At 47.3% G+C, this 142,782-nt stretch overlaps 5 protein-coding genes and 6 long non-coding RNA genes across 20 annotated transcripts in view; 3 read left to right on the top strand and 8 right to left on the bottom strand.

Annotated features, from left to right (window-relative positions):
• Positions 1 to 27,478, top strand: part of LOC144469545 (uncharacterized) — a 106,345-nt gene extending 78,867 nt beyond the window's left edge. Inside the window, exon 3 of the long non-coding RNA XR_013494004.1 lies at positions 27,452 to 27,478. This is a non-coding gene — a long non-coding RNA (uncharacterized LOC144469545). The remainder of the gene's footprint in view (positions 1 to 27,451) is intronic.
• Positions 27,479 to 44,276: 16,798 nt separating this feature from the next.
• LOC144469192 (uncharacterized) lies at positions 44,277 to 54,702 on the bottom strand. Its single transcript, XR_013493929.1, has 4 exons — positions 52,845 to 54,702; positions 51,620 to 51,751; positions 50,740 to 51,131; positions 44,277 to 48,321 (listed from the first exon to the last, which is right to left on the bottom strand). It is a non-coding gene; the product is annotated as an uncharacterized LOC144469192 (long non-coding RNA).
• Positions 54,703 to 54,752: 50 nt separating this feature from the next.
• LOC144469544 (uncharacterized) lies at positions 54,753 to 62,470 on the bottom strand. The gene is made up of 5 exons (XR_013494003.1): positions 62,359 to 62,470; positions 58,760 to 58,912; positions 55,633 to 58,477; positions 55,414 to 55,529; positions 54,753 to 55,334 (listed from the first exon to the last, which is right to left on the bottom strand). It is a non-coding gene; the product is annotated as an uncharacterized LOC144469544 (long non-coding RNA).
• On the top strand, positions 62,139 to 101,324 carry Sano (CABIT domain-containing protein serrano). 5 transcript variants are annotated; one of them, XR_013493996.1, is made up of 5 exons: positions 62,140 to 63,989; positions 64,411 to 64,606; positions 64,827 to 66,223; positions 66,292 to 66,416; positions 66,528 to 67,575. XR_013493996.1 is itself a non-coding variant. In XM_078179950.1 (3 exons), the coding sequence occupies exons 1-2, from the start codon at positions 62,296 to 62,298 to the stop codon at positions 64,601 to 64,603; spliced, it is 1,887 nt and encodes a 628-aa protein (XP_078036076.1). In that variant the 5' UTR covers positions 62,140 to 62,295; the 3' UTR covers positions 64,604 to 64,606; positions 64,827 to 66,283. The 5 variants fall into 5 exon arrangements, 1 of the variants encoding a protein (XP_078036076.1); XR_013493995.1 differs by lacking the exons at positions 64,827 to 66,223; positions 66,292 to 66,416; positions 66,528 to 67,575 and adding exons at positions 97,206 to 98,756; positions 98,971 to 99,657; positions 99,754 to 101,324 and having other exon boundaries at positions 62,141 to 63,989; XR_013493994.1 differs by lacking the exons at positions 64,827 to 66,223; positions 66,292 to 66,416; positions 66,528 to 67,575 and adding exons at positions 97,206 to 98,876; positions 98,971 to 99,657; positions 99,754 to 101,324 and having other exon boundaries at positions 62,141 to 63,989.
• On the bottom strand, positions 63,144 to 64,678 carry LOC144469543 (uncharacterized). The gene is made up of 3 exons (XR_013494002.1): positions 64,183 to 64,678; positions 63,550 to 63,975; positions 63,144 to 63,461 (listed from the first exon to the last, which is right to left on the bottom strand). It is a non-coding gene; the product is annotated as an uncharacterized LOC144469543 (long non-coding RNA).
• Positions 80,537 to 82,237, bottom strand: LOC144468670 (uncharacterized). Its single transcript, XR_013493845.1, has 3 exons — positions 81,961 to 82,237; positions 81,309 to 81,853; positions 80,537 to 81,142 (listed from the first exon to the last, which is right to left on the bottom strand). It is a non-coding gene; the product is annotated as an uncharacterized LOC144468670 (long non-coding RNA).
• LOC144469542 (uncharacterized) lies at positions 89,373 to 97,209 on the bottom strand. 4 transcript variants are annotated; one of them, XR_013494001.1, is made up of 6 exons: positions 96,163 to 97,209; positions 95,889 to 95,961; positions 92,673 to 95,780; positions 92,474 to 92,548; positions 91,918 to 92,085; positions 89,373 to 91,811 (listed from the first exon to the last, which is right to left on the bottom strand). It is a non-coding gene; the product is annotated as an uncharacterized LOC144469542 (long non-coding RNA). The 4 variants fall into 4 exon arrangements; XR_013494000.1 differs by having other exon boundaries at positions 91,918 to 92,548; positions 92,673 to 94,965; positions 95,250 to 95,780; XR_013493999.1 differs by having other exon boundaries at positions 91,918 to 92,548; positions 96,163 to 96,744; positions 96,920 to 97,209.
• A 566-nt stretch (positions 101,325 to 101,890) lies between the features above and the next one.
• LOC144468629 (uncharacterized) lies at positions 101,891 to 107,594 on the bottom strand. Of its 2 annotated transcripts, XM_078178242.1 has the most exons (7): positions 107,500 to 107,594; positions 106,557 to 107,431; positions 105,660 to 106,500; positions 103,790 to 104,231; positions 103,502 to 103,689; positions 102,826 to 103,386; positions 101,891 to 102,648 (listed from the first exon to the last, which is right to left on the bottom strand). In XM_078178242.1, exons 5-7 carry the CDS (start codon positions 103,550 to 103,552, stop codon positions 102,253 to 102,255), a joined length of 1,008 nt encoding a protein of 335 aa, XP_078034368.1. In that variant the 5' UTR covers positions 103,553 to 103,689; positions 103,790 to 104,231; positions 105,660 to 106,500; positions 106,557 to 107,431; positions 107,500 to 107,594; the 3' UTR covers positions 101,891 to 102,252. The 2 variants fall into 2 exon arrangements, with proteins under 2 accessions (XP_078034368.1, XP_078034367.1); XM_078178241.1 differs by having other exon boundaries at positions 103,790 to 106,500; positions 106,574 to 107,431.
• A 1,710-nt stretch (positions 107,595 to 109,304) lies between these two features.
• LOC144468871 (uncharacterized) lies at positions 109,305 to 118,552 on the top strand. Its single transcript, XM_078178652.1, has 4 exons — positions 109,305 to 109,570; positions 111,080 to 111,471; positions 117,476 to 117,709; positions 118,185 to 118,552. The coding sequence occupies exons 1-4, from the start codon at positions 109,416 to 109,418 to the stop codon at positions 118,550 to 118,552; spliced, it is 1,149 nt and encodes a 382-aa protein (XP_078034778.1). The 5' UTR covers positions 109,305 to 109,415.
• Positions 118,553 to 132,858: 14,306 nt separating this feature from the next.
• On the bottom strand, positions 132,859 to 141,658 carry Tnpo (transportin 1). 2 transcript variants are annotated; one of them, XM_078178941.1, is made up of 15 exons: positions 141,486 to 141,658; positions 139,691 to 139,766; positions 139,436 to 139,615; positions 139,008 to 139,356; positions 138,721 to 138,922; positions 138,248 to 138,641; positions 137,871 to 138,182; positions 137,563 to 137,800; positions 137,197 to 137,486; positions 136,962 to 137,060; positions 136,791 to 136,886; positions 135,432 to 135,507; positions 133,634 to 133,808; positions 133,422 to 133,548; positions 132,859 to 133,177 (listed from the first exon to the last, which is right to left on the bottom strand). In XM_078178941.1, exons 1-14 carry the CDS (start codon positions 141,588 to 141,590, stop codon positions 133,441 to 133,443), a joined length of 2,700 nt encoding a protein of 899 aa, XP_078035067.1. In that variant the 5' UTR covers positions 141,591 to 141,658; the 3' UTR covers positions 132,859 to 133,177; positions 133,422 to 133,440. The 2 variants fall into 2 exon arrangements, with proteins under 2 accessions (XP_078035067.1, XP_078035068.1); XM_078178942.1 differs by having other exon boundaries at positions 132,859 to 133,174.
• An 839-nt stretch (positions 141,659 to 142,497) lies between these two features.
• The window catches only part of LOC144469194 (F-box/WD repeat-containing protein 9), a 3,737-nt gene continuing 3,452 nt past the window's right edge, over positions 142,498 to 142,782 (bottom strand). Inside the window, exon 8 of the mRNA XM_078179176.1 lies at positions 142,498 to 142,782. This exon is cut by the window's right edge and continues 294 nt beyond it. The gene's annotated coding sequence lies outside the window, so the exon portion shown is untranslated.

The following is a 142,782-nucleotide window of genomic DNA, read 5'->3' as shown; positions in this document are numbered from 1 at the left end:
GGACGCATAGGCGCAGCCTTTGCCTTTGGATTCTTTTGACCGTGACTCTCGCCGCGGGTTCGAAGGTGACCGGTTCGGCCCGACACAACCGCGAGTATTTAGAACTCGCCGCTCTGCTGAATTATTTTCGCTGCTCCGCGTGTCTGACCATGACCGGGGCGGTTCTACTAGCGGCTCCACGAAGCAAAACTTTTCTTCGACGTTCTGTTGCCAGGCTCGCGACGTCCCCTTATTTTCATTGGCTATTTATTGGCTGAGAGCCTTTTTATTGGTTGGGAGCCTTTTTATTGGCTGAGAGGCTGTTGAGATATTGGATGTTAAAGTTACAATTATTTGGTATTTTGGTCTTCGAAAATTCTTGTATGAATTTACGTGAAACAATGGAGGTATTTTAAAATTAAGTTAATAATATTAATTTTTAATATTAATAAGAGAGGATCGGCCATGATTCTACCGCGCGATGGAAAGAACTGTGTCACCATCGACGACGTTCGAAGGGACACGGCACGGGCATGGATCGAGGAGAGCCGTTTCTGCCCTTTAAATGTCACGCGGGTCTTAATAGCGCTTGCGTGGCCGGTGTGACATCGACCCGAAAAATAACGGTATCGCGTCGTCAAGCGCCGAGCGCGGTTTTTCTCCGTTTTGCGGTGTGGCCGGTCGGCGCCACAGTGGTTCAAAGGTGCTCGGCGTATAAAACCGATGAAGACGCACTTTCTCGCCGAAGCGGGAAGAGGATCGCGCCGCGGTGCGGCGGTACATCGCGAAGGAGAGAGGAGGAGAGCCGGACACGGCTTACCGCATACTCGCCACTCCGTACGTCACCGGCGCGAAAAGATAAATGCTCGCGATTAGCGATTTATTTGAATTCCCTCTGTTGCGTCGGGTGAAGCGGCGACGCTCGCCGCGGCTGCTGCTCCTCTTTCCGTGGCTTTCCTCTTCCTGGAGGGTTCCACCGGGACTACGACGGATCGCCACTTGGCGCCGGAACCCGGCTCGCTCGATAGCGGCGCTCCGAACTCCTCTCGACTACTGTTTCGTCTTAATTCTACAAGAGCCGAATTTTTGAATTTTTTATATTGTTTTATATGGAATATTTTATATGGTTTTATATTCACGATTGTTTCGATCGTGAATATAAAAATTATAAAAATTATAAAAATGATAAAAATATATGAAATTACAAAAATGTCACGATCGAAACAATCTCAAATATAAAAATTAATTAATCAACCCCGGAAAATACAAATAGCAATGCTCCAAGAGCAGAGAACCGACTTCGCGAGTCGCGCGCCTAATCCCGGGAGGATCTTCGAAATTCTAAATAAGGAAGAAAGCCCTCTGCGAAGAAAGCTGGGGGAGGGAAAGGGGGTCGAGAGAAGGAACGTCGGGCAGCCGAGCGATTAGAATCTGGCTGCGCTGCGCGGAGGCCGGCAAGCTTCTCGTCGCCGTCGTCGTCGTCGTCGTCGACGCCGTCGCCTCGAAATTCGTCTTGCATCGACGAGCAGCCGGGATCGTAAATCACTGTATCCGAGGAATCCGCGATTATCCCATCGAAAGCGAGGCTCTACGGCGCGGTGAGTCCACCGGCAAAGAGACAAACGGACTCCGCGTAAGGTCATCCGAGGGCCGCCGCGGCCACGCGGCACGAAAATGTGAGGTTAAAGTATTTTTAAGCTTGGTATATTGGATTTATTGTTACTGTTGTTACTATTTATTTTCAAATTTTGAACTGAGCTAAAATTAATTCAAATGCTCTCAAAATTGCACAAAAGTCGCCAGAGCAGCCTAAAAAGCCCCAAAATTAGCTAAAAATCCTCCTAATTATAATAGTCAAAAATCGCCAAAATTAGTCCCAAAATCCCCCAAATCCCAATGTCGTCAAAATTATCCCAAAAATCTCCAAACCCGGTGCAAAAATCTCCAAAAGTAACGAACACTTAAAAGTTGCAAATAATCGCGCTTCTCCTAAGAAATAATTAACATTTCCTCACTTGTTACACAACACATACATACACACGATTGCATAATAATTGTCTTACAACATTCTACGAGAATAACAAGACTTAATATTTTTGTCGCGCGAGCCTTTGTTCTCGCCGCGCTGTGCGTCGCAAGATTGTACGCGCTCGAGCACGCTTGCGTTCTCGAGAAGGAGACGGAGGAAGGGGACGAAGAAGTGTAAGGAGATGTAGAAGAAGAAGAAGAAGAAGCGAGGCGGACTCTGTGGCGTACCTGCATTTCCGCGTTCACGCTGCCGAGCGTCGCCGGGTCGTAGGTCGAATATTCGATAGGCGAACGCCTGCTTAACGGTACATCACGTGCCTTGCCCGGGCTTTTGACAATCCGCGTACCGGCTAATCGACCGGCTACCACGCCGGCAAGCCTACCGAACAGTTAACGATCGCTACCTCACCTCCGCGGCACTGGGACAAGCAGTTGATACGGCAGGGAAAAAGGAACGGCGGTTGAACGATTTACGGTGCGCTGCGAATCTGAAATAATTGATGATGTTATCGTTAAATAATATGGTATTATTAGGTGATAGTAGTCGTTAAATAATATAGTATTAATATAGCAAAGTACAGTACTAATATAGTATAGTATAGTATAGTATAGTATAGTATTAATATTATTAATATATTTTGTATTCGCGAAAATAAAGAGGACGCTGCAAGAAGATTCAATCACAAGACGTCATCTTCACCATTTGAATCATTGTCTACCTATATCCTAACAATACAGGATGTTCCAAAAATGTCTAAGAATCCAGATATAGGAGGTTCCAAAAATGGTGGCTCAGTTCTGCCGATTGGCTCATTTTTCGTTAATAACTCTTCCACAAAGCAACATAAAAAATTTTTACAAAGGAAAGCGTTGCTTCAAATGCTCTGAAAAACTTGCCAACGACTTTTGCATCACCCTGTACACCGTCATCGAAGTCGGGGTGGCTCTCGGCGCGCCGGCGGCAGTTTTAAATTCGCGAAACGGCTCCGGCCACGGGTATCGGGAACATTGATTGACAACTGTATACGTTCAATCACGATTATATTATGGTCGCGTGCGCCCCGGCCCCGGCTTCTATTATATCGGGCCTGTTCGTGGTTCTAGCCATAAGTTTCAATCCGGCCGACAAGATTGACGTCAACAAGACATCGGGGGGTTCCGCCTGAAAATACAAACGCTTGATTCAATCGCGCTCTCGCTTCCTCCTCCTCCTCCTCCTCCTCGCCTAGCCGAAAGAAATCGATAGGAAATGGTGTGCACACGGCGAACCTCCGGGCGTGAAACAATGTAAATATTAGCTTATTATACGCCAATCACGCGGCGGCGGGAATAACTGGGCTAGGCGAGCCTTGCGTCGACTTCGCCGACCCGAGTTCCGCAAACAATTCTGAACGGAAGTGAGAACAAAGTGCGCCGGCCAACGGGATCGTATTTCGCCGGTAATGAGAATTAATCGAGTTTTGGAACGTGTATATTTTGAAAAGGATCTTATATCGGTGAATAAGAGAAATAAAAATGACTCGAAAGTTGTTCGAGATTTTTAGGAAAACAATTCCTTTGTTTTCGAAGTTTTGAAAAGCGAAGTTTATCTTTACGAATTACAAGCGTTCGGAAGTTTCTGTGTGGGATACATCGCGTAAAGGAGACCGGAGAAGGGCCTCTCTCGGTCGGCTGTGTAAATCAGAAAAGATCGCGGTGTCAGATCCCCGGCGATAGGAAGCGGCTTTTGAAGGCATTGTGCCTGCCGGATTACACGGAATCTATCGCGCATTATACAGGCCGGCTGAATAGACAGATAAATGGGCTACCTACGTAGCCATAGAGGAAGAAAGAGAGAGAGAACGGACTGCGAGAGCGGGAGAAAGAAAATAGAAGGAGACAGAGAGGAGGACGAAGAAAAATAAAGGCAGAGAGAATAGAAAATTGAGAAAGGCAGAAAAATCAAGAGAGAAAAGAAGAAATAGAAATTATATAGAGGGGAAAAAAATTCAAGAGAGAGAAGGGGAAAATAGAAAATACAGAGAGAAAGAAGCAAAGAACAGTATAGACAGAGAAAGAGAATGCACAGAGGAGGAGAACAGAGAAAGAGAGCGGAGGAGAGAGGCAGGCACCACTAAAGAGCTCGGTGCTTGGCTCTCTCGAACAATGGGGGTCTTGGCTATAATCGGAAGTAAGTCTTGTTAGCGTAATGCGTAACTGTACATAGTGACCGGCTAATTTCGCATTATGTCCCATTACGTGTCGACGGATTAAGGGCTTGGGATCGCCGAGGAGAGTCGCCTTCTCGTTCGTTCTCTCCGTCCCCTCTCGACCCCCTCCCCACCCCTCCCTCCCGTGTTCCACCGCTAACAACGACCCCCGGACACCGTCGTCGTCCGGCTGATCCTCCGGCTAACCGATAGACGCTCGAAGCTCTTTCAACTACCGCCGGCTGCTTTACTATATCCCCTTCGCTGTTTTACTATACACCGCTGATGTTTTACTGTATCTCGCCAGTGTTTTACTATACGCAGTCGATGTTTTACTATATCTCTTCGCTGTTTTACTATACGCCGCCAGTATTTTACTATACCCAGGAAGCCAGTTCTTTCGTACAATAGAATTATTTCGTCGGGGTCGCAAGTACCGTGGATGGCCTCGATTATCGGAGCCTCTGTCGATGCTAAACTTACGGAGACTCGAGTGCGATTAAGCGAGTAAATGCTGCTGTCTTGGATGAATTTAAGAGACAGAGTTTATTTCTTAGCTGCTTAAATTTTTTTGTAATATAGGAACAATGTGTAGGGAACCGTTTTTAAAGGGAAAGAGCTTTGTTGGCTTTGAAAATTATGAAAATTGCGGAAGAGAATTATGAAAGAGAATTATGAGAGAGAATTATAAGAGAAAATTATGAATGAGAATTATACGAGAGAATTATGAGATAAATCAAGAGAGATATATCAACAGACAGGAAGAGAAATCAAGAGAAGGAAGAAGAGAGAAATAGAAGCCAAGACAAAGAACATGAGAGAAAGAGAGGAACACAGAGAAATCAAGCAGAGAAAGAAATCAAGACAGAGATAGAGACACGCATACAAGACTAAGAGAGACAGGGGGGGGGGGCTCTGCCCGCAATGATAATAACGCGGGGAATGCAGGATTTGCATCCACCGAAATGGAAATCAACGATTCCCGTAATCTGAAAACGATTTGCAACATGTTCTCGCGGGTCTTGGGATCCCATTCCGGCTACTCGCGGTGTTCGGCCAGGTTCTTCCTGGTCGTCGGAGGATTTGCACGGTCACGCGATGCTTCGGTAGAGAGACCGTTCTTTCCCCGCGTGAAAACAATATTACAGGCGCATCAATCTTCCTCTTTCTTCTGCCGGCTGCGAATCTGCGCCCCTTTCCCTCGGTGCTCAATTTTACCGGGCCGCGGCCACCTCTCGCCGTACCCGCGAGTTCGCGAACCTCCCGGAAACTCTATCCGTTGCCGCGCGTTCCGCCCGGTAAATGCACCCTGTCGGCTCCGGCAAAAACTTGGCAAAACATAATTTATCAATTTTCTGGCCGCGCCGAGGATCGCGCGCGCGCGAGCCCGAGGCCGAGGCCGCTATGGCTACCGGGATTACTCTCGGATTGAGGGAAAAGCGAGAATCCCGTTGTCTTTCGCGATCTCTCTGCCGTGTGTGTGTTGCGAATTTAGTAAAATTGGTGAATAAAATGTTCCATAGATTGTATAAAATTGTCGAGTGGAACTATTTTAGAAATTGTCTAAAATCGTCGAATAAAACGCCTTTAAAAATTCTAAAAAATCGCTACATAAATCGCTTATAAAAATTGTCTACAATCGCCCATTAAAATGCTACACAATCACCATAAAAATAGTGAAATACCCCATTTTAAAAATTGTATAAAATCACATAATAAAACGATCCGCGAACTGTATAAAAGGAGTAAATAAGACGCTTCGCGAATCGCGGGAAAGCGGACTACGAAAGTACATGGACGACGCGTAAAGTGCAAAGGCTGAAGACGTCGAGGCGACGGATTGGCAGAAGGAAAAGGAAAGGAGTCGCGTAACACGAGCGGGATTCCTCGGTGTTTCGCGAAACTCTGGCATGGCCCTACCGCGAAAAGTGCATCTGCGTACGCGGCGAGCGTGCGCGAGTCGTGGGTGCAGGACCGCCGGTGCACCGCGCTTGTGGCTGCCGGTGGTGTGCTGCCGGTGCTCATTGACATTTAACTTTCGAAATTGAACAGAGAGCGGCGCGACGCGGCCTCTCAGACCGCGGCAAAATACCACCGGGCAGATAGAGCTAACATTTAAATGCCATTGCTGCCCCGCAAGACGCATGACTGCGCCGAGATGCACCTGAAAGGGCTCCGCGCGACACGCTTGTCCCCCCTGTTGCTGCTCTTCACCGTTTCGATGAGAACGTCTCGTAATCCCGTGAGTTATGCTCCTTTTCTCGACTCCGCGGAGAATATATAGGGTATTTTAGCAATTAATTGATTTAGTTAGTAATATACGTAGCTGAATAAAATGGATAAAATGATGGCGAAAGTTCGATTAGAATTGGTCAACTTTGACAGACGATAATTCAGCGAAAAATCATGGTAGGGGGATCAGATATTTTTTAAACTGAAGCTTGAAATTTCTACTTTGAGACAGTATTCTTTTTATTTTAATATCGATGCTGTCTTATCACGGTAAAATAATCTTCATATAGCCTATTAAATGCGAGGCCATGAATGGCATACCAAAAATTGCCAAGTTTCAAAAAATGTGGAAGCTTTGTAAAATTTTTTCTGGAGATGCCGTTTACAGCGAAATAAAGTTCAAACCTTCCCCTTTAAGTAAAAAAAAACTAAACCAAGTTGCGATTTTTTCTCGCGAAGCTACAGCGTTTTAAAGCAACCCTTGCATCAGGGGCTCGCCTTTAAATTGGTCAAAAATGGACCGACGATAATTCAGCGAAAAATCATCATAGGACAATGACTTTTTGCTGAAATCAAAGCTTGTCGAATCCATAAAATGCACAACTAATTTTACTATTTATAATTCCAATTATTATTCAGAGACTATTATTTACCCCCGTTTTTAAAATGATCAAATGCAGGGCGTCTCGATTTTGGTCACCGGTCCCGCTAGATCATGTTCAAAGCCACGATCGAGCGACGTGAACGCAGTCGCGGATAGTAACGGTAGCCCCAACGATGAAGTTTTTAGTATGCGCGATCTGTAGTCCCGGCAGGAAACAGAATATCTTCCATTAGAAGGCCCGCCTGGTTCTTGCCGGCAGGCCAGCATTGTTACGGCATAGGGCCACGCAGGGTATCCCTCTTATCGTCCAGAGAATACCTCGCGACGGGACCGCGCGCGCGGAGGGGAAGGTGGTACACCCTTCGGCACCTTAAAAGGTCCTCCACGGACCTCCGAGTCCTGTCGATATTCTACGCGCACACGTGGGCCGATCGTTGGCTTTTTCCACCGCTTCTTCCTCTTCCTTTTTCTCTCCCTTCTCCGTGCGCACCCGATCCGGACGACTCCTTTCTTTCGAGGCTTTTTACGCACGTGCTTCGGGGTGAACCCGTGGGGGTTGCTTCTACTGGTTTCGCGATGGTATTATGGTAATATTGTTCGAATTTGGGGGATGAGTGGACGATGATTTCTAAGCGAAGGGGAATTTGTTTTGGAGAGATTGGCGAATTATTTTAATTATCTTGTAATTTTTATGTTGAAACATCATTTATGCGAAGCAGTCGCGCACTTAGATTCCTTGGCGGAGCCGAACGGAGCCGGAAGACGCCGTCGAAGGGTTAACGACGGGGTCGAAAGTCCTCGGAATACGCGGCATCCGCGAACCTGCGTTCCCAAATACGGCAGAATCCGACGCAAACGCGAAACTTTCCCCCCCGTCGCCTCTCCTCTGTTCTCGATTCTCCCGTTTCTCGGCCTTGTTGTTCGCTTCCTGCTTCGGCCGGAGCGATTACGGGCGCAAAGATCTCCGGCGCGCCGCGAGCAGCAGGGACCCCGAGCATTTAACCCCGCTAATTGCGCACCGAAACGCGGCGTCGACGAATCCGGTAACCGAGCCGCGCTATCGGCGAGCGATATCGCGCGCGGATTACCCGGCATCCGCGGCCTCGGCAACGGCGCATGTAACGCGCGATTTTTCGCGGCCGCGTCGGCCCGCGGACGAAAAAGAGAAACGGATCGGTGGCCTAATGCGCGCAGGAATCGCGAACCCGGAGGTTCGAGAGGCTGACCGTTCGCTGCCGCCGCTTCTCAGCGTACGCGGCGTCACGTGGTGCCGATCAGCTGGTTACGTGGTTTAACAGTAGGATTTTTAAACCCGATGAAAAGACGGATTCGTAATTTTTTCGTCGAATCGAATCATCGTCACAAATTATAGTGTAATTGATTTAAGATTACGAATTACTATCTCTTAAGTGGAACACTAATACAAATGACGAGTTTTCGTCATTTGACTATTGTTCGCAAAATATCGAATTTTTTTCACGCAGACGACCATGTGTTAATTTTAACATCATCCACGTAGTTTCTTCTTCAGCTCGAAGAAATAATGACTATCTAGCGTAATTTTTGTCTCGGACGCCGGCGCGGCCTTTTCTAGGTATCGGAGCCCTCTAATTTAGAGGCCTTTAATAGCCGGCGCGTTTGAGCGAGGTGATTTTGGTGTTTACGACGGAACTTATGCTAATGCAGATCCCCCTTTTACTTTTCATATCGCCGGACCTTTAGGGGCGCAGTAATGGCTCCGCCGATACGTCCACCGCCACTATGTAAACGCGGCTTATTACCTGCACGCACGATTACGCCGAGACCGAGCCACGCTAGTCGACGCGCGTGCGCCACGCCGCAACGCATCTCGCCCGGTATCGCATCGTAATTGCATCCCCTATTTACTTTACCTAATGACCGTTTGATTGGCTCTGTTAATTATTGTTAGCCGACGGAGTCATTAAACGCGCGCGCGCGCACGCTCGCGTCGCCGAAATTCGAGACAGTTTCCGCACGATTATGTTGCAAGATGCGCTTTGTAAAGTCTGAGAACGTTAGGGTGAGGTAGGGTTCTTTTAGGGTTAACGGAGGAATTTTGTTGGTCACCTAATAATTATTACTATATATACCCCTTATGATATATTAAATTAATATAAATGTCAAAAGTCTATACAATCTGAATACTGCATTAAATTAAATACTATATACAGTTTGCACTAACATGGATACTGCGATCCAATACAGTGGAATAATTGTTTGCTAGGAAGAAAATGAAAGGATTGTGAAAGGCGCGAGCGAACACGGTCGACGGCTCGACTCGTCCTCGATTAAAAGGTGAAAATAACGCGGGAACATCGGAACACCGAAAATATGCGACGCCCTTATTCAGTTCTATACATTTCAACCTCAACGTTATATTTTAATTAATTAATTCATTCTCGAGCCCTAAACAGTGGACCATTTTGACTAAAAAATAACTTAAAATATGCTTCAAATTATCCAATGCATTTCTTCCATGCACAAAAGGTTCCACCGAAATCAAAATAACATCTCAGAAAAATCTGAGAGCAATAAACGGTTTCTGAATCTAAATCCAAGATGGCCAAAAGGTACCACCGAGGTCAAAATAGCATCTAGAAAAATTCTATACCCTTCCGCCATGAAATTGTGTCTGATGTCGTCCACCGATTCTCGAAGAGCCTGTCGACCCGTGAAGATCCGACGAGTAAAAGGGTGAAGAGGGGAGCCGCGTCGACCGGAAGTCACCGATCCCCCGACCGATTCGATCCGCGAATTAATTCGATGAACATTATCCGTTTATCCGGCGGCCGATCCTCCTCGTTGCCCTTGGCCCCGAAGAATCGTCCGGCGCGCCGCGCCGCGCCGTTTTATCTGCGGCGATCTTCACGCCGTCGGCGCCACCAGCTCGCTCGTAAAGGAAAAAGAAGGGGAGCGACGGCGCGGCGCGGTGCGAGAAGGAGTCGGAAGAGTCTCGAAAGGGGGCGGTGGGGGGTGGAGGGAGGACGGAAGAGCGGCGGAGGGCGACGAGAGGGCGCGCGACGCGACGCAGAAGAAGAAAGGGAGGCGAGGAGCACGGCGTGCGGTGAAAAAAGAAATTGAACTAATTGCTGCCCTCCCGGAGCTAGATTCCCGGAACGAGGTGAAGCGCTATCTTTCTGATTAATTAAATTACTCGCCGTGAAATCAGGGAGCCGGCGGGCGCCGTTACACCGGCGGACGCGCGCGGCGATGGTTAAATGGTAAGTCGTCGAATTAACATCCGTTTCTTACGACCGCCGCCATTCCGGTCCGGGGCACGCGCCATTTTTTCCTGCCGTTAGATCGCACCGTACCGCCTAAAAAATTCTGCTTAACCTGCGACGGTTTTTAATCAGACTATTTCGTCGAAGTATATGTTTGGTTGGCGAATAAATTCGTGGGAGTTTATGGTTTCGTTTTGCAGCTTTAAAATACTGTTACATTCGCCTTTTTAAACGATTTAATTTTTGATGGTAAATTCAAGGCTTCTTTTATCGATAGAAATTTTCTTGGATTATTGAGACGAAGGAAAAGAATGTTCTCGAGCAAGTTAATACGCGCCTATGATATACAGAAGTCTCTTACCTTGGTCCGGTTACTGCGACGTCACCTTGAACACTGCGCTACAATGAGAAATATTGTCGAAACTGAACGATGTATTGGTCGTGAGAATGCGCGAGTCGAGTCGAATGTTTGTTTTGATTTCGGGTGTTCGGTTGCGCAGGGGTCGAACAGTCGAAGAGACCGTTGCGATGCCATGTGTTTTTCAGTTTAGTCCGTGCCGCAAAGCAACGCACACTGCTCAATTCGTTTCGCAGATTTTATATATTTCTATATACTTGGGTTAGTTAATTCATATTATATTATATCACTAATTTATTTAATACGCGAGTGTATTGTGAATATGTATTAGTGAAAGTGCTGTGATTTTACGATTTTTTCTATTACAATTCTAGATACTGTAAAAATATCCTCAAGGCAAATTGTTATACAAACTTTTTCCTTCAAGCGTGTATCATAATAAAAATCACAAGAGGTTTAAATAAATCCAGTTTCGTCATTTTACTTCAACGCGAGTATTTCGTTCGTTTCTTTTTGTTCTTGGCAGACACTGTTCTGCTTTAAGGATAGTTGGAATCACTGTAAACTTAAGGGCGTGCTGTATTAGGCCACGAATTCCACTCGTAGTCCAGGAAGTTATCTATTCCATTCACTGTCGAGGATAAAGTCTGTTACGTGTATCTACGATCGCCGGTTCCTTTGTCTGAACGCGCGGCAATTACGAGATCGTATCTTAATTTCCTCGTATTCAGTGTTTCGTCGCGTGAGTTCGTCGATCTGCAAATAAATAAGCTAAACGCGAGGCAGGCGCTGTTGCCCAGGAAAATGATGCGTCTTGTTACGAGCCGGGACGTAGATTGATAACGGCCCCGCGTCAAAAGATCCATTATCCGCGGCCGAATCTACCTATTGTAATTAGTCTGCCGCTCGAATTCAACTTAATCCCGATATCTAATTCGCTCGCGTAACTCGTATTAATCGCTCTCGAGTACGTGATTCTAATCCGTCTCAATTTGTTGTCTAAAATGTGTTCGGACGCTGACATGACTTTGTCCTTTATACGTATAATATTATTCGATCAATCGAGGCGGGCCGGTGTCGACGAAAGTCGTCCCTCGAACTATAACTTACGGCTCGTAATGGCCCTCGATTATTACGTCATTGAGAAGCCAATCCCGTGGATCCCCTAACAGAGAGCTAAATCAAGCCGGGGCCTTAATAAACCGCATAAACTGCAGTCCACTTAATCGATCGAGCGCGCGGGCCGGCCGGCAGCGGCAAAGGTCCTCTCGTCCGGCCATAACTCGTGCCTCGTCAAGGCCTAACTCGATTACACCGTCCAGTCAAAACCTAATCCCGCGGATTGCTAACGCGGAGCTAAATCAAGCCGAGGCAAAAGTTAATAACTCTCGCATAAACCGCCGGTGGAGCCAATAGCCGAGTCACCCTCGACCCGTAGCCCGTAAACGCGCGACGGAGCTCTCGCGACGACCAGTCCGCCGGGAGAGTCCGATGTCAAAGAAAAACCAGGAATGGCCATTTTAGGATAGGCTGGCCTAAGGGTTCATAAATTCAGGGCGGAAACGGTGCGCCGCAGCCGACTCCAAGTAATGAACTTTCCGTACCGTTCGCCGGCTTCGAGCCGCCAGGTCCATGGGAGGGCTTTCTTTCTCTCTCTCTCTCTCGTTGCTTCTCTCTATTTTCTCGCTATTTATTCCTCCATTTATTTCCATAATTATTTCGCTCTGTTCCGCTGCAGTTATTTCTCTATTCGCTTCTATCGAGTCCTCTGTATTTATTTATTTCTATTTCTCTCTACATTCATTTCTATTTATTTCTGTATTTACTTATCCTTCATTCGAGTAACATTAATTACTTAATTTTCGATTAAATTAAAATCAGTTAAATTCCATAAGAATTCCAGTCCGAACAATTCTCACGAAAATAAAATTATCTTTTATTCGTCAACCGAATAAAGAATTGTTCAAGTTTGGCCAGGAAGGGGTGAGAGTGGGAGGTGTCGGGGCAAAACGAGAATTGCTCGCGCACGTAAATAAATTCAGCTCGCGTCGTCGAGTTTGCCGCGGTGCTAGCGGAATAGTCGTCTAGGATATCTCGTTTCGCGGAAGCAGCCAACGACACCTCCGTCACCGGGACCCCACCACCATCACCGTTGTTAACCGTCTCTGTCGGGACTCGCGAACTTCCGCAGGGCCCATCGGCCTGGGCCTTTAACGAGGGAGGGGGGCCGTGATTCACGGAGGAGCCTCGCTGCCTGGAACCCGACGCGGTTCAATGGGACAACGGTGACTCTCCAGTTTCTGGTTTCAGACCGCGACGAGCACGCCGATTTTTCGGCTGATATAGTGCTCGCGGGGATGGGAAATAGCCGGTGGAAAAATTGGAATATTTTGTTGTAGGATATTTAAAAATTTTTATACAATCTTCGTGGACACAATATCGAAGCTCACCTTATTGTCCACTGTCATGGCAGACGAGAGTTGGATTTTATATCAAAATATACACCAAAAACCCACTTGATCTAACAAAAATAGAGAGGGGTCGAAAGAATTCTGTCCAAAGTCAGGGCCGTGACAAGAACACCCCATTAGTCCGCATGGAATTCCACGGCACGGCGTGCGCACACCCCCCGTACCGTCTTAGCGGCAGCCATTCGCCACGCTTCCAGGTAACAGCGTCGCGAGCACCGGGGATTATGTTTCATGTAAATGGCATTACACGAGATCAGTCACTCGGCGAGTGCACCTCGCCTCGATTCAATGCAAACGTCTGCATTATTTGAGTGGAGTGGCTCTCGATAGAGGGATCGCACTGCATCCGTCGCGACGCTTGTCAGCCGCGGAGAGACCGGCCCGCGGCGGAGCTTCTTCCATGTCGGCTACGGGAGAGATATAGACACGTGGGACAATTCCCGCGACCCTATCCAACGGGTGATCCGCGAATAAATCGGCCAATCGACCGTCGGACAACGGCGATCCCCTCGAAACACTTGCTACGGATCTGCGATAGCTGAATTCTTCTCGTTTCGCGTGTACAACAGAAACTGTGTCTTTACAGCTTTACAAACAGAATAATATATTTTTTTATTAGTTCAAATTAATTTTTAGTTTGCCGGACCAGTTTTGCTATAAATTGAACAAATAATTTCAAAATTAATACTTCAATTGAATTCATAAATTTGGTTTCATTTATATACGTATATTAAGCCCTGTACGTACCGGGTGTCTCAGAAATATATATAAATTATTTTAGATATATTTTTAACCGATGATAAAAAAGTCTCCTCTTTCGTAGGAGGGGGAGAGGCACGTCCGTAATTATTACTCAGCGTGGCTCTTTATCATACGTGATTTTCACGCTGGGGTAGACATTCAAATTGCACCGGGGCCTTCAGCGGAGCAACGAGCGAGACAGGAGGGGCGGGAGGGGCCCGGTAATAACCGACGGCGCTGTCCACGGGGCGGGAGGGCGGAGGAAAAGATGCAGAGCTAGGGGGAGACAACGGACCGAGGAAAACTTCGTTACGTCAGCGACAAAGGAATTATAGGCCTCCGCGCGGGACTCGCGGCCGTTCGTTTCGCTTGCGTTTCGTCGCGGCCGCGTGTCGTTTACCGCGAACTCTGATCGCACTGGTTCACGGAAAAATTACCGGCCTGGCGCACGGTGAGCTGGAAACCCCGTTTAACCTGCCCCGAATCGGTTTCAACGAGTTTCGCGTCCGCGATGAATTTTTCCGTGGATTTTCCGTCCGCGCTTCGATTTCGATAATAATTAGCGCGGGTAATTATACCTGCTCGGACATCGCCGCGAAGACAGCATTAGGATGTGGGAAAGGGGGATTAATTTATTCGGAATACTCGTTCGCGGCGTAAACTAACAGGTTTGAATTAATGTTTTGCGTACAGTCGACGGCAAAAGTACAGTCGCGGATTTTTAAGCGAATCTTGTCTATCTTCGAACAGCTGTAACTTTGTCAAAAATTCTCGTAAAATTGGGATATTTTTTTAAATCGAAGCTCGAAGTTTCTACTTTATGACACTGTATTCTAATTTTTAATATCATGCGCCCAATGTGCATTAATAATATCAAAACTACTGGCGATAAAATTAGCTAACGAAATCTGGATGAAATGAAACCGGTAACAATAAAACGCGAATAAAATGATAAAGTGTAAATAAAATATACCCGGTGATATTAAAATAACGAAGCGTAACCGGCGATATTAAAATAACGAAGTGTAACCGGCAATATTGAAATAACGAAGTGTAACCGGCAACAATAAAATTTGAATAAAACCGCCGGTAATAATTAAGCGATGAAACGTAACCGGTAATAATCGAACAATAAAATGTAGCCCGTAATAATTAAACACTGAAACGTGACGATAATAAAATTCATATATTTCGAACGGAGGAGGTGGGATCGTTGTTACACGCTGGCAAGCAGTGCCGTCAATCGCCCGAGCTGGCAATTAATGTTTTTATCTGTCCGGCACGCTGCCGCGCGCTCTCTTCACAGTCAAGAGATCATCCGCGCTCGCTCTCGATATTCCTTTCTGCGCGCTGAGCTCGTTCACCGCGCGCGCGCGGATAGAAAACGACTTCCTGATCCGCGGGGTTAAGTGGCGAGTGACCGAACTCCTATATCACCTTCCGCATGAGGACCGTTTTACACGGGGCCCCTCGGTTGCCATTTACACGACATATTTCTGTCCGCCGCGCCGCGAAAGGAGAAAGGTGAACCGATGTCTCTCGGAATGGGATCTCTCTGTCCTTCGCGCGTCTTCTCTCTCCGAAGAGTCTTTCCCTTGCTCCTCGACGAATATATTTCTTATAACTACATAATAATAATATTATAATATAATATAATATATATATAGTTTTTATTGAAGTATCTCGAGTCAACCTGACCGCCCATTTTTATTCGCAAGCGGAGAAACAAGCCGAGACGATTCACCGTATCGGCGATCGTCAATTACAGTATCCTCTTCCCAAGTTGTCCACTCTCGTTCCGAAGCCGGTGGACAATGCGAGAGAAATTGCTGTACCCTCGGTAACAAACTGTCCGACGTGGAAATACCGTCGGCAAAATTGACGTGCGTTCGCTGGAAGGTTGATTCGATCGCTATGGTGCCCGAGCGCGCGGACGGGTGTCCAGGTAGCGAACGAGGAAGGAGGAACGGTCGGTGAGGATGGCGTGGAAGGAACGCGAGAGGATGGGACAGAAATAGAATAGGATAGGAGAGGATAGAATAGACTAGGATAGAAATAGAATAGGATAGGAGAGGATAGAATAGGCTAGGATAGACTAAGCTAGGAGAGGCTGAGCTAGGAGAGGATAAAATAGACTAGGATAGAATAAGCTAGGAGAGGTTAGGCTAGGAGAGGATAGAGAGCCGAGATAGATACAGTGCCGGACGAGGGGGGCCAGCTTTCTCCGTAATGCAATTGGCTGCACGCGGCGTTCGCGGCTCCGGCTTCTCGAGGATCCATTGTCCTCGTTCCTCGACGCTCTTGTAGTTTAGTGGGTTACTTAGGCGGCCGTCGAGGAAGCGAGAGAGAGAGAGAGAGATTTTCTCTCCCGGCGCGGTCGAGCCAGTTAGGTAATGCTCGCGTCACACAGCCGCTGTGGAAAGGCGGCATCGCGTGGCGGGCGCAGAGAGAGAGCCTGTTCTCGTTGTCGAAAGCCGAGGAATGCCTCGTTTCCATTGTTTCGCGCGTGGCCAGGATCGAAGGCCGTGGAAACGCGGGCGTTGCTTCGCAGCTTCCGTCAATTTTCCTTCTTCACGGTATGTAACTCGTTCTGTTAACCCTGAGAACGAACGCGACCCTTGTTTCCGCGACCTTCAGCCGTTTTCTACGGCCACTTGATTCTCTTTCTATGACCAATCTTTTATACACCGTAGTTGCAACAACGCGATGTTTTTACCGTCGATCACGGTTTTCCCGATTACGCAAATGTTCGTGCAAACCACGTGTTGCGAAAGTAATTTTCGCGTTTTTTGTCGGATGACTGGAAAAGCGATGTTTTGCGGCGAGACGATGGCAGGGTTTTCGAAACTATTCGCAAACCTTGCGCTGGCCTTGTGGATAAATTAACGTATTCGCGGTATTTTTATTGTTTAATTTGTTTTCTGGTTTTTTGACGAGAATAGAATAGAAAATGTCCCACATCGAACGTCTCGAGGCTCTCCCTTTTCACCCCTTTTTCCTTTTTCATCCATCTCCGTCATTTTTCCTCCCGTCGCCCATTTTCGCGGCGCCGCCTTTCACCCGCAGCTTTAAATACGAGCGCGCGCGCGCTCCGTTCGGCCATTGTTCGGCCGATCAAATTATGGGGTACGACCGGAGAGGTCTTTATGTAACATTCGCGGTGCTCGAAACGCGAAAGTTTTGAGGCGATAGACGGGCTCGTAAAATCCCCGGTGTACCCCGCGTGGAATTACGTTATCGTCGGAGACCGATCGTTCTCGCCTCGGCGCCGCGCAAAAATCGCAGGCTTAGTTTCCACGCCTGTGCAACGTCTTTGTTCCCTTCTGCGTTGCGTTTCTTACGCGGATTCTGCGTCTTTGTTCCTCGCTGGCCGTGACTTTTCTCTCTTTCCCTTTCTTTCTCTTCCTCTGCGATTTCCGCTTTCCTTTCTCTGCGATTTCCGCTTTCACTCGAAAGAGAAATGATGTAATGATAATTAAATTATATTGGGGTACATGGCTTGAAAATTCCTTTTTTTATAGGAGAATGATATTGAACAGATTTTATATAGCAACTGCAGGCCTATGGAGAAGGAGATAAAAAAATAAAAAATCGAAATAGATAAATATATATATAAAAGAAATAATAATTAATTTACTATCAATTATCGCATGTAACCATTAATAAAAACGACGATTGTAAATTCTTAATTTGTATAACATTAATTTAATTTATCTCTAATCTAGAATAAATTCAATTAAATGAACTAAACAACGAACCCTGTATTGTCGCTAAAATTCTCGCGATCGCTATGCCGGTTCGGTACACTCTAACCAGAAAAAGTCAGCCCCGATTTCTCCATTATACCCAATATTATCGTAACGTTCCGGTCTGATAAAAAAAATAGAAGATCGATGGCGGGGGGGAACGAAGCGGAAAAGGGAACACGGTTAAAATAGAGATCGTCGATTTTTTGTGCCGGATAATTCCCGGTTGGTTTTTTTTGTCCGGGTGGTTCGCCACCGCCGTGTGGCATTTCCTGGTTGCGATCGATCAATTCGTAAGCGAGATATCGATAAAACCCTTCGCGGGTAGAAACGATCCTTGTAAAGAGTAATCAGACGAGATCTGGGATCGAGATCCGGGACGCTTACATAACGTCCAAGTCCATCCAGAGAGTGGAAGAGAGATCTTTGTCGTTTGGTTAAACATCCCGCTCTAACGATCGAGCAGCGCGGCGTCCCGCTCGCGTTCCCTCCGTTTTATCCCGCGTCCGGATCGCGCGACTCGCTTCGACGAATCGACGTCGGTCTCTGAAACTCGATTATCTGCGATCGACGAGCGCGAAATCGCGCGACGCGACACCGTTGCGAAAGATTTTCGGTGGACCCGCGTTTCGATACCGTCGCCGTGGAAATTTGACGAGGAAATTCACGAATTCGACTTTTGTCTAATTATTTGATAATGAAATAATAATTTGTAACGGCCCACAGCGCGACGATCGAGCCTGTTCCCTCGTCTCGAGACTCTACAGTCTCGTCTCGAGCCTCGTCTCGACGTTCCCCGAAGCGTGGCGAAAGCGTGCGACCGAAACTGTGTTGCATTTCGTTCTTGCACGCGAAAATCCGTGACCGGCTCGTACTATCGCTACGAGCGTGTTTACGGCCGGCGGATTTTTTTGCGGGCCCGTTGCCCGAAGGCGACGACGACGACGGCGACGCCCGGCCGCGGCGCGAAAAACGTCGGACTTTGTTTTGCGGTTGGTGCTCGTTGCGCGAAATTCATTGAAATTACGGCTTCGGTTCTTCTTTGTACGGCAGGTTCCGTTCGGTTTCGGTTGCCTGATGCCGTGCGGCCGACTGGCCGTCGTTTCTTCCTCCTTCGCTTTTGTTTGCTCTTCGCTCGCGCCGTTGTTTACTCGTTCTTACGTTGTCCTCGCTCTTTTTATCGAGATTTGTTTATTTATCGCGCGGAAAGTAACCTTCGGCTCGCGTTACAGATTAGCAGAATCGTGGAGTTTTGTGCGTTTTAATTTAATTTAATGTTGAAATTAATATTTAATACATTTAATTTAATATTAACATTAAAATTTGATATATTTAGTTTAATATTAAAATTGGAATTTGTTTATTTAATTTAATACTAATATTCAAATTTCATATATTCGAAAAATCGAAATAAATGTCCGATAAAAAATAGCTTATGTAATTTATGCCTCCGCTCGACATATTTCTTCCTACCGGTGAAATTAATAAAAATAAAAGTTCGCGTCGTCGTTGGCGCGCGAGGAAGCCTGGAAACGTTAACGGGCAAGGCCGTCGATTGCTCGGGAGGCACGGGAAAACGACTGCTGTCACCCGAGACCGTCGTCTTCGTCGTCGTCGTCGTCGTCTTCTTTCGCGTCGCCCCGGCAAAAAGATAATGCGGACGAAACTTGAGTAATATTGACCGCAGGAAAAAAGTCGCGGGATCGCTGGTCGCCATGGCCTTTGCTAAATCGATTCTTGTAGGTACAAGCGTGGCGCGGATTGCCTCGCGCGCCGGTGTGTTTCGACACCGAGAGCTGCATTCGATATATTTTCGTGGCTCGTTCTCCGAGCTCGAATCGCGAGCCGACGGTGATCCGCCGCGCAATCTTTGTTTTACGAACGGAAAGTAATCTCTGCGATGCTACGATCGAACGGAAAGTCGAACCGTTTGCGCGGTTCGATGCGATCACGGCGACGCGACCAATATGGCGGAGCGATCACCTTTGTCAACGAGCGCTGTTTAAAGTCCTCAACATTGTGTTAATGCGGAACTTTTGTGTCAATTATTTAGATTGTTAATTAACGCACTATTCAAATTTGCGCTATACAGATTCTTACTGTTCAGTGTCGCATTATCCAGATTCTAACTATTCAGCTTCGCACTACTCAAATTCGCGCAAACCTCGACAGAATTATCCGATCGTTACTCGAATGATCGAGTCGCCTCGAAGTCGCGGCGGTCTTTTCGGCGGAATCCCCGGCGAGGGGGGACCGCGTCGGAAGGCGGGGATCGGCGAATCTAACGACCAAATCTCGGCACCGGTGTAAAATGCAAAGCAGCGGCCGAGAAGCGAGAGCGCGGCGAGGGCGAGCCAGGGAGTCCCTGTTCCCCGAACGAATTCCACGATGCGTGGCGACCAAGGTGGAGGTCGAGTACTTCCAGCCGACCCCTCCCCTTCCTCCACCCTCCCCCTCCCCGTTGCCAGCCGACTTCGACTCTTGCACGCCTCCGCCTCCTCTTGTACCGTCGCTTCTCTTCCTCTGCCTCTTCCGTGGCTTCGAACGAAGCGAAGCTTCCTCCGCGCCTCTTCGGGTTCTTCGGGTTCTTGCGGTGCCGAGAGGAGTCTCCGAGTAGGCCTCGTAATATTAGGGTGTCCCGTGAGTTTCTTCTTCTTCTGATGCGAAATTGATTGGCGATATTCGTTGTCACCTGCACGCTGCGATAAATTTTATTTCTATCATTACTTTGATGAAATCTCGTTTCATTTTCGAGGGTGTATACCTCTAACGAACGATAAGAATTAATAGAACATTAATACGAGATAATTAATTTTTCGTATTTTCTTTCATTAATTTTAATCGTCGCTCCGCGAATTTTTGGCGGCGCGTTTTCCAGCAACCGCGTTCCATCGTCGACGTCGTTGTCCTTAGCTGTAGTCCTCGTCCCAGTCCTCGTGGTCGTCCACGTCGTCCGTCGCTTCCTCCTCCGTCTCCTTTTTCCTTTCTGCCACCACGCGAGAGTGCGTGAAGCAGAACGAAACGAGGGTACCGGCCCCCAGTTGTCGGCTTTCGACTCGGTCCTTCCTTTCGGCCGACCCTGATCCAACCGAGAAAAAAAGCCGCGCGCGGTGATCGATGTCGGAACCATCCTCGTCCCGGCCTTTCAACAACCTCTCTACCCGTCGTGGTCGTCGTCGTCTTCGTCGTTTATCGCGGCGTCACCGGTAAACAAAACGCGGCCGACGAGAAACTTTGCGCTATCGAAAGTGAAACAAATTGTTCGCTGCGAAGAACCGTGGCTAAAAAATACAGCGTTGTTATACACGTTACAATAGTATAATTATTCATGTTATTAACGTAAGACCATCGAGACGGAATTAATTTCATTGATAATTATTTTACAATTTCATAAAGGCGAGAGAGTCCGATCGCGTCGCCGCGATTAGCGTGGAATTTACAAGGGTCGCGCGCGACGACGACGACGACGAATCGTTAATGAGCGATTAAATAATAAGCGCCGCGGGTACAGGGAGCCGTGCAATAAATCCGACTTAACTAACGGGAGCCGGGCCCGTATTATTTACGCGGCTCGACGGTGCACGGCGCCGCCGCGGCAACGTTAAAAATCACGGCAGAAGTAATAACCGAGGTGTCCGCGGATTAAAAGCCGTGACATTGCTAGTTCCAGCGATTACTCTTCCCCGCAACAGTGTAATTAAATTACCGTGATTAACGTTTGTTTACGGTGCGCGCCGTTCGCCGAATTCGAACGCGACGCGGACGCGACTCTATGGGGGTTGGACGGAGTTTTATTAAAACGACGTCGATTAACCCCTTGCAGTATTATTGTCCTCCCAATTACTACGATTAAATGTTTTTTGGTTATAATAATTTTGTAGGGCAGAAATTTTGTATAGTCTTCCTAGATTGCTTATAGTATACGTAAATATACTTCAGCGCTTAAATATTGAGAACAATAGAACAAAATTCACTTGAATAATAATTCATTTCTACAGGAGATAAAAAATAAAATAGAATACGGTGGAATGACATCAAATAAAATTAATATTGTCTACTGATAAAGTTATGAAAATATAAAAATATTAAGAACCGAATGAGCTGTCGTTAAAAGAACGTGATTCGCGTTTAGGCGAGTGGCTCGAGTTCGGCGGGAAATTGAAAGGCGCGGCGCGATCATCGGCGCTCGGCCCGAGGCGTTTAATACACTTTGTCGTCGGCGGGACGCAAGATTAATTTCACAGATAAATAATCGTCACATGCCAACCGGTAGCGAGTGTGTCTCGCGCGAGCGCGGTGCCAGCCAGCCGGTCGTGGCGAGCGCGGAGAGGCGCGAGGCGGAAGGCAAGGCAGGCGCACGGGCGACGACTCACTCGCGAAATGGAATTGATAGCGGCGCAATTACACGCGCAAATTGTAGCCGTCGGCTCGTCCGTCGTGGGGTCCCAGGGCCCCCGTGTGTCTGTCCATAAAATGACAATGTACTCCGCCGGCAGAAGCCTGCCCCGGTACACGCTAAAACGTTTAGATCCGCGTCCGGAGATAACCTAACCTTCGTCATAGCTTACCGAGCACGACGCCGCGCCGCGGTTCCCTGCACGAGGCTTTCCCTCCCGCTTGTATCCGCCTGCCACCGCGCCGAACCAGGCGATTCCTTTCGGATGGAAACGGCGTAACGGTAGGTCCGGGTTTTTATCTGGACGCCGGCAGACCACGCGGGTCATGCTCAGTTAACGATACGAACGAAAAAGATGCGCGACTTTTTCGTTATCTGTGATATTGTATTTGAACCTATGAAAAGTCCTTATTTTTGGGAATTTTTTCTGGGTTTACTAATAAACGTTTTTTAAAGATAGATAGCTTATCTGAAAGTACATACATTGGACCACCCGTAGACATTTTTTGATTTCAAAATATCGAAACGGTCGGACACATCAGGCTGAAATAAGATAGAAAGAAATTCGTATTGAATCGTCGCTGTCTCGAAGCGAGATCCTCCGCGACGGCCATTCAGGTAGCACTAGCACCGCGAGCTACCTGTCCGAATGGAATGGCCCCGCGTTCGCCGCTAAATAGTAAAGTTTGATTTACATACGAGTTTCGTCGCGCCGGGAACATTCCGCGCTCTCGCGCGGACCGGGGGATGAGTAAAAATGGCCGGCGAGCAATAATTGTTAGCAAAATGGCATCGGGGATCGTAAAAAGCAGATGGTGTCGCGGAACTCGTGTTCGAACCGGTGACGCAACTGTCGTGCGAGAGGCTCGTAAACGTCGCCGGACAATGTGTCGGGAATGTCGAACGGCGGAACGCGCGACACTTTCCAACAGAGAGGAGAAACAGAAAACCAGACTACCGGCGCGGCGTGTTCGTCCTGCAAACTGGCGAATTATTCAAACGAGCTTCGGCTTTTTGCTAGCTGAGCTACGACGATCGCTGTCGCTCGTCTGCCCTCACCGTCGCCCGATTTTCCCGGCTGTCGTTTTGCCCGCATCCGACGCGGAAAACACTTGTTCCTCTTCGCTTCTATCCACTCGCGTGGACCACGTTGCAGTACACGGAAAATTACGGAGGGACGGTTGAGAGCATACTCTGGACGCCATTTTGTTTCTTGAGAAGAATCGATGGTGTGACGAGGGAAGAGTAGTAATGACTAAAAAGTAATGGGCAGTAAATAATAACGATGACAGAGTGGTAACCATAAAGTAATAGAGAGATGTGACGACAAGGTAATAATAAAAATATAATAATAACAGAATCATAGGCGATAAAAAATAATAGTAATCAGGAAATAATAGGTCAAAGTAGTCACAACAAAATAATAATTACGCAGGAATAATAACAAAGTAATAACTAAATAATAATAACTATAAAGCAACCAATAAGAAATAATAATAAAAACTAATAGCGAATAAAAAATAGATAAATACAAATAGACGTACAATGAAAATTCTAGCGTCCCTTTCAACGGTCTCGGACGTGTCACGGGACGTGTCCTCCGCTTTGGTTTTCCAACGAAACACGTCCATAAAGTTGGCCGCGCGACGCGATTCTTTCAAACTGCCTTCTCGCTTCTCTTCGCGAAGAATGGACGTGTGACCGAGCGCGGCCACCTTGGATACGGGGAAAAAAGGCTCGCGCGAAACCGGCCGCCCCTCGAATCCGTAATACGTATTCCCGTGAAGCGACTTTTCTTTCTGTTTTACGGTGGAAATCACGCACGAGGCGGGATGCCCCGTCCCGACTGCATAATTTTCCAAGGTGCTGCCTTCTTCTTCCCCCCCGGTATCTTTGCAACGGCGAAGCACGAGCGACCGCCGCGAACTGCATACGGAACGTCGGTCCGCGGAAAGTTTCACCGGTGCTGTAGTTCGTTAACAATTTGTTTCGATTGCGGTCAGGAATTATTTGGAGTTTTTTCGAATTATTTGGAATTGTTTGGAATTATTTGGAGTTTTTAGGAATTTTTTGGAATTATTCTAAATTATTTGGAATTATTTGGAATTATTCTGAATTATTATGAATTATTTACGACTCTGCAAAATTCTCCTAAATCATCGAAAACGAACGCGACGACGAAACCGCGCGCCATAACCTAAAACCTCGTCGTCGTAATTTTCGGCCACGGTTCGGTGGATCGCGGGAGCGTTTCGCGAAGTGGCAGTTCGTCGTAATTGCAGCCAGTAAATCGTCTCGAGCAGACCGATTACGGGACGATCATTTACGGGGCTGATGAATAATAATGATACACGGCCGGGCGTTAAAAAGACGTCCGTCCAAGGCCGTTCCCTCGTTACTTTTCGAGCGGGGGTCTCACGCGGAAACCGCGCGCGCCCCGTAACGATCGTAATCGTTCATAAAACATCGTCGTAGCAGTCGTTAATTAGTAGCCGCGGAAAAATTGCCGGGTCTCTCTCCTCCTCTCCGCGAGAGAGAAGTCACGTGGTTCTAGAGCGGGGGCCTCGATTTGAATAATTTGCCGCGCGGTAAACGGGACGTTCTGATGATCCGTTGTCGCCGCGGACGCTTAGTAACTGTCTCGATCCGCGATCTATCGATCTCTGAGTGTCCCGTAATTTCTACGCCCAGCGATCCCTCATCCCCGCCTGCTTCGTGCACCCGATAAAGCGGCGTCCATTTTGAAAACACCGCGACAACCATCTTTGAACGAATGAGATTTCGTCGATTTTCCATTTATTATGAATTAACATTTAATGTTTTCTAAACAATGTCGAGGATATATATTTATTCAATTAGCAGAAGAAATTGCGATTGGTCTTGAAAGCGATGAAAATTCAACTTTGATGTGCCACTATTAATAAATCGTTAATGATGCATTGGAGAACATTTTAAGCAATTTAATATCAATTCAATAATTGAAAAGTGACGCGCGTTGAAATTTCTTCGACTCGAGCGTGGTCCTCGTTTAAATTCCGTGGCCGCGTGAGATCGTGTTTCCGATAATTGAACAAAGGCGTTTAACGAAAGAACCGCTGCCGCTACAGCGACGAAACATCGTCGGAAATTTCGGGATACAGTCCGCTTAGTTGGCAGGGGAAGCACGATTCCACCGGGTGGTTCATTGTCTTGCCAGACGCTCGGAAAGTGTCACTCCCTTTCCGCTCTCGCGTCGACGCACGGCCTCGCCTACGATTCTGTTACAAGATGTTTTTGCCGGCCGGCTGGATTCAACTCTGCCACACACCGAGTTCTATTTCTCGGTCGATTCGCTGCCTTTTCTGCCGAGTGGTTTTGCGTTTCGAGCGACGCGGGAGAACTTTCGTGGGCGACTGTACGCGGAGAGAAATTCCCGAATAAAAAGCGATTCACGCAAGAAAGATTTGCGAATCGAAAGAAACGGAACTGTTTTTATCGTACGCGCGCGGTTAGCTTTTGCGGAGAGAGAGAAAGAGAGAGAGAGAGGGAGAGAGATTGTAATCGGAGACCGTTCTTGCGTGAAGCAATAATTATTTATTGTCACTTACCCATTATTGAGTTTCACGTGGAAGTGTCGCTGGGCAGAAAATATTTCCGCCAGAAAATTATAAAAAAAATGTTCCGGAAAATATTTTCGGCATCTACCCTCCATCCAACTCTCACAAACAAATTGGAGTTCTACAAAAAAATATAATCGATTCCGTGAACTGTTAGCATTTCGATGACACACCGTTTTTCCGTTTGACCCGTCCGTGACGCAATTTAACCCTTCCGCAAGGCGATACGAAGTTTTCGAGAACCTGTTCGCTCGAATAAATTAGCGAAATCCGACGGGAACCGGTTTTTAATTCCTTAAACCTGGGCTCTCGAGTGCCCAAATTAACAATTCACATTAAGCCGCGTCAAGAGGACACTTATCAAATTGTAACTTTAAATTATTCTCCAAGCATAGTTAACTTCCTCAGAATTAATTCGTTTCCTTTTTGTAGCTATAGTTGTTAAATTAAAAGTAACTATCTCTCTAACCAACTAACTGAATAGCTAATGAAACCGAGTAACTAACTATTCTCTAACTAATTATTATGAAACTAGGATAATTATATCAAAGGATATGTTTAGACGGAGCACCGTGTATATCCCCAAGGTGAAAGTGTACCGGCTGGTGGTGGCCTAATAAATTGATCGATCGGGAATCTGGTGCACCCGGTTGCATGGTCACCGGGGACCATGACAGCGGCGTGTAACGTATGGGGTTTGGTGGGTTTTCCGGTTCGCGAAGTCGCCAGGCGGCCGCGGCACCGACGACGGTGCACGCGGCGGCGGTGGCGGCGGCGAGAGAGGAAGGAAACAGGAAATGTCGTTGCCGGGCACACGGTGCACGTGAGCTGTGTGTACGCGCGATGAAAACCAGCCGCTTTTATCGCCCCGCTGCTTGGACGGAAGGTAGGCGAAAGGTCGGCGCGCGCGCGGATCGGAGCGGGTCGGAGCGGTTTAGAGGCTAGGCGCTCGTTTTTCAGCGTGTCTCGCGAGCGAGCGAGAGAGAGAGAGAGAGCGAGAGAGCGAACGGAGTCGTCGTGCTTCCACGCGGCGCTACGGCACACGGGTGATTTTTGGTGACGGGGATTCAGTCTCTCGCGTACGCGCGAGCTGCGCGTCCTTCGTCCTTCGCTGGTCTCTTAGAGAAACGTTGCTCGAACGCGCTCGCGGCGGCCCCGTGGAAATGCTGGAAAGTTAGACTCGGTGCGTGCGACTCGAGACTGCGGGACGAGAACACGCGTGTCCCTTCGCGTTCTGATATATTAGAACCAGGTGACAGGTGTTGCCTGGTACTTACTCCGCTTCAATTATTTATTTGACGACGTGTATAGTACGCCGGAGGAATATTTTACAGTGAGTGATACCAGTTCTATTGCAACGATTTCAGTGCGTGGTATTAGTTTTAGTTTATTGTGACCGCCTTTTTGAGGTTTTAAAAAGGTGAGAAAGTAGACGATATTTTTCTTTTGTACCGAGATAAATTTGTTCAGGGGAGTAATTTGTATAATTAATCGTTGGAGGAGAGGAGGGCGTTGAAATGATGCGTTGTAGTGATGGATAAGAGATTGTTTGATGCATAAGAGAATATTGCAGGGTTTCATTAATTATTAGAGGTTGTAGTAAAATGTAGTAAAATAGCAAATATATGGCATGTATAATAATTATAGCAAATTGGCAGATATAGCGGATATAACAAATATAATAAATATAGTTGACATATCAGATATAACAAATATAGCAAATATAGATAACACAGCAAATACAACAAATATACCAAATATAGACATAGTAAAAGTAACAGGCAGCGATCGTCAAAGCGAATTAGAGTTTTCTTTCGCTCATCGAACGCAGAGACCGTGAACAAGCTCTCTTCTTTTCTGTTTCAGGAACGGGACACACAGGACAACGAGGCAACAAGTGAGTACATTTCCATTTTATAGAGACGTTTGTCATTCCGCGCAGTAAATCATTTCCTCCGCGGTGCCGGTCGATGTATTTTAAGGTGCTCTTAGTCATCGGCCGGTCCCTTGTTAACAAGTTGTTTGCATCGGAATGCACTCACCGACCGGCGACGACGTGTCACCTAGGTGGGGGGGGGGGGGAGCCGGGGTGAACCGCCACGAATGGGACACTTTTGTGTTTCGAACAAGATAAAGAAAAAAAGCGTTGCACTATTCTACTTCGGTTTCTAATCAGCCGACGATCCGCAATGTTCTATAGACAATCGTGATCGTTAGACGGGAATTCGAAACAATGGTCGTTACTCGGTTAATTTTCCAGCGATATTTTCATCGAGAGATCGATGATCAGCGAAAATCATAATTGCGCCGGGTCGCTCGTAGACATTGTTGCGTTTAGCGAACAATCGCGTGGGGCGCGTTCATGTTCGGCGCGTTCTAGCACGGTCACTCCTTCGTACCTTCTCTCTGACCCACAGCCCGTGATCCGCGCGAGCTGGTGGTAATCTCTGTCATTATGCCAGGGGACAATCGACGATTCCACGCGGTACTCTCGCGGGCCGATTATACGTTTGCCTCTCGCGGTCGCTTGATGTGGCACACCGGTGAAAACCACCAATGATCTGTATCGTTGAGCGTCTAGGAAAGTCTCCTCCGATTTTCACCCACGGTCGACCCGTGACGCTCGCGAAACATTCCTTGATATTTTAGAACGTTTTAGGAGAATGTGAAACATTCCATAAAATTGTACAAGCTTCGATAGAATTCTCTAACGTTGCCAACAACATTCCATTTGGTACTGAATCGAAACATCCACTACTCGGCACTTAAACCAGTTAAACGAACACGTTACCGGAACGAAGGACTTCTGACATAACCTGCACCTCGATTGCTCGGGTCATCGAGGACTCGGTGCGCAACCCGTACGCGCACTAATTAGAGGCGTCGCCTGAATCGTCGAGAATTCTAATCGCGGGGGATCGGTGTTCGACCGATCGTACACCGTTTGGTACTTAGCCGTCACGGGTCGCCGTTGACCCAGAGCGTTCGACGGAGCGGCCGTAATTACGCGCGTGCCCGCCGATACCGTGAGTTATTACGCGATTACGCAGCCCTCGCGGAACAGTGAAAGTATCGGCCGCGGCTGATCGGTGGGTTCAACGTGGTCATCGGTGATAGACGTATCGGACATGACCCACGGCCAAGTCCGGCATCCTCGGCTAATTGCAAAGGGGTAAGATACTGTGGCGCATGTACCGGCAACCGGACAACGCGCGTCGTCGTCCGCTTCCTCGTCTGCCGCGAAAACGTCCGGGCGGACTTTGATTAGAAAGCCGCCGTTCCGTCGCGTCGTTTCCCGGGTCATCCGCAACCGGGAAATGGTTACATCGGTTTCCGTGTGATCTGCGCGGGTCATCTTCCGTAACTGTACTCGCGCGGCGCGGTGCGCGCCGGTCACGTGACGCGATCGAACGCATCGGACACCGGAAATGCGAATCGATTTTGAAAACTGTTCCCGGAGGAATTTTTAAACGTTTAATAGCTCGAATGAAAGCTGAAACAACGTACTTTGAAACGAGCTTACTTAAATAAAAAACGAATTTTAATAACATTTTTAAAAAATCGATCATTTCCCAAGCTTCGACTGAAAAATTTAATATCGAGTCTGTCAGCTTCAACTTAGACCCTCCGCCATTTCTTCAAACAAAAGAAAATACTGTACCATAATTCCAACATCAGCGTACAAACTAACGATAGCTAATTTCGTGAATAGCGCCATTTTCGTGCTCCCTTTTTCCCCCGTGATTAGACGAGTGCAAGAAAAAGGGTAGTTCCGTCCATCATCGGACAAAAAGACAGGATAATATTCCGAGCGATTTAGGAGGTAAAATCCATTTAGAAAATTGTCATTAGGGTTAACGTATGATTTCCTCGAGTCGGACACGGTCGACGTCTTCCTGCTCCGCCGAAATACTTAACCCTTCTGCTTTCGAATGACGACTCTAAAGCGTCTCTAAAAATTATTAAGCGCTTATATTTAAAAATTATTAAATATTAAGTCAACTATTTCACAAGTCTTAAAATTCAATTCTATAATATATAGAACTCTCCCTAGTTATTAAAAATGGAGACACTATAAATCAGAAAAAATATTTCCAGATTTCTAGACGAAGCGGCCCCGGCTAGGAAGAGTTAATACGTGTCGACGAAGGGGGGGGAGCGGTCGCGCCGCCATTAACGCGATCCGGGGAAGGTGTTCCGGGAACACGGGTCCGCAATCAGGGAGCCGAAACCGCTCGTTTCTCGCGCAAGATCGATCGACCGTCCCGTTTTTATCCGTTCGGTCGCGTGGTAATGAGTGCTGCCCTTGTAATGGCTCGTTGCATTAACATCGACGCGCGTGCGCGCCGACATCTTGGTGGCCGCCTCTCGATCAGACAATACAATAAAATCCGCGGAACAATAAATCGGTAGAAACATCGCTGCTGGAAACTTCGCATAATTAATTTGCATTCTTTACAATCGTTGTTGGAGCAACGTTAACGCAAGTCCCGGTAGCGTTAACAACAGTTAACGGTGGCTCGCGATCGCGATAAGGGTGGATCGCCGACGGTGTTTGTTTAGCAAAGCGCGTCGAGGAAAAGCGAGAATTTCCCGGGGCGATGTCGCGGATTAGCATCGAACGTTGTAATTCGAGCGAATGAAAATTCATTAGGCGCGGGAGAAAATTAATGAAATTGGAACCTAGCCGAGCGAGAGAGAGAGAGAGAGGGATTGGTGTACACGGTACAAGAGGAGAGAGCCAATTACTGCGCCCCGTTGCCAGCCTTCGGCTGTTTTCGCTGTTCAACAGAGCTTTAGCAATTTAAATGACAATTCTTAAGGAATTAACAATTAAATTAAAAACGACTAACGAGCGTTCCCTTGGCTTATTCAAATGTTCAACGTTTCTTGTAACCACGCGAATAAATAAATAAATGATTAAATAAATCGCAGACATTCTAATCGCGAAGCAGCTCTATGATTTCATTTTCTGGAATAATTAGATTCGAATGAAAATCGAGAATTAAAAATAATATTAATGAAAACGAGATCAAGATTTCCCCGGGGAGCTGAGATGGTATAATATTTATAAAGGGCGCACCTACGTTCCTCTCAATCACCATAATTGAACGTATCGCGGAAGGAACGGTTCCCTGTTTAAACTGAAATTGAGCAAAATTTCCTTATTACGCGGAAATTGAATTTCAGCCGAGGATCGCCGCCGCCGCCGTTTCCTACAATGTTCGTGCGTCGATCGTCCTTTTTTTTCGTCGGCGCGGCTCCTCTTCTTCCTCTTCTTCTTCTTCTTCTTCTCGCGTTCCCTTTCTTTTCTTTTTTTTTTCGGCGCGCCGAACACCGGCGCGTTCCGTGGCACGGCGACGGCCACGGCGACCTCCGTTCTCCAATTTCATCGCGGGATTCCTGCGGTTCCACGGGTGGAAACCGCGCAAGAAAAACCGCCGGACAAGATGCGCGCCGTACTTGTACCGCCGTCCTGTACGCACCGATATATACCGCCTTTTTAACACTTTTCCGCGCGAGCACGGATTCCTCGGACCCGGGGAGACCACCTCGACGCAATCGTTCGAACAATCGGAAAAAATCGGAACGATTTTTATTGTGTATGATATAATAAATATAAAAAAATTATAAATATATAAATGGTATATATAAAATAATATATATAATAAATATAATACCTATTATAATAATAACAATATCTATACAAAAAGAAGTAGCCATGATTATACTAAACTTAATAATAAGGTCATTAAAAATGTGATCTATGAATAATTTACTATAGTTTGTTACAATTCGATAAATTAACAGTTAACCTAACCTATCAACAGTCTAAAACATTAATATCTAAAAATATTAATATCAATGCTTCCTCCATCTTAACAAACATAATTACAAAATAATTCTTTTCCAGTCGAAAATCCTAAGCGATGCATAACTTCTCGGACACCTTGTACATAGGCCATTTTCCTCGTCTAATGCCCGACTTGGCGATCGCCGATGTTTAGCCGACTGTTTTCTGGTAGCGCATAAATCCGCGTAATATTTGCGACAACAAAGTAGCATTGTCGATCGCAGGTTAATACGCAGGAGGGACCCGCATTAATGAGACGGTTTATCGGCGCATAAATTGCTCGGAGATTTAATGCGTTCGGTGTTCATTGGCACGCTTAAACGGCGGCGAGCAACTGTCTTCTCGTCGAGCGAAGCCGCCCTTCTGCGCCCGTGTTCGTATATCGTGTTCATACCGACTACCAGGTTCATGTCATATTTGTACTGTTCCCGTGTTCTACTCATAATGTCCTTGTTCAGCTCTCTGTACACAGCTTGTACCGTGCTTCTTGTACTTGCCCATACGTCTCCTCCGGTTTACCTGTTCCTCCTCTCCTTATATACATTTTTCTCTCTCTCTCTCTCTCTCTCTCTCTCTCTCTTCCTCCCCTCTCTCTTCTTTTATTTTTGCTCGCGTCGTCCTTGTGTTTACCCCGGCTCCGCGTTCCTCCTTTTTCTCCTCATTTTTCCTGCCGCTCCTCGTTTCTCACCGGCATCGGCCGATCCACTTCTTTCGCGCGGCCGTAAACGCCCCGGTGAGCCTAACTCCGCGGAAATTCAGGCGCCTCGATCTAGAGCACACCAGCGGATCGCGAATCTCGTCCGTAAATATAATATTTTTCTGTTTTCGGCGAAATTGTCATCGTTGCTAAATGCATGGCCTTGGCGTTTTGACTATTTCTGAGAGTCTTTGGTGGCATTTAATTATTGAGGCTTTGCTTTGTAATATCTCTGCTTTTTATCTTCGTGTCTTCGTCTCTTCAACTTCGCGTCTTCATCCTCGCCTCCTCACCTTTGTCTTTTCGCCTCGTCTCTTTGACTTCTCTTAATTTCTTCATCTCTTCAACCTCGCCTCTCCATCTTCGCCTCTTCACCTTCGTCTCTCCATCCTCCTCCCTTCGTCTCCTCGTCTCTCCCGCTTCGCCTCTTCACCTCCGTCGCTCCTTCTTCAAGCCCGATCCGGCTCGAACGGATCACCGCAGCGCCGATCAACTGAGACAGTTTCAACGAAGCGTTGTCGGCAAGATCGACAATGTCGGATCCGACGGAAAGCGCCGCGCTTCTCCTCCCGTTCTTCGAGAAACGGATCGCCGGGCCCCGCGAAGAAGCCCGTCGGCTAAAAACCGTCGGGCCCGAGAACACGACCGGACGCCGGATCATGCCCGGAGATTGTCCTTGGATAATAAAAACCGCGGCGGGCCCCACTCGGTTTCGTACCCTCGTCACCGGCTAATGGGTAGAGGCCTGGAGGGGCGCGAGGTGCGCTCGATCGAACCGTCGAGTTATGCAAATACGGAAATTAATCTCTATCTCTAGGCGGGGCCGGTCGCGCAATTTGCTGCTCGTTACAATGTTACATGTTAATACCTGCCGGTTCGAGGTAATTATACCGACAGCGTGGTTCGGGTGTCGAGGCTCCGGAGACTCTGCCAATGGCTGGGATGGCTGGCTGGCATGGGGATCGGGAAAACGGAGTTGGAAGAGCCGAACGCTGGGTGCTGGGACTCTGGGTGCTGTATCGTTGGCCGCTCATGCGAGCGAAATTTCGCTCGCGCAGGCTGCCCTTAGGGGTGCTGCCGTGCCAGCGAGACGGGCTGCGAGAGAAGAGCTCGCGGATCAAGGTCTCTGCGAAGTTGCAAAACGAGCAACAGGTATACCGAGCGAGGCGAAGACAGGGAAGTAAGGATCCTGCCAGGCCTAATTTTCTTCACGCTTCGACCGAGCCCGGTCTCGGGAACTGGAATCGATCCGCGGAGTCGGCCGACCGCGCAGCGATTCGATCTTAGAGGTGCTCGAAACAAAAATCGTACGTTGTAAACCAATTAATTTTCGACAAGGTTTATTAATAATTTTTTAAAGATCGTGGAAAGGTATAGTAACGTACACAGTTATGGTAAAGAGATTGCAATGTTCCTTTTTATTGGAAACATTTTTTCGAGATATAAATTATATCTGTGTTATATTTAATTTTTATATTTATATTTTATTATTATAATTATTCTTTTTGAATTTCATCCGCTGCTCGAATCACTGTGGGCCGCTTCTCTCTCTCTCTCTCTCTCTCTCTCTGTCTGTCTTTATCTATCTATCTATCCATCTATATATCTATCTGCCTCTCTCTCCATCTATCCATCTATCTATCTCTTGTGCTTCACTTGTTCCACTTGTTTCACTTGTTTGCCACCGTAGCCATCAATTTACAACTCGTTCGCTGTCTGTTTATCGATCGCCCTCATTTATCAGGCTCCCCGAGCGAAAAGCGGAGAGAGTAATTAGCGCGTCGAAGTACCGGTAATTCATTTATTCCCGGCCGCGCCTCCCATCGGACCACGCGATTTTTCCGGCGGTTAGGTTCGTCGTAGAATGTGTCCGGCTAACGAGGAGGAGATGTACCTCGCCACGGAACCGCGCGTCATCTTTCGAGTCCTTTTTACCCGAGCGTCCCCGTCGATTCGACGACGAAACGCTCCGCCGGCTAATTAGTGGAATCCGCCCGATGATCGAGTCGCCCATTGAAACGCGCGGCTGCCTACGACGGCTCGCCCCGAGCGGGCAGCGCGCGGCTAATCGATTCCGTATCTCGCTTCCCGCAAAAATCACGGAAGCGCCGAGAAATTACGCCCCGTTATTTGCAAAGCCTAATTCACGACTCGCGCCGCGAACGTTCCGACGCGTTAACAAAAATCGTACGAAGCTATTTAAAAAAATTTAAGCCGACCTCTGCGTGACCTCTACGCGTTCGCTTAAAAAAGTTTAATTGATACCAGATCATTCTTAAAACCGTTCAAATTCCATTCGGAACATTTTTCGGTATCGTCGTCGGTTCCGTGGATCATTCGACCGCGGATCGCTGTAAATGGGTCACCCTGTACAGTCGCAGCAGAAACTTTTTGTTCGCCGAGGCCGCAAGTGTATCGCGCGCGCGGGGGGATGCTCGTTGGCAGAGGGAAGGACGGGCGCGCGCGGGGGGCAGTTAGATTTAGGGCCAACGCCCAGAACCCGGCCCTCCGGTTGCTCGTTTTTTAGACACGTGGACACGGGGGCCCCGCGAGGCCCCCGGGACTAGCTCCGCAGCGCCGTTTAGGCCGAATGTTCGCCGCGCCATAGGCGTAACCGAAAAAATTCGGGGCCCCCGGGGTCGCTAAACTTCTCCCCGCGATCCTCGGTTCGCTGGAGTCGAACAATGACTCGGCCGAATAACAAAATAGCCAAACTGTGGCCGAGGAGAGGATGACGCACCGACCGGGGCTCGCCCGGCTCTTTTGCCGCGTTTCTTGCGTTCCGTTGCATCCCGCTACACCGCCGTCGAGAGAAAAACACCGGGGACCACCTTCTGCGAGGATCTGTCCGAGAAAAATGATTCGATCGCAAAGAGTGGACCGACGATCGTTTGAAGGAATGATTCACGTCTCTCGCGGGACTTGCGAAATCGTCGGAATCGAGAGAAAAATAAATAATTATTAACGGTTTTAAGTCGTTGGTTACTGTAATTAATACATAATAATTGAGAGAAAAATCGTTACAATCTGAATAATATTTAATTATTTAGTAGATTGTTACTGCAAGCATTAATTGTTATATTATTTACATATTAATTATATTAGTACCTTATTAGTTACATTAATATTTATTTTAACTATTAGTGACAGTAACCATTTAGTAAATAGATAATAGTTTCAATAATCAAAGTGGTTACGCAGCCTCAACAAACGCGATTAAAGCAACACCACTCCGGCAACAAAAGCTCCCGTAACCCATCGACAGGGCACAGTAATTAACTCCTCTATCGAACTTCGAGCCCGCGGCCGACGAATAATAGGATCGTCAGCGGTATTCCCATGCGATCGATTCGCTGGAAGAACGGTTCGCCGCCGCGAACACCTTATTTTCCGTGGCCAACGCGTCGCGGAGTTGCCCCGCAACGTTGCATCGGGCTCGAGTCGGAATCATTAAACAACGGGGAGCAAACAGGATGGGAACAATAGGACGCGGTCTCTCGAGAGAGTACGGCGCGCGTTGGCAGCCCTGAAACGGTAAATTATAGACAGCCGGACGGGATTCCGCGTTTCCTCTAGCAAAATCGCGGCCGCATCGTTCTCGAAAGTATAGTTCTGGGCTGTTCCTTCGCCGTGCACTTATGAGGAGAGCGGACGGGCAACTGGTCTCGAATCCTCGTTGCAATCAGCCTAACTCCTACACGTAGCGGCTACACGTACGCGGTACCTTCTCGCGCAGTATGTACCTTCTCGTGGTACCTTCGCGTGGTACCTTCGCGTGGCAGATACACGTAGCAACAATACTCGGAGTACCTAGGTTCCCACGTAGCGCGGCCCGACCTGCATACAGAATTCCATCAAAAGCTTGATCCCCGAGGGTCGCGGCGCTCTCTCCCCCATGGTGCCCCATCGACGCGATCTCTGACCCCCGTTGTCGGCCAGGTCGATGCATCCGCACGCAAGATTCGCTGCACGGAAACTCCGAGCGCGGCTCGGTGGACAAGTCGCTCTTCTGCCACGAAGTACCACGCGCGGTAGTCGATCATGGCCAAATAATGGGACCAACATGGCCGAATCGAGAATCTCCGTTCCAATGATCTCGGAGACATTTTCGTTGGATATTTGTTAATTAATATAATCGTTGCACGGGTGAATTGTAAGTCTTTCTAGGAGATATTCCTGGCACTGAATTTATGGTGAGGTACAATTGGTATTAGTGTACGCGCGGAGGTGGAATGTATTTATTGGTTCTTCCTTGTACTTAATAATTACTCTTGTTTTACTAGGAGTAGGAAAACAAGAGTGATAGGAAACCTAGGTGTAGGAAACCGTCGCGCATCGAATCCAGCCCTCGCGTTTCGCGGCGCCTCGGCGGCGGCCCTACGCCAATGCGAGGCGCGAAGGGAAGAGGCACGAAGCACGAAAAAGAGTTTGCCATCGGGCGAACACTTTCCAAGCGGCGAGAGCGCGAGGCGGCGCGAGAGTTCCACGACCGCGTTTCGGGACAAGAGCGCGCCGCGCGCGCCCGCGCACCGCGCACCGCGCCGGTGAGCCCAGGCATCGTGGGGGCCCCGTCCTTGGTCCGTGTCAGTGGCATAGAGCATACAGGGCCCGTTCAAGGTCGCTCCGAGGCGGCCCGAGCCGCCGCGACGGCGCACGAGCAGGCCCGCCGCGGCCGAGCGCGACCGACGCCGGCCGAACCCGCGATCGGCTGGCCCAGCGGCCGCGCGAGAGGGGGGCGACGGGCCCGTCGACCGGCTGGAGGGGCGCGGAGTCGATCGAGGGCCTCAGCCAAGTGTCATCCTATACCCGTGTGCCTGCCACGTCGTTTCGCAGCGTCTTAACGCACATTAATACACGCTATCCGACTCGCTCTCTCTTTCTTTCTTTTCGCTCTCTTCTCTCTCCTCTCTTTCTCTCTCTCTCGCCGTGTGTAGACGCCAAGACGACACCCGCGTTCGCCGCGGTTTTCGTTCCTTTCTCATCTTTCTTTCCACCTCTTTTTTACCGGTCTCCCTATCCAACCGTGCTCTTTTTTCCGCGCGTTCTTTCGCCCGCCTGCTCGAACCGCGCTGCCTCTTCTTCTTCTGCTCGACTGTTGCTCGTTTTTCGGCCCGTCTCGGTTTCGGGGTCTCCGCGTCCCTCCATCTGGTACCCTCGTACCCCCCGCCCCCTTTCCGAGAACCACCCCGCTTAGCATCTCTGGGCTTCCTCTTCCACCGGTCGAATTAAATGCACGCGGAGATACGGAATCTCGGGAACGGTGATCGATCGGTACACGATCCGCGGCGATTCTCGACGGGTCGACGACTTCTCGCTGGGCCTCTCTCGGGCCCAGGTTTGCCCGATGTTTCCAGATCCCGATCGACAATTTTTTCGAGCTAATTGGACGCTTTTTAGGTTGCCTTCTGGGGACGTACAGCGAATCGGAACACGGCGCGGAAATATCCTTTTATTTATTCGGAATTTTTAAATCAGTCGAAATATATTATAATTTTTAATTTGTATTATTTAAATGTATCCCGGGCTATTTATATATCCAAGCTCTATGTAACACAAAAGGGTCTTATTAGCTCGTTAATAAAGAACAATAATAATAATAAATATACTTTGCGCCTTATCGCAGGAAAAAACAATGGCGGCCGCCGCAGCGGTCGATTTTTCGGGAATCGGGGAGCACGGGCAATTCCGTCGGAGTACAGTTAAGCCGAGACCTGGGGGCCGCAGGGACCATAGGCTTTCGGTGGATTCCCGGATTTATAGCGACCGGTTCCGCGGAACCTGCAATTTCAGGGTTCGACGTCGGACGTAACCGGCCGCTCGAGATACGACCTTCCTCGGCCACGGATTACGGCAGAGCCGGCCGACCGATTTTACCGAGGCTCTCCTCTCTCTCTCTCTCTCTCTCTCTCTCTCTCTCTCTCTGTCTCTCTGCGCGGCCCGGTTCCGCTCTCTGTGTCTCTGGGCACTCTTTGTGGACCGGTGTTGTGCGCGCCCGTGATCGTCTGATGTAACAAGTTTCGCCCGGCCGTGGCAACGAGCCACGGAGGAGCGAACACTGGGCTCCAAGGTTATTTAATAACAGCGGGCCCGGTGGAGAAGCAGTTAGCGGCATGCGATGCCGATTGAATCCTTTTCATCGCGGTGATTAGACCGAAAGAGCGAGAGAGAGAGAGAGAGAGAATGCAGTCACAGATTTGCATTTCCTCCGCGTGAATCGCGCGCCGTGATTTTTCCACAATTCTACCTGCCAGTGGTCTCAATTTCGTACGAATAAGTTCTAAGAAATATCCTAGTATAAAGCATCTGATTAATGTAAACATTTTAGTATAATATAGTAGAATCGTTGTGCGACGACGCGCCACGGTTTAATCGACATTTTCCAACGAGTTCCTTCCTGGATTTACACGGTGGTTTCCACTTACGCAACGTGGCTCGCAGCTTCGAGCTGCAATCAATAAAAAAAAAATCGCAGAGGAATCACCGGTCCGTTCTAGTTCGCCGAGCTCCTTTTATCTCTGTTATATTTCTAATCGTCGCGGATTAGCTTGACAAGCTCCTCGACGGAACCCACCGCGACAGCTTCGCTGGATCCGAAACGTCGGCTGGATCTAATCCTCGAACGAATGATTGGATTACATCACCGAGAAGTTAAGATTCCGAAGGACACCACCCGGCGAGCCCCGTCGATCGAGAAACGTTCGCGCGGAAACGGCGGAGGTGCGCGCCGCGAATTCGATCGAGGAATTGTTACCCGGCCGATCGGATCTTCAACAACTTCCGGTAAACGTAAGAAGATCAAACGCGATACATCGAGAGCATAGACAAAAAATTGACGAGACAATCACCGTCGAAATATTTTCGATGGGTTCGCACGATATAAAACGGTGACAGAAAATCGATCGGTTGATCCACGAGACGGTGGCGATCCCGATCGTTCGTTTCTCCAGAAAATCGTCTGCATATAGTCCCGTTAGAGGTGTTCCGTTTCCACCCCGGTAGTAGCAGCGAGAGAGGACCCTAACGACGCGTCTTGTTACGGTAGCGAACAAACGTTTCCATCGGCGAACGAGCGCGCGCCGATGGAATATGGATCGACGTTTGGCTCGAAACGGCACGGGGGAAGCGTTATCGATCCCGGGGCCCACGGCGCGCACGGGATAGTCCCCGGACGCGACGCGGACGGAGAGAGCCTATTTGGCCAGGTGGGCCCCGTTATCTCGACGTGACAGCCGCTCGTCGTACCCGAGAGAGCCTCTTCCTCCTCCTCCTCCTCGTCGCTCGTTCTCGTCGTTCGTCGTTCCCCCGGTCGATAAGTCGCGTGTTGCCAGCCAGCGATTCGCTTTGCATTAACGACGACCGATCAACGGCCACCGGTCGATCGATCGAGCGGACCGGAAACGAGCCTCGCCGCGTGAAAATGATCCGGATGGCCGTTCATCGGGGGGGCCCCCGTTTAACGGAACCGGGCCCGATATGCGCTCGCTGCATCGACAATTCGGTGCGTCCGTCCCCTAGGGGCCTTATCGCTTTCCATGCGCTATGATTTTAGGCGTCGAAACTGTTAGCGCATATTCCATATGCAGTAAATAATTCGGTGTCCAAATTCCATCTGTCTTAACAGCAATAAACAACGACACATGCAACGTTCCCACTTTTCTCAGCAGCAATCCCGCCAGAATCGAAAAGCCCGTTCCCCGTGTCTGGCGCGCGCGTGCTCCCGGGGTCACGTTCACACGAAACCCACCGGGGAGCATTATTAATTCTCTAATTCTAATTAATATTAATGCTCGGAGCCAACGTTTACAGCACAGTCGTCGGCAACTGTAAATATTGAAACGATAATATTAAAGCGGCGATAAAATTGAAGAAATTAAAAAATTGTATTAAAAAAAGAGAAGAAAAATGATATTATAATATAAAAGTAAAACATAAAAAGATTACACAGTGTGCGTAATTAATAGCTAGTATTGCTTCGTTTATAAATCGGTTCAGTGTATCTCCAAAAATATGTAGCGTATATTCGCTGTCCTCGCTCTGCTCTAGTATCAAAATAATACATCGAAAAAGATGCTTCGAAATTATTGCTAATAAAACGGTGCTCCTTACTCTCTTCTAAATAACGCGCAACGCGGTGCGACGTCAGTCAGGCCTGGAAACGTTTCAAGTGGTGCGCACGTGGTCTGAAGTCGCGTCCCCGAGAGAATTTCCTGATATTTCCCGCGCCCGATGAATTAATTGCTGATTCCTCGCCCCCGTCGCTCCTTTTTGCGATTGTAATTCGCTTCCTACCGCCGCTAGAAAAACCGTGCAGAGGCCTGCAATTAAAATGCTCAGCGCGGCGGCGGCGGCTGCGGCCGGGGGCCCACGGGTCGATGCACCTTTTCCACGGGGGACCCCGTGCTCGGCTCGCCTCGCCACGCCGTAAAAACGATGGAAAACGCTGGGTTTTGCCTACCGCCGTCCGCCGCCGCGCCGGATGCTACGCGCTTTCTTCGACGCGTTTCTTGCCGTTTCCGCCGCGCCGCGCCGCGCCGGTCGAGGACGGTTTCCTCGCGCCTGCTGCGAACGCTTCACAATTTATTACAATTTATTAGGCATCGTAGGTGGAAGCAAAAGGGTTTTGAAAACCGTCGAAAGCGTCGCGGTCTTCCGCGCGCGGCTGTTCACGCGGTAAACGTGACGAGAGACGTCGGCAGAATTAATTGGTGTCCCAACCGCTAGACTGCTAACGGAGAGCCGCGCGCCGGCAAAGAATTTCTAGCTCATTAAACGGAGTTCTTTACAATCAGCCCGAAGACGCACCGCCCCTCTCGTTGGACTGTTCCCGGCAGCCGCCGCCGTCTTTTTAACAGTTAGATCGTAATTTACATGTACGCACGCGCTACGGACGCGTGCAACTCCCGCCGTCGTTTTATCTTGTATTTCTTAGATATACGGTGTACATGTCAGGTATACGGTATCATATTGAAAGATAGTTTACAGCAAATTTAGAAGTAAAGATTAATTTCTGCTACAATAATGGCTCGTAATAAGTTCATTCATCGTTATGTATACGATAGTAATAATCATATAATATATATATATATATATATTTTTTTAGTAAAGTATCAAGTAGTTAGTGTGAAGAGTGGAGTAAAAATAGCTCGGCACGGAACGTGTTAACAAATAATATTAATAATAATAATATTTATCAAAGAAGCCCTCACCCCGTCCGCGAAGAAAATTGAAAGTCCCACGGATCGACCCGTCAATTAATCGAAACAGCGGCGAGAGAGGTGGCATCGTCGCCGCGTCTCCGATCGGCCGACGCGAGTCGCGATCGTCGCGCGACTCCGTTATCGAGCAATTTCGCGACGCAAAAGAAACGACGCTCCGGCGCATCATCGGCGCAATCACGAGGATTAATTGCGATCGCGCGGGCCGCGTATAAAAGGAAGGGGAACGCGCTCGCGCGCGCGCGCGCGATGGGCAATTCCGTCGACGGGGGAGACCCGCTTATCAAGGAGTTTCTTTCTTTCCTCGCGGCGGATTATTTCGCGTCGCCGGCAAATTGCGGTGGCCGTGTTAAAAAAAAAGGCCGCGCGCAGGGACGGGTTAAATAACCGAGTGAAATAACCGAGATCCGCGCCGAAGATCGGCGGCGAACGGCTGGCAGAACCAGTTAAAATCGCGCGGCCAGCGTAAACTGAAAGGGGGACAGGCGCGCGGAGGCTACGCGACTTGTCTTCATAAATACAAATCGGTATAAATCGCTCGGCGCGAGTTAAAGAGAGAGAGAGAGAGAGAGAGAGGGGGGAAGAGAATACGCGCCGTGTCCCTCCGCGAGCGGAAAAAAAGAATCGATAATTGCTTCGGCCGTAGCAGCCAATTACACGGCTGAAAAAGTCCGTCGGGTTAATCGCCGATATCTTAGAATTGGACGCGAGACCAACGGCCGTGTTTCCCGCGCCACCTGATAAATTATTTAAATCGTATATATCCTGCCGCCGCCGGGACGAGCCTCACCGGAGGGACACAACCGGGGTTCGTGATCCCCCGTGGGCGTGCGGATCCCCTTTCTTTTATCAGATCCACACAGCCGTGGCGAGGCTCGAATCCTCCGACGGATTCGCCGGCCAGCTGGATCATCCTCTTCTCCTCTCTCTTCCTTTTTCGCGGGCTAATACGATATCGAGCAATTCCCATTTCGGTACCACTGCGCTTATTTAACCCTTTCGGTGCGAGCACCAGACATATCCGATGTCCATGCGACGGCCGGTATAAATAACAGAATATTATATAAGTATCTCCTAATGCGCGTTTTCTGCGACCGCCGTGACGTCACGTTTATTTAACACAGTGAACACAACTTTTAACAATTATTAACTATTATATATATATATCCTCGTAACGAAGCATCGATCCCCTCGATAATTTCACGGCGCTAGGAAAACGTTTCCTGGCCGAGAGAAGCAGGTGCAGATGTCGGAGAGCGGGCGCGGTGGACAAGAGACACGCGGCGAACAGCGCGATAAACGTGTGGAACGAACGCGAGGAAAATCGCCGGCGAAGCGGAGTGCGTGTGTGTCTCGAGGAGACGGAAAAGGGAAACGGAGAGCAAAAGTGTGTGCTGTTTATTGAGCCGGGGCGTCGACGTATCGCCGCGGACCTCGCGTGAACCGTATACTTAGCAGTCGTATAAATAAGAATGCGCGGTAGAACGACGTGGTACCGTAACGAACGCGTCACTGTTAAAGGAGAGAAGACCGAGAAAGGGAGTAAAAATATTGTTGCTTAAATGTGCGGTCTAATCCCTTGCACTATAACAAAACGAGTCAGACTCGTGACGAACGTTTCGATAAATAAAACGTGCACGATTCGATAAATATGGCTGCCAATCGTTTCTATTAAATCGAAATCAAATTTGAATCACCTGTCATCGAAATCTGGGGGTGAAAGTAAACCAGGACAATCATCAAGAATCAAAGAAATAATTCGTAATAATAATAGTAGGAAATCAACGTAACTCTACGGGTTAATAATTTTCAAAGGGTTGACACCTACCAAGCTTGGAAAATGGAGTTTCGGCCACGGATCGCCGCGGTTAGTTGCAATCACTGTTGCAACGGAGCAGTCGAAGAGCAGCAGAGTTTACGATCGATTCGATTATCCACGCGGGGTAGTTCGCGAGAACGGGTGTACGTGTGTCAGAGACGCGGGCGTGCGCGCGCTCCAAGGACTTCCACGGATGGAACTGACGGCGGATTTAGTTACGGCCCGTTGTTGTTGTTCGCTACAATGCGGCTACATTCTCGTCGTCGTGCAACACCGGGCGACGGCAACGCGAAGGCATTGAGTAGCTGCGAAACCCCTCCGGGGGCTGAAACAAAGGGCCGGACCCGATCGCCCGGTTCTCTTCGCTCGCTCGCTCGCGCGCGCGCACGGAAGACCACGGAAACGTACGCCGCCATTCTGCCGGGTGATCTCGCTTAAACAAATTTCATTGACGAGACGTACGAACTTCTTTAAATTAAAATTTTGTATAATAAATTCCACTAATTATTTGCTTGACTCTCTTGTATACACCATAAATAAAATCCCGTTAAATTGTCGAACGAACGGGTAAAGGGGTAGGGGAAGATCATTGGAGAAAAGATCGAAAAAGTCTGCGGAGGGAACGGAGCATAATGCGTGGCAGAATCCGTCTGGAATTAATCTTCGTTTCGATATAAAAGTGCCGGCGGGACTAATTCAATATGGCGGAGGGGTCGCGCGCGAACCGCTGCCCACAGCCTGGAAACGATTATCGCGCAACAAAATTAATAGCCGCTAATCGGAGCTAATAACCCGTTAAGCGGCCGCGCAGGATGCAACGGTGTAATATGGAAAAAAATCGGGCCCTCGGCCCGGGATGCATCGCTACCGGCGGTGCAAGTGTATCGTGACGCGCTCGCAATTACCCCGGAAACCGGGCCCGATCGGGCCCCGCGACCCGGTCCGTTCCTCTATCGACAATATTGGAACCTGATACCGCGAAACCAAGATCGGCGAAAATCGGTCAAGATTAATAAATAACAATTATTAATAAACATTAATAAATATTAGCATCTTATTAACAGAGTACTATTATACATCTTATTAACAAAGTACTATGACCACGACGTTCTGCAACAACGCTAAAATAATTTTTGTCAGATATCGCCGTCACTCAGAGACAGACCACTGTGCGACGGGTAGGCGAATCACAGTCGCGTTCACGAGGATGAACATGAGCGCGCGTAGGATCGCGTCGGGCCTCTCGCGACGCGAGACGTGTTCGGCTAAAGTCTAAACGGGTACGATCTCCCGCAGGATCTCTCCCGCTGCGGGCTCGCGAGGAGCGACGCGACGCGAGACGGAGAGAGAGAGAGAGAGAGAGGGGCGGAAGGGAGGGACTAGAGGGGAAGAACGGAGACGGTGGGAGATGGAGAAAGAGGGATGGAGAGAGAGAAGGAGACAGGGAGATCTAGAGAAAGAGAATAATAGAGAGGGAGAGAGAAATCTAAGGAGAGAGAAAGAGAGAGAGACAAAAATTTAAAGAGAGAGAGAGAGAGAAATTTGAAGAGAGATCAAGAGAAAGAATGACAGAGAAACCTAAAGAAAGGTCTACAGGGAGAGGGCTAGAGGCAGAGATATAGAGAAAAATAGAGAAAGAAAGGAGGGAAGATAGGGGGAGAGAAAGAGAGAGAGAGAGAGAGGGGGGGGGAAGGACGAAGCCGTTGCCGGTGCCGGCGAGTGTGATGCCCGGCTAAATGTAAAACAAGAAGCACGAAGCCGGTCAGCGCGAATCTAAATATAACTACGACGCGGAGGCGCCCACCGCTCCTCCTATAAGAGCCCTGCTGGCGATCCTTCCGCTGGCGCATAGCTGCTGCGATCTCGTGCACTCCGCGAGCCACCTCTGCCCTCCGAGCGAGGGACAAGAGAAGACCAGGACCACAGGCCCGAGCTGTGTGCGCGCGCTGGGCCCGACAGAGACCGACGTGCCCGATTCTCTGCCGCAAGGACCGCGCGGTGGGGGCAGATTCGGGGGAGGGGCGGGGTGGGGGGGTTCTCTATCGGGCTAGCAGGGCTCTCTATCGCGAGGAGAGGACTGCTGGATCGATGAACCGGGGCCCGATCGACGGAGATACTGGGCCCCTACCGCCGTCAACGCATTTTTCTATTTTATATTATTATGTATTGTTTTGTTATATTGTTACCGCGTGGTGCAAATGAGAGCATTGGAACGCCAATATCTTTGCGAAAATATATTATAAATGCTAAAGTAAAATTTTTATGCAAAAATAATTGCTTTTTGCAAACGGGAAATTTTTATCCAAAAGCAAAAGCTATACGCAACGGCAAAACCTATAGCAACGGCACACCCGTCACTAAAAGTGCTATAACTTTGAGAGAAAAAATCGCAGCGACTTCAATCAGCACTCAAATTAAAGAGGAAAGTCTGCTCTTTACGACAGCATAAACGACATACTCGGAAAAAATTATTTGGAGACTATAGGGGGCGTTAAACTCTGTACTTTGTCGATATCGCGACATTGGCTCTCATCCGCTCGGAATTCTAATAATATAATTATAGGAATTCGTGATATTGAAAATTAGTTTATGCTGTCGTAAAGTAGAGATTTCAAGCTTCAATTTAACGTAAAATTCATATTTTTATAATAACTTTTAACGGAGTTACAGCTGTTCGAAAATCGACAATTCGTGCGGCGAAATATAGGCGACGATATAATTTTGCCGTCGAGTGTACCGTGCACGTATTGGACCGAGGTTTCATTGATAGATTACTGTGTCCGCTGACACAAGCTGCTACTTCTCGGTTTGCTAACCCAGACTCCCACACTCCTACCCTAACTAGGTTATTGACCGTGCTGTTCTTTACCGAGAGCTCTTTTATCGTCGGATCCTTTATACAGTCGGTGCGAAAAGTATTCGTACGGGATTAACTCTTTATGATATTTGATCGAGCGGAGCCCTTTGCAGGAGTTGAAACGATTAGTTCGCTAAACAATAACTGAACAATTGTCCTGAAAAATTTCAATTTCGTTCAATTTTCAAAAATAAAAATTTCGGCCATTTCAAATATATAAAACCTTGACATTCCCATCCAATAACATTGGAAGAAAAAGTACTTGGAATTTCGCGAATTTTAGGAGTTGAAAGGCGCCGATAAATAATTGGACAGTGGCCCGGTTCGAACGCGAACGCCTCTGTCCAGCTCGGTTGGCACGGCGAGCAGAGTTTCACGGCGTTCCTCGCTCGCGTTCGACCGCGTGGGCGTGGGATTCGGTGAGCGATGGGCTCCGCAACCCTGATCCGCATTCTTCGGGCTCTCCCCGACCGACCTTCTGTTGCGTGAAACACGAGGCCCTCGGCTTTCGTGCGCGGGGATGGGGCTGCAGTTTCAGGTTAAGGCACGCAGAGACAGTGTTGCGTTTTCGGTTGTCCGGTCTAGTTAAAATTGTGCGCGGCCTTCTTGGGGCGGCTTCACCAATCGCGTGGTCCTCTCCTTGGATTCCAAGACTTCCAATTCCCTACAAAGAGTGATCACATTAACGATCCCGACTCGTAAGTTATTAATAATTATTATTAAAAGATCGGTTATTACAGATACCGGTCCATTATAAATTACCATAGATTCCTTATCACAGGCGATCATGTATCAGTTATAAATTATAATAGATCAATTATCATAAATTATTATAGATCGGTTACAGGCAGCCGGCAATTTATAATCGTTAATCGCGCTTGTCACCGTGGAAATGTTGATTTCCACCGCCGCCGCCGCCGCCTCTTCCTCTCGGTATCCGCGAATGTTAGGCGCGATACTACTCGACCGATAATAATTCCTCTCGTAGAAGGAAACGTTTCGGGTGCGCGCGATAATTAAGGGCGTAAGCGGCGGTACAGCGTTCACTGCGAACTCACTGAACCAGTTTATTACATTATTTAGCACCCAATTAAGGAGATACAGTGGATCGAATGAAAGAAACGAGGGAAGTCGGAGAGAGGCTTGCAACCGCGGCGGACACGATCTCTCGATATTCCCACAGAGAGCCCCTCGCGCGCTTCGTATAATGTTTAAATAAAGTAGCGTACTTTAAAGTACCACTGCCGCGGACACCGGACGGAGGCCGCGTGCGCGCTCACGGTATTATGGGTATTATGAAAGCTCTGAGCGAGAGATCCGGCCCGCGGGGAACAGGATCGGAAAACCGAGCGAATCACGATTTCATAGAATTCCGATATTATTCGAGAAGCGGGGACATTCTCGCATAATTTCATCAACGTGTGTAAATTTTCGATTTTCTAATATTAGGCGAAAGTATTATTCCAACGCGAGTATACATTCTTATTTTAATTTTACTATTTATATTATATACAACAAATTAATTTCCCATTGCAATTCATAAAGTTGAAAAAAAATATATTCTACCACTGTCCCTGCAACAAATTAACCATCTCCGCGTCGTAATTGTTACTGTCAATGGCACAGTATTTTTCTTGCACGAACGAGCCCGTAAAACAAGATCGCGTATTAAAGAGCTCGTTACCGTCGATCGATTCCCTTAAAAAGGACCGGACGCGTTTAATGGAAACTTCATTGATATTATTTGGGAATAATGTGTTTTTACTCGGACAGGGGCGCGGCATTCGATCGTAAAAGTATTTCAGCAGAAGTCTGGCGACGCGAAGGGGTTGGATCCGAAGCGAAGGCGACTCGCCGCTTAATTGGCTGATCAAGGCATCAAGGAAGCTGCTCCTTTTTTTGCCGGCCGTGTTCCTCCCTGGATTCGCCGCGATCGGTCGATCTTATTCAATTGGGCCTTCTTAATCAAGATGAGACTGGGCCCGATCGGAGATAAGTGGCGAAACCCGCCAAGGAGCCGCGCTCGCATCGCCGCGAAGGGCGGCCTCCTCGCAATTTTCGTCGGCTCCCTCCGTGAATTTCGATCGCGAGGACCCAATGGGGACCCAGCTCGCGTGATCGCCGGCCCCGCCATTTAACGTCGTCCTGCCTCATAACAATACATCGGCGACCGTCGACGATCCTCGGCTCCCCCGATTCCTCGTAAATTCGATCCCGATCGAGGACCATTCGTCTCTGCCAGCTTTTTTCCTCGGTTTTGCCGAGAGTTCTTCGCCCGATATCGTTGCATGGTCCTAGGGCAGAGATTTAAACATTATTAGGTTGATCTACAATTATCTCGTCAACACCAACCGCCTGGTTAAACTTGCGGTCAGTTGAATCGCCCTTGCGCAAACGAATCGTCCGAACAAACGAACGAGAAGCTGGCACTGAATTGAAAATGAATGTATCAAATTGAAGAGGGAACAGTTTCCACGGTGTAGCGGGTGGCGCGTATATACGTGTACATATAAACATGCGTATGATTGTGTGCGCTTGAATCGGCCATTTATTTTCCCACCGGTTTAATACTTCTCATGGACTGCGCGGCGCGCAACAATGTCGAGCGAAACGAAGCGCAGAGAGAGGGTCTCTCTCTTCCTTCCTTTTCTGCTCGTGGGAAACTCTTGCGGAGGAAACCACCTCCGCGGATCGGATGTAGCCGAACGAGCGATGATATCGGGTCTGGTTCGATCGTCAAAATCAAAACGGTGTGCCGAGCCACCGGCGGAATTCATCGCTGCCGTTCGCAGACGCCGCTTCTTCGGCGAACCTACCACTTCCCTCGGAGGGTTCAACATTTCATTAGAATCCGGTTTCCTGGTCTACGATCGACCGGCCAACAATTTTCGACTACCTGAACTACACACCCTTTCCTACATTTACGCGACTATATTCTGAGTGGCAAATTATGTATCATGGTGTTATCACGCTATTTAAATTTCAAGAAGTTAAATTGATATTTAGGTTGTGCGAGTATATATAATTTAATTGGCTCGGATATCTAAGCTTCCAACTAAATTCTCAATTACTAAATAATTATTTAATAAAAGCAGTACTACTACGATTTGCTTTGGACGAAATTAAAATGGCATTTAACACTGCGAATTACTCTAATTAAAATGATTCTTTAATAAATGCGAATATGCTAAATATTTCGAACAATTCGACTTCCGCGAAAGATTACCTACTTTTCAAAAATAGTATGTTCAACTAGGGAGCGACGAGAAGTTGGAATCCGTGAATCGACTCGTCCGAAGGCAGACGCGTCAGCCTTTCCGAGCAGAGCCCGTTCGGTATCGAGACAGCGATGGAACGTCTTCACTTAACGCCGTCTTCCGAAGCAGATAGCCGAGTTGCAACGCTAAATGGTAGAACAAGCAACGCGCGGGGCGATGTGTTCGCGGGTTCGACTCTCGACGGCGGAAGGCGGCCCCGATCAGCGGCCGCAATTAAGAGGCGGCGCGAACGTGGAAACATCTGCAATGTAGATGCGGCGAGAGGAGTCCACTTAGTTGCGGGGCCCCCCTTTCGTACGCGCGCGGCTCTCTCTCTCTCCCTCTCTTTCTCTTGATACGCGGCTAGAGACGGAATATCGCCGGTGCCGAGGGAGAGGATGGCGGCGAAACTGGTCGAACGGTAGCAGGAAACCGGGGGGCTTCTTTCTATTCGACGGGAACGGAGGAAACGTTGCTTTCCAAGACGATTTTTCTCGCGGAACGGACGGACGTGTGTTAACAGGATCGTTCAGATAACAGGCCCCTGCAAATGAGCTCGTCGCGACGGACTTTTTCCCGCGGTTTACAGCCGAACGATTAGTAACAGTGATCGCACAAGGTATATATACGTGTTAAGCGTATTTTGTTTTAATATTCGAGCGGAATTCAGATCGAAAGGAAATTAGAATTAAAAGGCAATTAAAATGAAAAGGAAATTAAAATAAAATAAAAGTTGAAGCGGAATTAAAATTAAAACAAAATCAACCCTAAATTCCTTTCCCTTAACCCTCGAAACTCTGTCTAAAAATTAATTCAAAACTGTCCAGATCCACGCTAACTTAACGCAACCAAAGACAAACTATCGAACGAAAATTACACACGAAACTCGAACAAAATCTCCTCCTATAAAAGATAACACCGTGAATGATCTCCGCCGATGATTTTACTTAATCTCGCAATCCGCTATAAATACACGTTGCGCACGAGCGGAATGATAGCCGGTGAGGGTTATATTATATCCCGGGACAAAGTAAGAGGGTCGCGCATCGCGGCGATTAGTCGCCGGCCGCGTAATGCTCCGCGGATTCCGTTCGGCCGACCATTAATTTTCGCGGGGTATATCGGTCCGGTTCCGTGTTCCCGGGTCTATTCATTATTTTCACTCTCGATAATGCGGCACGCCGCCGCGATCCGCTCCTGCGCTCGATTCAAATGAAATCGTCTCGATCCGAACTCAGCTTCTCGGAAAACACTGCGTCGACGCATTATACATAGTTATTATTATTATTAGGGTGTCCCATAAGTTTCTTTCTATTTTATTAATGCGAATTTAATAGACGATATTTATTATTTCATCGAGCATATTTCTGAGATTATACATAGCGTGGCGCGGAGAGAACTCATGAGACATCCTAATATAATAATCTATAACACAATATAATAAAATCTGCTTACAATATAAAGAATCTCGCGAGATTTCCGAGCAGTTTCCCTAGGATCGGCGATCGGGTATAAAACGAGGTCGAAAGTAGACAAGCGGTAGAACAAGGCTAGCCACGGGACCGACAAGAAGACGCTGCGCTGCGCCGTTCCTCTCGAGTTGCGATCTAAACGGCGCGACGACGCGCGACGCGGCCAGCGTCCGACAGTCTCGCTCGAATGCTCGGAAGTAAACACGATTACGTTCCGGGAAGATCGAGCGAATCGTTCGCCGGATTGTCGTCCTAACGAGCCCTCCAGGTGATCGGGTTACATCGCGGAGAAGATTCGCTGCTCGTTTTTCTCCGGGAAACGACGATTTCTTATATTTCGTTGTGCGTCGACGTCGAAGCACAGATCCAAATAATCTGTGGAAATAATTTATAATTAATAAATCATAATCTGCAAAATGAAAAAGGGAAATATAAAGTTAATTAACTCTGTCTAAAAGTATAGCTAAACGTAACACAATCATTATTAAAAAAAAAAAAGAATAAAAGAAGCGAATAAATTAACCCTTTGGTGGCAAAGGGTTAACAGCCACATTGTAATAATACACGACATGGTCCCCACCGCAAAAGGAGAAAAATGTTCACCTTGCACACTATTGTACTCTGTCCAGAACTAACTCGCTACACAACCGACCGGGCAGATCCGCGATGCCGTGAATAATAAACAAAATAAATTGCCTCGGTTTTATGGAATTTCCGAGGCCGTCGCAAGAAGCATTAACGTTCCGCGATAATTTCGTAACAAAGAGCGACCGTTGATTGGTCGCGGCGTGCACGGTGGTCAAGGGGGGCTCCGTGCACGCTGTTACTATGTATAGCGGTCGCGCGCGCGCGTGAATACGCACCCCATTGTCGAGACCATCGTCCTCGGCTCATAAGCAGTCGCACGTGCAACGCGCGGGACAAAAACCCCGGCTCGACGGAGCACCGTCGCAAAAAACCAGGATGCTTTAACCTGCGTGACACGACCTGGCCCGCTGCAAAGAGAGTGAAAGGCGTGAGTAAGAGAGAGAGAGAGAGAGAGGGGAGGTAAGGAGGCGCGTAAAGAGACGAAAATTATTACGCGAACAAGACAGAACGTTGGAAAAATGAAAGAAGACGCGAGTTGCGTCAGAGATTCGTCGAGCGAACGCGGCGAGCGGTGTTGAACTGTGTCATCACTGTGGACAGGGAAATAAGTCACGCGAGGAGTGGGGAGAGGTGACGCAAGCGCGTAGAGATCCTATGGTGGCGTAAGAAACGTCCTAGTGGAAGGAAAATGCGAAATTAAATTAGATATTTGGATAGTATAATTATTTGGATAATATAATTATTATTATATTAATATTAATAATATCAGCGTCAATGCATCAATATCAATATATCAATATTAATAATATAAAAATATCAATATCGGTATCTATATAAAGAAATAAAGAAATAAATAATTAAATAAGTAATAAATAGTCGAATAATTAAATAAATAACTACTAATCCGGTGTTCGGTATCGCTGGCCCGGAGGATCGCGATGCTAAAATACACCCCTGTCGCACGTCGTCGGAACGGAGGCAGCCATTTATTGGCGGGACTTAGCCGGCGCAATTATCGCGCAAAATAACCGCGGTTATTAATGCAGTGTCATTCGAAATAAGCGTCGGGATAAATCAATGCCGGCTTAACGAGGCGCTGACGCGTGACAAGGGGGGAGAGAGAGAGAGAGAGAGCGGTTAAGGGTCGGCGATGCTCCCGGTCGCATCTTTAATGCGGACCTAATGCGGCGGCGACGCCGGCGAAACTGTACCGAGTTAAGTCTCTCGCGGCCATTAATCAATTTCGGGAGCAATTTAACTTTTCATTTCCGCGCCACCATTCAAAATGGCGGATTAGTCGGATAATACGGTTATCCGCCGTCTCGGTACTGTAATTCAGGTGCTGAGATGTTCAAAAAAGGAAATAACTAATAGATATTTATAACTAATAGATAATAATATAGATATTTCTTTTATTGTATTTATTTCTACTTATATTTACCTATATTATATTTATAATACGACATAAGTAAACGATATTAGTAAGAAGATATTATTTACCGTGGCAAATGCTCTCTTATGCGGCGCTCGACACCGCTCGACCCGGCATCGAAGTCTCCCAGCTTGCCACGCGTTGAAGTCTCCGGTGTACGTCGCCTAACCGCGCGTTGAAGTCACCGCGACGAAACTAATCGAACTGCTGTTAGCTAAACGAGACATTTAAAATTATTGACTATTTATAAATAGACAAGTAGACATTAAACTATATTTAATATATGATAATAAACCGTATTTAATGTATAATTATACATAATTTAGTCAATTGACTAAATTGGACTTTTGTCCAATTGCGTTTTTATTTCATTTACAAATGAAACTATGAACCGCGCCATTTTCATATGAAAATAGCCTTTTTTAATTCTTTATCCTATCTTCGTAAGGATAATTTTCATCGTCGCTAATTCAGAATTCCTGTTAACCGCCGAGCGAAACCGATTTTTCCATCGACGCAGCGGCTCCCGGCGCGCAGTGTTAACCAGACGTTAACAATCGACGGCATTAAATTCCGGGGGCCGGTCGATCGATCGATCGACGGTTGCATCTGGTGGCTTGGCTTGCACAATTGGAAAGGCTGTCAGCGTCCGTGTACCCGGGGAACGATGATTCTGCGGTCACTACGTCGGTGCCTTCGCCGCTGGGCACGGTAGCTGCTTTCCTACTAGGCTTTCCAGCCAGGGCTTTGTACTTCTATTAGCGGGCGCGCACGTGCGCCGCTACATAACTTATTGACAGTGACGGGGCAGGACGAAAGGGAAAGGGAGAGAGGGCGAAAGAGAGAGAGAGGGAGAGCAAGAGAGCCAGAGAGAGAGAGGTGGAAAGAGAAGACGTTCCACGAACCGTAGAGAAAACGGAGGATGCTCTCTGAACCGCAGAGAAACCAGGGAGATGCAGGATGCTGCAGCGACTCCAGACAGCTGATGCTCACCGAGAAGAGATAAGAGAGAGAGACGGAGAGAGAGAGTGAGGAGAGACCTTTGGCGGAGTACGTGACGGAATGAATTGGGAGAAAGGACGATGCCGTCTCTTCACCGAAAGAATGTTCGGCCGACGTTGATCACGTTGATTTAGAGCCGTCAGAAAAAGGAGACCCGGACACTTGGCGATAGGCTCGTCGCGTTCGATAAGAACAACAGCTTGCACTATGCAATTTCGTTTAACCTCAATTGCGATATTAGCGTGCGCGATGTACGGATTATGTATAATTCATACTGTTTTTAGTTGATTTATTGCAGGAATAAAATTGTATTTCGTCAATTCATTAAAAATGTACTTATTCTGTATAAAAAGAATAAAATGAGAGACCGATAAAATGAATAAGTAAAAGAATAAAGAAAATAGAAGAACGAAATGGTGAAAGGATAAAAAAATCTCATAGCTAGGAAGGGTTAACGTTCGACTCGATACGAGAAAAAAAATACCGGAATTCCGGGCCCGTGTGCAAGAAAGAGAGTTCGCGCGAATTTTTCGGGGTCGGTAATCCGGTCAGAGCACGCGGGATCGTTCGACGGGAAAGAGCGCGGCGGGAGAGGGGGAGGGAGAGGTGCGTCGAATGCGAGACAGGTGGTGCGAGACGACGACGGCCCGGCTCTGATTCGTGATGGACGACGTGCGACCACTTTTTAAACTCGTGCCACCTTCCAATTAGCAATTATTGAGACGTTTCGGGGATCGCCGCGGAATCTTAAGAAGGACACGTATCCCGGGCCCCGGTGCCCGGTCACGCGAAAAACAGCCGGCATTGGCTCCGTTTAATTGCACGCAACCGTCGCTCCAATTACCGGCTCTTTACTTTGGACTCGCGCCGCTGCCTTGTCGGAGAGCTTCGAAAACCGACCTCCGAAAATGCAGCAACCAGATATTAAGCCAGATATTACTCTCGTAGTCTTCGAGCTTTCGATGAGTCTCCGAGCCTTCAAGTATACTTATAGGGGTTCAAGTATACTTATTTGGGGGTTGATTTCACCCTCTAAAACTGACAAATGAGTATTGCTTATTTTTAGCGTTAATAATAGGCTTGTCATAAAACCAAGAAATAATAATAATAATAATAATAATAACGAATAATAATGAAGGAGTATTCCGATAAAATCTGTCGAAGGTAACTCCAGCGACCGGAATCGTTGGCGTTCGCGGGACATTCTTTCCTCGGTCCGCGGAGTAACAGGTAAATAGCGCGGCGACGCTAACGATCTGTCGTCGCTATCAGCGAGTCATTGGTAGACCAATAATTACAGAAGAGCACGGCGGAAGTGTCCAGCGGACCGTGGTCGAAGAAAGATTGCGCGAAACGGGCGCCGGCTAACCGACTCCGGTAATGAGGTGTCTACCCTGAGAAGCGGACGTCGTCACGCCGCCGCGTCTTCGCGTCTCGTCGCGTCCCGTATGGTGGCGCACAGTGTTCTGCCGAGGCCGCGGTCAAAATTATTTTTAACGTAGCTTCACAGTTCAAAATTATATCAGAGTACGTTGTTGAATTCGTCTCGATTCAAGCTATTATCAAAACAAAAATATGTACCATTTAAGAAATCGATTAGTATTTTTTATGATAAATAAAATTAAATTCGCAAACCTTTGTGGAGCAACTTTTGTTGGAGTCATTTTTTTGTACCATCATTGAAAATGCCTGTGAAATGGCACTTTGCCGGGAAATTGGATATATGTGTATAGTGAGTACCTGTAGCATATCTCTAATATAAATTTAAATAAAATTTCCAATTACAAATCTCTTTGCAAACTAGTTAGAAAAAAGACAGATATTAAAAATATAAAATTTAGAAAATTGACTTACGGCCATCGATCGCTGCTTCACCGGACTATTGTTCCTCGATGGGATCCGAAAGCGGCCGGAGGGAAGGTTGAGAACCGTGGGTCAGCGTGTATGATGGATGAGCGAGAGAGGAGCGGTTCTTGCAAGGTCGATGAAGGAAGTTATTACTGGTAAGGTGACGGCGTGGAGAGGCAGCAGCCGAAGCTAGTCAAAAGCTGGAAAAAAGGCAGAATGTCGAGCACGCGGGCCCAGGGAGCTCCCTCGAAAGCTGCCGGGCCCCCCAACCCCCCCGGCGAAAGTAATTGGTTAATGAGCCCCGGCAATCTCGGGCCTCATCGACCGACTCGTTTTTCTTCCGTGCCCGTTGAAAGCCGTTTCTTATTCGAGGGGACTGGATCGATCCAGGTTGGATAGGTTTTGCTAAAACTTGGAGGATCGGTCGACAGAGATCGGAATAGCCTCGACATAGAATCTCCAAAAATCGTCAAAGTCGATTAGAATTTTTCATTCGATTGAACATTGTACGCAAGATCTGAGATTTTACATCTATATTTTATATAATATAATATTGTATGATATAGCGTGCCCGACACCCTAATACTTTGCGGAGACCCTAATCGCGGCAGGCCGATATAAATTCCTCGAGGAATCGACTAAAGCAGCGTTTTCATGGAGCTTTCCTCCGGGAGACCAGGGGGTTCTCGTTTCGCCGACGACTCTCGAAGCGATTCCGTTTCGTCGGTGGCTCGCAGAAACGGAGACGGATTATGGTCGGTCCGTGTACAGATGTTTACGCATAATCCGCGATTATCGGGGCCGGCGATTCGCAAAAAGCCGGCGGCGGTTGTGATTTTATTTGGCCGGTTCGCGATTTTATAGGCGTTCATAAAAATTAACGGGGGAACGGGCCGTCATTAAACGTTCGAAAGATCGCGATTTTACGGCATTTTGCTTATCAGGAAATGGCGAGAACGCAATAAACATCCCTGCGCGGCCTCGGTCTAATTACCGCACGGCATCGTCGGCGGAATTGCGGCGAACGGTGTGCAGCGCCGGCCCTTGTAAATTTCGAATTGATGCAATAAATGCCTATTTCTACGGATCGTTAGATCCGTCTCGGAGGGACGCCGACGGCCCACGCGGACGTCACCGACGTACGCGGACGTCTGTCTTTCTTCGTCGAACAGCGGTGACGTGAAAGTTATTATAAAATTATGAAACTTCTTTTGAATTATAGCTTGAAATTTCTACTTTACAACATCATATTCTAATTTTCAATATCACGGATTCACATAATTCTATTATCATAAATTCGAGCCCTTGTGGAGTACATGCTCGCGGGACCGAAAAAGTGCCAACTTTAACGCCCTCTATAAAGCTAGACAAATTTTTTCCAAGCACGCCGTTTGCACCATTGCAAAGTTCGAACCTTCCCCTTTAAATTAAGGGCCGAACGATGTCGCTACGATTTTTTCTCGCAAAGTTACGCGACGCAGAATCTCTGTCCGATTATAATTTAGAATTATCGCCGAGTAGACGCTTCACGTCCCACGCCATTGCGCGGATCTCCTCGCGTATGCGTTGCCATGCGTAGTCGATTCCCTTGGCCGGCCCGGACCTGATCGCGACTCCTTAATGGTCCATACAATGTAGCCATCCGATCATCAGTTTGTCGCGATAACCGGTCAAACTAATGAACCGCCGATCCTCCTTCTACACGGTCGGATACGATCCAGGAATTTCGCGTCGTCGCGAATGATTTATAAGTCGCAAGCGAGTCGCATCGCGTTGCATCGCGTTTGACGGAAGCGAAGCCGGTATAGCCGGCCGACACCTGGCCGATCACCGGATCGTGATGGCGTGTCGCGTGACTCGAATGAGAAATGCGTCGCGAATCCCTGTTTTTGCGGCGACGCGAGCCGATAGTCCGCGGGGCTGACAGCGCCGAGATGAATCGTAGGTGTCCGCGTTTCCGGACGAAATTGAGACGTTCCTTGGCCTGTGTCTGCTACCGAACAGTGCGGACCATGGCTGCCAGGTTGGCGACTTGCCCAGCCGGTGAACTGCCTCTGCAACTTAAACGTAACTTAATTGTATCATTTGCTTTCTACCAAGAGTTTGTTTAACAATTTTAGCGCCGTGTCATTCACCGATGATTAACAATGTATCATTAAACAATGCTGTACTTCCATATCAATAGATTTTAAATAATTCTAACACCGCTGGATGTATATTGCGTAAATGTTTTTTAAACATTTAAATGGATAACCGGAAATAAATGACAAATGAACTTTGGCTACTTTCAAAATAAACGGCTCGCATAACCTATAAGATCGTTCGCGAGTTCGAGCCACCGTATGTGTCAACAGCGGCCTAGATCCGAGCGTCCTTGAGTCATTAGCGGCAGGATAGCGCGGCTATCGGTCGCGCAGCATCGCGAGATATCAATCTAGATTCCTCGGCGGAGCACAGGGTTTCTCTCGGGTCGAAGCTCCTCGACGGCAACGGCGGCGGTGGCAGGCAACCGCCATCAACCGCGCTAGATTACGAAAGGCAGCGCCAGCTGCCCTAACCTAGCCGCGCAAACCGTTCGCATAGTTGCACGTCACAGTTGCCGCATACGTGCCCGCCCGTAATTAGATTAATACACCGCGAAATTGGATTGCGAAACCGATGCGGCCCGGCCGGATACGACAAGTTTTTCGTGAGAACGCCAACAGGGTTAATTAAACCCCGACAGCTCCGGCGCAAACGGCTTGTCACGTAGTCGAGAGGGACGACGGGAACTCGTCCGGCTAACCCCCTTTCGCCGCTTATCAACCGCGCAGCCTGTCCAGAAGTTATCCTCGCTGACGGCACGCTTCTCCTGAAAGGAAATCCTTTGTCAGATCTCGCTCGCTGGATAGATTTTATTTATTCTTACTCGTTCGTCACGTGTTTAACTTCGAAAACGATGCCAAGATGGCGCACCAGTCGATTGGCGTTGCGGCTCATTTCAGACTGTAGATTTTATGCGCGTCGATGCGTATGTCGCATTCATATTATTGAAATGAGCCATTTATTACATTATAATTGTATAAATATATACTTACATACAAATATTAAAATAGCTAAAATATAATTTATGTAAATATTAATTCTATCTTACTCTGTTTTCCTCATCCAATTTTTTCCGTAATTTTATCACGACCATAGGGTGGTACCTTCCCGAATGGGCGTGGCTTCGCGGCTCCCGGGGCAAGGCCAGTGGCTCGCAGAGCGTTCAGGCTGCGATGCACTCGAACCAGCGTCGCGCGTTAGTCTGTGGACAATAAGAAAGCTTGGAAAGACCGGCATAAAAGTTCGGAAAGCATCGTGGCGAGAGAGACAATCTCGTCGGCTCGTCCCGATAGCGCGGAGAGCAGCTATCGACGCCGTTCGATGCGGACGATATATACGCTTGAGAGCAACGCTGCGCGCGGAGAACAAGCCGCCCACGAATAGACGAACGTGTGTCGCAACTCGCAACGCACACGGCGTCTCCCCCGTGTCTCTCCTCTCCACCTTTCCTCGTCCGTCTCTCTGTCCTTCCCTCTTTCTCGTTGTTGCTCGCGTCGGCTGATTTATCGACATGCCCTCGAATTATATGCTGCAGCTCCGGGCAGCTTTCACCGTGGCTCCGCGCGCTGTACACGGCTACCACGTCGCCGATGTCTCTACGATCCTTTTGTTTCGTCGAGCCGATTTCGACACCGGCCACCGCCGCGATTGTCCTTGCCTCTCCCCGCCCCTGCCGTTCCCCCCACCCTATCTCCTCGACGCATTGGTCCGCGAGACGGCGATCCACGGTCAAAAGTAAATTTTTCAGTTCTTGTACAATATTTTGAACGATTGTTCTTGCGGATGGGTTTATTTCTAAACCACTATAAACAATGTACATCTTCTAAAAGCGACGCTAAAATGATTTTGACGAAGGAGGCTGCTTCACTAGACCGCTGTGCGGTGACTCGCGCCGATAATCGCGGCGCGTATCGATACGCGTAACGACAACCGGGGCCTCTGACCCTCTCCGCTCTCCTCTCCTCGCTCGCTCCGTCCCTCCGTTCGCAAGCCGGGGGCTCGTTGCGTCCACCTTTATCGCGGCTGGAACGCTACTCCGGCCGGGAATGCGCCACCGTCTGCAAAAATCGCGGGGAACGCGATCCGATCGCGATCGAGGGAGGGACACACGCGCAGTGATTTACGTGGACGCGGTCCCTTGGTTAATCGGCCCCCTCGTCCAACCCGCCGACCCAGGACATAACCTGACCTGGATCCGCGTGCCCCGCCCGACCCCGGAATCTGATTCGGAAACCTTCGCTCTTGCCAACGAAAATTCAACCCTTTGCACTTCACAGTCGTTCTATTCTATATAACAAAATAACTCGTAGCAACAATTTTACTTTCAACAATCTTTTCAAAACTAAACCTTGTCGCTGTAAATAATGATTTTGGAACGCGATAGAACAATTTTAGCGGCTCCGCTGAATCGTCGTAAAACAGAAAAAAGCTGACAAAAATCTCGCGTGTACAAAGGTCGGTATCGTCGAAGGTCTAATGGTAAAAAAGCCGAGGAGAACAGTAATTGCAGGCGCGAAACGATCGGGCGGAGTCGGTGGCAAGCGACGAAGCGACCGCGATTTATATAATCGTCCGGACGATATCCGATACGGGTAAGAGCCGCGCCGGAGGTAACACGGAAGCATCGGGGAGCTCCGCCGTGGAGAGAGAGATAGTTCTGGAGCAGGCCGGTTGTTCCCAAGAGCCGCGTTACGGAATAACCGACGTTACGGAATTTCCGTGGCCGATCGGCATAACCGTGAAGCAATTCGTCCGGGGAATCGTTTAATGCGGGCCGCGCCGCGATGCTCGATGGCCGAGTCACGATCGTTACTTTCCTCCGACGTGATATACGCTTCGGAGAAATCCGAAACAATCGGCGGCACCGCCCATCCACGTAGACTTCGGGGCCTGGTGTATACGCTCGTTAGGTAACCGGGCTTCGGGATACACACGGGACGATAATCTGAAATCCAAAGAACCTCGTATTACTTTGACGGATCCTGTCCAGTTACTGTACAATTATTTATTAGTTACTTTTTAGGCGAAGCTCGATTAACTTCTAGTTAAAGTAAAAAGAGGGCCGATTACCCAATTAGATTTTGGAGAAAATATCCTCACCCTTTATATTATATTATTCTGATATCTTCGCCGAATATTGTGTTCAATTGTACACGAATCTCTGTTGAATATTATCCGCGGATCTGTACGTGCCCATTACAGAATCGAGGACGCACCTATCGGCCGACATCGGCTAGGTGTCCGATATTGAACAGTTTCGCGGCAACATCGAGAGGCCTCGCGAGTAAAATGACTCGCGTGTTAACACGTTCTCCGTGGCTGGGAAGGGCGATCGGCCCCGTAAAAAGCGAACGAGCGGAGGAGAATCGGTTGCGCAGGTGAGAGAGATGTCTCCACGCGGGCTCCCCGTTCCCATCGGTCGGAGACGAGCCGTGCCGGATCGGGCCGGGCCGGTCGTGTATCAGATACAGCGCGATCCGTCTGTTCCCGTATCGCGTAATCGCCTTATCACGGGAACACGCACGCCGCGAAGGAACTTAACGGTTTCCTGCGTTCGATCAAAGCACCGTTCCCAGGCAAAAATTCCAATACAAATTTGCATCGAGCGGCGCGCCGCTAGAATCCGCCGTGAAAGCCTGTGTGTGTGCGCGCGCGGAGAGTCGCAGAGAGGATCGCGAGCTGTCGGAGAACGAGCCGGCGAACGCGGAGGTGAAGGAGGAGGACGAGGGACGGAGGCGGCGGGGGGGACGAGCGTGTAGGAGAATGCGGGACAGAGAGGAGTGTGTCGAATAACTTCCTAGAGGCGCGCCTGTCACGACGCCCCGGGTCATTGGTCACCCCGGTCCTTATCTCGGGCCGGCTGCGGGCCATCTTGAAGGCCCCTTTCAGACGGCTCGATTTTCACCGCGCGATTTCATTATCCCCTCGATATCCAGCCACGGTTACACTCTGAATGGGCCTTTCACACGACCGCGGCGATAAATTGCCCGGGGATCGTTAGAATGGGACGCGGGATCGGGCGAACGGACTTCCGTGTGGGCCCACGGAACGGCGGGGACTCATCTCTGCCGATGATTCACCCGGTCGTGGTGACGCGACGTGATTTTTCCGCGAAGATAGATGGTAGGTGGACTGATGAAATCGGGGAACCATTTCGGGCCGATTTTTACAGTAATTTTATAATCGCCAGAGATGCGTTCCCTTCAACTGACTAAGAATAATAGTTATATAGGGTGGGTGAAAAATCCAGGTCCAACCAGCTAGGGACGATTCTGTCAATCAAAGAATACCAAATGTATGACGTACTCGAGATATTATTTGGATAAGAAACAAATGTACTTCTTACCTCTTCGCGACTTCCCTCTCTTCAACTTCCAACGACGATCAAGTAAACTGATATCATATTCGTACATTCTATTTGCAGATGGAGCATAGAAGCACGGCGTGCGAGCAGCAGGATCATCAGTAGCGAGGAGGTTTCGTACGGGGCCCTGAGCGGGCCCAGTGTAAGGTGACGCCGGAATCGGGATCGGGGTCGGGGTCGGGGCCTGCGGTCGCTAGGGTGGACGGCGAGTCAGCGCCGGGATGGCCGCGACGGACGGTCAGATCGTGGTCGCGGCGGCCCGGTGGGCCGAGGAGGCGACCTACCTTCGCGAATTCGTGTCCAAGTATCGGCTGCCAGCGGTGATCAAGATCACGAAGGGCCAGTACGGTGGGCTGGGCGTGCCGACGCTGCCGGCGCCTAGTTTGCAGAGCACCGCGTTGCTGGTGTCGGCCGGGCGTCGCCGCAAGATCGTCGCGCAGGCGGTGAAGATCAAAGAGGGTCGGCGAGTGGTCGGCGTGGGTCCGCGGCTGGCGATCCCGGACTCGTACGCCGGCTACTTCGAGATCCTGAGCGAGGAGGGCAGAGCGGTCCGGGGCATCGAGTCGGTGAGCGAGCTGTGCCGGCGTTGCCCGGAGGAGGGCGCGCTGGTGCGCGAGACGGTGCGCGGCATCGCTTGCAGAGTGGACGACGACACGGGTATAGTGGTCCCGGAGGGGACGCGGACTCTGGCCGCGGGAGAGACGATCGTGACGGCGGGCGAGGTGAGCCTCCCGGGCCGCGGCAGATTCCTGCGCTGCGTCGACTGCCGCGGCGAGAGCGTGCTGCTCGGCATGGAGCAACGAGGCCGGTTCAGCGCTCTGGCGCGCGAGGACAACATCAGCGGCGTGCACACGGCCCGGGCGCTGCTCAGCAAGCGGCTGCCGCTGACGGTGCGACTGGTGCACGGCCAGCCTCCCAGGGGACTCAAATCCTCCTCGCAGTTTGTCCCGGAGCTCAGGCTGCTCTCGACCTTCGAGGAGGAGCACGTGTTCGCGCTGCCGCTGCAGCGGGAGGGCGCGGCGGTGGCGCTACCGCTGGCCGCGCCCCTCAAACTGGTGAAAGCGAGGAACGAGGAGGCGCTGAGGTCGATGCAGGAGTTCACCAGGCTGGTGGACCGGGCCTCCCGGCTGGTCGCCGACGTGGCCGACCGAGCCCACGTACTCGACGGCCGCCTCGGCGAGAGCAAGCCCTCCAGGCAGACCAGAAGTGGCACTGGCTTCCTCAGGCGGTCCTCCACGAACTCGGACAACGGGCCGAACTTGAACCATCACAGGAACAACGCCGGCCACCATCATCACCACCATCACTACCATAGCAACGGGCATCAGGCCTCCTCGGGGCCCGGACACGCGGGATACCGGGACGAGAACCGCGTGCCGCCATCCGCCTGCACAGAGGAATACGATGAGATTGATCAGATCTACGATTACGTGCGCGGATTCGCCCCGCTGCCGAAGAGCGTCAGGTCCCCGTACGAGAGTCCGCTGCCGGCGACCCAGGGCTCCAGTCCGCCCCTGACACCGGTCACAGTCACCATCGCGCCGCTTTTGGACGACAGACCAGAACCGCCGCCCATCGAGACCATACCGACCAAGAAGATCCAGGCGGAGAAGAGGACAAGGCGCGCGGTCAAAGAGGCACCTCAGCCCAGGGTCGAGAAGCCACCACTTGCCAAGCTCTACGTGAAGAACAGCGGCACTCAGAGGGGCCGTCCTCTGATGAGGCAGAAGAGCGCGTCGCCTCTCAAGGAGATGCCGCCGGGATATAAGGGCGGCTCGCCCCTCTTCAACATACGATACAAGAGCCTGACCAATCTACAACAGGCCATGGAGCTCGACGGCACGCTCGACTCCAGCCATTCTGGTGGCAGAACGTCGGGGGACTCTGGTGCTGGCGCTAAGCTGCCGGAAAAAAGGTATTATCATAAAGGTTATACAACTCAAAAGTAACTGGACCGTGTTTATAAAAATGATATTACCTGCCACGGTCAAGTGACCGATATAGATTGCTTAGTGCGAAATCGAGTCTTTTCAAACAGTTATACTTCTAGCAGTCGTTTAAATAGACAGGTCTTTAATAACATCAAAATGATTTTGGAAATGACATACCAATATTCCTTGATGCTTCACAGACGCCATTCGGGTGCAAACGGTTAAATTTAAAGTATAGTTGTCTAACTGAGAAACAGGTGGCAGCACCAGTTTAGTATATCAAGATGGTGGATGGAGTAGGTTTGCCTAACGTCGTAATATCCATCTCTGGCTTTTTCAAATAGAATTTATATATGTACATCCTACATAATTTTTATAATTCTCGATGAAATCATGACCACGCAGATCGCGGCGCCTGAGCAGACCGCGTTCACTGACGAACCTGGTGTGGGAGCTACGCGGTGGAAGCGGACTAGGCTGTACCAGACCAGAAACCCCGCCGCCAACAACAGCAGCTCCGTTGCCGCCGACTAAATGCGGACCTCGCCTTGCTGTCACCGTGGTGGCACCTCGACGCGTCGGCACGCTCTACCTCTAACTCGTGAGTACCATTTTAAGTTTATCCGAAATCAGCTCGAACTACGTCAACGTTCTTCGTCGACTTGGTCTTCGACGTTCGTCAACCCGTGCTACTTCGACAATCGCGACATACAGCGACCATCGTGGTACCAGCACAGTACCAGAACGCGACGCGTGGCGCGCTGTAAACCAGAGATGTCTTTCTAACCTCCAATTAACAACTTCAACATTAAATATTTCAGGAACTATAACCCGCCTACCACGAAAACCGGGTATCATTGGATTCATCTTTAGAAGCTCTGTCGCTCTACCAAATCTCATCAATTAACTAAACGTCACCCTTGAGTGGCGCAAGCTCTTGACACATAAATCACGGCGAATCCGGGCTCGAAAGTGGAGCTTTATTGGGATCCGGCTTCGGTCTCGCGGAATTATCGGCGCGATCGGAATTAAATTAAATTAATGAGCCCACATCCCGGGCACTGAGCTCGCCTAATCGGTTACCGTCGCGCGCGGTAACTCCGGACTACAAATCCTCTCGTTAAACTGCAAGTTTTTGCGCCTCGGAGAGCACTTTGTCGCCTCGTAAACGCCGCGTAAAAACGACTGGTTGCTAAAATTGCGTCCGCGAGCGGGACGGTAAGAGAGGGAGAGGAATAAACAAAGTTGAAGATAGAGGGAGAGTGAGAGAAAGAGAGATGGAAGTTTTCCAACAAGATTAATTTCCCGCCGCTACTTTATCGGGGCAAAAGAGGCGATACGTCAGACGTCCGCGCGCACCCACCCCCCCTACCGTCGCGTTCACCAGTTCCGTTGGCCCCTTCCCGACAACCGCAATCAACAAGGAAGGCGTACCGGTTACCGGGCAGTTAGACCGTACTTTGTCCGGCGAAATCGTTAAATTTACAGGATCGGAGCCCGGTCGATCCTTTAACGAAGCATTTTAGTGGCCGTTATAAAAGGCGAGCAGGTGTTTCCCTATTGCCGCGACTCCTTATTCGCTTAATCGCCCCCCCTGCCTCGGCCGACGATCGTCATAACCGCGGCTAGGAAACGCACCTGTGTGCGATCCAGGAAGAACGGGGTCCCTTCTCTCGCCGCGAATTATTGTTCGCCGGCCCGGCAACCTGGAATCGCAACACGCCGCGCCACCTCCCTCTCTGCATTCGGCCTCGATCCTAGCCACCGCCGCGGCTTCTGTAATTGCCACCGACGATTCGAGACAACCGCAAAGATAGCGCGATTTAATGTCGCTCGTTTCGATAATTCCGCCGAGTTGATCCTCCTTTGCGTACGCTCCTCGTGCGCCGTTCCGGCCAGCGTTTGTACATACGACGTAATGTTCTCTTCGGGCGGAGCGTTTACTGGCTCCTGTTTTAAACTCGTCAAGGATACCGTCAGAAGATGTGCACGTTTGGTTTTATTAACGTTATGATTATTGCTAGTCTAAGAAAAATTGCTGCCAATATCACAAAAGCTTTGACGAATGAAACGAAGTGAAGAAAAAATCGCAGCCGACTTTCTCTTTTTTCAAATTAAAGAGGAAGATTTATACTTCATTTCGCTATAAGCGGCGTCTTGGTAAAAAATTTTAGATCGCCCCTCGTATCAGTGCGAACGCCTATTTCCTGCCAACACTGTAAGGGTTACTTTAAAGCCGTATAATTTAGCGAAAAAAAATCGCAGCTAATTCTCTCTTTTTTTTAGATTAAAGAGGAAGCTTCGAACTTCATTTCTCTATAAACGGCGGCATCGTAAAAAATATTAGACCGCCCCTCGTATCGGCGAGAACGCCTATTTCCTGGAAACACTGAAAGGGTTACTTTGAAGCGGTATGACTCGGTGAAAAAAAAATCGCAGCCGATTTTCTCTTTTTTAAAATTAAAACTGAAAGTCCAAACTTCCATTCTCCGTAATCAGCGTCTATATAAAAAATTTTACAGAGTCCTTGCGTCAGTTGGAATGTCGGCGATCACACGTTGCGCCAAAAATCGTTCCACGTGTCCGTGCAACGGCGCATCGAAATCGAAACCGGGGAACGAGACGAGGAGGCGTAGGAGATAACGAGAGAATCGCGAAGGCGGGAGCAGGATAGGCGAGCGGGAGGATCGCGCGGATCGGGCAGCCTCGGGATACGTAACGTCATCCTCGCTCGGCGCAGCGATATAATAGCCGTGGTTTGCCTCGGAGCCGCTCCGTGAACGGAATTAAACGAGAGCAGGTTCAACGGCTGAACAAACCGTGGCTTCCGGTCACCGGTGTGCCCCCTTTCGCTCCCCCTCAGGACGGGGCCCCCTCGCTCTCCGCCCTGTCCACGCCGCTACCATCTCGGCCGCCCGCGCTCTCTCCTCCCGTCAGGCCAGGAACTCGGCAGAGATCGCGTATTACGAAAATTACGATTACTCGGGGGATAAACCGGGTTGCGCGAACGATTAACCGTCCTCCGCGATACGCCGCGTCCATGTTCCCCTTCGGATCTCATTCTTCCTCGGCGCCCTCTTCCGGCGACGCTCGGCCCGGTAGCCGGCGATCAGCGGGAATAAACGGGAACGGGTATCAGGCTTCGCCTCGGACGAACCCAACATTCTAACGCGTCGTTCTCGACTTTTAATACCATAGAGAGAAAGAGAGAGAGAGAGAGAGAGAGAGACGATTACGCGAACCAAACCTGTTTCTACGCGCGACTCCTCTCTGTACCTTGATCTGGGAGATTTGAATTTTTGTAGCGAGTCGCGTGGATTAGCGGGGGTCGTTTCCATCCTAAAACAACCCTAAATTATCTCTAGGAATGTGCAGTGTTGTGATGTCTAATGTATAATGATAACATAGTGTAATGGTGTAGTAATGTAATAGTGTACAATGTGGATTAAAGACCAGAAGTCTAATGTATCATGTTTTATGATAACATTAATGTTTAATATGATAATACAATAATAATGGCAATTGTAATTGTATAATATATATTGTATTATTATATACAACATTAATATTCAGATTCTAAAGATCAAAACCGCATTAAGACAGGCATCTACGCATTAAAGTCTCGTTGGAGAAAACAGCTTTAGAAAATAGTTATGCAATTTTACACACTTTAAAATCCGACATTGCGTACGCATCAACCTAGTACAATGCCTAGGCGAGACTGCAGCAGAATTTGCTCCCGTGGCATAGATAACACGGTTCATATTCTCGGCGCGCAAAAAGGAGGATCGTTCGCCGCGAGACGGGACACGGTCTCGCGCAACCGCTCCCTGAAAGGACGCCCAAGGTCACCGTTTTCTGCTTAATTAATTAACGACCGGCCGTCGCGACGGCGCACAGCTCTCCCCTATGTTTCGATCGGGAGACACCTGGTAATTTTCAGCTGATGCGTTCGTCCGCCGGCACGGTCGTTCGCGTACACGCAGAGGAAGGGAGCCTTAGGCTAGTCGCAGGTGACACGCGAGCCAAGCAACCTGGTATAAAACGGTCGCCGAGTCCTCCGTCCGGCCGTTTCGACGACGATTCCAACATGCAGGGGAATGCAAACGAATCCTCTCGAATTATACGAGCGACGCTCGCGTATTCGTTCATGTAGTATAGCATTAGAATAACTAGTATACTTCTATATGTAGTATATTCTATATGAATAACTAGTATACTAACTATATGTAAACGAATTACTTGTATATCGTCCACGATTTTAGCGAATATCGTCACGTGCGCCGCGTCTCGCGGCGGATTCCGCTCGAGGATACTCCGCGAGTCTCCGTCGAGATCCTCGCGGCGCGTAGATGGCCGGCTGGAATCCTCCGGCAGCTGCTTTGTCCGCGGATCCCTCGGATCCCTCGCATATCTCGATCCTCTATCCGGCGAGAGCCGGCTCCGGGAAATCCTTCGATCCTTTCGCGAACGCCCGAGCAATTCCATCTCCGGGATACAGTTACAGGCAGCAGGAAGTTCGTGTACTGTTAGGGGCTACCGCGCAGGAAACCCTGCTTCCCGAACGGGCAATTAGTCGCGAAGCTTCTTCTGCTTCACCGCCGTCTCGCCCCGGCCTCCCTCTCGCCGTTGTTTCTTTTACCCGAGGCGCGAGGCGAACAACGATTTCCTCCGCGCCCGAGCGAAGACATCGATTCCACGGTGTCGCGCGCCGACCATCCCAATATCGGCGCCGTCGTCGAAGAGTTTCTCCTTTTATCGAAACTATAGGTTCGGCGTTCGTTCCGCCGCGATTGATTTATGAACTTCGTTAACAGCCGCATATTTCCGAGCATACCGGGGCTTATTAAAATCGTATGATTAATCTCGCTCCATTGTGCGGAAGCTGATTTACGAATGATCGACAGCGGTGTTGCAAGCGAGCAAGAAGCGGTTTTCGCTATCGTGCCCGAATCCATGCATATTTATCGCGGAGCCAGCTGCGCGCATTGGATGCAAATTAAAGACGGGTCTCATTACCCTCTCCGGTGAGCGCTCTCCCGTCCCATTGTCTGCCTACGTGTTTTCTGGCTGGAAGCCAGGATGCCTCCTCGTAGTTCATTGGTCCGCGTGAGCTTCTCCCCGGGCCTCGTCGTTTGAGTCACCCGGCATTTTTTCGCCTATTTACCGGGCCCGGCCGCGGCCGGAAGAATAATGGACGAACGGGGCGAGCGGTGCGCCATAATTCCGCCGAACCCACCACCTACGATCACTGTGGATGAGTCGTACTCGGAATGCAGATCTCGCGCGTTATTAATTGCTAAGATATTTATCTGCAATCTTGTTAACAGTATGTTAACGCCACAGTGGAACCAGAGTTAGTCGAACAATGATTTCCGATGGTTAATTAAAAACTTGTGGACTGAAATGATGTGGTGGAAATGTGAGTGGAATGTAAAAGATATTAACATATTGGTATAATTTATAGTAATACAGTAATGTATTAATATAGTAATGTAATAGTATAGTAATGTACCAACATAATAATATAGTAACGTACTAACATATTAATATCTTCCGTATTATTATTGTATACGGATACGCGAAACTTATCACAGATTAGAAATGTAAAGCTATCAACGTATATATTTTAATTTCGAATTATTGCGATAAGAGACCTTTGATCGCCTCGCTTTCGTTCCCGCGTAACAATGCAGACAAATTTCTCCGCGCGATAAATATTGCCGGCAGCATGGGGAAAAGCTCGGATCGTTGCGCAACAAGTACCGCGACTCGTCTCGAGTTCCGAGGCCTCGGAACCGGCGACCGATAGCAGCAAGCGCAGCACGGTATCGGCCTTCACGCCCACGCTGCACGCGTCTCTCTCCCTTCTCGGCAGGTACTTAAATACCAGCGCGTACAAGATGCTCCGTGAGGACACGCCTCGACCCTGTTGCACGGCCGACCACGATTTATAATCGGTTTGCAACGACTCCGCGCGAATCGCGACCGGCGACGGTAGTCGAAAAGAAACGGAAAAACGCGGTCCCGTAAGTAGAAAGATCGGTCACTGGTCGGACAAGGCGACGACGCGCCGAGCCGCGCTCCATAGTTAGGCGAACCGAAGTTCGACCGTCGGATTATTTCGAAGAAATATTATTCTATGGCTAGATTTCTATTCGAATAATTTGAATAATCGAATAAATTTAATAATTCTCTATTCGAATAATCGAATAAATACTAGCTGGCAATCCCTGCCGGCCAGTGATAATTGGAACTGATAAGCGAATCGCTGGCTAACGGAACCAACGACATCCATTTCGCCTATTATCATTAGTTTATGGACAATACGCGAACGTTTTCGTTTCATCGGCGGTTCACGGGCCGGATACGCCATTATCACCGCGATCCCGGTTCTTTCATCGCGGTAAAGACGCCAGTTTGCGGCCGTAAATTATTAGACAACTATTTTTCGCGTGTGAAACCGAGCCGCTGTGGGAACCGCTGGCTCACTGCCGGACTCGTTCCCCGCGAAGCAGCATAACCGGCTGATTAACGCTCGCCTAGTCTCTGCCGCCGTTCGAATCTTAATGCCGCGATTTCTTTCGCCATCTTTTAACCCAGTTCCTCGTACGATTATAATCCGCGCGCGGCGAAGCGGTTCACGATCCACAACCGGCTGCGGGGACATTCGAATGCAGATGCAACGTTTACCGCGGCGGTTGCACTTGCAAAACACGAGGAATAGAACGCTCGAGCGAATTTCGGTAAAAATTGACCGACTTCGATCGACCATAACTTTACGGAAAATCATTTTAAATGAATGAGGTTTATTTCAAATTAAAGCTTGAAATCTCTACTTTATGACTGTATTCTTAGATTTCATATTCGATGCGCCCTCGCTGCTGTAACTCTTTAAATACGAGACCCTGTTTGTCACGGTAAAAGTCGCGTCTTTGACAAAATACCTAGACTTTGCAAAATTTTTTTCAAAGATGCCGTTTACGGCAGATCAAAGTTCGATCTTTCAGCTTTAATTTAAAAAAAGTGAAACGTGGCTGCGATTTTTTCCCGCTGAATTATCGTCGCTCAAAGTGGCGTATTTTTATCGAAAACTTGTATACGTCCAAAGTTCCTTATCTATTAGGAAATGATCTATACGGGACTTCTTCAACGTTTCAATATTTTATCTTTCGCGAACAGTTTGCCCGGACCTAGCGCGATTTTCCCAAGAACCGTGTTTCGTTTTCGAGATTGTTAATATTCAAGCGATGCCCGGTAATTACCGGTGCACGCGGGACGACACGAGTAATCGCCGGCATGTCGGCAGTCCCCGTGGCAAATAAGAGAAGAAAAACAAGTAGAAATCCCGGTGCATGGTCGGCCGTTATGCCATCGACGGCCAGTGGCGTAATCGGTGCGGCTTTCAGAAGGTGGTGGGGGGAGACGCGCGATAGCGTCGGTCGAATGACTTTCTACTTTATCATTCGTCCTCGAGCTCGTATTGCCAGCTTGCCGAAACGCTTAATCAGCATCCTGTATCGTTGACAGATCGTTTCTGATCGGTGGCTACGCGTGTTCTGTCGCCTGTGTTCCAACTTTATCTTGAACATTTTATCGTACTCGTTTCACATTATTTTATTAAATCGATTCCTCCCCTTGCGTTCGCGTCCGGAACTTCCTGGAGATAATTAGCAACTCTGCATCTGTGTAATTAGCTGCGTTACTAACGAGGAAAGAGTTTAATTATTGCTATTTGATTTTATACTGTATCGTTGCTATTTTGTTACTGTTATTTCTTGATTATTATTACTTATTATTTAATGAATATTGCAAGCATTGTAGGTACAGCGTAGCAAAGTATATCAAGTATATTATAAGCATCATAAATATTATTTCTATTTACTACTACTTATCGCTTATTATTGCTTTTTAATTGCTATTATTGTTCACCTATTATTATCATGTTAAAAAATAATTTCCCGGAGAAAATTGCGTTTGAAACGTAAGCGGCGAGACTGTTACAACAACGGAGACGCGGTAGATTCCGAAAGCGGAATTCCTGACAATTTCCCGGCCGATGGATCTTCTCGGAAATCTCGGCAATAATTGAATAAAACATCGACGGAATTCGATTCGCCTATTATCGTCAATTACGGCTGTGCGGGCCCGCAACACGCCTATGAAGGGCCCCGGCCCTACCGGGGTACCGCGAGCAACGATCGTGTTGCGCCAATGCGAGGCCTTACCACGTGTAACGCACCGAGACGCGACGCGACACTGCCCGAGCAACTTTGCGTCGAACAGCGCGACGTTTCTGGCGAAATTGTCCGACACGGTTCCGGCTCGAACGTAATTGGCCTCTTCGCGGTGATCGCGGATCATCCTCATTGGTACCCTTCGCCGAGCAATAAATAACCGATCGGTTCTGCGGGACGAATCTCGTCGCGTAAGACTAGTATTAAAATCGATTATGTAGAATTTGATCAATCTTATATTAAAGAATAGAATATTAATTTTTGGTCAATAAATTTAGCAATAAAATCGTAAACAACCAACGCGTTGCGAGCAAGCGCGTCCGTTCCACAATGAACCGTCCGATTTTTTCTCTGAACCGGCAAGGTCAAGGGGTACGTGGGAAATGAGTGATCGAAGTAACCAGAGTCGAGTGCGCGTGGGTAACGAAGTGCGGAGTTGCGCGAGGATTAAAACAAGAAGATCGGAATCCCCGTAGTGGAAACTGGCCAGGAAATCAGCCGCGAGGATCGCTGGGTAAATAGGAAGCCGTGTCGAGTGGTCGGCCACCATCAGAATTGCCAGCCGGGATTGAACGAGACGTAGCTAACCGGAGAGACCCAAAGTAAATAGAAGCCGAATACGGTATTGAAAACCGGATAGAAAATTGTAAGCCGAACGACGCGACGGCGGGTGCGAGGTGGGGGGTTATGCTTATAAAGCTCGGAAAACCCAATAACAGATGCCGAGGTACTATTACCGGCACGGCGAATACCCCTGTACACTATACTTATTGCTCGGCGTTCTGTCCTCAGTACGCTGTTCGAACTTATGGCTGCCGCGTATATCGCCTCTTCGGAAATCAATCTGCGCGAACCTTAGCTTTCCTACAAATCGATTCCACCTTGAACCGATCGATTCTACAGCATCCTCGTTTCCACTTACAGCGCAACGCATAAGTAATTCCGACGCTCGAGCGTTATTCTAATGGTATGAGTTATGTTATCGGTAGGCGGAGGACTGACCACAATTTTACGTCCATTTTAGGTACGGATGGTCTTACGTCCCGAAATGGACGTCTCGCTGTAAATGTTTACGGGACGTTGTTAACGCTTTACCGGCTATTAAACCTGTTAATATTTTTATATCTTCGCAACGTTCGCATTAAGCTATATCTACGCCCTAATATTTTTAAACGGCGCGGCGCGCGGCGGCGTCTTCTTCCTCACGTTTCGGTAGCCGGCGATTCCCGGAGGCGTTCCGCGCGATTCCCACACGCGTCCCGGGAATCAATTTCCAAAGGTCCCTGGCAGCTCGTTCGAGAAACGGTTCACGGACGTTTCTCCGGGCCGGGTTCCGCCGCGGAGCAGAGCTTGGCCGCGGAGCGCTGCGGAGATTCGCGGCCTGCGGGGCCCTGTGTGTGCGTCCGTGGAGATTTCTGCGTGGGCGGAGACCAGTAGCCAGCTCGGCGCACGGACGGTTGATCGGCCTGTTGGACCGTGACGTGCCAACCACTACCACTTTATTATTACTACTATGCACTGGCGCGCATTACTCTCCCGGCCGGAGCGTGTTCGACGCGCAGCTCCTCCTTTGGGCCCGCTTGCACCTACGGAGGGAACGTTTCTCCGAGCGCCACGGCTTCTCGAGATCCCTCTTTCTCTGACTTCTTCTCTGCCCTGGCCGTCCTCCTCCTCCCCGGTCTTGCCTTCGCTGCTTTCTGCCTCGACTGCCTCGCCGGGGCTTTATTACACTTGCCTCGACGAAGCGTACGCCACGCTACGCATCCGTCTTCGGGATCGACGGGGAACGCGGAGGAACGTGGTCCGCAATGCGGATGCGTCCGCTGTTTTCGCTCGTTGCGACGCGAACAAGATTTCCTCGAGCAGAGATCGGCTGGTCGGCCGTCGTCCCCCATGCTGGACCACGATGACTCCCCTGCGGAGACTTTCATTGTCGATTCTACGGCAAAGAGAAGAATACGTCGTGAGTCGAGTTAGAAAAGAAGAACTCGGTTATACGAACATGCTCCATGCATAATCATTTGCTGATTTATTTATTTAGTTAGCAATGCCTTGGATCGGATGGGTGGCGTCGCGCTACAAACGTCTCTCGTCTTTGAAACCGTGTTCGCGCGATCCGCGTATCGGTTCGCCGCTGAATAATTCAGCTTTTCAGCGAACCCCTCTCTCCCATCGTCGGTCCATCTGGCAATTCATCTGCGGATTGCTGTTAAAAAATCGGCGCCGTTCGCGCAGCCAATAATTAGCAGGAATTTATGCGTCTGAAGCGCTAAAGTTTAAAGAGGCCGGGTGCCCGATGGGATCTCGACGGTACGGAGGGAGGGCCTCCTCGTCGTGGAAAAGCGCGCGGGGCCAGTGGGTACGCCGGCGCGTCCCTGCTCGCCGAGCCCATCAATTCGCCCGGAGGCCCCCCCCCCCCCCCCCCCCCCCCCCCCCCCCCCCACGCCCCGCGCGGGGCCCCCCCCCCCCCCCCCTGGTTTTTCCACGGCGAGGATCTATGTTCGTCGCGCGGCGCGCGATTAGACGCGTATAAACTCCGCGGGCCCGCGAAACGGTGTAATCTAGCCGGACGAGGATTGCGTAACACGAGATATACGAGCGTCATGCGTATTATGCGATGGCCGGTGTGCCCGAGAGAGGCCCGCGAATCCTGCAGGTCCGGTTAGCACCGGCCGGTTAGGCGGTTAAGGCGCGCGTATATATCCTTTGCCAGCCCGTGGATTCATTCGTAACGGAACTCGCGGGCGAGCGAGCGGAGCGGAGCCGGGCGAGAGAGAGCGAGAGCCGGAGAGAACGCGCGCAATTTCAACGTTGCGGGATTATAAATTCGCGGAGCCGGACGGACCGTAATCTACAATGTTGTACAATGTGTCCCCGGCCGAGGAGAGACCGGCCCCGCGAATTTATTATTTATTTGCCGGCCGTCCGCGTGATAAATACGAGGATCGTGACGCGGTCTCCCTTCGTTACTGCCTGCCCACGCCACCATTTTTCCGCCGATTAATTGTTGCACGTTCGCCGACGGTGCCGATCGCTTCCTGGCCCGATCCGTGGGCCAGACCGGTCCCACACTGCTCGCACAGGTCCGCAACGATCCGTGGACGAAAGTCAATTCTCTGATCATTTCTTTTAATTGATCTTCGCAACCCTCCGGAGCCTTAACCCTTGGCAGTTTCTTCAGTTTATACGAAGCTGTCATCATCCACGAGGTGCCAATTATGTCTCGTGAGTTTTCTCTGAAATTTTAATTTGTCTGAATAAACTTAAGCGCAGATATTTATGAGACAGTTACTTAATGATATATAATTGAATAAATTAAATTATGGGAGAAGTTGCGAAAGCAGCGCAGAAATATCCGTAGGGTCGAGGGAGAGAGCGCACCCTTCGCGGTCCGAAATCCAGTGCACCTGAGCGCAGCCTCGATGCACCTCCATCCGTTGCACTTCGTCCGCGGAACGGATCGAGGACTCCGCGTTTTACGAGCGAGCAGCGAAATAAAGCTCGCCGGTGTTTGCAGTTCCCCGTTTCTTTCGCGTTCTCGGTACCCTCGCGCTCTTTCTTTCTCGCCGGCCAGTTTTTCTCCGTGCTCTTTCCTCTTCTCCCGCGCCGAAGGCTCGGCATTTCGCACTTTCGTTACGCGAGCTGTTTCCCCGACGCGAAGAAACGAGTACACGAGTTATTATAAATATTTCGACGCGGAGATTGTTTCAAATTTTTGCAGGGAGAGATTGTTTCAAAACAGTGCAGGGGGTTGATCTTGTGATTAACCCTTTTAATCGTGGGGTTAACGCTGACTACTTGACGCTGTCGATGAAATGGAAAGTAGCGTAAAAAGTCCAAACAATCGGGGAGAATTTACAGTGCTCGTTACGCCGCGCGGCTCGCGGTGGTTTCCGCGGGAATCGGCGCGGTTCCGCGCCGCGCTTCCACGGCCGATACAGCGAGCGCGGAGGGAAAAATCGATAACCGTGAGGTTTCTCGGCGCGCTATTCACCGGCGGAACGACCGGCGAGAGGTTTTTCGAGTACGAATGGCGGAGAGCCACGCAAAAGTGGAAGCGGAGTGCTCGCCGGTGAGCGCCTTTGGTGTTCTTGTGAAATGCGCGAGTGCAGTTCCGAGAAGTGTGCAGGCTGGTGGGTGGTCTCCATTCAGAGATGTTTATGGCTGTGTCGTGGCAAAGTGGCTGCACGCCATAGCCGCTCGGCCGCGCACCGCGCCGCCGAGAGAACCCCGTGTACTCCTCTCCGTGGCGCCCGTAGGGTCGAAGACCTAGGTTTGTCAGGTTCGGCCAGCCGGAGACCTTCCATCCGCAAATCAAACCCGCCTCGCCCGTCTCCCCCATCCTCCTACACCATCGTCGCCGCATGCTAAAGTCAGACAGAACGAAACTATTAGATCGATGCATATAAAAACCTCGGATTTTTAAGCGTGCATATAAAACTGTGCGTCTATTTTCAAAAGCTGATTATTTAAAAAGTCACGCAGGACAAAGACCCCTGGAACACAGGTGACTCTTGCGACAGTCTGCATTAGGCACACCACGGATTCGAAAAACATTGGAAGTCTCGAAAGAGCGTCCGAGGGACGATATGCGCGACGCTTCTAGCCGCGTGTGTCAAAACGACGGAACGATCAGGATGCGGGGAAAAAACATCGATTGCGCAAGCGTCGTAAATCACGGGCAGAGAGCGAGCCCGGTCGCGCGAGCGCACGAGCGGGTGAAAGTAGTCCAAACGGTTAATACATCATTTAGTAGCAGACAGTGCGCGCGTTGTTCGATTTAAATTGGCGTTCGCCGGCGCGGCGCGGAGCAGAGCGGAGCGGAGCGGATCGTAGCGGCGGCCTGGTAATCTAACGATGATAATTACGATATGAAAATTTCTCTATTGAAGCCGATCGATACCGATCACGGGAATTAATGATCGCCGGATACGATTGCCCGGCCGCCTTGGCTCTGTCGCCCCTTTTAATTTGAAAGGTTAAAACGCCTAACGAGACGGATAGATCGTTCCGCCGACTCGATCGCTCTCTGAGAACGTACGATATTCAATCGGCGTATGGACTCCGCGCGGCTCTGTTTCCCTTTCGATTCTAATTGAAACGCGAGTTGCCGGCGCGCGTTCGGCAAAAACGACCGATCTGCGGACGAAATATAAGCTAATGCGACTTTTTTATGTAATAAATATATTGTACGGAGTAATTGCAGTATCGTTGCTTAATAGTTCAAGGTATCGAAATATTGGAAGGGTTAATGGAAATAGAACGATCTCGAACGTCTAGTATCGTGGTTTCATGAGAATTTCGAATGGAATATATTTTTCTTGTTAAATGTGTTTCTGTAATTTAAATGTGTTTTTGTAATTCAACTTTGTTATATCGCGCATTGATTCGTAAAAATATTGATACCAAATTGAAAAGATCGTTATTTGACTAACGATAATATTCATCCAACTTTCGATCCGTAACCAACGACTGGAAAAAGCCTAGCGCGTCGTTCGAGCCGCGTTCGAAGAGATTCGAGCGGGACAAGGAACGTCTTGTTCTCGAATCGACGCCGAAGATCGTTCTAGATCGTCCGTGGCGAACTGCGGAACGCTCATCAATCCCTATTCCATGCGAACTCTCTCATCAATCCCTATTCCCTAGGAACCTCGCTCATCAATCCTCATTCGCCAGGAATTCTCCCGTCAGTCCCTATTCGCTCGAGTTATCGACTGGCAATTGATTTCCTCTTGTAGATCGTCCTGCGGCTACCTCTTCCAGCCTCTCTTCGGCTCTCAAAGCCTCGTCAGGTTGTTGATAGCTTTAACCCTTTGACGCGCAAATTTTTCCCGACATTTTTAGACCGGACGCGACAAAGCCTCGAAAGCGCTGTGGCTCTCTTGAACGTGCCAGTCGTTGGCTTCGTTCTTCTTCTTCATTTTCTTCGCGATAGTTGAACAGGAGACTTTGTGCCACTTTTCTTGGAGAGAGTTGCCGGCTGAAAAGACGATTGTTAAAGTATTACGTTATATAGTAATATAAATAAAATAATAATATAAATAAAAGTAATAAGAATAATGTAAATTAAAGTATTAACGATTGAGGCTTGTCACTCAGTCCTCAAAAGCAGACCACTGTGCGGCATCGCGAGCCGTGAAAGTCTCGAATCTCCGTTCGCGGGACCTTCGAGAGCCGAGAAAAGTCGAGGTGCTATAGAGTAGCGGGCTCGTTAGACCCATAGATCTCCTGACGTATCTTATCATCTGGTATTTTCCACGAGCGAGTGACCTTCACCGTGGAGATAAATCATTGATCCCGCGAGGCACGCCCTTCGTCCCACACCGAGCCGCAGTATATCTCGGAAAGGTCGCGAACTTGATGCATTTCGCTGGGTTTCCCGTGAATCGAGAGAGCCGTTCGTCGATCACTCGGGCCAATCCGAGCGAGCGAGCGTTCGCGGCGAACGGTCGCGTGTTACCGTCGCGTTTCTAGGCCGTGGCTGCCCGAGCTTTTACTTAACCCCTTGCACCGCGATTTCTTTCGCCGCTGTACGGATTAATACGTCTTACACGACTCACGGTTCCAATTTTAACATTAATTCAATAATAATTATCACCTAATTCTCTTAGAAAATATTTTCAAGTATGCCAGCAGTATATCTGTCATTTAAAGTGCCATAACTTTGCGAGAAAAAATCGCAGCGACTTGGTTCAGCCGTCAAATTAAAGTGAAAAGTTCGAGCTTTTCAATTCCGTAAACGGCATGCTTGTAAAAAAATCATGCGAGTCATACAGCTGTTCGAAAGTCGACAATTTGCCAGAGAAAAATTGACGAGACTACGGTCATCGTTAACAAAAATGATGCACTGGATCATGGTTCGCCGCATTCATAAACTGTTCCGTAATCGTCAAAAGAGAAGGAAGAACGGCTCTGCGGTCTAGCCGAGACCGTTTTCCGGTATGGCCGGAATAAAAACCGTCATAAGCTCGCGAAGATCCGTGGGCTAACAGCATTCTTCCCCTGATGATTAATTTACGCAGCGTTGCGGCCTGCACACACAGTCGTAAAACGCGGGACGCGACCAAGAAAACTTCTCCAATGAATTCGAGACAAGTTTTTGTGGTCCTGGGGATCGGTATAGCGTAACATAAGCGGATGGATAGCGCGGGCACCATGGACCGGACTCGTTTCGCAAGAAAACGAACGTTCCGACTCCCTTCCAAGTTCCGAGAGTATCAGCCGACGATATCCATTCCTCGATAATTCTCATCTGCCTAGGACGGCATAGCTGGCGCTAGATAATCAAAAGAATCAATTTTAGCGACCAAATAAACAGTTTGCATTTTGCTTAAAAAATTCCATATTATGTAATACAACATATATTCTATGTAATACGAATGTGACTGTATTTGCATGGACGAGACTCGCGGCTGATCGCGGCCAGAACGCTCCTCCGGTTCGAAATTAACCGGTTCGCTTTCCGCGTTAGAATGATCCATGGAAATTACCCCAACGCTCGCAGCTCGGCGTTCGCAATTATATTAAACACATTAGAACCACCGTAGCCAGGCGCCGCGAGTTCGGTAAAAAGCCGACGAGTTTCGCGCACCGTTAAAAATTCTATTCCGCTGTAACTCGCGACGCGTTCCGCGATATGTAGATATTATTCCTGCGATTAACCTCGTAGAGCTGCCCGCTGAGAGTCTTCCAGTTTATTCGAACAGGTGTAAACTATGGTTGTTCCGGCCTTGGACGCATCCCCGTTTACGAGGCTCGTTCAACAGCAAATAACCCCGGCTATGGTGTATCGCGTCACGGAAAAATGCGTTTATAATTGCTTTTAACATTTGCGACTCTTCGTATTTCACGGGATCGGTGTCACAGATGCGAGAGATCAGCTGTCTAATAACCGGACATTTACACCGATGGGCGTGGAATAAAATCGATTTTATTTCCCAAGGCGAAACGGGAAGTGTTTCATTTATCACCTCGCAGTTTCAACGGTTGCGGACTTTTTAAATGGTTTCCGGTTACTTTAACCGCGCCAGGAAATGCTCCCACTCTATGAGATTGTTCGGAGCGTGATAATAATAATAATTCGTAATTATTCAATCCATCTGAACGCTCTCCATTTCAACTCCTTTTAAAATCCTAGAATTATAAAATTACAGAATTATAAAATCATACTCGATCTTTCTATTAGAATCGTCGAGAAACTAATTCTACGGGAGTGCGCGAGAAGCGTAGGATAAAATCCGTGTACGCAGCGTCGTCCGACCTTTCGTGAGCCCGTTAATCATCGATCGCTTTCGATGATTCGAGGCGGTGAGCAAGCCGTCCAGCGCTTTGCGGAGGAAAAAGGCCTGAACGCCCGGCTATTTTCCCGTAGCGCCGCGGGCGAATTGCTTTTTCATATATGGCATATTGTTTAGCATACAATAATAGCGTTCCACTTCCTCCTACCGTGTTGTTCGCGTCGGCCGGGTCCGCGGGGCCCTCGTACGGCCCCGTCCTCCCATAGCAGGGCTATAGGAGGCCCAGGTGCGGTCGATCGGCCGGTGATAACGTCGCGGCGCCGATATTAATCGATATTCTAATCGGTTAATCGATGCCGCGGGCGTCTTTGAGCGTAATATCCGCTCGTAACGGGCCGCTCGCGCCTCGTCCGGCCCGCCAGATCGATAAGTATCGACGTTGTTCACGATGCGTCGACGGGACCGTGAATCGGCCGCAGCCTAGGCCAATGCCGTCCGATGCAATGAAAATCTTTCTTACCGATCCCGCAATCGAGCGATTGATTTCTGGATCCCTTTGTCCTCCTAGATATTGATCCTCGCCGCGCGTTCTTCTTCTAATAGAAATCGGTTTTTAGCTGCTGCCACTTATTTCTGATCCTTCTTCAATTCGGCTTTTCGTATCTAGGTTACATAGTTACAGAATTATAACATTAATAGTCTATTAAAAAATCGTATCATAACTATGAAAATACTGTACCATGATCACACTGTTGAAACAGTATATTATAGTTACACTATTAAACAATTATATCCTAATTACACCATTAAAAAGTTGTATAAAAATTACGCTATGTCGGAGAGGTTCGGTTTGCTGGTAGAAATTCATTCGTCGAAGGTCGACGCAAACAGCTTGCAGTAAGGCTGCAACGCCTAGGCGCGGCCTGGACTCGGAACTCGGAACTCGGGAATGGAACGCGTTATTCGTTATTTTATTGATGCTGCTCGCCGGCGCTCTTGGAATCCGCGGTTTAGTGGCTGGAAATCATTTACGCCCGTCCGCTTCTTTCGTCACACCCCCGGGGACGATCATGAATTATTCAGAGAGGTTTCTGTGCTGTTCCAGCAAATCCGTGTTATTTCCCGCAAAAACGCGGCCGGCTCTCTCGCGAATCCGTGGGGGAATCCTTGCGAGCGCTACCACCGCCGGAGTCCTTTCCCCTGCCTCGGATTCCATGGAACCTTTAAAGGTAAATTGGAGCTCGCGCTTTCTGCTGCGAAAGCGAGAAGTAAACACGATCGTCCTGCGCGGGGTTCCGGTCGAATCTGTTCGCCCTCCGCACGGTTTATTGCGGGACAGCTACATTTAGAATCCTTAACGTTTCCCCGAGAAACCTGAAAAATTTCACAATATTATTCTATTCGATTAAATTCAAATTGCAAGGCGAACTTATACCGGACGACTTAATCTAACATTTCTAATATGTTCTCGACGAAATAACCTCAACATAACCGGGTGCCATCTTAACATAACCTCGACGTAACCGGGTGCCATCTTGACATAACGTCGACGTAACTCTGTTGGTAACAGTTGATCGTTCCTCCGGCGCGTCGACCGCGGCCGATATAATTTATCTGTTTATCGGTTTTTAAATCTTGCAGCCCGGCACGAGAACGTGTTAAACAGCACAGGGGTGTACCTTAATCTGCTCGCACAATAAATACCGAGACGGTGTTACAGCCGTGTGGAAATGCTCGCAACAGTTCGCGGAATGTACAACAAGCTTTCTAGCGTGTATATCATTCAATTAAACGAGATCCCCGCGATCTATGCGAACCCGTGGTTAACCCCACGCCGCGGATGGCGAACCGGTGCTGCCCTCTGCCGGAAAGAAATCTGACATTTCGTCGTTCATGGACCGAGTTAACACGCTCGCCTGCATGCTGGGGTAGCGTGTACAGTGAGATTGGCCGTTTAACCATACATGTTACACAATTGAAAGGAAAGAACTGTTTATCGTTGGAATCGAATAATAAAGATTGATGTGATAGGCGTAGAAAAACTTGAGAAATGATACGTGGCGGTTCGCCGGCACGGTGCTCAGGTTACACGAGACAAGAGCTATTGAACGGAACGACAGAATGCGAATAATAGTTCACGATCATCGAAAGAAGACAACGAACGTTTGGGGTGGCTCGGCCGAGCGATCCCCGCGCTCGCAATTAACCGCGCGTGACGCGCGCGCGCTGCCCGTATCTCCGCGAGCGCGTTGCTAATGTTCCATTCGATTTTTATGCTCGCGGAATAGTTTACGAGGCTATCGTGGCTAAGCTCGAGCCACGTTCGAGCGAATCGAGAGAGAGAGAGCTCCTTGCCCGTAATGCACTCGGCTGCGCTCGCTCTCACGCGGCGCGGCGCTTACTCGCTTGGAAAATTATCCAGTAACCCAGTGACACTGTGAAAAGTGGCGCGCGAGCGTTTGCCTTTCAGCCGGAGCTCCGCAGAATTACGATCGAATTACTGGGACAATTATGATTACAATGTAATACGTTATTTAGATAAGCGTTGAATTCAATTACAAAGTGATTCGATTACATTGTAATTCGTAATTTAGACCGCTGTTGCAGTTAATTACAGAGGAATTCGATTACATTGCAATTCGTAATTCAGATTGCCATTAATTTAGATTAGAAAGTAATACAGTGACACTGTAATTCTTAATTCAAACTGGCACTGAATCAAATTACAGAGTAATTCAATCACACGTCGATTCAACCGCAACCCAATACAATTACATCAAAGATGCCGGGAAACCAGATGGATGGTTAAAGACGCTGTATATTATACAAATCAGTGACGCGTCAGGTAGCCGCGCGAAAGGTAGCCATCTGTTGGCTACCGGCGTAGGTACTCCGCTATAGAAATACGTATTTATATCTCAAAGAGCATTCGCCCTGTGTAATCCACAGTCTAATCATTCCTGCCGCGTTTTATGGAATGTCACCTTGAACTTTTCGATTCGACCGGCCTAGCCCGCCGCGGTCGCCTTTAATAATCGTTTGATAGTCGCCGACTTCTGTAGCTTTTCTCACGAGATGTTCCCATTGAATTTCGTTCGTCGGCTGCTTCTAATAATCTTTTAATGGCAGCAAGTGCCTCCTGATGGGATCTTCGCATTGAAGTTCGCTGTCTGGCTTCTTCCTCCGATCTCGTAATGATCGCGAACCTAGCCTCACGTGTGGGATCCTCCTTGAATTCTAGGCATCGCGCGCCGCCAACTTCCAATAATCCCGTAACAGACTGGCGCAACTGCAACTTCGCCGGGTCATTGTTCAATCTCGGCTCTTTCCTTTTGCATTTACAGCCGCTTATGGTCGCCTTCCGGCTCGCTCCCGCCGAGCTACACCATGTTCATATCGCTCATCCTCCGACAAGACCTGATATAAATATATGCATATAAATATTTATTTATTTTGGAGAATATATAATTCTAATAATTTTATAATTATTATTACCAGAGTTCATGCAAACTCTTTGCAAACGTGCGAATCTTTAAAAAAAAAAAATACCTACGCCGATGCAACAGTATCGGTTCCGTAATCGCGTTCGACAAGTTACTCTGTACAAAACTCGCCCATCGGATACAACAAACAAACAAAAAATAAAGCAAAAATCGTGTTGAACAGCGTAATCGCGAGCTGATGGGAAACTAAATCGGCGGAATCGCCGGAATGATGGTGCTCCCAAGATTGCTCAATAGAGACAAATTAATAGGAATATCAGGCTTCCGTTCGCGGAGCGTGTAAAAACCGATCCGCTTGGCTCGGCCGGTCCTCGGAGCAGTTGCGCGCCGCTATTAGCTACATGGACGCTCGTCATCGCGCTGAGAGGACGCCGGAGGAGCCTTTGGTGCCCGGAGGATCGTTTAATCGGTCTCTCTCTCTCTCTCTTTCTCTCGCCTCTCTTCCCCTCTCCGTTCCGCGCCACGGTAAATAAATAACATTGTATTACATGGTCGCGCGTCGCCGGTGCTGGCGGAGGCCGAGCGTAGTCGAGCGTAGTCGAGCGCCGGAGCGGGTTCCACATCTCACGGAAGACGAACGAACGCGGGGATCGTTTTCCCAGGCGTTGCACTCCCGTTATCGTTATCCTCTCTCACGTACGAACGCGGGATCCAGCGAGCGGCGCTGATCCTGCACGCGTCCGCGTCCGATGCAACAGCGTTCTCGGAGCGGCCGTGTCGTGTCCGCGCTTCGAAATGCCGCGTTACGTTCTAACGGTGATCGATTTTCCGGCACGCAGCCAGCCGACGACGATACCGATCTACCGCGCCAACGATCCAACAGTCGATCCCCGCGATCTATTCGACTACGGGCTGCGGTTTTTTCACCGATCAACGGGATTTATGCGCGCCGCGGACGGCGATCGATACGGCCGTACCACGTTCTTCTATCCGTTTATTACGGACATTAGGGTAGTGGGCCCAGTTACCGTGCGGTAACCGATTGCTCCGACTTTCGCTCGTTTTTCGATGCGATTTACTCAATGCTTCTGGCTTATATTTCATTTACTTTTTACATTATAAGGTTTTAATATCTTGTCAAAGCCTTCTTATATATTAATATAATACTCTGATTAACAGTTTGCACTCGGGAATCATTTAAAGCGTATTTTTTATGGAATTAAGTCTTGTGACTTAGAGAATAGTTACGTTTTTAACAATTTTTTAATCCAAGCTTTGATCGTGTGTATAGAAATTATAATAAGTCAGCTGCATCTAAAATCGGATATTATTAAACGATCGAAGCAGAGCAGAGGCTGCGTGAACCAATCGCAAAGCGTTATTTCTACCGAAAGGTCGGAGATTCTTGATCCGCGTGATGCTGGTTGCATAGATAGTGGAGCGGATGATCTCGAATCGGAACGGCGGCGAACGCGTTCGCGTATTTGCAAATATAATTGCTCCTGCTCTCGGTCGGATCGGTTACACGGAGCATTTTAAGGGGCGATCCGAACGTGGCCGGCGATAGCGGATGGGATTATTACGGTGATTCCTTGATCGGCGCAATTAATAGGTGGATCGTTGGCGCGGGAAGAAGCAGAATAGATCCCGTGGATCGGTGCGCTGCGGCGCACATTGGTCGTCGATTTCTTCAAGAAATGGGACGGAGATCGTTCCAACTGGAAAAAAATTTTTATCATCTATTTTAATCATTACTTTGTTATTTTATTGCACTCTGCTTTCGTGACAGAGCAACGATACTTACCAGGACATACATTGAAAGAACAACAATGTTGCACTGTAGTTAATGTACTCAAATCTCTCTCGGATAACTAAAATTGTTCACCTTACGGAAGACTGTTGAGTAATCGTATTACGGTCAGCTTTTTGGACTTGATACACCACCGTGCCATTGCAGATCGCAGAATCTTTTAACGACAACCGTTCACTGTTTCACTGCAAAAAGAACTGTTTATCGTTAAATGACTGCCGCTATTACGAATTACGGGCGGGCAGAACGGTACGCCCCTCGCCGCCGGAAGCTGAGCGCGTTAATTAACTGTCCGTGCATCCCCGAACAGATCCGGCTCGATCCACCACGAGGAATAGCATCTTCTGATTTTTTTCCATTTACGGCAGAAGCATCCACATTATCTATTTCCCTCCATTTATCTCTATTTATTTCCGTTTATTTCCCGCTATCTATGCTTCCCTATTTATTTTGTTTTATTTATTTCTCTCTATTTCTCAGTTCCATTCCCTCTTTTTTTCTCAGTCCACTATCTCAACTTTTTAAAATAACATATCCCTTCGATTATTCCACTGTTAAAAATGGCACAAACCGGGTGAACCAGGACCACCCGGTATATAAATAGAAGGCCGCGTACGTATTCGTCGAAGACTGTAGCACTGTTTGCCGGAACGGCGAAGCTCGCAGTTAATCGACCGCGGGATACATAGTCGCTCTGGTTACAGTCGGGAAAAGGTAACGAACGAACGCTATAATTGCAGCCCTTCGCTTCCGTTTCGGTTTGAAGAACGGAGAACGCGCGCCGAGCAGAAAATTCAAGCGCGCTTAAGTTTATCGTCGCGGAGTTATCGTTTCAACCTCGATTACGGTCTCGCGAGCGCGAGAGGGATGGAGCGGAAAAATGAAAGCCGGGTGTGCGCGGTGGGTCCGCGCGGGGTTCGATTCGCTGAAATTCCGGCAATTTCCTTGGCCGGGAAACGATCCCCGAAGTGGAACGAATCGAAAGTGAAAACGCGAAGAGGATCGAGCTTCTTGCCCATGCCCGGCCGTGGCAAGGGGGGAGAAAAACAAGGCGCCGCGCCTCGCCGAGCGAGATATACACTAGTTTTCTACCGAAAGAAACCGCGTTCGTTCCGGATCGAGGTTCTTGCGGAATAAATTGCCGCGATTGTAGGGGTTGAATGAATCCGTTTACGGGCACCGTCAGCCATTTAAGAGTCGAATAAAGTTTCCTCGATCCCTCTCTCCAATTGATACGCCGTCGCGATCGGGGCTCCATCGCCGATCCACGGCCGAAAGTCAATTTTCCTAACGGCAGAATGAAAAATATTAGCTCATTGAGACGGTTCTGTTGCGAAGAAGCAACGTAAACGCATAGAATCCGCAGCCAATTAATTATTATCTAGCGACGCGGTGTGCATCTTGCAGGGCGTGCAAGGAAAAGGATAGATCGCAATATGGTCACGCACCGGTTGCGCAGTCGCGCCTAGGATCTCGAGGAAGGATTTTCGCGCGAGCACGCCAATTATTATCGAAGTGGATCGCTGCGGCATCGATCGGTATTAATTGGCCGCGTACTTTCACTAGATGACCTTTATAATCGGCGCGTTGCCCGCAATAAACGCCTACCGCTATTCATCATTGTCGCCGGGGAAAACTTAATTGGTGCCGGTGCAATGCATCTTTCTAATTGATTTCGAGGGAGATCGCTTCCCTCGTTCTCCTGCTCCCGCCGATTGTGCAACGGGGCCAACCTGCGCGCTCCTTTCTCGGCTGCTTCCCTGCTCATGGAATTCGCGATCACCCTGAAACCGTCGATTCAGAAAATCAATGCACGGACAACTTGTGTGTTAATTCAATTGAATTTTCCTGCTGGCCATTCTTGTTCATTATTATTTGATGGGCCTTGTATTAACTGCATTGAACTAGTCAACTATTAAAACAGATTGTCATATGAACATCCTTATTAAGAATATGACAACATTATACTATAGTATAAAGTATAATAGCACAATGATTTATTTTATTTGTTTTCTTTCTTAATGCATTTAATAGGTTGAAAATAATATACCAGTGTGCTTAAAATCTTATAGTCTCTCCAATGTTTTCTGTTCCGGCTATCTTCTCATAAGTGCAATAAATTTCCAAACGAACTAATATTTTCTGTCTTGAAGCTCCAGAGGATCGTAAATGTTATCTATCACGAAATTTGCCGCAATGCAATGAACCCGAAAAAATAAGTTCATTTCTCATAAACAAGAGTCATAAACAGTCAAACTTCGGTCTGAAAATAATAAAAGAAAGTTTTAATAATAATTGATCTTATTTCATTTTTTTACAACCTCACTTTCACTCCCAGTCTTTTTGTTTACACGTGCGCAACGACCTCTCAGTAGCCTACTCCTATTCTCGTCGCTCTATCGTCACGCAATCATACTATTCGTTTAATAGCTCAGTCGATAATGTCTACGGTACAATTACTTTCCAACGGCAAATGCATTGAAAAAGATAACCGTTCAAAATAGAAACATTATAAAATCGGAACGACAACAATTGAAACAAAGGAAGTTGCTGCGTTATTCTTCGTATGTTTGACTACGTGTAATAGAAATTTGTGGCGGAAATTTTTGAGACAGACTTCTGTCCTGCCGTTTGACTCGAGTCGGGAGGAAAACGCTGAGGAACAAATGGCACGGAACGGGGTAGCCTAACTGCGCGGCACGTGCACGTAGGCGAACGACCAGGTAACCCGGTGCATATGTCGACCATGGCTTGGCGCGTTGCACAAAGCTCATTGTTGCAATCGTTCGACCCAGATCGCGTGCGGTCGTGCCTGTGCCGAGAGCGCAGAAGAGTGCCGGGAGAGTACGCGAGAGAGTGCCGAGAGGGTACGCGAGTGTGCCGAGCGGAGGAGCCACGGTCGCGCCGGGGCTCGCCTAACCGTCGCTCTTTTTCCTCAACGGCCGATTATCCTATCGCGAGCGAATGCTCGAATCGCACGCGTCCCGTGCCCTTCGATCTTCACCTTCGAACAGCGTTTTCTACTCCGGGATCGCGCTTATCTCTCGCCTGGTACTTTGTTGCCAATTGCGTGAGGCGTGATCGTTTCACGCTGGCACTGCCGCGGCCCTGGAATGTACACCTTGTTGCGCCGCGTCTGCCAATTTGTTGGCTATATACCTGGAACCGTTTTATTCCCCTCGACGTTTTTAACTTCCCTCGACCCCGTTCGCGGGCACCGAGCAATTTCAACTCGAGAGCCGAAATTGTTTCTCGCACTTATATTGTATTACCATTTCGCATGACTTAGATCGTATTGTAGGATTTGCGTCGATCGCTCGTTTCACGTATGCGATAGTCGGTTATGCGATTCGTTGAACGGATGCGGTTTACACAGTGCTTCTTTATTTTTTGCGGTCGAGCGGTGAAGTTAGGACACTGCTAAAAAATATATCGCGTTCCGAAGTCAATCGCATTATATTTTAGCTAAATATAGTTTAAAAATCAAAATCGAAGAGTTTAAATTATATAATGAAATTACCTAAAAGGATTCAAATACATAATTAAATTACAACATAAGGATATCACTATATAATTAAAATACAGTGCAATTGAATTGCAGAATTTAATTACACCATGGTTGAATCAACCAAACGCTTTCCGCGTGTACATATATTCCAATCAGTTTGTCTCTCGTCGATCTAAGATAAGCAAACGAATCCGAGGAAATCGATTCGACTCGTTGAGAAAAAGTTTCGAGCAACAAGCATCGGAAAGTCAAAGTTGCCAGGCAGTTATCGGGACCCGATCGAAAGTCCCGGTTTCCGTTCCCACGAATTTCATTCACCGATAAGAGTCCCCGGAGGCGCACGGTCAGCCAAGATTTAACTAGGATCCGCGTATTAGTATGCCCGGCTAGTATAACATGGTAGGGAAACGGTACATGGGACCGCGACAAAGGCCGCGGAGGTAACTTATGGGTATGAACTCTGCGAAAGGACTTCCTGTATGACCTCTGATCGGGAAACAAGACCGTGGCCGCGAGCTGGGTCGATGCAAGACTCGGACGGCAAGTGTGCAACGTATTCGAATATCATCCGAGTCGTTTCTTTCCGCCCTGATTTAATAAATTTAAAAAAAGAATTCTTAAAAAATTAAAGTAAAAAATTAAACGAGTAAAAAAATTTACTTAGCAATTTTCAAAGAATTTCCAAGTATATAAAGTTTTCGCCACGGAGTTTACCACGGTCATACGGCAAGCGGTTTCGCTATAGCGCGACCCTCCCGGGCATGATAAACGATGCCGGGGTACAACAATGGGTTCATTACCGAAAGTTTGGGCCAGCCCGGGCCCCCTGGCGGACCCTGGCCCGGCGGACGGGTCCAGGTCGCTGGCCTTTGCACAGAAATGCCCACCGCGGTCTGCTGCCCTCGCGAAAAGTACACGTGCACCGGCCTGCACGCGCATCTTTTAACCAGAAAACAGTCTCGCCATCATGAGTTCCCAACTTCGAGGGCTGTTTTAAAAATACGCGCGTTGAACATTCTATAATCGCATTAATTACAATTGTAATTTATACCGTTCGTCGTAAGTCTAGAGACGTAAATTTCTCAGACATTAAAGACATAAATTTCTTAAACTGGCTTAAACTGGACGTAAAGTGGACGTCTTCGAGATGTCCGGTGCCATCTGGATTATAACCGCGGGGAGAATCGTACGGCGCGATATTAAATAGAATGAAAAAGTCTCGAGTATTTAGTACCATCGAGGGGGTTAAACGTTTTAATTTGGAAGATTTACAACGGCAATCGTTTCTATTCGAATAGTAACTCGGCCGGTGCACGCCGAGCCCGGAACAGATTATCCCTGAACGCACATATACTATTCGGTTGGTACGGTAGAGCGAACACAGAGGCTGTAACAAACGAGGTTCTCGAATCAATTACGTTCATTTCACCGCGCTCCTTTACACGATAATAACAAATGGTATTAAGTTAGCAAACGTATGGTCTATTTAACGTGAAATATTTATTCGTGCTTCTGGGATACACGCTCCCCATATTGAATATTTATTGGTCATCCGAGGAGCATCCTATTACAACTGCTCGACACGGTTTTTAGACGGCCAATGGAACGTTCGCGGACGCATCGAACAGCTGGGCTTAACAATTATCACTCCCAGATTGTAGACCAGCGTTTATTACGTTTTTCTAATATCTGATATCTTTATATTATACCGAACATCGTGGCACGTCGGAGCAACCTAAACCGATATAAAAGAGCGAGCTAATTTGGCGGACGATATCCGGTAGCGTCCGTTGGGCATCGTTAAATTTTAACGTTCGTTCGGAAGCATGTCGCGTGCACGAGCAACGAGCATGAAATTCTTTTCGCTTCGCTTAACGATTCCGATGCACCGGAGGAGTTGCATAGAAGGGCCTGGAAGGTTTAGAAGGGAGTGGTGGGGGGAAGATTTAGAAGGCACGCGCGAATCTCGAGCGAATCGGGTGAGAAGACTCGGGGCAGGGGGCGGCGGAGGGAGGTGGGTTCGCTTTGTTTGCGAACCGAGCGTCACGCTCGTTTGCGCTCGTTTGCGCTAGTTTACGCCAGTTTACGCTGCTTTATAACAGCTTACGCTGCTTTACGCCAGTTTACGCTGGTTTACGCCGATTTACGCTAGTTTGCGCTGGTTTATGTCGGTTTACACAAGCGATATTATGTTAAGTCCGGTGTTTACGAGCAGCGACGTGTTTCAAGCGTGATCGGCGAGCGGACGGAGCCCCGGTTTCCGAGCGAGCCGCTATCCCAAACCGAAGAGCGCGCGCGCTGCCTTTGAGACGACCCTTGACTAACAATAAGATATGACGGCCGGCTGCGCTGCCAGGCTTCAAGGGCTCTGCAAACGATCGGCCGTTGAACCGCGGACCTTCTTCAGATGCTATTCCTAGCCGCGGGAACAGGAACGGGCTCGATGCGCAAATTTCACTGGCCGGGTACACTCTTTTCTTCCGAATCGTGGTCGTAATGTTAAAACTTGAAGTTGTCGGTGAGAGAGAGGGGTTAACTTGCGAATTGGCTGCTCACAATCCTTTGCAGTACCTTAACATAAGAGACGATTCATGAGTCATTTCAGAATTTCTTCATTTAATATGTATAGATAAATATTATGCGGTATTAAACAGTCCCCCGTCCTCTGAAAAAATACCATTTCACGATAAAAGACATTTTCGATCCCGCACTTCGAGTTATCGTCCTTTGTTCTGCGAATCGAGCACCGCGCGACCTCCTCAACCCTCGACGACCCCGAGAGACAAACTCGCTGTCGGAGTGCGTTAAGTCGAAGATGGATGAACTTCGTAGGACAGGACAGCATCTACAAAAGAGATTTAATGAACCGACAACGGGGTGGGAATACTTTCCGGACAGGCACGCGGGAGAGAGTCTGCCACGGTTCTTTTCCGACGGAGGGTAATTTGTTTCCAGGCGTCAATGAGTCGTTGCCATTGTCTCCGGAACCGCCGCCATCCGTCGACAAGTGTTTTAACAACCCATCCCAGGCCGCAGCCGTTCGACGCACACATACAGCGGGCTTCATAAAGGAAGTCCTTTATTGGCTGTTAATGTCGACGCGTGGCCACAAAGGTACGCGCACGCCTGCGATCGACCGGCGCGCCGCGCGACGCAAAAATACGTCCTCGCCATTGTCCCCCGTTGCCACGGGCTGCCCTTACATCCGAGTATGAATATGACTGCGATGATACCTGCAACGTGTGGGACGCTTTGTTCCTCGTCGGCGAGTCGCGACGGGCCCCTCTCGATGCGCAGAAACGTCGGATCTGTGGACAAAATACCAGGGGATGAGATGTTCCGAAGCAACAGATATTATCTGCACGTGTCCGCGCAGTATCGTTTGTATCTTATATTAGTATATTTATTATTTTTGTTTATCCTTTTACAAACCGTGTTGCGCGGGAAACGCGGCGCGTCGACGATGAAATGCTTCAACGACGATCGGAGACGGACTCGCGAAACGGAAAGCATTCCGATCCCTTCTGTCCGCTTTCTATTTATAACGCCTTCGATGCCGCAGCAGACGAACATGATCGATCGGCCGCCGATTATTAATAACGACGCCAAGGCCGACCATGGTCCCGCGGTATACGCACGGGGTTTCGCACAATTACGGCCGGCTGAAATATTTCATCGGGACCACGCGTAATTGCCGCTTACTGGCGGAGTGATAAATAATTTGCAAATATGAGCGACGGTGCCGGTTACATTGTGCTCAGGGGCGGAATTGTTGCGGAGTCGCACATCGGAGATTTATCGAACGCGTCCGACGACCGTTGCCAAAGTCGACCTCGGAAACCGTGGGGGCCTCCTCCCTTTTGTCTCGAGTGTTTTTCCCTTCCCCCCGGCGGGAGGAACGACGCCGGGAAAAATCCCGGACGCCGAGCAAGCACTCTATTAACTCTTTCTCTCCGTTTCTCTTTCTTTTTCTTGTTCCTTGTCTCGCGTTCCGTTCGATCATCCATCGGAAATCACGCGGCTCGATCGGAGATCTCTTCGTCGGTGCGGCGGAGCGCGCGCGGTGATTTATCGTTTCAATTTGTCGAATGAACTTGTTGTTGTCCGGCCCCGTGACGGGCGAATTTGTTAAACGCTCGAGCAATTAAAAGATTATAGATTGAAATTGAAAAAAGGATTGGAGGCCGGTCGGCTCTGCTCGCCGGGGACCCCCGCTCGATCAAAAATCGAAGGGATCCGCGAGGCGGGTAGATCCGGTCGCGGTAAACCTGCAATCTTCCTGCTACCGCGGTGCCCTCCCCTCTTTTTCGTCCGGCGTGTTTCTTCGTCCCCGGGAGAACACGGTCGAACAGGAAGGAATAAATTAACGGCCGGGAAAAACGCGGACCGAACAAAACGGAAACTGCCGGCGGAAAAATTTGTTCCAGGGGAGGAAGGATTGATTAAAACGTCCGGCCGATCGGGTTTTTAGCGGTCGGACACCGCGAGCCGCGCTAAATCTTCGCCGCGTAATCATCAGTCTGAAGGCTCGTAATTCTCGGCTGTGCGAATTCGCTGGGGGATGCTGAGAGGCCGGGACACCGGCGGGAGGCGTGTCGTCCTGCCCGCGAGATCGGGAGTGCATGATCTCCGGCCGCGATTTCTTCGTTCCTAAAATTTATGAATACGGATTTTTAATTCGTTCGGTAAGGTCGGTGTTGTTGTAGCAAAAAAAACTTTGAACTGTTAACTTTCTCCCACTTCCATGTTGGAAAATGAGGATACAATAGTATAGTCTTAAATATAGTACAACTCTATACTCTCCTCCTCATTTTTTTCCATCCCCGCGACGCAATGCCTGCCTCTCATTTGCGCTCCCGGCTAGCCGGAGGTTTCTTCCGAAGCCCCGTTAATTGTCTTTTTCATTCCCGTTTTCCTCCTTTTGGCTCTCTTCAACCCTTTATTTAGAATATTGCGCTGCGCTAATTACGACCTGATCGCAGATTTTAATGCACTCAGGTTGCGGACTAGTATGCGGCACTTACGTGAGCAACCGGGATAAAAATTACAACTTGTAAGCTAATAAGTTTTAGAGGTTCACAACGTTGCATAGCTCTACCATTTTGCAATTTTAATTGTTCGAAAAATTTTGAAAACACAGTCTAGACATTACCGATCTGCATCCGACAATCATCCTCGTAAAAATACGATTACCATAAATCGATCGGAGCAATTCTCGGCGATCGATCTCCCAGAAAAGACGAGCGCCACTCCGTGGTAATTAAATTTTACGTCGATTGCAGGCCGCGTGTGCTCCCCGATAACGAAAAATCGAGCTAAAAAAGGCTAAGAAGCTTCTTCGTTTCTGGCCCCCATCCGACAATCCGTGGGCATTACGAGAGCCGGATGGCTGCGCGCGTTGGGAGGCTGCCAGCATCAAACTGAAAATTATGCATGCACCAGAAGCAGTCCAGTTTCTCTCGGGAGGATGCGGCGGTCCGCGCGGTCCATCGGGTTCGCCGTTATTAGAAGCACGCTATTATGCCGCCGCGCGTCGGTATTGCGTACCGGCAGCAATAAACGAGGGATTTTAATTGCTCGTACGATAAAACATTCCTGATGAAGACGTTCCAGGCTTTCGACCGGCCTACACGCCGATCTGGACTTCCCCGCGGTTTCGTTCCGGCCACTCGAAATCGGTATGAACGACCGCGTCCCGTCGTACACCGCGCAAAAAACACCTGAGCTGCGGACAAAATATGAAATCGTTGAACAATTTATACGACAGTTGGTGGACGAGGTCTACATTACACTATATTCCGTTAAATATAATCGTGTCCAAATTATTCGGTTTTAATCGACGTGGCGCCTCCATTACGGCTCGTTGATGTATCAATTGAATTTGAAACGGTGCGCAAAGTGCCGCTCGATCATCGTACCCGATGATTCCGCGGCAAGCCGCGGGCCAGTCGCGCGTTTATTGTACCGCACAATTTTGGGACAACCCTATACAACTTAGCATAAACTTACAATTTTCTTTCATTCATACTCTCGTCGTTTATCCCACTGTGCGCTGGCCACACATTGTTTCCCACGAACGGAATGTGGGCACATCGGTATCGGGAAGGTCGGCCGTCGTTCTGCATCGGCAATTTGCATGACCGATGATCGAGCGGTGGCGCGGGCAGGCGCAGTGACTAGGTGCATCATCATTACGCACTGGCCAGATACGATCAAACTGTCGGTAATGATAGTCGCGCGACCCGGCGCGGGGCGGCGTACGCACGCGAAGCCAGGGTCGCGTTTATTAAATTACGTCAAATTATTGGTGCGCTCGGAGGGCCGATTACGTCGAGTCAGCCCTAGGAGCGTAGGCTCGCGTGCTCGTTCGATCGGCTCGCGGGTCCCCGTCGATCGTTCTCCTTTTCCTTGATTGCGGATCTTGTGCCACTGGTAGCGATCCAGACCCTCGAATAGTAGTCCTCTCTTCCGAGCGCCTCCGTTTACGCGTGATCACACACTGCTTTCGTTCGGAAGATGTGGTCAGCCTGCAGTTTACCTCTGAAAGAGATTCGAGAAATTAGCTGGCCTGCCGTCGAACCTCTTCACATAGCACGCGACGTCTCAAAGACGTTTATTTCACGTCCGTTTTTGGGTTGAATGACTTACGGCTTCAAATGGATGTTTTTAAGACGTGGTAAAGACGTCTGGAAAGACGACTTGTACATGTTTTGATGACGTCCTGAAAGAGACGTCTGAAATGAGACGTTTGGACACAGACGACTGAAATAAGACGTCCCAAAAATGCCTCGAATCAGACGTCGTTTCAGCCTTTGTATTAAAACGTGTTAAAGATGTCTGTTTCGAAACGTCCTCCAAACGCCTGTTTCGAGGCGTCTTTAGGAGGTCGTAAAGTATCAAGGAGTTAGTATCAAACATATACCCTGTTTCAAAGGCTATCAGCCACTCCCTGTTCGCCCAGATTCTCGCTTATGTTTACCAAAGCCACTACAATTAACCTGAATTTTTCTGGAGGGAAGATGACACGGTGGAAGACTAGGTCACTCTTGAATCTCTCGTGTAGTACCTGGCTAGAGCTCTAGTGTCACATCCGCTGTTATAAATACCCAATGAACTAGATTCAATTTTTGGAGGTGCTCGTCTCTGTTTGCCATTTTTCAAAGTACAGTAGAATTCCGATTTTTGCGAATGTAACAGTTTTATAAATCTGGAAGAAATCTTTTGAATAACTTACTCACTTTGCGAATCATTGCACAAGTCGTTATAAAACAAAGACTCTACGAATTTATTTGCTAGTCCAATATATAATAACTATAATATACCATCCAGAAACATTATTCACTGTATCGGCGCGCTAGGGTACAGTTAGGTCTCTATTACAGCTTTATGACTTATGCGTGCCACATACGGCGCCGAAAAGGGGCCCTCGGATGGGCCTACGTGATTTTGGTACCGTTGCCGACCGGTATTTCCGGATCGCCGTGTTTCGTGACCGAAAACATAGCTAGAAACAACGGTCTAATTGAAACCAAGCTGTCGAATCGCTTCGTCTGGATAACGGGCAACGAATGTGTACGCGATCGTGGTGCCGTTTGACACAGTTTTCGCTGCCTAGTAACCTGATAAACTGGTCGAAGGAGCACGTGGCCTAATAGAAAAGTTTGTCCGGGTATACTAACATTTGTATTGCAGCCTTGGTCAACGTTGATCGTGGAATTGATCTTTATCCGCATTGAACTCGCGTGCCTTTATAGTTTTTGTAGTTGGAACAAGTGGATCAACCTGAATTTTCGTTCTACTGTTAGTGTGACCTCCGTTTCGTAGATGGCACTGGAGACATTAATTTTTACTCGTTCCTATAGGGAACTGCATTATCTTATACATGGAATCATTGACGCTGATTGTTTTTATAATTTTTCAATATCGTTATATTATATTATTTATTTAACGATTCGTTTCTTGCAGATTCGAAGCGACGAAGGGCAGAAGAAGGCAAAGAGCGCGAGCGGTCCGGATGGGGTCGCCATGAATCTCCGATGTCTTCAACAAATCAAAAAGACGACGCAGCATCCGTCGAATCAACGAATCGCGGCGACGGTCGTCAGAGCTTTCACACAGGACGACGAAAACCGAGAAGAATCAGGAGAGACGCTAGTATATGCATTCCGCGAATTCGTTCGCACGGATTTAGACTTAAAGAATCGGACGCGATTCCCACGGGCGAGCTCTCGCGTCGCGTTCGAAAGTGAGGTTATGTCCAGGGAAGCATGATAGGGGGCGCGTCCGTCTGTTCCCGGGCGCAAAGATTGAGGAACCGGAAGGAAAAACGGTTCGCTATTAGCATCGATCAGAGATATACTCAGCTCGAACGTTCGTCGAACCGTTCGCAGTAGTTCTGTAGAATCTGCGAACGGATCCGCCTTGTTCAAGGTGGCGGCGACAGCGGTGTTCTTTCCGCCATCTTGAAAGGGCGCGCGGCGAACGTTCTCGATGCTCGCGTAATCCGTTTACGCGGTGCGCTTCGAGTTTCTCGATAGCATCGAATTGCCTTTACGAATCTGGCTCGCCACGTTAACCGATTTCAATGAAACATAACTCAAAAAGTTGCTCTTGAATTGCTTAAAATTACTGGTTAATTAGTTTCAATTAGTTCGGCTATGCTTTCCTAGAAATATCTGACAAACTTCGTAAGTTTTCAAAACTCTGTCCTCTTATAAAAGTTCATAGGCATCCATAGAAGTTTCGCAGATATTTCTTGAAACGGATAGCTGAGCAGTTGAAACTAATTGACGAGCAATTTTAAACAATTAAAGACCAATTGTTCAGCTGTGTTTGATTGATATCGGTTAATACGGTGAGCCAGTAACACGGGTCATCAAATCGCCATTCGCAGTGGCGCTGGAGCATCGATGTTAAAATCCAGGTCGCGCTGGAGCACGGTGCGAACTGAACGGCGAGAAATAGATTCAAGATAATAACGGGGGTGGGAACAACGATCGAGCAAATCGCCCGCGCGATCGCGGAGAAGGCTTCGTGGATCAACTGGGAGAAAGAGGACGGAAGGAGATGTTATGAAAGAAAGCGGCGATAGCGGAAAAGACCGTCGATCTCGCGGCCGCGACCGGTGCATCGTCCGGCTATTTTGGATGAGCGACGCATCGCGTTCGAAACGCGCCGTTAGTTTAATCTACTAGGGAGCGTAAGTTAAGGATACGAATGCCATAATAATGACCAACTTTTTCTGGTTGTACTTAAGTCATACTTTTACACTTTACTGTTTACGTTTAAGGCTAACTAAATACCGTAAGTTGCATCATATCCCATTAGCGGAGCGTCTTGTATCGTGTTTAACGTTTCGGCCTCTGTTTCATTTTCTTTATCTCTGTCTCTCTCTTTCTATTACAGACACACACACACACTCTCTCTCTCTTCCTCTTTCTTCCTCACACTGTCTCTGTCGTTTACTTTGATGGTTCTGACGGCGGAAGATTTTATGGACGATCGTCGACTTCCTCGGTAAATCACTGAAACCGGCGAACTCCATCTGTTTCTCTTTTTGCGACGGAGAAGCTTACCGTGAACCGCCGAATGACTGCTAGTTTCGATATAATCGCCAGCGGAAGTCTTGTTGCCTATGTACCGATCGCTATTTTATCTTGGAAATGAATCTTGCGTTCGCTGAGAGCATCCCGAGCTCCTCGATACGGCTGATTGTTTCTTCTGTTTATAGAATAGATGTCTGTACACCGTTCAGTCGGCAGAATTGAATTTTCGATGCTGCGAAGAATTTTGGTACGACCCGAAAGAAGCCGTTGACAATGTGCAAAAAAAACCAGACGCATTTGGAAGAGGAAAAAAAGACGTCGGAGGGAAACGACCAACGTTTGAACCGTTTGCACTCGAGCGGTGACTCTGAAGCACCGTTAAAAAATGTTACATCATGTTATAGAATGATTTTTATAGCATCGTGTTTGTCCGTATTTAAGGGACTGTTGAAAGAGTGACTGAGCTAATGGGACTTACTTCTGCACGCTTTTTTTTACATTTTAAGGTTATATGAGATGACGCGCACATCCCCACCATTTTACTGCATATCCAACCCACATTGGATCCTGTATCATTAAGTCAGACAATCGGAGCAAATAAAATTTGTATAAGCACTTACAAATGAAGCTGCGGCCTGGAAGTGTGCAGGTGTAGGACCCATTACTGTATAAGGCTTAGTTTAAGGTCCATAAAATAAACCGAGCCATAGGAACGTGGAAATATTGTTTCTAAATACTGTTAAAATACGGGAATACTTTTGAAGTTAGACTTATACCGGCTTCGAGTGCAAAGGGTTCAAACGAACCGCGAAAGGCGAGCGAGATGGCTAACGCAGGATAAATAATCGTTGGATTACGGATTTTATGCATCTGTAAGAGAAATGTTAATGCGAAATACAAAACAGAAAGAAGATATTATTTTTAAATGATTAAAATGTATCTGAAATCGTTTCGCCTGTTACTTGTAGATCGCTAAAATTAAGCAACACCGAACTAACGGCGTTACGAAAAGGAGTTCTACGACGACGAGTATTCTTTGTTCTTACCGAGACTTATTCCGATGGAAGTTTCACCATTTCTCGATGATCGTTGGAGACTAGCAGGTTTGAAGAGAGAAGACAGTCCGCCACTGGGTGGCCTAATTTCATTGCGAGTTGATTTGGTAGCGTCGACGACGGCCTCTGACCGGCGTAGTCAGGAAAAGCAGCTACGCAAGGCGACGAGAGCGCAGAGAGTGCCGTACAGGGGCGTAGAAAATCTACCGGGCGATCATTGTAATTTTAAACTAGAATGGCGTCGCGAGGCAGAGCCTCCGTCTGATTGTAATTCAGAATTGTAACATTGATACAATGCGTCGCCTCGCGTAGTTACTTCTCCTGACTGCAGTGCATGTGTCGGCCGAGATTGCGCGGAGCAGGAACTGCTTAAAGAGAACTGTTGATCGGAAGTCAGGTATCGAGACCGCCTGTAGGTTAACGGTACTACTGGCCAGACGAGACGCGCTCTGGCCCTTGGTCTCACTTTTGTGATTATTATTTAAGCGCATATGTTAAGCGTAACGTTTAGGCTAGGCTAGGTTTACCACAATATCTTGAACCGTACGCACAGATATTCTCGTCGCGTCGCATCGCATCGTTCAGCGTCTCCGGGCGCCGTGAATTGATAAGAGGACGGTGCTCGGATCAAACCCGAGCGAAAAGCGGAACAACGAGAACGGATCCGTGCATTTATACTTTTACAAAACTCTGTCGGGATCGCGGGGGAGAAGGAGGAGGAGAAAGACGTTCCCTTCGGCTTGGAAGCGGAACCGGAAGATGGTGGTGGAGAAAACACCACCGCGGCGTTTTTAATCCGTATGACGGTAACTAGCTCTTACAACAGTTCTGTATCATAAGTTTCTAGATGTAACACGTTATCGAAGGTGTAGATTTCTCTCACTTCTCTTTTTTTTTGATTCTCATGATTAAACATTCTATTTTGCGTAATCAATGATGACAAGGGGACGAAGAGTTTTTGCGAAGACGTAGAAGGCACTCGGTCCCCTTTACGACGGAACTCTGCGCGCTGTACTAATCGTTCGCCAGTGTCCACGATGAGCCTTTTGCCAGGGGAGCCGACCGGAACGCTGCCAGTTTGTTGCCCGAAATCGTCCCGAAAACATCCTCTCCGTTTCCGGTTCGCCCGTACGATTCCCTCTACGATTCCCCCTGACCCGTACCGTGTCTTATGTTTTAAGGCGAACGACAAGCCACTGGAAATACACGATCGCTCATGCTATTGTCTCGCCGAGCTTGCTTCTTCCGTTAAGATGGTTCGCGTGTCCCCTAGGCGAAACGCTCGACGCGTAAGGGTCGAGGACCGTTGTGCCTTCGAGTGCGCACGTTGATACGTTCCACGATCGTATGGAGGACGTACGCGTCCATTTTTATTTTGTGATTCCGTACGCAGTTGTTCAATGTTTTTTTTTTTATACTTCTCTTAATGCTTATCTAGGATAGCTTGTGTACCCTAAAGAGTGTTTCAATAAAATTGACAATGAAATCAACGTGGTCTGGTTTATTCGATTCCTCGTCCTCCGTTTAGGCGAAGAAGAAAAAGGAATTCTCCATAAAAATTAGAAACATAAAATATATTGCATTATTAATTATTAGCAGGTGCTTTTGGTATGAAAAGAAAAATGCCAAAAATGATCCGTTTTTTAAAATATAAATAAAAGAAATTAAAAATGCCACTATTTGTGAGCAGTGGCGCCTCTTACGGTCAAACCTCGAAGCTTCATTCAGAGGTTCGTACAGCGCCATTGATCGTAGTGGCAAGAGGCTCAGACTGTTAACCAAGACCGACTGTTGGTAATTGTGTCTGCTAGTTTCAGTATTTTACCGTTACGTGTAATGGCGTCAATTGTAATTTTTAGCAGGCTTCTATAGTACATTCGCACACGAGCTGTAGGAAAATAGCAGATACCAAAAAACACAGAGATTTGCTATAATAGTACAAATGAGGTATACAGAGTATTCGATTCCCGCTAAAAAACATTTCTAAAGTGCGACAAAGAAATGAAAAGCTAGCGTTCCATTTTCGTCGAACAGAAATATACATTTTATGCTGGATCTACTCCTACACATCTCCTCCACTGTTACATCTATTTATAAATTGTATTTTTAAAACAAATTGAAATAATAAACAATGATGATCATCTGTCGGTAACATGTAACACCTAGTTCGTTAATTTCCTGGATGGTGCCCCCAGTCTAGAAAGTTCACCCACTGGATAAAATAACAGTTCCTACAATTATTATCGCACATGAAGTATAGCTTCACCGTAATGTACTACTGCACTGGACATTCTTCGATTTTATTTACACATTTTTTCGTTTTACTATTTCTTGACCGCGTACTAACGAATTTAAAAACTTAAGCCAAAGATTAATTTCGTCATGGCATGATTCTAATCTTCTCGGAACGATTTAAAACGTGAAAAAACATTGGGACGAACTCTTCCGTTGGACCATCATCTTCAGCTGCTCGATCCTGGATCGTTTCTGGCTACTTTCTTTTACGACGTCTGGTTCCGTTTCAGGGGGCTCCGCCACCATCTTTCGATAAAACATATCTTTCCTCCTTTGCGGGGATTCTGGTGGATGCATCCACTGAACTTTGGGAAAGGCTTTGACGAAATCCAGCTCCTCGTTCACGGGTTTCTCAACGTCTTCCGGTCGAATACCTTCCCGACAACTGAACGATTTCCTTCTTCTCTCTGGCGGTCGCATTTCTTCGTACGGGATCCTGTATTTCAACGGCGTAGGGATGCATCCACCGGTGTCCGCCTTTTGCAGATCGACGAGTATGTCTTCGAGCCGTTTCTGAAAAGAATCTTACAATATTATAACTGATGTATTATTCGTAATCTTCTAAAATTGATGCATCATTTGCAAATAAAATTTTGTAACTGAAACATTGCAATTGATGCACCCTTTGTAATAAAAAATCTCGTAATTAAGCTTCGCAATTAGCACAACAATTATCCGAACGCGTATTACCCTGTTGCAGCCATCGCCGATCATGCTGTAAAGCACCCCTTTCGGCAGTTTGAACGATGGCGGCGGTTTCGGCTGCGGTTCCATACACTTTTCCGAGCACCGTTTCACGACGCGCGTGAACAAGAAAACATCTCCGGCTGTTTCTTGATACCGCGTGTCGAACAGCCGCGGATCCTGTCTGCGTTGCTTCCTCCTCTGTCTATTGGCGATCCTACAAGTACATGGATCAGGCCAGGACCTCTTCGGATCCGGCCCGAACATCTGCTCCCACATGGACAACTTCGTAACAGGGGGTTTCTCTTTGACGCAGTTACTAGGCTTCTCCTTGGGCGGCTTTTTGAAGAAGAAACACTTCCTCTTCGGTTTCTCCTCGATGCATTTCGACGGGGTGCCTTTGCAGGGCTCCGAGTCCTCTATCTTGGAGGGTGCTGGCTCACCGCAATTCCCAGTGCCGTATTCGATGGGTTTCCGACGCGATTTGAACCAAAAGTTTCGCAGGTTCCCGTGCAGTATCGTCGAAGTTAGCGACGGCGGTTTCAACAAGGAGCCGTTCAAACTATCCTAAACAGAATTTATAAGTTAGTGGCTTGTTCTGGGTTTGAAATTCTTGTTGTCTTTCTTTTCGATAACCTATTGCTCGGCTAATTATACTAATTTCATCGAATGAGAAGCCTACCGTTTGCAAGACTAAACTGGAAATTTGTAATCTAGGCCGGAAGGATGCCATGACGAAAAGAATTTTGTGACCCAATGCTAGAGAGTCCTTTGCGGGTTTTCCTGATGGTTACATTGGTAATTTAGGTTCAAGTTACATTGATAATTTAGAACCGAGTAGTGTGAAACAAATTGACAATCAGCTTCATCCTATCGAACCAAAAATTAATTTCACATGAACGAAGAACGAACACATAGCATTTATTATTAATTATTAACTATTGTTAAGTATTATTCGGTATAAAAGTACCATTTTACACGGTAATTGAGTCTCAGCATACACCGAAGACGGCGACGACAAACGTGTTAAATAAAATTATTCCCAAAAATTATCCTATTGAAAATGTAACATTAAATGTATCGATCGAATAATTAGCGATCGAAGTTCATATTCCTCTCGAGGATTAAATTATGCGGTGGACGAACGGGCAACGTTAGAACAGCGGCATGCCTGCGCGTGCATAAAATGGCGGGTGGCGATCGCGTCGCGAGCAGATGGATCGATTTTAATGATAAAATGGCGTCGAGAGCGCCGGCTCGAGGACGCGGGATTTACTCGAGTCGCCCGCTAATGCCGATTCGGTTTCCTTTGATCGTCGGCCGCTTCCGGTGGCTGTGCAAATTCCCGCGGCAACCCTACCGAGCCGCCCCCTGTTAATTCCGAGGGAACACCGGAATTACTGATACCGCCTCTGCAAACGAGACGAGATGAAGCCGGAAACGTCGATGTAGTCAATATTGCGCGCATCCACCTACGCGGACGATAGAAAATAGGGGGTGAGAGGACTGCGAAGAGAGAGAGAGCGAGAGAGGCAAGTAGAAGAACGAAGAGACAGAGAGCGAGAGAGAGAGAGAGAGGGAGGGAGAAGCACAGTAGCTCGAAGGAGACGCAATGAGAGATTTCGAAGCGTTTGCGAGCCGCTGCAGATTGATTCGACTCGCCTAAACTGACGTGCTGCTACAGTCTTGCTCATAACTGGCGATTTTGCTTCTTTGGTACACTGTTCGATCTTCTTCGGGTGATTTCGGATCGATAATATTATATTGGATATAATGTGGAACATAGAATATTATATCATGTCGAAAGTATAGTATAATATAATGCATAATTTAAAAGTTGAATTAAAATGTGGAATTAAATTCCAGAAAAATGCAGTGGTGTAATAGAAACAGTAAAAATATTTGAATACATAAGATGTAGAAAATATATAAGGTACAGGTATTGTTATAGTCGGTGTATACAGGCTGGCCGTATCCGACATCGTTGACTTGAACTACTGTGCTCGTCTCCTCTTACCGGGACTCGTACTATCGTACATTAAACTAGCATGACAATAATAATAATTCCTCTTAACCCCAAGAATATATAACTCAGTGCATTTCTCTCCGTGCAACAGTTACACTTTTAACAGGTTTTTAAATAATTTAAATATACATTTGGTAATGTTAACTCTGTGCACTTGACGCCAGTTTAACTTCAAATCTAAAATAGTATTGGATGACTCAGAGTGTCTCTACTTATAGTGTCGTATGACAATTTCGTGTGATGTCCCAGACTCAGATTAAAATTATTATAAAACATCCTAGTGCAAAGATTGTTAAAAGGTCGAATGTTGAAACAGTAATTTGCTTGAGAATTTGCAAGGTACTCGGACAATGCCGTCCATCCTCGGTCCACCCGACTCACCCTACCTGAACGGGACTGTAGACGTCTGCCTCGCGGCGACATCCCTTCCACCCCGGTCCTAGGTATGTATCCCCTACTCCAGATTTTCCGGCGGCGAGTCGCGGTGAGGAAGGGTGTTTACTCAAGACACGACAATTCATTACGTAATTGAATTGAATGAGGCCTCACTCCTCCGGCTGTTTCCGTTTCCCCGGCGCGGCGAGTATCTCCGCGGCAGTCTCTCCCCCTCCCCTCTCTCACTCTCTCTCTCTTGCTCGCTCTGAACCCCTCTCATGGCTAGAATAGCACGTGTAGAAACGGTGGTTGCGCGTGTGCGCGCCCATCTCTGCCCTCGGATGGGGAAACCATCCCCCGTGGCCCACCACACCCAGCGCGACCATCCACACAGAGAATGCTCTCTCTCTCTCTCTGCCCTCGCTCTCTTTCTATTCACCTCTCTATCTCTCTATCTATCTATCCATCTCACTCTATCTCTCTCCGTCGCTCGCGCAGGCCCGTGTCTGCCTCGGTGCGCTCTCTCGGTGGGGTACTACCGAATTAAACGATTAGTTAAACTGATTTCGAGTTAGGCGAATGAATAAGTAATCGGATTTCTCGTTAAGGTAATCGCATTGCGCCCTGATTGGCTCCGTCTGCCTGCGTTATAGACCGTTTCCCCTACCGTTTCGATGCTCGATGTGGTTCCCTTCGTTCCACCTCCACATCGCGAACCTAAACAGCTCCGTCTCCGTCCCGCCAATTAATTCCACGATAGCTCTGCGCGCTCCCCTTTTACCTTCTTTCGTCTCTCCCTCCCTTTCTCTCTCTCGCTCTACCGTTCTATCTATCTATTTCTATCTCGATCTCTCTTTCATTCTATCTCTATCTATCTATTTCCCTCTCACTCTATCTCTCTGTTCAACCACCCTGCCAGGATCGCTGCGGTTCCTTCTATCATGGTGCACGCAGGACACCAAGCACTCGATCCTCGATCAGTCCGGATAACAGCCTTCCGACGCTGTGAATCGATGTCCATGATCGGCTCCTCGTTCACCATTTGCACAATCGTTGTAGAACTCTCATGTTAATTTATATTTTTGCAGGACCCTTTCAAGGACTTCTCTCTTGATTGAGGTCCTTTGCTTCTTGTTGCAGGAGCGATGGTAGAACGAGGATCTTTGGGCTGATTGCGATTCGACTGGGTCGTTTTGGAATCCTGTTCTTGATCGGGGTTGTGCCATTCTTAATTATTCCGTTATTCGTCTTGGACTGCTCTAGTTTTTACTGTGGCACACCTGCAAGTTTTTGCTATTTATATAATTTATCTATATTAATTAATCGTAATATATACCTTTATACTACCTTTACCATTTATTTCCCTAATTGGTTTGACAGCTTGTCATCTATAACTTACAATTTAAAATATGAGTCGACAATGTTCAAAAATTAATTATTAAACAGTAATTAAAAAAAAATTACACTTACGCCACTGTTGGTGCCTAACCTCCTCATTTGTCCGCAATTATACTCACGGACCACGAGCCCCGATCGCCAAAGCTCGCTCGCAATCAGTCAGAAACGCCGAACAGCACCGATAACATCGCTTTGTTGTATCCGAGCGAGACACGTCGTTCGGTGATTCGTCAGTGAAGCGGTTTCTTTTCAAGGGAGATCCGCTGATCTTGCCGCAGCTATCGACGTCTTCTCCCATCCGGTTCGACCGTCCTCTCTCGTTTCCCCCGCTCGACCCCGTTCGTTTACGCGCGTCTGCCAGCCTGATTCCCTCTGTCCGTATCCGAGAGCGTGTACCACGGGCCGGCGACGCGGAACCGTGTTTGCCCGAGCAATTACATTCCCGAACGCAATCCCATTTAAATATTGCCGAGTTTGGTAGCGGCAAACACGGGGACAGGCCGCTCCGCGCCGCGCCGCCGCGTTCCCGGCCTCGCAATCGGCTCGGGACAAGCCTCAAGGCCGTTACACGGCCATTTCGATGTAAAATATTCTCGGCGAGCCGTCTGCGAGAGCCTCCTAACCCCTTTCCATGAAAAAATAATCCCGGGGAGTCGTGTTCCTCCCCTGAACCGCGCCGCGATTCTTCGCGAACCTCGAACATCCTTGTTTTCAGATTTCTTCGCAGCCGGAGAACTCGTTCGGAATCCTAACCTCGTTTTCGAGCGCTTTCGAATCTCCTTTTTTGTCGAATTTCAAATTTCTTACAAAGTTCTACGAATTGTTGAACAAATGAATAAATTATTCCTGTTTGAAATAAGAGTAATTGAATTATTACTTACGAAGTGACGATAGCTTGTTTATTAATTTAATCGGTATTAAAAAGTTGTCTCTATTTTTAGAGAAAATTAATTATCTACGTCCACCATAGTTTCTGCAATGTAACTAACTTCGTGAAGTAGGGAGTGAAACATAAAAGAGCTGAAGAGAGCGCCATCACTATAATTGAATGTACGTAAAATATTCAATACTCAACGAACTTCATTTCGAAGCGCAAATTCGTCGTATATTCTGGTAGGTTATCTTTGAGCTTATTTGAAAGGAGGTCTTATGCAATTTTATTCTGATATGGATTACTGTGAAGAGCATTCTCGCCATATTTTGCTCTATTACTTCCGAAAAAGAAAAAATGCTGCGCAAGCACATCAGAGGTTATGCGACAATGAAGATGTTTTCAAGATACGACAGTGTCAGGGTTAAGGTATATAAAATTTTGATATTAGCGATTTAATAATAACGATAGAAGAGGTGAGTTAAATTTCCTAATGTAAAATAAAAAGGTAAAAGCTAATGATCAGCAGATTTGAATAAATTTTTGATGCACAATCATCCAAAAAACTTTTGTTCCAGGTAGAACTGCAGCAATTGTTGCTTATGTAAAATAAGCTCGAGTATTGATATCTAATTTCACTGTAAGTCACTTGTTAATTTTAGTCGCAATCTGTGCCAAAATTAAGATTGCATAGTTTTCTTTAATTCAACCAATTCCTGATTTTATTATAGCACAAATGTCTTTATATATGACACAATGACAAATTCCTCCGAAAAGATGCATTATTAAAAAACCTAACAACTCTTAAAAATTTCAGAAATTAATGAGCCATCCCTGCGTCAACCAGCATCCCAATTGTAACTCCACAACGTTCTCAAACCCCGCGACCCACCATCAAAATCTGCAACCTCGCATGGTCTCCTAACTCGCAACCCCTCAGAACGACGCTCGCATAAAAATTTCCCACTCCCGCGCAGCGCCTCGGAGGAGACCTAAAAATGGTAGACAAAAGCACGTCGAGAAATCGGTCCCTCCGGAAGCCCAAGGTCAGCCGGACGAAAAACCCACCCCAATCATCGAATGGCTTGAAAAAAAAGGCATGTTTCCCGTCTGTAACCCTGGCCAAGGCCAGCCATCGAGCCACCCGTTGAGTTGCCGAGTCGCCACCGTCAGCAACCAGCCGAATCATTTTAAATCGATTATCAACCCCGAGCAATAAGTACTCGCGATGTAAACAGCGGGCGCCGATGGGGTGGGGGGTAGCAATCCGCCCCCTGTTCGCACCTAGGAGTTGCGAGGAGGGTGGTGAACGGTTCGAAAACGGCTGACAAAGTGGCGACGACGGCCGGTGCGCCCCACCAGATGCCGGTTAGGATGAGCGACGGGATGGCAGGGGGGGTTCGGAGGGGTGCGAGCACCCTCGCACCGCCACGGCCACCCTTGGCCGGCGCGGTAGGCTGGTCGGTGGCTGGTAGTTTGCGCTCAGCGCGGCGGAGCGGGCGCGAATGCTAATGAGCGTCGGTTTCGGGGGTGGTTGGCGCCGGCGGAGGGGACGAAGCCGGCGAGAGAGAGAGAGAGAGAGAGAAAGAGAGAGATCACCGCGGAAGAGTTGTCGGAGAGAGGCAGGAAGCCGGGGTCGGAGATGGAGAGCCGGGAGGGTCGCAGGAGCCGAGGGAGAGCCACGAGGGAGAGCGCGCGAGTGAGAAAGGGGCAGCTGGTGGGCGTGGCCGGAGCCGCCCAGCCAGCCGCTGATTCGTCGGCGACCGAATGGCGTCCTGGAGGGACGCGCGTGTCGTCTAGAACGGTTCTCGAGCCGCCTACGTGCACCCCCTAGGAACCGCGAGCGGTGTTCTCGGCCTCGAGTGCCTCGACACGACGAGGTCGGGACGCGCGAGCCGCGTCGTCGCGCGACTCTTCTCCGCGAGGATGGAGCAGCTCGCCCAGTTCGTCTCCAAAAGCTTTGATAACGCGAGCCTGCCCGGGCCCGAGCATTGCAGGACCACGGACAGGCCGCCGTCCGCGAGGATCACGCTGAGTGTCGCGCACCTCCTCGGAGACTCCGCCGAGAACGAGACCAGTACGTTTGTTTGATGCCGACGGCGACCAAGCCGACGACCACCACGTGGATACGCGTTCCCCCTGTGATTGTTGTGCGACTTTCGACAGATATGCTACCATGGTTCACGCGTGTGAGCCGATACTTTCGGACTGAATTCTCGCGGCGGCTTGAAACATCATGGATCGCTACTATGATCATTTTGAGATGTTTCGGGTGGGGGTTGTTTTGTCTGGTGGAATAAAGCTTGCATGTGGTTCACGACGGACTCTTGGTTCTTCGAGCTTGTTCTCCTCGTAGTCGCAGGTGGCAAATTTCCAATAATCATTTCGTTAGGGTAGTTCCAATGAGCATACCGGGAGAACCTTGTGATGACCTTAATTTATTTAGCTACTAGTCTAATCACACTCCGTGGTCCACCTTGTATATGTATTTAATGTCAGTGCAGCATCCAGAAGGAAAGAATAGGGTTTCGGTTTCGTAGGAGGGAAGTTTGTGTAGCTTCGAAGTTGATTCAACCCTTGGCAGGATTATGGTGGCTGCGGCGGCCCCGTACAACTTTAAACAAGTCGTCGTTAATATACATCAATGCGGTCGTTTAAAAATTCCCTGAGGATTTCCTAAAGAAGAAAGTGGTTTTGTGATTAGAGATTCAGTGGGGAAAAGATGTGATAATAAACATTCTTCGCTTATATACATGGTGTCCAAGCATCGGTGGTACAACCGAGGGGGTGAGAAAACAAATCTAAAAAAATTCAAGTCGTTTAATCCAGCTTTAAAAAAGTTATTCCGCAGGTTACATGTCCGGCCTGGGAATCGCATTTAAACGGAGGCGTTCTCTCCCCCTCGTCGAATCCGTGGACTTCAACGACGAGATTTTATCGGCGGAATTTCATGAATGCGGATATACCCCCGTGTCGATTTCGCCGCGCCTAATTCCGACTCGGTTTTCAAAACCGTCTCGAGCTTTCGTTCAGATATTCTTTGGGCACGCCGCTAAACATACGAGTGCTATATTTGTCAGTGGCCAGAAATAGCCAATGTGTCTATATTAGATTCTGTCGCGGCTATTTTCAGGGGCCCTGCAAGATATATTCGCGAGACTAGACCGGCCTCTTTCAGCAGGCTGTTCGTTTTATCCGGTGATCTGTTCGTCGGATCGCTCTTCTTCGATAAGGTCGTCTTCGTCAAGTTGTCACAGAATTTTCTGAGATATGTGAATCCTATGGAACAGTATCGGTACCATAACAGTATGGCAAACACCCTGCAATTCGTCTCGAAAATGATCTTCGTCGACAGAGCTGTAAGAATTCTAGAAAATGTTTATGAACTGTCGCGAATGTTGGTGGAGAATATTAACCCTCGGACGGCGACTATTTTTCCTAACCTATATGTCGTGGGTTAAACTGTTAAAACTGCTAAAAATCAAGCAATTCAGTGTACGGTTTAAATAATACCCCAGGCCAAACTGAGCCCGGGCATCGACTTCCGAGGGTTAAGGCGTATCGATGGAAGAGATCGTAAGCTGATCGAGGCACCGTTCTCCAGGTGCGTCCACTCGGGAATCTGCTCAAGACCCGTCGAGCCACGAAGCGAGCAGCGTCGAGGAGCCACCCTCGCCGGAAGCCCGGCTGCAACCGGAAGACCTCTCGGTCACGACCAAGACGAAGGAGACCGTCAAAGACGTCGCGAACACCGCCGAGAACCTTCCGCCGTTGAAGACACCTGAGCTGAAGCTCTCTGTGAGGAAATTGCTAGGATGCAGCCCGTCGCCGCCACCGATCACGAGGGATCGGACCCCGAGCCCGGAGAACTGCGTCGAGCTCAAGAACCAGCCCGTCGGCGACGCGAAGACGCCGACGGACCTCAAGCTGCCGTCGCAAGTCTCCAGGTCGCTGATGCAGGGCCAGGAGGAAAACGCGAAAGGTAAGACAGTATTCTCTGTTATTAACCACTTAGGCACGGCTGCATCTTGCGCGGGAAATCATAAAATAAATAATGTTGATATAACATAAAAAAGCAGGTCTTCGAGCAAAAATCTATGAAATTAAGAGGAGGATGTTCGAAGGATTCGCGAACGCAATCGACGGAAGCGCAAAGAGTACGTTGCTCGATGAGAACGGGGTCTGAGGTGTACCATCTGTTGCTTCCGAAGTTAAAAGGACATCCATATGTATGCCCGTGTAGCACCGCGGGGGACTACAATAAGATATTCGAAAGGATTCGAACGGAATCGGTCGTTTCGCCGGTTCTTCGAGGATCGTGTGCGGGAAGGTCAGGAACCTCCGGTGCACCCCTCCCCACCGGAACACGTAACACGCTGGTGGGTTCGATCTTCGTTTATAATTCAGGACGTCGTCCAATAAAGCTCAGAAGTGATTGGGAATAGCTGACCGTTCGCAACCTAACGATCACCGACCTCCAGCTTCGCCCACACGCCAAGTCGACTTCAATAACGGCCGTTCAGCGTCTGCCACTTGCCCTTTCCTTCCGGCCCGTCATATTTTCCTTCTCGAATCGAATTACCAATCGAGTATCGATCCCTCGACGGGACGTGCCGCAAACGTCGTAGAGCTCATTTAAATCTGAAATGATTTTCACCCTTTCTACAAGATGACGTACACGTCTTAATTATATAATTAATCCATCACGAAGGGGTTGGCAGCACCGTCGCTCTAAAATATCAAAGTAGCGCTTATGCTTTCTCCTATTTTCAGATTTGTATATCATTCACTTAAAATATGGACAAAAGACCGCATAAAAATGAAAGAGGAATTAGTATTGGAACAGATCCGAGGATATTTTATTAGATTCTGATCTCTTATGAAGAGAAGTGCAAACATTGTAAGCCACTGTCGCTTCAAAGGTACAAAGTTAATTGATTCTAATAAAATCGTTTAAACTGGTAAATTTCTTTTAATCCGCATATGTAGGAATTACTAATTAATTTAGCTTTCTGTATTTTTTATAGTTTTTATGTTTTCTGTTTATCATTATTTTATTAATTCATTTCATCTGCATAAATAGGGTTCATTTATTTGATCCACGGAGGGTTAAGGAATATTTTCACTCCGGAGATTTGGATCGATCTTCCACGATTTCTGTCGATGTCGACGACGTGTTGGGAGCCGATTCGGAAGATCCCGGCGGCGCGTTTATTGATCGCGGGGGCAGGTCGTCAAAAAAGGAACCGGAAAGGACAGCAGACCGGCGGCGTGTCGGGATTTCTGCGACGCGACGAGATTAAAAATGCAATCGACAGGCCGGAAAGTTACATACGCCCGGTGAAATTGGATTCAAAGCGAACGAGGACGGCGGGGGCAAATGAAAATCGCGTTAAAAACTGACGCGTTCAAGTAACGCCACGCACGCTCCTGGCCGCGATAACTCGGCGTCTATTGCGGCCAGAGCTCGCATGAATTTATGGTTTAATATGCGGCCCGCCGCGTTAGTTGTGTACGCCCCCTAACACGCGGGGACTACGTGCTTGTGGAGACCGGCCACCCCCTATATTCTCTTTCTCTCTCGACAACACACGCGCGCAGCCTCCTTCTCTTTCGCTCCCCTCTTCGACCGTATCTCTCGGGGGCCCATAACTTTTCCCGATTAAGCGCAAATCAAAAAGCAATCTGCCCGGTCGGCAGCCATCGGACGCGCGAAAGTAAAACCATAAATAACCGCGAAGCGAAGAAGCGGCGGGGCGAGCGAGCCTCGATGTGAATTCTTTCCTCGGCAAACGTGTAACGAAACGCAAAGAAATTTTGTTCCACTTAGGAGAACCTTTTCTACGGCTGAACGTTTACCGATGTGCCCTCGGCGATTGCGCTCTTACCAACGACAAAATTCGCATTAACCCGTTGCACTCGAATGGTGACTCTAAGGCACCGCTAAAAATTCTAGCATGTTCCGAAATAATTTTTACATTATCATATTTATTGAAATACTGTAGCTAGCAGCTGTGAGTTAAAATGAAGAATTTAGAGTTGTATAATATTTAGAAACACTTGTCTGGAAGTGAACGCCTTAAGTTTAGATACATGTAACACAATAGTATGTTTTAATTTTACGGAAAAATAAAAAAATATACAGTTTTGGTGGCTGAGAGTAGACGTACGAGCACAAAGGGTTAATGGCCGACTCTTAGCGGCCGAAACAGGATAGCGAGAATGCAGCGCAGAAAACACGAGGCAAGAGCGTGCTAGAGAGGCACATAAATATCAGAAAACATTCCAGCAGTGCGGTAATTTCGCCGGGGCATCGCTATAGCTCAAAAAGTTGCGCCCTAAAAGCAGCGGAGTAAACATTCGGTGCCTCTGGCCAAGGGTCAGCTCGAGGGGACGCGTGCGCGAAAATGGATCGGCTTCGGGTGAGATCGACGCCAAGTTAGGCAAAGTGGCTGCCGCGGAACTCCCGGTGATCTAGTGCGGGCCTCTGCCCTTTCTTCCGCCGATATTTGTTACGCTGCCTCGGCCATCGTTCTTTCCCTTGAGTCCGGCAAACTGTCTTTCTGCCTTTCTATCGCGTACCCGTCTTTCCATTGGTCAGCAACGGCGAACAAAAACGAAACGGTTGTTCGAAAACTTCTCGAGAATCAGAGCGAATACACTGACCTGCCAGAGTACAAGCGACAACAAAATTTTTCATCGTCAATTTTCGGCCGAAGAATAGTCGATGTTTGAAAAGCTGTAACTGCGTTAAAAAATATGATAAAGTTGTGCCTCTCTTTTTAGATTAAAGCTTGAAGTGTCTACTTTACGACATTGTATTCTGATTTTTAATATGTTGCATCCTCATATCTGTAACATTATAAATATAAGGGTATATTCGCAATACCGACCAAGTGCAGAGTTTAACGTCCTCTATGGACTTGGGAAAATTTTTTTCGAGAATGCCGTTTATACCATCGTAAAGTTCGAACTTTCCCCTTTAATTTGAGGGCTCAATTAAGATGCTACGATTTTTTGTCGCAAAGTTACAAGATTTGAAATGATAAATGTGACTATAGAGGGTGGTTTAACACTTTTTCGGTATCAAAAATTCTGAAGCTCGTTTGAGATTGAATATCATGTACCGCTCGAAGCGGGCCGAAAATCTGCGATCCTTTCGCCGAGATTCCTCGGCACCCAATCTAATCGGCTCGGCAACTTATTCATGAAGTCGAGGCGAACTGTGCGTATGCCGTATGCAGTTACGCGACAAACTGGCGAGGGGGTTGAACGTGTAGCCACGGCCGCTTTTATACGCCTAATGGCAGCGATCCGGGTCCCCGCGAGGGGCTAAAATACGGGGACCATGGGCGATCGAGCCACGAGGACGCGTCCGAACGGTGCGAAGGGTGGCTGGGGTGGTTCGACTGGATCAGGCCAAGAGGGCAGCGCTCTTAGTAATCGAATTAGCGGCCCCTCGTGTCCGAGTGTGATTGCTTCGGCTCCTGTGGGGTTCTTCTCCACCGCCACCTTCTCGCTTGATCCTCGACGAGCTCTCTTCGAGCTTCGAAACGCGACTCTAACCGGCGCGAACTTGCAAAGGTCAATTTTGTAATTTTCGTACTTCGAACGATCGTTTCTTAGATTTACAACCCCCTACCCCCATCACAGAGCTTCAACCCTTTGCGGTTGTATGTCTACTCTCAGCCATAAAATTTATTCATTTCTGTACGAAAATTAAACGTTACATATATCTAAATCTTGAAATAGAATTAATAAATTCTATATTTCCTATTTAATCTTGAATTTACCGTACACGATGAAACTTTCGAAAGCAAATTCAGGAAACTTACTAGCATCGAAGTTGCTAAAAATCTATCGAGAGAATCGACTGCCGCGGCGTATTGTGTACGGGCGCGATAAAATCGAAAACAGTCGGCCGATCAAATCGCCGAATCGCTATCGTCGATTTGCCCGACAGAAAGTAGAGAAAGGGAGTGACAGAGCGAAAACGGTCGGGGTTGGGGGGGGCGGCGGGGGTGAAGCGAAGTTTGATGATAAAGGGGCGGATGACTGGGACGAGAATGGGTCTGAAAACCGCGCGAGTTATTTCGCTAGGAGGGGTTTTAAACCGCTGTACATATGGATGCGGGCTTCGCTCTGCCAGTGCTCCGATTTGATTACGTAGGTATGCGCTAATTGATTAAAGCGCGATACTGCGTCGTCATCGGGAGCGCGGCTCTCTCTCTCTCTCTCTCTCTCTCTCTTGCCGTCCTTGTAATTTCTCCGTGTTTTAATCCGGACCATCCCACTTTTTTATCTGTTATATCATTTCGGCCGATACACTGCTCCGCCGCCGTTCTCTTTTCCGCTCGTTGACGGCGATTCGTAATTTACGCGGTGTTTCTCTCCCTTGAGATAAAATAGGAGGGAGGAACGTCGAGGAAACCGTGCACGTTAACCTATCTTCGGCTGCGAATTAATCGCGGACGGGATTAAAATTCTAACTTTGGCTCGACGATCGTCAACGAAATGCGGTTCTAGCGCCGATAAAATCGGCTCGCAAGGGGTTGGAAGGTGCAAGGGTAGTTCTCAGGGATCGTTACGTTGAACTTGTAGATATAGTTAGACTATGATGATGATAATAATAATTTTACAATAAATATATCGCGTTAATAAAAATGCCAAGCGGTTGCATTTATCGCGCGTAGGGGTGAAACTGTTATCCAAACGCGAGATAATCAGCAGCTAGCCTTGGATCGCCAAACGGGGCTATTTCCAGGGGGTTTAGACGTCAACCAACAGATGCAGAAAGCCGTCGTTGCTGATCAAGGCGGGTGCAAAAGGGACGTTGGGGGATGAAGAGGGGGGCTAGAGACCATGAAGGAGAAAACGCGGGAAAGAGTGGCGGGGGGTAACTAACGACCCCGTATAAGACTGCGTAGCTCACCACTTTGCTAAATTATATAAATCACATCCCCTTCGTCAAGGGCTCTTACGCGAGACGCTTAATCCACCCTCCGCGCCCCTCCGCGCCTCCTCCAGAAGCGGCGCGACGCGGCGTGCCGTCAGCAACACCTCCGGAGAGTTGTACGGTAGTTACTTTGCATTAAGCAGCCATTAATTAAATCGCATTCCCGTTAATTATCCGCGCGCCTCCTCAGACCTGCGGCTCGTCTCCGCCAAGGCGACGCGACTCCTAAGCTTTTTTAAGGTTGACTCGACCGACCATGTGACCGGCAAGCAATTAACGAGTGGACAGAGGGCTGCTGATCGTTCTTTAATTGGTTTGCCACACTATTTATTTCTTCCCTGAATTTGTAATATTCTCCCGTGTTAAATATCCTGTCGAGAATAGTTCCTGTTGGTCGAACGCAGAAGTTCTCGCCGTCGCCGACTTTTTCCAGTTGGAATATTAAAAGAGGGCCGTCGCGATCGCGGCCAAGAGCTTCCGACTTTATAGCGGTGTTACCGTAAAAGCAAGCTTTCGAACGACTTTTCCGACGCCGGCCAAGAAACCGCGAGGAGACGCGATTCGGGGACGGGTCGCGTCTGTAATGCCAGCTAATTGAGAATACGTCCCGGTCTGCGATTTGAATAAGATTCTCGTAAAACGGCGGAATTTATGCTGATGTCGGGCAAGACCGGACGAAATGAGCTGTGAACGAATCGGAAAGATTAATTCGAGGACGCCGCGCGATTCCGTCCGCACCTTGCCCGTCCGACGCCGGCCCCGTGGAATTAATCGACGCGATGGCACTCTCTGAGTCATCGGAGAATCAGTTCGCGTCTTGATGAAGATCGAAGATTGACCTATATACATTCTCGGATGGCAGTGCGCCGGAAACGGCGACAGACGCTGCTCGTCGCGCTTTCCAGACACCAACCACACTTAAGTTAGATTATTTGCCAGATATCGAAAGGAATAATAATACTTTGTTCGCTCTAATGAACTGCATATTTTTAAAAAATTGTTAAAAGTGATAGAGTGCTGCTTCCTCCAGGTTCGAACTGTCGCAACAACGGAAACGGAAACGGCAAGCAGCGACGGTCCAGGACGAACTTTACCCTGGAACAGCTGGCGGAATTGGAGAGGCTGTTCGACGAGACACACTACCCCGACGCGTTCATGCGCGAGGAGCTCAGCCAGAGATTAGGATTGAGCGAGGCGAGGGTTCAAGTCTGGTTCCAGAACCGGCGGGCGAAGTGTCGCAAACACGAAAGTCAATTGCACAAAGGTACGTTAAACGTTGACGGTGTCGGTGATAAACCGCGGATCGTATCGCAAAATCAACGCGGCGCTCCACTCTCGCAGCTAAACTACCTTCGAAACTCGAACAGCGGTTTAGTGGCTTGGTGCTCGGAAATCGGGCGACGACGAGCCGGATCTTGCCGACAGTTATGGTCACTCGGAATCGGTCGTCGATGATCGCTTCGTTAAAGTCTGATTCATCGAGGCCACATTTATACATTTATAAGCGTAGCAATTCGATTATATCACAATTCATAATTAATTCAATTCAATTACATCGCAATTTCCAATTTACATAATCAAATTACTCAATCTTTTCTAATCAGATCTCAATTACAAATTACCACATAATGAAATCTATAATATAATCGAATTGCCTTACAAATGATTAACTAGAATTTATTACAATTCCTCCGATGTTTCAATCATAGTTCGAAAAATCGCTGTTCGAAAAGTTACAGGGGTAGCAGGTGGAATGGTGCTGGCACCACGCAGCCCCCCGACCAGCCTGGAGCCTTGCCGAGTGGCTCCCTACCTTCCAGCGCTCAGGTTGCATCCGCCGATGCAGGGCGCAGGTGGAAACGTGACGGCTGCAGCGGGTTCGGCGTTCGACCCGGCGGTCCTCCACTACGCGGCGGCCGGTGGATTATTTTGTTTGCCACCCCCGCCGCCGCCGCCGCCGACTTCGGGGCACCCGCACCCACATCCCCTAAGCCTGGCAGCGTCTCTAGCGGCTGCCGCGGCTCGGTCCAAGAACAGCAGCATCGCGGACCTCAGACTGAAGGCTAGACGACACCAGGAAGCCCTGGGCCTGGACAGGCCCGCGTAAAACTCGACCCGGGGCTCAGAGTTCAGGGCCTCTCGACGGCGCGATTAGGGTTGGTTGCACGGTGGTGAGTACTCTGCGGTGCCTTCTCTTTATTTATTTAATTATTTCTTGTTTTGCTGAAACAAGAGAGGTGGAATTAATAATATAATAGTTGAGCACATGTCGAAACGCGATTACTTATTTAGAACTGGACTAAACACCTTATATTTTATTTAAGGTTGGATTTTAAAAAACGTATAATTTTTCCGAAATCTGTGCGAGTGACAGGGTAAAGCTCACCACCGCTGCGTCGACGCCTCGTCCGAGAGGGTATATCCGCCAGGCTACCATAATTTTCGAGCAGATTTACTACGGATCGTGCCGGAGTAACTTTAAGGAAACTAGCGTTGGGTGTTAGGGATCAATGGCAGCAAATGTTACGAAAGTGCTATAGTTTTCGCTTTACCAAGAACCGAGCGTAGTAAACGTGGTAGGCTAGCCAGTATACCTGAGAAAGAATTCGTTCAAACAATCGGAACGCTGTTCGCCGCGGTTTTCCGACGTACGTGTTCGGAAGCGGTGGCTCGTTCGAGACGCCATCTTGTAAACCCGCGGGCGAGATGGCCTCGTAGAAACGCGTACGGACCTCTGTCCGTGAAGTACAAACCGGTGGAGACTCTCGATGTGTATAAAGTGGAACTTTTTCGCAGACCTGTGTATGATATACGACGTATAATTATAAATACATGTATAAATATATATTATAAATAGTCGAGGGTCAGTAGTAGTGTTCGGCTTGAAGCAAAATTACGAAGGCGAATTCCCGCGATACCCGTACCTACCGACGGGACGGCAGTTCGTTCGCGAAACGCGATCACCGTGACAAATAGATCATAAACGCGATCACCAATCGATAAATTCAATCGGATGGCCGAGGTTCTTTTTAACGATCGCTGATTATCGTCGCAACCGACGGCAAGTTACACGAGGCTCGGGTTCTCGACGTTTCGGGAACGAACACTCCGGCTATTCTCGGACGCAAAGATTGTCATTCTGTATACTACTAGCTTTAAAATATATAAACTTGAACCTTCAAACAGCGTGGACTATTTATTGCTACCCCGAGTCATTCGCTTTACAATTATTACAGTTTGTTCAGCGAAATATAAAACCACCCCCTTAAACGAAAAATACTTTTAAAATAATAAGCTGATATGAATACCGCCGAAACGAGATCAGGCCGGATCGGAATACTGCCAAATAATTAAGCAATGACGATGGCCGCAGATCGCTGTCCGTTTCTTGCAAACGCGAGGGGTGGTGGTTGAACGGCGCGGGAACGACGGCATTAAATCGCGGTTCCTCGGTTTCCGGCGCGAGTCAGGAGGACAAATCGCGCGTGCTGGCAGTGCCGTCCAAGACATAATTCTTGGGGATGATTCACGGGGTGGGTGGACAGGCCGGCCGGAGGAGTTTCCGGGTGTTACGACGGCGTCCTCGCGGCGATCCCGATGCCGTCGAGCCCTCGGGACGCTGGCCAGCGCGGCATCGCCGTCGCCGCGCGCCCGCGACGGGGCGCTAATGCAATAACAAGTCGGCGCGCGAATAAATCAAGCCGACCGAATCGTTCCGCCAGTGCCGCGCCACCTAATCGCGTTACCCCGCTCGTCCCCCGGGCGCCGTTACTTTTTCGTTCGCGTTTGCACCCGGCGCGAGGGTCCTCGCAGACCCCTTCGCGCGAGCTTTCTTGCGACTTCGGAACGGATTCCACCGTGTTCTTCTTTCTCGGCCGTCATATTATAGAGACGCGTCTGTGTCGCTGGGGTCGTGGACCTTGGATAGAATCTGTTGGATAAAATCTGGGTTTGTTTCAGAAGTTCTTGCATTGTTTCAGCCAAGTCTATAATATTTATTCTGTGCTCCACTATTCTTTTACATGCGACACAATTTTTAAGCAATCTTGAAATGTTTCTAGCAAATCTGTAATATTCATCTGGCTTCCAGAATTTTTCTATATCTGCAGCAGTTTCTCCAAAGTCTCTAAACTGTTCTAAGTAAAATCTACGATATTTTTCCAGAACCGAGAATTTTTCTAAGTTAAAGTCCCGGATCGAGCAATGAAACAGGTAAATCGGACAGGCGAAATCACTTCGAAACGCTGCGTCGCCTAATCGTATTATCGCGGGCTCATTCTGGACGGTCCCGGGGGTGTCGTTATTGTCCTATCCCCGTTTACGCTCGTACACCTAAATGGCAGCTTTATTCGATCGTTAAACTTCGTTTAAAAGATTAAAAAGTGTGGAAGGAAGACGCAGGGACCGGCAGAGTGGAAGCTGGATGCACGTATACGTAACCACCCCTGAGTTACCTAAATTACCAAGCCGGGAAAAAATCGAAAAATAACTAAACATGAAAACTAACGACAATTTTTAAGGCATACCAATTCGCAGTCAAAGAACTGCGAAAAAAGGCGACAGGATGCAACGAGAATGAATTCGAGGCGTCAAAGTTGGTTGAGACAATGCGCGGAGATTGCTTCGAGCACGGGGCCCGACCAGGGATCCATAGACGCGGCTCTCACAGGTGGATCATCCTAATCGACGAGCTTAAGGGATCGATTTAACCCCCGCGCCCCATCTCGGTAATCAATTTAACCGTCCCCAGCGGATTGTCACCTAGCGGGGATTGTCCCGCGAGGGCATCGCAGACGAGCGCAGAGCCACCCCTCTCGAATTCTTTTCCGCCGCGAATAAAATAAAGCCCGCCCCGCCGTATCCGAGAATGAGTTCCGAAGAAGCGGCGTGGTGGAAAAGGAGAGAAACGCAGCCGAGCAGTCGCTTATTTTAATCCGAGTTTAAAGAAGTTTCCCTTTCCCGCCCGGCTCGTAAATTGGCCGTCGTTTGTCTGCCGCTAAGGGTACCCCCACGAGTCTACACCCCCCGTGCACCGCTCCCCCGGGGGAGACACGGCTCGACCATTCACGCGGAGCCGAGCAACGCGTGAATGTCGCTTTTGGGGTGGGCTTACATGATTTTCATCGCGGCAACTGCCAGTTGCCGTTTTGCTTTAATTAATCGCCGCGCTTGGATTCTTTCTAACGGTATTGTTATCGATTATTAGATTGCGGATTTTATTTGTATTACACGCTATTAAAATAAGTGAGGGTTGCAACATATGTTCAGGGAATTGTTTTTCTGCGTAAAAGTATATTTTATTATTTCATCATTGTAATTTTAGATGTTTTGCGCTTTGTAAAAATTATAAACGAGAAGTTTATTAACTCATACCTTCCAAACATTTTTTATTAATTACTATAGACGAACATCATTTTTATTTTGCAGAAAAATTCACGCTGATAATAATTATGACAATGAAATGAAAAATATGAAAATAGATAGAATGAATTTCTCTTACCAATGGACAGCAGCATGTTCGCAGAACGAAATGTCCAGACGCATTAGTATGCAACATTAATGGACAATCGTTTTTATGCTTCGAAAGGCTGACCAATATCTCGCATTGGCGTCGTCGGGTAATTGTCCTCGAAGCTCGCAGGATATCGAGGATCAGGAGAGAAAGCGGCGTGGATGGAGGGACTCGAAGGTAGCAGTCTGCTGGTTTCTTCATCGAGGTGAATAATTTAGCAGCGCGCGCCACCTCTTAATGAAAAATACTGCGCTGCCCTGTAACTACGTGGCACAAATTAAAACTGGTTCCATGCTTTACAGCTCTGTTGCAGCATAATTCGATTAAATCGGTAGATTACACCGGATAATCAATAGAGCCCGGCTTAAAGTACTTCGTTGCTGTTCAACAAATTGTGCAATCAATCTTACAACCAGCTTAAAAGGTTTCGCGCGTTACTTTTCTCGGTGGAATAAATTATCGCGATCGCTGCAAGCAATCCAACTGGCCTCTAATAAATTGTTCCCCGTAATTTGCCTTTCAATTATCGATAGCCTTATTTTTAATTACAGAACTTGCAAAACTAATGAGTTAGTAAGTCGAATCGAAGTCGATGTACCCGCGAATTGTTTAAACTATTCGCTAGCGCGCGATACGACACGACCGCCGACGCGCTGATTATGATTTATAATCGTCGCCGAGTACATCGGAGGGCGTCCAGTCGATTTCACGGGCAAAACAATGCCCGAGGATGAAAACGCAGCTCCGCCTGGTCTGGTTGAATCGTAACTGCGATATAATGTGCCGCAGAAACCAGCGAGCACCGGGCATCATCAATTATCTACCCTACGAGCGAAAAGTCGACGACTCGAGAGCGCAGAATAATCACGCGGGGAATGAAAATGGATCAGCGCGGTTTCGCGGGACCCTTATGGCTGATCACGATTTATGTAACGCGATATCGTTACCCCGGAGTTATCCTCGACGCCCTGTCCGATCTAATCAGGAAATAATTCGATCACCATAATTACGAACGCAATCTTAAGCGATCTTTACTCTGCGCAACCGTGCCCCCTCCATCTTTCACGCGAACACAAATCTTTCGCAATTCTTTCACTGTAAGCGACGACGATATTGCTAAATAAATCAGCGTGCAAGTAGTACAGCTGATAACATCCGTTAGCGTTAACAATTCCGATCGAAATCGCGTTAAAAATTGTGTCATCAGATAGTCGGTGTTTTTTAGTAAATTCAGTAGCTGTCTCCTAGCAGCTCTAAGCTTTACCAATTAATTGGACTGCGCGTGAACAAGGCGCAAACAGTCGCTGCCGCTTTAAAGCAAATTTTTCGAGTCGACGGCGGAGTCCGCGGTAGTTAATGAATTAACGAGGCAAATTAATCGTCAGACCAATAATTCGTGATTCGATATCGCAGCGACGTCGGCGTCGCCTGTACCTCGATTTCGCAGTTGTCGACACTGGAAATAATTACCAGGCGTGGAACACGGAACGAGAGCGGCTACGACCTACCCCCGCCCGTCACGGTTAAATCGACTATTTACCCGGATATCGACGCACGCCGGACAGGATAATCAATCGGTTAACCGAGCAGCCCATGAACGCGTAATGAGCAACAATTCGGTTTGTCGGCTCGAATAAATTATTCAAATTACACCGTCGATTAACTCGATCACGCGACTCCATTTTCAACGACGCGAATAAAGATGGTAAAACAATTATCGCCGGTGCTCGTCGCTCCTCGTTTCCCTCTAACGAAACCATATGGCGTTTTCGGACTTCGACAAAACTTTAAACCGAACGATCAAAAACCTCACGGTCATTTTATTCGCAGATAAAGTTCGTGACGTTTGCAATCGTTCGACAATCATGGTTGGTATCGACAATGTCGTGGCTTCCATAAAAATGATAAAAGAGTTCCAAGAAGTGATTGCTCGCGCGAAAGTCGATGCAGCTTCTAAGAAAAAGCGTACGCTTTTAATCGCGATTTTTCAGAGAAATATCATTTTACCCGTGATCGTATAAAACTCGTTGCCCAAGTTGGGCATTGCCAGAGCTATCGGGCTGGCTGGGGGAAAAAAAGCGAGCAGCAGATAAAATGTTACGGTTATCAGTCGGCGAGGATTGATAAATAGCAAGGCCTCGCGATATTGCGATTTACCGGAAGGCGAACCGGTGCCCCGACCGTGATACATGAAATAATAATACCAGTGATTGCGAGAAACTCGCCGGTAGACCGTGCAATAGGTACGTAGAGCGGCGGCAGAGGGTAGCAGAGGGTGGTTCGCGCGGGAGAGCGAACGGACCGTGAGGGGGTGCGAGAGGAAAGACGGTGCCTCCACACCCCCACCAGATATATCATCGCCTGGCAGTTATGTGTGTCATGAATTTTAGATTATCCTTGGATTAGATTAAGGGGCGGGGGCGGTGGGTGCAGCAGAGGCAACCAACCAGCCCCTTGGCCCGCCAGTCAGTGCCGTAGCTGGATAGCGACGTTCCCGCGTGAATTATTTTCCAGTCCTCTAACATCCCTTCCGCTTACTCTTCCGCGCTCGGCTATGGACGATTGATTTCTTGCTTCTTGGCTGACCGTTCTATCTCCGTAACCCTCCTCGTGTTTATGGATGCTGCCCTGGGATAGGAGGGGCTGGATGTCCTCCGTGTGACCCGGGTCTCGGTTTAAACACTCCTCTATTGTTTCCATTTTCCTGGACACCGGTCGGACCTTGGAATGATCGAGGTGATACTAACCCTAAGATTTAAGTTCTGCTTAAGAGATCTTGTATCCCTGTAATAAAAGATGCTATATGTAGATGCTATTTTCTCTGTTCGAGGAGTATTTATTTGGGTAATACTGTTAGATGATACAATTGGATACAACCGAAAATAAAATGTCGAAGGTATAAAAATATTTAATATTCTGTGCACATTTCTTTACCCGTCCTGAAGTATGCTAGGTGATATTTTCAGAACAGGAAATCTATTTAAAAAAATGTGATGAGATATAACGTACGCTAAAAAATATTCAATGCCTACAAATTCATCTATGAAAACCTAGTATGCACTACCATTTACAAAAGGTACACCTAATTCTATTTTTACAAGAAGGAAAGTATAACTAAATTAGGTACTTGTGTTCACAGTGAATGCGCCTTATGCGTTTCATCGACGGCAAAGAAATTTGAGAATAGCCAAAAGAAATTCCGAGCGTGGTGCGCGGGGACGAAAGGATTGTCTCAGAACGGGACAGCGAGTAGATAGTATCGCATAAACGAGGAGCGAACTGGGAGAGGAATAGAGAGGCAGGCAGTTCGGAGTCGAAGAAACGAGGAGCTAAACGGTGTTTCCGCCCCCGGGCAGATCCGATGCCGAATCAATTCGCGTAATAGTCTCGAGGGCCGGTCTCGAGGGCGGTGGGAAGCAGGCAGGGGTTAAATCGACTGCAACTGCCTCTCTGCAGCCCCTTCGAGGAGCCGGGACACGGGAGGCTCTCTCGCCTTGGATACGGGCCATTACCGCACCTGTCCCTCAAGTTTTGCCTCACCCCTGGAAGAGGATCAGTTCGAACGGAACGAGCCCGGCCTCTAATGAAGAGAAGCAATCACTTAAGCCGGCCGTTAGACCGATCGGACGTGGAGAACCGTTTTATCGGAGCTTTTATGCGATACTGCGAGAAACGTTTATGAGGCGTCCGACTGTACACCGAAACGGGGGGATGGAGGGGGTGGGGCTGTGTTCGCTGACTCGCGTGCCCCTCCGATGAAAGAGCTCTTCGATCGGTCTACAAACGAGCATTATCGTCGCCTAATTTATTTTTCTCCTGTTCGACGACGATCGTGATCCCTCGCCTCCTTAACGCTTGCTGTTTCCCTCCGTGTAACTGGAACGATGGAGTATAAACAGTAGGGTGGAACGCAGATGTCCGATCTTCATTCGGTTAGATTACCAACTTCCGTTGCGTCGTAATTTTCCGACGTTGCAATCGCCGATTATCTCCTACTTGAATAAATTTCTTCGGAAAATCTGTGCAAGAAACTGCTTGAAACAAACGTGCAAAAAGAAGAATGTCTTGCGGTCCGGCTAAAAACAAAATTTTTGCGAGATGAATCAAGAGTCGCGATGATGCTTGAACGGCGGGTTATTTGGAAAAAAAAACAGTTCCGGTGAATTGAGGAGATACTTACAAAACAGTTGGTACACTTCTCCGCGGTAATCGAGCTCGGATAAACCTGATCTACGCTCTAAAATCAGTCAAGACATATAACAGAATCAATAGAAAAATATAAATGACGAAGAGCAATCGAATTGCTCGCTCGACGGAGAGAAATCAAATGATCGCTGGAGAGAAACTGGAAAGGATACATACTCGCAAAACGGTTGCTGTGATACGCTGTTATTCCTCAAGATTTATTTCTTTTCTTTTCTTTTTAAATTTCGGATTGCTTCGAGTCTCGCGCGGATTGCTCGCTTGGCACACAGAGAGCCACAGGCGAAAGGTGACACGATGTTTTACGGATCGGTTTGATTGTGCGCGTGCGTATGTACAGCGTGTGCACCGGTGCAGGTGTGTGCTGTACCGGAAGTCGTCGGTGGTGAGCCCCCGCGAGGGACTACGATGTACACACGATGGAGAGAGCTTAATACTATCAGAAGGAAGAGAAAAAAGAGACGTCCCCTATTTTCTCTTTTTGGTGTCCCGGGTTTTCGATCTTGATCCTCGGAACTCTTTGACCGCTCGAACAGGTGTTCTTCTCTCAACGAAAACAGCAGATCGGACACTTTTCTGAACACTCAACGTTATTCCTTTTTTTTTTCTTTAGCAAAGATAAATCTCGAACGATTGGAATAGAAAAATTGCGAATTGTCGATCTCGAGCGTACAAAAAGTCCCGGAGGATCCACTGCTCGGCGACCAGAAGTCATCCCCAATCGGCCTCTGTGTGCTTCAAAGGTAATCTTTTCATTTGTTGCTCCGTTTTACAATAAAAAGCTGACTCTGTTTATCACGGGCCCCGAGGATTGCAATTCCTATCGATGATAATGTGAGCAGGAGAGTCTCGACTCCATCTATCAATTACAACAACAACAATAATAATAATAATAGTAATAATAATAAATTGTCAACCGACAGCATAAAATAAGTTTAGTGATCACAATTAGACGATTGCCAGAAGCTTATACCGATATACAATACTGAGTAGCGGCGTTGTCCTCTATTTCGGCTCCCTTCCTCTTCGTCCCTCTCGAGTATCATGATTCTCGTTCGCCGCTTCAGCGTTGTTTCACAACCGATGAACGATGCCACTTCGTCGTTCGACGAGAGTTTAAATATGTCATATGAGCGCCGTGACGGATTGTCGTTCGTTTTACGGACGCCGTGTACCCAACAGTTTGTGTATACGTTTACGCAGATTGGTCTTTTTTTGGAAACCGACTCGTCGAAAACAGAATTGAAACTACTACTTCTTCTTCTCTTATTCTTCTTTCCCTCGTGACTCTACTAAAAGCTTCCATTAAAACTAGAGGAACGACCTCGTTCAACTGGCATAAATGCATAAAATTCAGTCTACCGATAGATTCGCGTGGAACAGTGCTGTGTCCATTGTAGACGCAAGACGAGTATCGTTTAACAGAACCGATTCTTGCAACAAAAAGTGTGATGATCTATTTACCACGGTATTCCCTTTATCTGTACTCGATATTCTTTTCGGTTTCTGCGAGCATTACTTTGCGAAACGATATTTTATCAAAGTATAATAGAAAAATAGACTGCAGATTTCTGTAACAAAATTACAACTTCTTGCGACAATTTGAACACGCTGGATATCGAGATGAAAACGAATTTCCGTGAAATCGGATATAAAATATTCTCCTAGGTCTACCCGCTTTCTATATACTTGAACTTTCATGTACTATCTCCCAAAAATCTGCAGAAGGAATACCGTTTTATCACAACAGCGGACAGCGCTGAGAAAGAAACACAGCAGGGTCGTGAGAACCCCGATTGTTCCACGGTTCTCGCGTGCTACCATGCGGAAAAGCAAACTTACTTGCAGTTTTTGCGGCGACGATAGTTCCCGGCGGCGTTGTGGTTTACGTGCGTTCACGCGTGCTTAAGTACTAGGCAGTCAAGGTATGCGACAATAAAAAAGAAACACCGTGTTGTTTTACATTTTTCTCTATACCGAGTGTGAGACACTGGACAGAGGGATTCGCTGGCGCTTGCGAGACGCGAGAGAACAGAGAGCCTCGACTCGAGTTTCTTATGATCACGAGAGAGCATCGCGTAACCGATTTCTGCCGATCGTGCGTTCGTTCGTGCCGCAAGGATAGGATAATCAGGTACTAGGAACAGCCCCACGAGGTTCCCATCCTCCGATCGAACGTCGAGGATGCTTTTCGTTTTTCGTCGCGTGATCCAATCGAGAAGAACCTTTTCGTTTTCTGTTCTCATCGTAGAAACGGTTTTAAAGACCCGATAAAGCGAACAGCGTCGGAAGCATCGATGAAATTGTTCTAAAATTTAAAGAATTTCAACCCGGCTTATAGATTTTAAAAAGACTAAACAACGATCTGATTAAAATCACCTTCGAAAATAATTGTTCTAGCGCAAAGAATATAGTTCCGAGCACACGCTCTCGAGTGCTTCTCGATTGGAATTGGATAACATGTATATTATGTATACATACACACACATACACACGCACAACTGTATAATACAATTCGAAGAGAAATGTAAAACTCTCTAGTAAAAAGCAGCATTGAATTGCGTCCGTGATCTTTCAAGATCCTTCCTATATCCGATTCTCAAGCTTCGTTTACGGCCCTGAATTAGGGCAGAAGGTTGCGCAAGCGATCGGATAACAGGACGGTCGGTTATCAAAGAATCGGGATTCTTTCGCCTCGCTCCGTATCGACGGGACGGGAACTCGCTCCTAACACTGCCTGCACGAAACATTACGATTAAATATAATACACACCGTATAATAATTACAATAATATAGTATTAATTAAGAAATATTTATGTTAATAGTTATTATTTAACCATGTGTATGGCTCAGTCTATTACGCTAGTCTCATGCAACAACAACAATAAAGATACAACAATATATTTACTCGTGTGTTTGTCATTTAATTCACTTGTTTCATTTTGTCCTCTTTTTCTCTCGTTCCTTTCCCCTCTTATATGTTCCATTTTGTTTGTTCTGCTTGCAAATTGTTCCGTGTATTATACCACGCACACGACCTTTTGCACTCATCAAACACGCACACTATCACTCTCTCACATTCTCGCTCACTCGCATAAACGCACGCACGCTTACTCTCCCTCTCTTTCGATAGAAAAAACTTGGAAATTTGTCAAATATCAATCAACTTCGTTTCACCGTCGTTATATAATATTTTAATATAATATTATATATTGTATAAATACATGATTCTTTACGTTTACGTTCATTTATAAATTTATTTTTTCATTCTTATCTTGACTGAGAGCTCCGAGCATAATAAATAATTCGCGAGCCACGTGAAATCCGGACAGACGCCTGCCACCTGTGTGATCTAAAACACGTCCGCGGCTTTTCAACCTTGTGTCTCTCTTTCTGTGTACGGTGCGTTTCATCTTATCTACGACGTTCAATTGGAAAAATTATATTTACAATGATAAGGCGAGAGGACGCGTTAGACGGGGGGAGCGGCGTTCGTTGTTGCGCGATCACGGTCGTACGAAATTACTGGAAACCGTCGAAAAACATTCTTGCTTAGGAACTATTTAAAATGCGCGCGCGAGCTGCACCAACGGTCGATGAGAACCGACGCGCAACACACGTTGTTTCTCCGTTCCAAATGGGAACAGACAAACAATAATTCGAGGAACGAATTCATCGAGAACGTTCGTTTGTCGGAGAGAATTCAATTTCGAAAAATTAGCGCCGCGGTATTTCCCAGCGTGACACTGATTTGCCGAAAAGAGAACAGCAATGTTGCGCGTCCAAGGTTTTCGTCGATCGCGACGCGATCGCGCGCACCGCGTACAAATCGAATGCCTTTAAACACTAGTCAATAATCCGGCGACAATGTGAAAAAATGATCTTTGCGCATTAATCGTTTGCATGCGTGAGACGTTTGTAAAAAAATGAAAGCGCGCGCGCGCGTAAAAGGAAAGCGGTGTCGGTGTGAGAAAGTAAACGGGGGATTATTATTAATTATTATTATTACGATTGCTCGGACCTGAATTTTGTCACCCGATGGGGAGGCTCGCGAGGATCGCACGTGGCTCGTACTTTTTCTATTTTCATCCAAGCCCTTAAGTAATTATAAAAAATAGTAATATCACAAAAATGGCGCAGGCAGGGCAAGGAAAGGACCAAAAGATTGGGATATTTTTTAAAAGTAATGGCAATGGATCGTTGCCAATTGAAGAGCATGGATCGAGTCAAAGGAGCGGCCACGAACCGATTTTCTCCCGTTCCTGTCCTCTACTATTGACGCATTTTTCTGTTCTCTTCGTCGAGTTTCAACGATTTTCACGAAAAGAAAACTAACAGGCTATTCGGAAACGTTCGTCTCTCTTTTCTCTCTCTCTCTCTGTTTTTCTCTCCTTCCTGCCGGAGATACAAGAACAAGTATAAAATAATCATCTTTCGTGTTTTAGTCTACGGTAACGATAACAAAATATCCTCGCCGATCGTGGAAACCACGATAGACGAGAAGCATGACTTTGTTCCTCCGTCTTTTTTGTCTTCCTACGTTTCTCTATCTCGCCCGCGCTAGTTCATCCAGCCAGTTCTTCCGTTTATTAATAAACTTCAAAGTTTGATTGACAACAGTGACTTAAACGACGTTTCTCAGCTTGACCGACCGCGGTCTGAGCGTGCCGCGACACGCCTCGGAACAAATGTTCTCTGCGCGGTAAAGTTTCTCGGACACCTTTTTTGTTTCGCGAAACGAATGTGAGCAGAATGTAACTTAATAAAAAAAAAAAAAAATTAGATGGTACAGCTTGATACGTCGTAGGAGTTTCTAGAAATCATATCTCGCCGACTTTTACAATGCTTTCACGGTCGCAATACATAATACACATTTTTGTCCACGATTTCGAGGTGTTGATTTTCCGTTTTCTTTTCTTTTTTTTTTGTTCGTTTTCTATACGATTTTCTTTGTTTTCTTCTGTTTTTTGTTCTTCCGCGTCTCCGTTCGATCTCATTGTCTTCGAAAATACCGGAAGCGCAATCTTCGTTATAATTAGTTTAGCGCTCGCCTTTCGGACTTGCCCCGAGTAAATGAAAAGACGGACTGGAATGACGCACAGTCTTGCGCTCCGGATTTTTGAACACGAAAGAGCCCGAGACGAAACGGTTCGTTTCGTAAGGAAGATGATATACGTGCATGGTCTATAATCCGCAGAAAGAAATTCGTACCTTAATCCGGTCGCTTTTTTCTCCCCACCCGTGTTTTCTCTGACCACCTGTCGCAATAGATTTCACGTCATAGATTCGAAAACTCTGTGAATCGGTTGGTTACTTGTTTCTCTTTTTTCTGTCTGTTTCCCTGGAAAGTCGCGGTGAGTTCCGCGACATGATTTCCTCGGCTCGTTAAACAACAATTAAACTCCGAAGAGACGGTACCAAAAGCGAATTTGACACATTTACCCTATACAACTCTCGGTGTAGATAACAAAATCGTCCGCTCTAAAAAAAAATCGTTCATTATCTATTTACACTAATAATGCTAATTTGATCCTAATATAATATCTTTAACAAAAATGAGAGGGGGAGGGGGTGGCAATAGTAATCACAAGAAAGAATGGTCTGTCAGTTAAAAACACCGTAATCCTCTGATATACATTAATATTAATAACAGTAATATATATATACATATATGCTTCATATGTACGTATATATTAGACAAAGTATTTGAAATATTCATATTCCGCGTACACGAAAAAAAAGAACGGCAAACCGGACCCTGCCGTGTAACCTAATATCACAATGTCAGCGCGCGCATGGTAGAGAAGAAGAAAAAGTTCACGAAAGCAAGCAGAAGAAGAAAATTACAAAAAGAAAAAAAAACAGAACAAAAGAAATGGTAATTTTGGTTCGTTAATCCGAACGGAATGGCACTTTTCTGCGTTGTCATTGTACTCGACTCGTGTGTGTCTGTTTCTCTGCGTCTGTATGCGTGTGTTCTTCAACGTATAAAAATACAATATTCTCAAGAACCTTCTGTACACTATGAAATTTCTAATAACATACTCTCTTAGTCTGTAGCTCTATATCAAATAAGTAGCCTATTCTTTGTCCTTCCTAATAGCTCTACGCAAAACTCATTTTATTGGTAGAGTGTCTCTTGCACACTTCGTTCTCTCTCTCTCTCTCGAACAAATTATCGATACACTATATATTATCAATAGAAATTTGTTTCATCACAGCAGTTTAGCAACCTCTATAACGTGAGATCTATATGCTCGTTTGATTTCTTTCTTCCGTTTTATCTATCTCGTCCCTTCATCAATGTTGATGTTAGCTACATTTGTTTACGCCTTTCGGTTTATCCATTTTTAGTTTCTATCGCGCGCGTTTTCCCGTTCGATTGAAACGGGAACGCTGATATATGTCGCGATTATTAATGAGCTGGCTTTAAGCGTCGACGAACGCCAGCCCTGAATTCTTCGTCTTCTTGTCACGTTTCGATACGCGAGAATTAAACACTTAAACAGTGTTACACAGCGCTAACGGAAACGGAGTGTACAGCGTGTAGGTTTTACTACTTTAAGGTATCATTTGTTTTACCATTTAATTGCGGTTCAGCGTTGCAGTACGATACCTTCACTTTAAAGTGGTCGGTGACCCCAACACAATTCCTCCCTCCCTTCCCTCCCGCCCGCCCCCCTACCCGCCCACCCACTCGTTACGTTTCGGCCCATCACGTTACTTTGTCGTTCTCATATGTAGATATTTTCGTTTTGTTGCTGGTTCCTCGTACCATCCTCGCTTCGATATTTATTTTTTACTTTTTATTCCTTTTTTGTGTTCCCGCTTATATAGCTTGCCGGCTGCACAGCTAATGACGCGCGTATTGGTTCCCCCGAGAGCCTAACGATGACCATAACACGGTAACGACAACGATGTTGATGAGAAGAGGCCGTGGTTTCACCCACCCACCCTGTCCACCCATAGTTCTGTTTCCCGCCCAACCCCGTTCGGCCTGCCCCGTTAAGCGGCCTTCTGAAAGAGACACAGTACTTCGTGTTATCTTCCTCGTTCAACTGACAAGGCCATCCCCAACTCAGAAATCAAGAAATCTTTGAAACCTTGGCGATACTTACTATCCCTGATAGTTTGAAAAGATTCAAAATATTGTTCATTATGCAATTTACGTACACTACACGAATTCCCAAAGCTTCATACATTTCTGAATTTCCGTTCCGATTCTAGCCGTCCTTTGAGCAAACGTTCTAGGCCAACTTACCGCATTTAGGGCGGGCTGCTCAGACACCATACATACTATGGAGTCGTTCACTGAGCTGTGGTGGGAACTGATCTAAGAATCGTTTCCAATTCTCCGCACCAATTTGATTTTTGAATCCATGTAGGATCTGTTCAAAGAAACGAGCACGGTTAATTATAGGGAGCAGTGCGACACAGGAAGAAGTTAATTTATAAAGTGCCTAATTACAGTACCTTTTCGAACATGTCCTTAAGATCGTCCCTTGGTGTAACCCAAGACGCAACAGCATCGCAGAAGAAGACAAAATCGGGCACAACTCCTGCAGGATTCACCGTGATCATCTGACACATACCTCGGAATGCCGAGTCCTTTTCTTCATTGTCTCTTATGCTCCGCAGGGAAGTGCACCTGACAAAATATTTTTACACATTACATAGTTCCGACGTTTACACACTCGAGGCAGAAGGTATACTCATTGCGAGTAGATCAAACGGTGAACATTGCGTATACAATATACAGCACAAGTCTTTCGTAAACTCTGGATAGAACAGATTTCTATAGAACAATGAGCAGCTTCCATGAATGTACCTTCTTCCTGGTTAGTATAGTCGGTTACATTCGTGAGAATGTGATTACAGTAAAAATGACAACTAGTCACTTCATATAATATCCATTCCCACAAGTTATACAGAAAGAGATTCTTATAAGTAACATTTAACGAGGCAAAACTTGGCTTTATTGAGGCCAGTCCCGTAATTTGCTTCCTACGTTCTTGTTTCTTTAAAGAGTGAACTAAATTGAAGAAAAATAAATGAACATTAGAGACACTTTGTGAACAGTACTAATATTAAACGTCTTTCATAAAGCCTCACTCTATTGCTCCAAAATACTGCATTGGAACGGCACGACTGGCAACATACAAAATCGTACGATCTCCGTAAGGTTTGGTTTACATTTGACATCTCTTTTTCTCGTTTTCGATCACTTATCATTCATAATTCATAGCAAAATAAAAAATAGTAAGTATCAGCGATAGTTATGATCACAGCAAGAATTGCAGCTAAGAGAGTGTATTTGATTAATATTAATACTGTGTTATTCGTAACATGCAAAAGGACGCTTCTGACTGAAACTACCTATACACAGTGAAAATATGTGGAGAGAAAAAAAAAGAGAAAAATACGTTTCTAGTTTTCGATGCAAGGCAATAATACATAGGCGAAAAAATATTACACAGACCTAAAAGTGACAAATGTAAACCTACCCTGGTCTCTCATTACTGCATAATTAAGAGCCCATAACATACTTGTACGATGGTAAATGAAGGTAATTTACAGGCTGTATTCTCTAACATTGGTCATCATTTTTCCGGTAATCGGAGTAATCAAGTAAAAAGATGTTCGAAACAAAAGTAAATCATCAGCCATTGGTCTGCTACACGTGGTGGCTTTTAAAAGTTTACGAGAAATTATTATTTCGATAAAGCGTCAAGGTGACATTGACCTTTTTTTATGGTACCATATACTGCATATATCAAAGTGACCACGACGTTTTATTAAAAAAACCAATTTCTTGGAAATTTTTAGAAAAGTTAGAGTTGCGACAAGCCGAGGGCTACCAGTTTTAACTTATGTTGAAAACAATTTCTTCGTTGATCATCGGAAATTCTTGAAAAATGTCGGTCAATCTTAGGGGATACACCCTGCATACAATATAAACAATTGAATGTAAAATCTCGTTAAAGTACTGCAAAAACCATTGGGCAAGTTTAGTCGGGCCCGCGTTATTGTCGTGGAGAGTCTATTTTCTTGAAGTTCGTTTGAAAAAAAAAAAGGAAAAGAATCAAAAACTCATTATGGACTCGATTGCAATAGTGACCATTGCTACAATCATATTCTTGCGCAAAAGTTCTTAGCAGCCCCTGATGCAATGTACTGAATAATCGGGATAAATATATAATAATAAAGTGCTAATAAAAATAGAAGGTAATATAATAATTAATAGAATATAATAATAAAGAAATTTACACACCACTGTCGAACAAACTCCTGTAACATGGGGGCGACGTCGTGGGGACACACATAACCTAGGCGACCGATCGTTATGGCTACGGTTTCATTTTCATTTCGGTAAGTAGACAAGTGAAGTGTAGTGAAGTGACCGGAAACACAAACAATAAGACAAACTGATAGCGAACCAACGATATCAACTCAGGCGAACATGTTGTCGTTTAGAAACTTTCAATTAACTTGTAATCAATCATTTAATCAATAATAATCAATTTAATATTAACAATCAATAGAGACAGTGGGAACAGAGGTGAGAAACATATGAGATACCGACAATGAACATAGGCAATACCGTGCTATTATAGCTGCTGAAACAATAATAAAAATTAGATAGCAGCGTGCGAGCCCATGATTCGATAAAAACCGACATGAGTATGATATCTCTACTGTTATAAGTATATACAGGATAACCCCGAGTTGGTGGTGCAATCTGTAAAGTAGTGAATTGGCATAAAAAGCTAAGTCTTCATTATCATCGTCACTTATTTTTTCATGTGAATTCACACTTTTTCGGATTGTACCCCCATCCCGGGATCACCCTGTATATGTATAGATATATATATATAGTATATCAATACAAACAAGAACAACCAAGAAACACAAAACTAAAATTTTTGGTCGTGAGTTTAAGGCCAATTTAAATATAACACTGGTCGAAACAATATCTGGGGCTTATAGATGCAAGCAATAGTATAATACTGAATCGCAGTACGTTTTCATGGCAGTAACAGCCATATAAAGCCTGCAGGCAATCGCACACCACTAAATTAGGTCCAATGTACAGATACTAATTATTTAACCCGCTGATAAAACGTGCAAGCGTGGCCATGTGAAGAACCACCCGAAGTCGTCAATCTGTGTGGTCATTACCTTCAATAATAATCATTTACAAGAAAATGCACCTAAACTTAAAAAATGCCACCGAATGCTGAATCTAACGTGAGGACTTTTCTTTTGTTCATATATTGTGGGAGACTTCTCATTGAAAACAAAAAAAAACAAGTTATCGTTGCCTAGAGGATCCGTGACTACCAACTGTACAAGTTTCACTTTTTTTCTCCGTTATAGATCGTAACAGTTAGCGTAAAACACGATGCCACAAATGAAAAGTTTCCCCTCATGTGCAGAGCATACTTCTAAGAAAAGGTATGTTACTTCTACGATATATGGGTGAACAGTAATTAACATAGTCGATGTTATTGCATTACTCAAAAAATGATAGTTCGCTACTCATTACCCCCTACCATTTAAAAGTATGCTCCATATGCTATGCTGTGTAAAAGAGACTATACGTTTTGGAAATATAGTACAAAATACTCACCCGTATTTTCTAACAGTGTTTTTGGCGTATTTGGTCTATTAATTATTTCGATTAGTTGAGACAATATTAATGAGATATATACACTTGTGTCAGATCCTACGGACAAAAGAAAAAACGATGCATCAGTATTATGACAGTAAGTATTTCAGAAATATTTCGAAGGACATTTACCGAGTTTAATGGCTATTTCGCCGATTGCCCACGTCGCATTGTTGCACACTGATATAAATTCTGGATTCAAGTTCTGTCCAAGTATAGGCATAAATTCCGCTGCAATAAGATGAAACTTAAGTTAGTCTACGTTTCAACTTAGATTTAAGACTGAATACAGTCGAATCTTAACGAAGCATTCGCATACTCAAACCTGAACTACAAATAGGCGCACGAATAATTGCATAGTACTCACGTATACATGGGAGAACGTGTTGGAAGCAGGCTTTTGTAAGATCTCCTAGCAAGGCGAAGCTACTCTGTCTAACTTCAGGCATAGCGTCTTGCATACATTGATACAATAGTTGCATTACATTGCTGTTCATTACTAAGCGTTCCATATGACCATCCAAACCTTCAGCCAATCCGCTAAGAAGGTCTAATGCAACAATCATAAAATCTTTGTCAGGCGCCTCAAACTGTTCTGGGCTCTGAGTACTTGCTATGTGTTGATTTAGCGTCTGCTCTACGAGGGATACACATCGCCTATCAAAAAACAAATGCATGTAAGCGTTTGAAATACTCAAAGATACGAATTCCAAAGATTGACGGAAACACTCACTTATAAACTGGTTCGCAATAAGGAAGAAAACCTGATCGCAACGCTGTTGCGACCGAAGAAAGACATTCTAACAGTGGGAAGAGGTCTTTGTCTTCGTCTTTCAATACATTCCACTTGTTAATTAGCGGCGGCATGAGAAGGTTAATGTAATCTGGCTTATTAAGATGGTGTCCCACTGAATCAGCAAGCGTACCAATCGCGTCGTATAATATTAAAAGATTTTTGTGTTGGTATTTGCCTGAAAGTGGAGATCTAAGTTAACCAGGGGCATCGAATTTTTGCAAATATGTTTGCAACAATATGCTTACCGAAAGCAAAAACAAGTGTTTCGAGAATAAATCCAAGGTACGGGACTAATTCTGTGCATGCTTCCTCCTCTAACGTTGCAAAAGCAGAACATGCCGCTTCTTGAACACGTTTATTGCCATCAAGTACCCTTTTAAGTAATTCGGTCATTAAAGGCTTCAAATGTGTGTCGTGTGGCTGCGCGCAAACCCAATGCGAGTAACGACTCAATGTCCAACATGTGATAGAGCGTACCAATGCCTTTTTGTCACTCAAACAATTAATTAGATATGGAATTAACTCAGACAAGTGTGGAATCATGCCACCCATGCAACCTGTAACAGACAATTGTACATTGAATTAGAAATCAGGGACATGGGAGACTATTTTATAAACTCACCTTCAGCGATAGCTCCCAGTGCTAATATTCCAGACTCTTTGATTTCCCAATCCTGATGGAAAAGCGTGTCCTTTAAAATTGGTATTAAAAATGGTAACAGGTCATCTCTGAATACATTTGCTAACATGTCCAATGCAGCAGCTGAACATTTCCTCAAATTCCAATCACTAAGAGTCGATTCATCGTCACATCCATCTTCGGGGTCTATGTCTTCCTCGTCACAACCACCATTCTCATCTCCATGTTTAACCAGACCGACATGGTGTGAATGATGTGTTTTCGACTTGTGAAATCTAGGTCTGATATCTTCCTCCCTATCCGGGATCATTTCATCCTCTTCCACGTCTCCTTTCAGGAGTATTACATCTATTTCAGAGTATTTCATACCTCTCACCTATGAGCATAAATACATAAATTTAGGCAATCGAATTACCACATGTTTTAGCAATTTTTTCGTACAATCAATCACTTACTAATATAGGTATTAAATTAGTTAAATGTGGTCCAAGTGTGCTTTTACAAATCCGTTGTTCTGCCAAGGAGAGCCAGAATTCACAAGCTTCTAAAGCAACTCCTTCATCCGGATCCTGAGTCCTCATTAGCATATATTCTATTATATTGTGCATATGTGGTATTAATCTATCCATTCGAACTTCAAGCAACATAACCAAAGCTCTAAAACAGATAACATATCATAAGAAATGATGACAAACGATCACTTTATAATAATCTTACTGATAAAGAGACTTGTAACACATACCTGCAAACATTTTTTCTGACTTCAGGATCATCGTCATTAGCTAAATGGAAGAGGTTCTCCAGGAAGCTATCTATGTGAATCATAAGAGCCTGTGTACGGTTAACAATAAATTGATTAACACAGGCAATAGCGTGTGATCTAATTTTTGGACTTGAATGTCTGAAAAATTGCAGGAATTTTGGAATCAAAACATTTAAAGGTCGATTAAGTGCATCTGAATCTAAGATTTCCGCCGAATCTTCGCAAATCTTTTGAAGAGCGCCAAATGCACCTTCGCAAACATTTAAATCTTCTGAATCCAACATCTGACAAAGTACTGGCAGGAGCTCTGGCCATGTGGCCAAGTTACCTGTTCAAAAATGAAAACTGAATTAGTATTCCAAACAATTATCGATCTATGATTATATTATTCTTCGAAGTATACATACCTCTGGATGCGACAGTAGTTATTAAAATACCAACAGTTGCCCGGATCAATGGAGATGGGTCTCCAACGGCTGACAGGCATTCTTGCTTTATAAAATTTGTAACCTCAGGTAAAAACGTATCGAAATGAGCTTTAACATTATTTTTCAATATCAGTCCACTAAGAGACCTCGTGGGTTCATCTTAAAATACAAGAAGCAATTAGGAGGTTGTACATACAAAACATGTTGACAGAAGCATACACCTTATATACATACCCTCTGAAGTAAGTTTTGTTAAAACAAAAATAAGATAATTGTTGAAATCTGGAAATTTATTTAATTCCTCCAATTTCTAAGGATGAATTGTTAAGAAAAATATAGCAGATATAAAACACACAGTGTTAAATGTTTAATAACAGTTCACATGCTTTGAAGAAATTGTCGATATTATTCATTTATATAACACCTGTAATTATCTGTAACAACTTTTGCTGTTACATAATAAACATGGAAAATGTCTTAATCCTCAACACAATAAAAAAAGAAACAGGAATATATTGTAGAAGCTTTGTGTCATCAAATATTTTAGATTTAAGAAAGTTTACATTCTGATTATATCGGGACAGCCTAATTAAACAATTGGAAAAATTATGTAGACTGCGACGAGCTGATAATGATAACAAACTGATGTCCAAAACTCTAAACAACAATATCTATCAGCTAGAAACATATGACTTGCAATAGTTTTGCTCCACGATCACCAATATAAACACGGGATACGTCGCGCGCGCGAGATCGTATGTACAAATACAGTATAAATATCAAAGGAGAGAGTGAGAACGAGACAGAAAAAAGCTATAGAAAAAATTCAAGTTGTCCTAACTGTACATTTTCGTAGCAGCTGTAGTTCACGACAATCAGACTTCAAGCCGAACTTGTTTGCGCGCAACTTTTCTCAGAGCCAGTTTAATTAACATTATGGCCGCGACTATACGCAAAATTTATCGATTACAAGCGTGAAGAAAAACAAACTCGACAGTAACGTTAACGGCATTTCGGACGCGGCCCGCGACAGCGATCCCGGTTATCATTCGCATACACTGCCGTTCAAAAGTAACCGAACACTCACATGTCCCCGATCACCTGGAAATCTAACAGATGCAATTCCTTCGAACAACTTCCTCTATTACAATTCAAATCTGAACGATGCTCAATAACAAGTGAAATGGACAAAATTATTCTAGCGAACTATCAAACGAAAACTTCAAATCGATAAACATCACAGGCTGGTGCGGTTCAAAATTGCGGAACGAGTTCGACAAAATAGCTAGGACCAAGTGGCCGTGGTCTGAAAACCATCTGTGGAGACAATCGAAATCGAATTAGACGGAATTTCAGGCGAAATTGGCGGAAAACCTAACGTCCTGACGATAACCGATCACGCAATCGGCATTAATTTCATGAGAAAGCGTTTATACATATTGTCACACCGTTATAATGCCGTTCATTTGAATGCGCTAGGTGTCCGGATGGTACTTATGGACGGTAGTGTATTTCTTGGCGCTTGAGCAGAGCTCACGTGTTATTCGAGAAAAAGCTACGAACTTCTGTCGGTGTCTTTTCTCATCGTTCCTATTAGGCCGAGAGATAAGGACTCGCGGAAATGAAGGAAATCGTTGCGAACCTAATCGGTTTGAGAAAATGATAAAAATTCGTGTTTGTCGTGGGACGGTGTCCTAACAGCTTTTCAATCGAACCGTGGACGACAAAAAAGAGGGTCCGTGACAGGCTGCGCAAAAGCGCGCCGAACGTTTCCGTGCCCTGGGCTTTGCGGAACGGCTCGGTAGCCTTGAAATGACTTCGGACACAGATCTGTCGATTTTCTAACGAAATTAAACGATAGCGATCGAAATAGCAAGTTTCCACGGGGAAAAGCACGCCCCTCGATCGACCTATCTACCCGCTTCTTCACTTGTGTTACCGCGACGCGGATGTACTCACCGGGAACGAGAGATCCACGAACGTATTTTTCACAGCACGGAACCGTTTCGATACGAATTAAAAAGGATACTTCTTGCACAGCCCGCTGAGTAGCCGTGTCCGGGCTGTGGGACTCCTTGAGGAGTGTCAAGATTTGTCGAAGTCCGTCTTCTTGCGGTTGCCACGCCATTTTCATTGTGTTTTTCAACAGCACCACTGAACGCAGCCAGCCTTCTCTGACCTCGCAGATAAACGGAAACTCCCCACGGTTACCCCCACCACTGCGCCACGAAAGCATTGGAATACCGGCTAATGACACCAGGATACCTCGGCTAAATTTTTCCCGACCGTGCCTTATAGCGCCGGTTTAATATTTCAGTGTGATTCCGCGAATAATCAGCATTATTTTGGAATCGTACACCGATTTCATATAATTCATACGGACAGACAATTGAATGTTTTCAGGGCTTAGCAGACGAACACTTCCGGCGACAGCAGAGACATCGATCGACTTATGGCCACGAACGTAGGCTCGAATGAAATTTCAAACGTATTGGACATACTACATAATCTTTTGCACAATTGGCCAATGTTTATAATGCAATTAATGATTCACGATTATTACCGAGGCATTTCGTTATCAATAGTAATTCATGATTATGGCTGTACTTAAGCCGTAGTTGAACGAAGCAAACGAAAAACTTCAGTCCGATTAATGTACAACAATGCTGATTCGAATGGGTGAATGTTAAAATCATAAATTATTGGGCATTTCGAATGTAACGATCACGTTTAACACTTCATTTAACACAAATAGAAAGGTTTTAGACATTTTTTACAAAGTATTCGATGACAAAAGCCATTTTATTTGTAAGCCAACAAGTTGCCTTAACGAATGTAATTTAACCATTTTTTTATGGATTATTAATTATACGAGAGAAAATTTTTAAGTTAATTTTAGAAATATCCTTGTTGGAAGTTTTGTTTAATAGTAGGAAACCAGACAATTTATTTTAGAATTTATATAATTAACGGTTAAAAAACTATAATTAGCCGAACATACATAATATATTACAATAATAACATACCATGATTAATTTTTCAAGCAGGTTTATTAGAAATCAGTGGATAAGCGTACATACAATTGATCTAATACAAATTTTGACTAATTTAATGCGAACTCGCAGAAATATCTCAAGAGTAAATGAAAGTATTAAAAAATTGTCTTACAAAAGTCGTTCAGTATGAGGGTGAACACGAGATTGTATAAATATTTCTTTCAGTGAACGAGGCAGTAGGGGAGATTTTAAGTTAGTTTATTTCAAATGGAAAGTATAGTTTCTTATTCAGTATATTGTAGCGCTTTTCGAAATATATTCAATTAAATG

This window comes from Augochlora pura, chromosome 4, assembly GCF_028453695.1.
Source record: "Augochlora pura isolate Apur16 chromosome 4, APUR_v2.2.1, whole genome shotgun sequence".
Classification (NCBI taxonomy): Eukaryota; Metazoa; Arthropoda; class Insecta; order Hymenoptera; family Halictidae; genus Augochlora; species Augochlora pura.
Note: the sequence above shows the minus strand (reverse complement) of the source record. Positions and strands in the feature narration are given on the sequence as shown.

Excerpts from the sequence above, each read along its gene's own strand:
- Sano (XM_078179950.1), top strand. The coding sequence starts at position 62,296 with ATGGCCGCGACGGACGGTCAGATCGTGGTCGCGGCGGCCCGGTGGGCC. Across the intron at positions 63,990-64,410 it reads GCTAAGCTGCCGGAAAAAAG|ATCGCGGCGCCTGAGCAGAC; the intron begins GTATTATCATAA and ends ATGACCACGCAG.
- LOC144468629 (XM_078178242.1), bottom strand. The coding sequence starts at position 103,552 with ATGGCATCCTTCCGGCCTAGATTACAAATTTCCAGTTTAGTCTTGCAA. Across the intron at positions 103,387-103,501 it reads CCAGTTTAGTCTTGCAAACG|GATAGTTTGAACGGCTCCTT; the intron begins GTAGGCTTCTCA and ends AATTCTGTTTAG. Across the intron at positions 102,649-102,825 it reads TCGGCGATGGCTGCAACAGG|AAACGGCTCGAAGACATACT; the intron begins GTAATACGCGTT and ends GATTCTTTTCAG.
- LOC144468871 (XM_078178652.1), top strand. The coding sequence starts at position 109,416 with ATGGAGCAGCTCGCCCAGTTCGTCTCCAAAAGCTTTGATAACGCGAGC. Across the intron at positions 109,571-111,079 it reads GCCGAGAACGAGACCAGTAC|GCACCGTTCTCCAGGTGCGT; the intron begins GTTTGTTTGATG and ends AAGCTGATCGAG. Across the intron at positions 117,710-118,184 it reads CGAAAGTCAATTGCACAAAG|GGGTAGCAGGTGGAATGGTG; the intron begins GTACGTTAAACG and ends GAAAAGTTACAG.
- Tnpo (XM_078178941.1), bottom strand. The coding sequence starts at position 141,590 with ATGAAAATGGCGTGGCAACCGCAAGAAGACGGACTTCGACAAATCTTG. Across the intron at positions 138,642-138,720 it reads CTAATTTAATACCTATATTA|GTGAGAGGTATGAAATACTC; the intron begins GTAAGTGATTGA and ends TTATGCTCATAG. Across the intron at positions 137,061-137,196 it reads ACACGTTCTCCCATGTATAC|CGGAATTTATGCCTATACTT; the intron begins GTGAGTACTATG and ends ATCTTATTGCAG.